The sequence below is a fragment of the Podarcis muralis genome, chromosome 6 (assembly GCF_964188315.1).
Source record: "Podarcis muralis chromosome 6, rPodMur119.hap1.1, whole genome shotgun sequence".
Taxonomy (NCBI): Eukaryota; Metazoa; Chordata; class Lepidosauria; order Squamata; family Lacertidae; genus Podarcis; species Podarcis muralis.
Window position 1 is genome coordinate 26,052,415 of NC_135660.1, and position 144,179 is coordinate 26,196,593.

General features: G+C 44.1%; 3 protein-coding genes across 6 annotated transcripts; all 3 read left to right on the plus strand.

Moving 5' to 3' along the window:
• The first annotated feature begins 22,466 nt into the window (after positions 1–22,466).
• Positions 22,467–35,217, plus strand: PLSCR5 (phospholipid scramblase family member 5). Its single transcript, XM_028728481.2, has 8 exons — positions 22,467–22,640; positions 25,474–25,625; positions 29,159–29,201; positions 29,919–30,139; positions 30,830–30,991; positions 32,069–32,230; positions 34,955–35,037; positions 35,126–35,217. Exons 1-7 carry the CDS (start codon positions 22,628–22,630, stop codon positions 34,991–34,993), a joined length of 792 nt encoding a protein of 263 aa, XP_028584314.2. The 5' UTR covers positions 22,467–22,627; the 3' UTR covers positions 34,994–35,037; positions 35,126–35,217.
• An 18,441-nt stretch (positions 35,218–53,658) lies between these two features.
• LOC114597852 (phospholipid scramblase 2-like) lies at positions 53,659–76,640 on the plus strand. The gene is made up of 9 exons (XM_028731230.2): positions 53,659–53,935; positions 59,684–59,716; positions 62,214–62,363; positions 69,188–69,345; positions 70,338–70,380; positions 71,957–72,177; positions 73,445–73,606; positions 74,013–74,174; positions 75,145–76,640. The coding sequence occupies exons 2-9, from the start codon at positions 59,704–59,706 to the stop codon at positions 75,202–75,204; spliced, it is 969 nt and encodes a 322-aa protein (XP_028587063.2). The 5' UTR covers positions 53,659–53,935; positions 59,684–59,703; the 3' UTR covers positions 75,205–76,640.
• Positions 76,641–80,417: 3,777 nt separating this feature from the next.
• On the plus strand, positions 80,418–110,045 carry LOC114597851 (phospholipid scramblase 1-like). 4 transcript variants are annotated; one of them, XM_077929891.1, is made up of 10 exons: positions 80,418–80,491; positions 93,812–93,844; positions 96,309–96,419; positions 97,849–97,967; positions 98,996–99,038; positions 100,327–100,553; positions 101,475–101,636; positions 104,522–104,683; positions 108,081–108,167; positions 109,693–109,834. In XM_077929891.1, the coding sequence occupies exons 1-9, from the start codon at positions 80,458–80,460 to the stop codon at positions 108,126–108,128; spliced, it is 939 nt and encodes a 312-aa protein (XP_077786017.1). In that variant the 5' UTR covers positions 80,418–80,457; the 3' UTR covers positions 108,129–108,167; positions 109,693–109,834. The 4 variants fall into 4 exon arrangements, with proteins under 4 accessions (XP_077786017.1, XP_077786016.1, XP_028587061.2 ...); XM_077929890.1 differs by lacking the exon at positions 108,081–108,167 and having other exon boundaries at positions 109,693–110,045; XM_028731228.2 differs by lacking the exons at positions 80,418–80,491; positions 108,081–108,167 and adding an exon at positions 87,856–87,982 and having other exon boundaries at positions 109,693–110,045.
• Positions 110,046–144,179: the final 34,134 nt, after the last annotated feature.

Below are 144,179 nucleotides of genomic sequence, written 5' to 3' on the forward strand. Positions count from 1 at the left end.
CTGCACATAACCTCATTCCAGAACCATCTGTGAACAGAGCCTGGGGTGCGGGGTGGGGGGGAGAGAGAAAGAATATGACTGAAAGTGAGGATCATTTCCTTTACTGAAATGTGAATGGTACAGCCCTTTTAGATCTGGAAATGCCATGTGCATACCAGAGATTTCATACCTGTGAGAAATAACTGTATCAGGAGGATGGGCTGTAAGGAAGAATATGTGTGCATCATGTTCAGTGGGAATATGGCTATCCCAGCCCCCTCAGGAGTAGTCAAAAACATAAGTTACTTTTGAAGTCAGTGGAGTTCCCAAAGCCCTTCGGATGCGACTTGACAGTGACTGGGAATTGCATTCTATGTAATTTTTTCTGCACGTATCTAAAGGGTGTTGCTAGCTTGAGATACTACTTAAGGACCTACGAAGAATGCTGCTAGATCAGACATCATCATCCTTATCAACAACATCATCATATATTGCTTATTCCTCCCCCCCCCCATCTGAATGGGTTGACCCAGATGCTCTGGGCGTAATAAAAACACAGAAAAACATCAGACATTAAAAACTTCCCAATACAGGGCTGCCTTCAATCAAGTTCACCATTCAGTTATCATAGTGTCCAGCCAGATGCAACTGGAAGCCACAAGCAGAACATAAGAACAAGAACCTTTGTCCTCTCAAGATACCCAACAACTGGTATTCCGAGGCATACTGCCTCTGAGAGCCAGTGTGGTGTAGTGGTTAAGAGTGGTAGACTCGTAATCTGGGGAACTGGGTTCGATTCCCTGCTCCTCCACATGCAGCTGCTGGGTGACCTTGGGCTAGTTACACTTCTCTGAAGTCTCTCAGCTCCACTCACCTCACAGAGTGTTTGTTGTGGGGGAGGAAGGGAAAGGAGAGTGTTAGCCGCTTTGAGACTTCTTCGGGTAGTGATAAAGCGGGATATCAAATCCAAACTCTTCTTCTGATATCAAAGGAACCATATAACCATTGTGACTAGTAGCCAGATTTCCTTATTGTCTTATCCCCCTGTAAAGCCATCTAGTGTTCATGGTTTATATCTGATGTATCTTCAGCAGCTGCTTGAAACTTGGTTTCCTCCGCAATGGATCCATGTCTATAGAATTCCCTCTCTTAAGGACCCTGGCAAGTGCCTGCCCACCCTTCCCTAGGGATGGCAGGTTAAACAGTGCAATTCTACACATGTCTTCTCAAAAGTAAATTGCATTGAGTTCAGAGGGACTGTAGGAGGATCTAAGGCATTTTATCTTCTCTAGTCATTGGCCAAGGACAATGAGCACCATTAAAGTTGGAAGGCGATGCACAAATACGGGAGGGGAGAAATATATATGCAACTCCATAGGGGAAGAGTGGAATAAATGCGTTCTCAGTAGAACACATGCGTTCATAAGCGTGCACACAAACACACACAGTGATCAGAAAAGTTAAAATGTGATTGCAAATGCACCTTTTCCATCAACTGATTTAGAAAACGGAAAGTGCATTTAAAATTGCATTTCTTTCTTTCACACATGCACACCAGCAGCAGGAGAGAGGCTCAAAAGTGTTTTAAGTGGCACGTGTGAAATCTGTCTAAAACAGGAGCGTCTACAATAGTACTTTCTTAAAATGTCTGCCATTATATGGGATGCCAGGAGACCACCCCCTGCTGCTCCCTATACAAATGAATGGGAAACCCAAAGATAAATTACCACCCACAGCGCATGATAGCGGACATTGTAAGCAGCTGTCACGGCAACTCTATAATTATGCATGTATTCTTCCAATATTATACAATTAGATGGCCCCATCTCTCTTTCTTCCAGTTGATAATGTTTTCGTAGGTGTCAAGAGCACTGAACTATCTACTTGTTCACTCACTTATGGATTAGTGGAATACACCCAGTGTCTTGCGGGATCCTACCACTGCTGACAAAAAGGCTATTTGATGAGGGGAGGGGAGGGTGTTCACTCTCCCTTTACCAATGTCAAACAACAATTTAGAGAATGGCATTCCCTTACTAATTCATCTCTTTGAACATGTTTTATGTTCATTCTAGGGTGCAAATAAGAGTCCAACAAAGACAGCCCCTTACTTTTTGTCCCCTCCCCACAAGCTGCTTGTATATAATATAATATAATATAATATAATATAATATAATATAATATAATAATAATATAATATATCATGTTTTGCATTGAAAGCTAGGCAACAAACTGACTGTTCCATGGTTAGTCTTTGAGTCTGGTATAGTCAAGATTCGAGAAATGGAATTATCATAAACTGCATTTTAGACAGCCAAATTTCAACTTTATCACAGAGGGGGCAGGCAGAAGTATGAATAACCACAGAAGAATAGCAGTGAACTATCATCTTGTGCTGACATTTTCTTGCCAAAAAGAGTCATGCAAACTCAGCCAAGCTCTGCTGGTGGGACTAAATAGGCTCAAAAGATATATAAGGCTCCTGAGCAGTAGAAAGGTAGCTCCTTGATGAATGTGAATTGAAGCTAACATGTTCGTACAGAGATCATCTGGGAGAAGACCAAGAGCTTGTCCATACCAAAGATTACTGCTGATTTAAAATAGCATGGGGTGTAGATTCAAGATGATCTATGAGCAGATACGTACTTTAGCACTAATCTGAAGGAGGAAATTTCTTTACAATTCAAGCACACAGAGAAAAATAGCCACTTGTGCATGCTCAAAGGGGATTAATAAAATGGAAGTCTGGTATTGGGCAGAAACATTAAAAAAAGCTGTGTGTGAGCAGGTAAGCAAAAAACCTACATGCACTCCCATTTTGTGCTGCAACAGAAGGAGTGGAATTAACTAATGAGAAGGTGTGGCCAAACACGCAAAGGGCAGACAGACAAGGAAACATTCATAGAGATGGGCAACAGTGGATTGGGTCACATTCAAATGTGCACGTATGGGGACTACTGTGGCCAAATATGAACCACAAAACTGGATTCTCAGAGAGCATACAGAAAGGATGAGCTCTATGGACCAGAAAATCAAATCTAAATATAATCAATGGTGCTTTTTGTGAGCATGCTCTGAACGTTTTCCTTGGCCATGTTAGACTTTGGAAGCCTTGAAAATAAGATTCAGTCACTACAATGGGTGTGTGAGAGAGAAACGGATTATTAAAAAAACACTATGGCCTCTTAATGCCCCATATGGTTTAAGATGGCACATATACAATTAGATCTGGCAGCCACAGTATACTTTTTATATGTGTTGTGCTTTGACTCTTTCAAGTCAATCAAATTTATATGTCCTGCAAACCTATATGTCCTAGCACCCTGTCTACCTTAGCATTGTTAAGTTAAAATGCTCCATTGTTCCAGTTGATCTCTGACGATATGATTTCTGGGCTTGAACCAAAGGACTAGCATAGTCTGCTCAACATGGTTACGTCAAAAAAATTCAGGCCCTTACTTCTACCCTGTTAATTCTCCTCCAACACAGCAGACATGATATCTTAAAGCAACCACTTGGTGGCATCATTTTGCTTAGGGAAGGGAAACACAGCTGTATTTGACTGTAGAAATTCTAAAATTTCAAGACAAATTTCAAGCTTAGACATATTTGTATCTCAGGGCATTCCAGAACAGGAGACTGTTTTGTGCCTTACTCACATCTAGGTTTCTGCTCTTCCCCTCGTTTTTCCTCCATGTGTTCTGCCAATAAACAGTCTTGCCTTTCTTTAAAACTAAAATAAATAAATAAATAAATAAATAAATAAATAAATAAATAAATAAATATGGCAATAGTTTGTATTCCTATATTGTCTGAGAAAGCAGGGCAGCAGGTTGACTGGAGATAAAAATGGGCAGGGCTTCTGTACCTTTAAAAAGTCAATAGACAAGGGAAGGATGAGATGGGGGCCACACAGTTGCACTGGTTGGACCTCTGCCGCCAACCTGGTACTCCAGCCAGTGCACCCTGCTCCATTCCAATACCATCCAGGTAAGATGCCGAGAGGGCAGCCCTGCTCTATCACATGCAACACTACAGGGCAGCCTACAGCATTAAAATCGAGAACTCCGATGCAGCACTTTTAAGTACTGGGCCAATAGGATGTCTCTGTTTTCATCGGAGAAATGTTGGAGGTTATGCGAATGCAAAGTGTTATAGCTTGGGACCAGTTCACTGAAGGTATCTCCTTACGTTACATGGGTGCATCCGATAGTTTCAGACTGTGGAACTGGCAAGTTTACAATGTTCGTTCTGCACTTGCAAGTAATCGATCCTTGCATGTGGCAGCACCTGCTGTCTGAGATGTCCTGCCCATTCATATTAGACAGGTGCCTGCAATTCATTGTTTTTGGTAACTGTGAAAAACTTATTTGTGTAGACAAAGTCTTCCCAGACATATAATTTATTAATCTAGTTATTACTGTATTTTTTTGTGTATAAGACGATGCTTTTTGCTAACAAAAACTGGGTGTTGTCATACACAGATAGTGAATGCAGATGAGGGACATGCAATTAATGGCAGCAGCAAGCAGGAGATTGGCGACCTGTGATTGGCGGCTGCGGCGAGGCCTGCTGGCGATTGGCTGTGGCAGTTCGGAAGGCAATTGGTGGCTGCAGCAAGTGGGCGGGTGGGCTGTTGGTGGAGGCGAGTGGGCAGACAATTGGCTATGGCAAGCAATCAGCAGTGGCGGGCAGGTAGGTGAGCGATTGGCGGAAGTGACCTGCCCCACCCCCCCAAAAAGCTAAACAACTTAATTTCTTAATTTGGCATTAAAAAATTAGGGTTCCTCTTATACATGGGGACATCTTATACACGGAAAAATACGGTACGTTTGTTTTAAAATGGCTGTTTTTCTCTGCATCTTGATCAATTTTATTTGTCAACTTGTTTTCACAGGTTACCTATGAATAGTACGTATTGTCAATATTTTTTAGTTATAAATATTACATAATGTTGATGCAAATTGCTTACAGGTTTTTAAGCACTATTTAAATTTTGTTAAATAAAAGTAAATAAATATTAGTGCAGTGTTTCGCAAACCCTCAGCTTAATTAACAGTTTCTTGCCTCAAGGAGATGCTCTCTGCCAACAATGCCATTCCCATCCATGTCAGTGCAATGAGAAGCTGAAAAGGAAGATGATGTGCAGAATCAGTGCTTTCCCCCCCATCTGGAACTCACTGAAACTCAGTTCCAGCCTCTCTCAGGTGGGTGCCATTACCATTCTAAGAGAACGAGGGAGGTGTTCATGGTGATTTTCGGTACCTCTTTTTCTAGAAAACAGCACTGTGCAGAATTATTCTCTTCCTCTCACAAAATATCACAATATTTTGAGTGGTTGATGCAGTGATTGTAAACTGCCTTGATATCTTTTTGATATCAGTGACGTATAAGGATGGGGGAGAAATGTGAAGCCAGATTTATCAAATTTGCACTTTCCAGAACAAAGCACAACCATCCTTCAAAATAACACAAAAATGCATACTCTTGGGGAAAATTACACGCAAAAATGTGTACATTAGTCAACACTGCATATAGAAATGTGTTAATTTGGAGAATTTTTTCCCTTAAAAATAAAGTAATAATTACTGCAAAATATGGAGAACTGAATTTAAGAATGGGAAAATGAGAAACTGAGGGAACCAAAACTAGCTGACATGTAAGTGTATGAACTAAATTAAATCAAATAAGTCATCACATCCTTGTATATAGGTGCAGGAGCCTCAAACTACAAACACAAAACTGTGCTGCCTTTCATTCTCCTTTTACATCAATGGAGGGAGCAATACCATCCTATTGGTCCGCCATAGACCCCTCAGAGTGCCTACAGACCTCCAGATCTGAGGAGGAGGAAAATGTCATATTAATATATTTGCATACCACCTAGGATTTCAAAGTTGCAAAAAAGCAGTTTCCATAGCTATAATGACAGAGATCCGAGATGAGTTGCGTGGTCAATGGGAGCCCTGAAGCTTATTTACTTTTCCATAATCTAGGAAGCTTCTTCAAAATCACGCCATTAGCTTTCTGAGGGTATTGCACAGCAGAACTAATAATGTAAAAAAAAAAAAGTTCATGTACTTAAACATGCTATTGATATTTTTGTTTCCCAGGAGGCCTCCTTGTCTAGTAGCCATAATCATCTTCATTGTAAAACTGTATGGATTCGGCATTTCACTTAGAAGGAAATAAAATGGCACATAAATACACAGGATGTTTCCCTAATGCTTTTGTAAATGCCTAGATTTAATGACCATTTTCCAAATGCTAGAGCCTATACAATCTATTGTTCTTTGGAATATATATTGATGTCTGAATTATCCAAGTAAATCCAAACGTTATGACTGCTTTTGAATTGGATTGACGGGTGCTAGAATTTGGGCCATTCTTTGGTAAAAATAGGAGCTGCTCTCTTTTCTGATCATCACCTCTAAAAGTTAGCAGTCCTCTGCCAACTGCTTTGGATGCAAAATGAGCTCATTGAGAAGCAAGAAAGAGATTTCTGCATATCCAAGGGAATCCTTAGGTATGCAGAAGTATATTTCTTTCTTTTAAGAAGAAGAGGAGGAGAAGGAGGAGTTTGGATTTGATATCCCGCCTTTAACTCCCTTAGTCTCAAAGCGGCTAACATTCTCCTTTCCCTTCCTCCCCACAACAAACACTCTGTGAGGTGAGTGGGGCTGAGTGACTAGCCTAAGGTCATGCAGCAGCTGCATGTGGAGGAGCGGAGACGCGAACCCGGTTCCCCAGATTACGAGACTACCACTCTTAACCACTACACCACACTGGCTCTCAATAAGCACACATGGAATTCTTCTTTTTTCTTTTTTTTTCTTTTTTCTTTTTGGAGTTTTATTTATTTATTAACGTTCTTATGTTACATTGGTAAACATTATCATATTACATCACAAGGCTTATAATAATATAATTTTCAGCACGTATACAAAGTTTATATACAAAGTTTATATACCTAAAGAAAAGGACAAAAACTATTCCAAAATCATATATGTACCAACACTTTGGACTTCCTGTCTATCACATTGTATATTCCTTTTTTACAAATGAATGTACTCTTATTATTGTATATTTCTTTACATTTTATCTAATACATTCCTATATCAATATGTACCCTTGGTCTTATTTCTCAACTCAGTCTCTCTCCAACGTCACACGAGCACACATGCAATTCAATTTTTCACAAAAAGGAAGGTGTTAGAGAGGACTTTGACGTCATGGCTACACTCAACCACCTGATCTTTTCTGCATTGCTTCAGATACTACTAAGGATGTCATCAATTTCACACCATGTTTTCCCTGCAGGGTGTGTGTGTGTGTGTGTGTGTGTGTGTGTGTGTGTTTCCTGAGGATAGGGCAGAAAGGAAACTGATCATGACTGGCTATTAAGGGAGGATGCAGTGAGAAGGACACCTGTATGATTGGAGTCTAGCTGCCAGTGAGTGAGATTCTCCCACTCTCCCCACTGGCTTGGAAGCCAGTGGAGAAATCTCATTCACTGGACACTCTCAGGCAACTTGAGCATGCAGCAGTAGAGGCTGGTTCATACGGATAATGGGGCACTGCTGCACCAACCTTTGTTGTCCTCAGCCAGCCCCCGTCTGCCTGCCTTCTTAAAAAGGTAAAGGTAAAGGACCCCTGACAGTTAAGTCCAATCACAGAGGAGCCGGGGTTGCGGTGCTCATCTTTATTTACAGGCCGAGGGAGCCGGGGTTTGTCCACAGACAGTTTTTCTGGGTCATGTGGCCAGCATGACTAAGCTGCTTCTGGTGCAGTGGAACACTGAAACCAGAGCAGCACACAGAAACGCTGTTTACTTTCCCGCTGGAGCGGTATCTATTTATCTACTTGCACTTTTGGCGTGCTTTCAAACTGCTAGGTTGGCAGGAACTGGGACCGATCAATGGGAGCTCACCCCGTTCCATTGCGGGGAATCGAACCACCGACCTTCTGATCTGCAAGCCCAAGAGGCTCAGTGGTTTAGACCACAGCGCCACCCGCATCCCTTACTTACAAGCAAGTCCAGGAAGTGGCCCTGGCTGTGAGTCTCTGGGTTGCAACTTGTAGAATTCAGATGGGGACAAAACAAGAATTACCGTAGTTGGCTCTGCTGTCATTGGCTCTGGCGCCACCTACTGTTGTTCTGCCTGCCTTCCAATAGGCACAAGCCATTGCTGATGTTCATCCTGAACTCTGGAAATGGCATCAACTATTTAATGAACAATAATATTTGTTTGCGGGGACATTAGTGCTACTCCATGCTTTCCAGTGCATGTCCCCATCACTTTCCTTATTGCAAATAGCCTGATCTTTGGGGAGAACTGAGTTTGTTGCACAGGAGATCCAAATCAACAACAACAGTTGATTTACCCACATTTGCAGTTATATGATTGAATCCCACCCAAAATAACAAAAGTCTAGAAGCGCCCACTGGCAGCACTCATTTCCCATATTATTTGTGAATGGATTTATTCTGGAAGCAAGGAGCATGGAAATGAACCCTAAATTTGTAATATATGTCCGTTTGCATTTCTTAGTACAGAAAGTATTGATCTGATGTGTAGAGATCTTTCCTATTCTAATTAATTCAAGAGAGTTCTGGAAGCTTCTCCGTGTGAAAGAAACAAGCAGAAGGTTCGTGATGTTTGGGTTATTCCTTCAGAGAAGTTGAGTACAGCTGGCTTAAGTTGGTTCTCTCTTCTCTTTCTGTCAAGGTCATGGTGATTATAAAAGTAAGGCCAGAAGGAGCCTGGGTTTCACTTTATCTTTCTATCTCTTTTCCTTCTGGTGTGGTGTTCTGTACATAATGTAGTTAGTGTTAAGGTTTAGAATTATTATAAGTTATTGTAAGTTTAAGTTAAGTCTGCTGCAACTAGATTTCTTATAGACAGTGCCAATCCTGAATGTATTGGATTTGCCATTATGCACATTTGCCTTCAGCAGCAGTAAAGCTATGCTGGATGAAATACAATTGCCTCTGGGAATCCTGCAACATGTTTCAGTTTTTATTCTGCTAACTATACATTGGAATCTGCTCTGGATCAATACTGAGTAGAATTCTACGACAATAGATTCCATTATAGTTCCAGAAAAGGCTTTTACACCAGCTCAGTTATTATGTTAACAGTCAGGGGGGAAGTCATGGCAATGGAATAAACTGCCATGCGAATGCAGCCTTGTGTCGCTGGTGTGACATGGCAGCATGTGAAGGCTTTCTCTCTTGGTGATGAATATAAAATTTGATCACGATTAAGTGTGGAGGATGGAAACGGGGCACAGAGGCCGGGTGAGGCCAGCCTTGGATGGTGCTTTTGGCTCACTTATAATTGATGGCATTGTTAGCAGATGGGCAGTGTAGAATTCCACTGAGCGCTGCTGTGAGAAATACAACACGCCAGATGAAGGCGAGGGAGAAAGTATTCTGCAGGTGCCATGGTGCACAAAGGCAATTCTTTTCCTCAGGGTTTGCTTTCCATCCTCGGCAACTTAATACACAGCACAGGTGCTGCAGCTACATATACCAGCACAGCAGGTATATAGGAACATAGGAAGCTGCCTTAAACTGAGTCAGGCCTTGGTCTGTTCAGCTCAGTACTTGTCCACACAGACTGGCAGTAGTTCTCTGGGATTTCAGGCAGGAGTCCCAGCTCAGCCCTCGCTGGAGATGACAGGGCTGGAATGTAGAACCTTCTGAATGAAGCTGGATTGAGGGACTAGATTGGGTTTTCTAAGCTCTGGCTCTCTGGATTGACTCCAGCTCACATCATCTCTGATCATTGGTCATGGTTTCGGAGGCAGATGGGAGTTGGAATCTAACAACATTGCAGGGTCACAGATTAGCCGCTCCTGGAATAGACAGACAGGTTTTGACCTATCTAGACTTCTGTTAGTGAGAGCTTCCCCTAAACCAGTGGTTCTCAACCTTGGGTCCCCAGATGTTTTTTGCCTACAACTCCCATGATCCCTAGCTCACAGGAACAGTGGTCAGGGATGATGGGAGTTGTAGGCGAAAAACATCTGGGGACCCAAGGTTGAGAAAGGCTGCCCTAAACAGACTTCTGCTCTCATGAGAGAACGGCATGAGAGAGAGCAGAGGTGCCTGCAGGGAGAAAGAATTTTTGTTGTTGTTTAGTCGTTTAGTCGTGTCCGACTCTTCATGACCCCATGGACCAGAGCACGCCAGGCACCTCTGTCCTCCACTACCTCCCGCAGTTTGGTCAAACTCATGCTGGTAACCTTGAAAACACTATCCAACCATCTCGTCCTCTGTCGACCCTTCTCTTTGTGCCCTCCATCTTTCCCAGCATCAGTGTCTTCTCCAGGGAGTCTTCTCTTCTCATGAGGTGGCCAAAGTACTGGAGCCTCAGCTTCACGATCTGTCCTTCCAGTGAGCACTCAGGGCTGATTTCCTTAAGAATGGATGCGTATGATCTTCTTGCAGTTCATGGGACTCTCAAGAGTCTTCTCCAGCACCATAATTCAAAAGCATCAATTCTTCGGCGATCAGCCTTCTTTATGGTCCAGCTTTCACTTCCATACATCACTACTGGGAAAACCATGGCTTTAACTATATGGACCTTTGTTGGCAAGGTGACGTCTCTACTTCTCAAGATGCTGTCTAGGCCTGTCATTGCCCTTCTCCCAAGAAGCAGGCGTCTTTTAATTTCGTGGCTGCTGTCACCATCTGCAGTGATCATGGAGCCCAAGAAAGTAAAATCTCTCACTGCCTCCATTTCTTCCCCTTCTATTTGCCAGGAGGTGATGGGACCAGTGGCCAGGTGGAGAAAGAATAATGAGCAATAAATTGCCTTTCCCACTTCCACTGGAAGGATCCTCTGCTGAACCTCAGCCCATGCATGGAAAGAACCCTTGTTTGCAGATGCCAAGTTAGGACCCAAGCTTTACAAATCAGGTTGATGACAGAAGAACTTAGGAGAATGACATTTCCCATAGTCTCCTGCACTTCATTACTCTCTGAGGAAGTCAGACAGGGCAATAGAGACTGGAGTAGGGGGATCTTCCATGCTTCTTTCTTTCTTTCTGGGTAGCAGGAACAGTTCTGGTGGGTGGGAGGGGGGAAAGATGCCAAAGGCAGGACGCATGGTCTAAGATGAGAAGCATGCCACATTCCAGAGACAGCAGAACCAGAGGCAGATCACACTGTCTACGGCTGGATCTAGACACATCAAAGAAGTGATTTAGTTAAACACGTAAACTTCATACAGGGAAGCTACAATTCTCACCCAGCATGTTTCACAAACTACAGCTCCCAGGATCCTTTGGGGGAAGCCATGTGTTTTAAATTGCATACCCATGTTAGAGCATCAAACTAACAGCATAGCTGTCAACGTTTCCCTTTTTTTAAGGGAAATTTCTTTATTCTGAATAGGATTCCTCGCGAGAAAAGGGAAAAGTTGACAGCTATGACTAACAGGCAATGTGGGGGGAATAAGTACAGCTGCTTGCATCAGTGGATTAATGGCATGGAAGAAAGAGGATGGGGGAAATGAATAGCCAACTAACACTACAATTTAAAATGGGGTGAAGAACTTTGACCCTCCAGATGTCACTGAACTACAACTCCCATCAGCCTCAGCAAATGTGATTATGGATGCTGATTTTAAACAATATCTGGAGGGTTAAAGCTTTCCCACATCTATTTAAATACATCCCCCCAAATGGGATTCCCTTTCACCCCATACCTAACACACGGACACAGACTCAAATTCAAAGAATTATTGAGAACAGTCTTCAGCGCCACACTAATTTAAATGCCCCCTCCCAGAGATGCAACTTTTCCCCCATTTGGCAACTTAACCAGTTTTTCTCTTTCCGGTGGAGATTTCTTTTTGTGGAGATTATGCTCTTGGTCTGCCTATCAATGGCACTTGGATGAATTTTGTGCTGAAAACACCTCCCGCCTTCGGCAGCCCCATTGACGGCCCACCAAACCGGGGAGGTGTTTTCGTTGCACTCTGCGGAGACTTTGTTGGTAAAGCCTGATAAATAATCAGGGGCAGAATCATAGGAGAAGCTGCTGTGTTTCAGCTTGGATGTTCGAAAATTACCGATCACATTTGAAAATATCGCTGAGTGCAGCAAGTATTCCCTGTGGGTTACACATGGGGGAAAGAAAAACTGGAAGCATTCAGAGATATATTAAGGAGATAGGCTTGCCTCTTGTGCATTGCACAGTATTTAATGGGCAAGCCTGCTCTGTGCATTTTTTTTAAAAAAAAATGTTCTGGGATTTGTCCGGTAATTTATCAATTGCTTACTGACCACTGAATTTACCAGGTATCATCAGACGTAGAGAACATGCTGTGCGGGGAATGCATCTGCTTCATCCAAACCTGCTATTCATTCTAATGGAATGTTAATGGGAAACAGCCACTTGAGTTGATCAGTGCAAAAGGTTTTTTAACAACCTTCTTTTTGGTTATCTATGTTAATAGCAAGGAAAACAATATGAAGAATGAACTGATTTGATGCCTAGCAGAAATAACGACTGCTGGGGGGGACGGAATAATGTCTGCATCCATGAGCAAGATATTCAAAAGGAATTAAGCACACACAAAAAACTTACATGAATTTTAAAAAAGATTACTCGGCAGCTATACTGAATAGCGTCTCTAAACATTGCTATTAAATGCAGAAAATAAATTGGATTGAGACCCTTACTTCCTTTTATTTTTATTTTTTTAGGAGATGAAATGCTTTATTACAATTAAACTCATCTGAAACTTATTATTCTTTCAGTATGCTAATTAATAGAGTAAAAGCATGGATTTCTTAATTAAAATACGATACCTCAGGGAAACTGAAATTAATTTTGATGTCCTAATAGAGCTACCATTATGTGATTAAATCTTCCCCAATACTTTATGTTTGTGGGTTGTTGTTTCTTTCTTTTTCTTTTTTTTAAAAAAGAGAGTAAATGTTTTTATTTAGTTTGCATTTGTAATAGATTTGTGGAATGACACCATTGTAATCTGTGCAAATGTGATGAGTCAGGAGAATTGCAAAAAAAAGAAATCTGGATAATTCAGGGACCATAATCCACTCTTGGCAGATTCTTGTTCTGTTGTTGCTTCATCTCCATGCTCCATATAGTGCCAATGTTTTAAGCAGCTTTTCCACTCAAGGATACTGGTTGGATAGATATAATCAATGCTATTTTTCTAGAAAAAGGGGTGCCAGAACTCAACATGAATGGCTCACTTGTTCTCTAAGAATGGCAATGGTGCCCACCTGAGAGGTGCTGGAAATGAGTTCCGGTGAGTTCCGGCTTAAGAAAACCCACCCTGGATATAACAGTTCTGGCAGGTCTTGAGGAGTAACAGCTCATGGAAAGCTGTCAGGCTTTTTGCCCACCATTTGCCAGACCATTTCCCCACTAGCCCAGTAAAGTCTACTTTGACCAGCAGCAGCTCTCCAGAATCTATCGGGTGGTACCGCATTATTAAAAACTGCTTAAAACAACTCCTGGAATGTCCTCATCCACCAAGGCCGGTCATTGGCTCCCCCTAGACAGCACAGAAAGCAAGTGGGTGTCCTCTTCCAATTAAGACTTGCTTGAGGCAATAAGGTCTTCCTGAGATCTGGCAGGCACCTGCATCCTTTGGTTCTGGCTGCTGTCGGAGGCTTAATGCTGTCCAGCTGGCATAGATAAGACTCCGGGCTCCCAGCCAGTTCCAAACTCTTTGATTTACAGTGGTGCCCCGCAAGACAAATGCCTCACAAGACGGAAAACCCGCTAGACGAAAGGGTTTTCCGTTTTGGAGGTGCTTCGCAAAACGAATTTCCTATGGGCTTGCTTCACAAGACGAAAATGTCTTGCGAGCTCCTGCAGGGTTTTTTTCCTCCCCCCCCCTTTTCCCCAAGCCGCTAAGCTGCTTATCAGCTGATCCGCTAAGCCGCTTATCAGCTGATCCGCTAAGCCGCTAAGCCGCTTATCAGCTGATCCGCTAAGCCCGCTAAGCCGCTAATAGCGCTAATCCGCTAAGCCGCTAATTGGCTTGCTTCGCAAGACGAAAAAAACGCAAGACGAAGAGACTCGTGGAACGGATTCTTTTCGTCTTGCGAGGCACCACTGTATTTGACAAAGTTCAAAAGTACATCTCCAGCGTTTCAATTAGCGTCTGTCCCCTTGTTGCACAGTTGCCGCGTCTACTCTTTTTTTCCCCTTTTCCGTACCCAGCATGCAAGTCTGCGGAAACCCCTCCCCTGACTTCCTCTGTGTACAGAATGACTTGTTCCTGGCTCATCCTCCTCCCTCTCTACGTCAGACTCACTGTCAGACGACAGGCTGCTAATGATCTCTTTAGGCTCTCTATAATTGCTGGTTTCTGTTCTTTCATCTTTTCCTGTTTGCCTTTCCCTGACAGCTGCCATCTTGCTCCTTATTTCTGCTTCCTGGTTTGTCATCTGGTCCTGACTCTTGCTCGTCATCCCTGACTTGTGGCTCACTTCTTCCTCCTAGTTTCTCCTCATTTGGCAACTTAGTGGATTCCGAATATAAAGGAGAAGTTGCTACAACACAACAGAGGGCTTTCTTGTGGTCAGTGCTTCTTTGCTGCACTGGTTAAATAGTGCTCATGTTTAACTGGATGAAGGGGGAAAGGCCCTTTTCACTTCTGGAAGAATTGGACGCAAGGTGGGCACCTGGTTTGGCAGGGACCCCATCAGAGTGTCCCCCTTCCTCCCCTTACCTTCCATCCTCAGACATGCACAGCAGCTGCAAAAAAGACTCGTCTAGACAACCAGTGCTACCCGTGTCACCCAGCATTTTAATACTCCCACAATGCCTATGGAGTCGCTCTGGAGTGACACTAGTTTAGGGCCCCAAAGGAAAGTAAGAGAGTATGTATCAACCACACGACCACATGGAGGAAAAGTCTATCAATGGTTACTAGCCACAATGACTATGTCCTTCCTTCAGCATCAGAGGTGGCATTCCTCTGAATACAAGTTGCTGAGAATCTCAAGTGAGGAGTGTGTTGTTGCACTCAGATCCTGTTTGCAGTGGTTTGCCACTGTAAGAACAGGATTCTGGAGAAAATGGGTCTTTGGCCTTCTTGTGTTCACAACTGCCCAGCCTCCAGGGAAAGTATTGCTGACAAGCTCAGGTGACCTAGGTTTGTGACCTCACTCAGGGCTTGAGTCATTGACCATAGCCTGATCATTCCAACCCCTGGCGCCAGGTCTGATTTGCTGGGTATTCTGTGTGGAATAAAAGTAAATGGACAATTGATAAATGTCCCTAGAAACTCTAGAAGCTCTGACAAAGCCATTTTCAGTTTGCAACCCTCCCGGGCCATTACAGAAGATGGAAAACAAAGCTTGCAAAAAGTTTCCCTTATCTAAAACTCATTACTATAGGATATAGGATTTAAACATTTGCTCTCTCTTTTTTCCTGCCTTGCCATTTGAAATCTATGGTTAAATTATCGTCATGACCTAGTTCTTCATTTCAGTTAATTGCTAACATAAATAGTGAATTAGCTACTGAGAAAATTTGCAATAAACTGTTAATTGTTATTTTAAAGATTTTCTGCTTTATGTTTTGCAAAAACTCCTGATTTCAGTGCCGAAGAAGAGCAAGGCAGACTTTTTCTCCCCTTGATGAACTACCCAGGACTTGCTGCACAAGCAGTGTGTGTGACTTGTGTAGTTGAAATGCAGCTGAAGGAGAGTCAGCATAGCGGTGCCGCATCTTTAGCTATTACTGGGCTAACCGCAGTATCTCTGCAAACAGGCTCACATCAGTGGAGTTACTGTGTGGGTACCAGCTGTAGCAAGACACATCAGACAAACCAAAATTCAAGGTGAGTCACAAAAGCAAATGTCACGTTTTTGCTACATTGATGTTTTTGACAGAAAGGCGAGGATTAGATGCAGAGGGAGGGGAGGTTGTTTAAGATCTCTAGGAATAAAAGAAAGAAGCTTCCAACTTGCATGTTGATTCTTAGATTCAGTTCGTACTCTGCATTTTCAGCAGCAGAGATGCCTTTAAAATGAGATGACTATAATGTGGCATACGGGTAGGTGATGCCTCTTGAGCTGATCTTAGATCTTTATTTGCTTGACTCAAATATTAGTGGATGTATTCCTTCTTCCCCATGTCCTGGAAAGCCAAAGAGTTGTATTTCCAGATAGTGGTTGGGCTCACTGATGTTCACATCTGCATGCCCAAAACATTCATGTTCAGGCCTTGTGAAGCAGGGTAAGTGGGGTGTTGGTTGCTAGGCATGCAGATCGATATGAGTGGAAGTTGGGGATTGGAGCAATTCCTGCTTATACGACTTAGGAACTGGTGGCACTCTAAAGCAGAATTGTTAGGGGGAAGGAACAACTGGGGAGGCCCTCTCCCAAGCACAACATTATACATTTTCTAAACAGATACAGTGGTACCTCGGGATAAGAACGGGATCTGTTCCAGAGTCCCGTTCACATCCTGAACGCAACGTAAGATGCTACGGCGCATCTGCACGTGTGCGGCCCACATTTTGCCACTTCCGTGCATGTGTGTGACGTCATTTTGAGCGTCTGCGCATGTGCGAGTGGCGAAACCCAGAAGTAACACGCTCTGTTACTTCCGGGTTGCTGCGGAGTGCAACTCAAACATGCTCAACCCGAAGCACATTCAACCCAAGGTATGACTGTACTCTTTTCAGTTTTTCCTTTGGCATTGGCAAAGCAAATTGTGAACTGACAGCAAAGCTTTGTTAACTGGTCTGAACAAACCACAGTTTGCCAAGTTTGGACATGACAGCAAACTATGAGTGGAATGAAATATCAGATGAATACAGTTGTCCCACCAATGCAAGCGTTTCTGCTTGCCAGATGGAACAAACTCCCTTCTCCTCCCTATGCATGCCATTCTGGAGTTCTCCCAGCCCTCCAGAGCAGAACTGTGGGGGTGCAAGGGGCACATGAGGAAACAAAGCACCACAGCACTAGCAAGAGTCCTTGCACTAACCCCATGTGTTAGCTGAATCTGGCCCTATGTTCTTACAAACCAGAAATGGTGGTTGAAATGGCAAACCTGAAATGGTGGTTTAAAAGAACTTCCATTAGGAGGATGGGTGGTGTGGCTTCCCTGAAATTGCCCCGTGGGCCACCATGGGAAGCCTAGCAGGCCAAGTTTAGCCTGTGGGCCAGAGGTTCCCCATCCATGGTCCAGGCCAACAGCATTTCCTTAGGTATTTCCCCCAGCATATCATCTTCATGATTTACAAAATAACTAAGTGCATGGTTCTGTTATATCCCACAGATTTCAGAGGGACTCTGTTCTTTGAATGGTCCAGACCATTTAAATTAATCAATGAACAATGGCAAATCATTGGCCACTAGTTCTAGCTTTCTAAATATGACGATAATTGGCATGACTATAAAAGTAGAAAGACATGTTTGGAACAAGAAAAGGCTATTGCCTTTTTTAATTTTTATAGTCAATAAAACTAATTATCTCCCACAAAGGAAAATTCAAGTAGGTTTTAAGGGGGGGGGGCTTTTTAAAAAGAAGAAATGTTGTAATTTTATACAAAGTCATATTTTCTTGCAGAATATTATGATTTAAAGTATTTTCCCCTGTTTATTATTGTTAATAACTATCAAAGGATTTAATAATAATAATAATAATAATAATAATAATAATAATAATAATAATAATAATAATAAACAACAAACTGCAACACACACACACCAGCAATGTTTGGCTTGTCATTCATCAAAATCAATGCAATTAACTATTAGGGTAACAAAGTGTATAGAAATTATTTTGTGTGTGCAAGTACAAATTGACCAAACTGCCCTTACTGTAAGAACAGAATTTGCTTTAGCGGATAAACATCCTGTGTGCATTGTTCCAGTATGGAGGACTATGTGCTATGTATTAATCTCATGCTGTTTCTACTGTTTATAAGGAGCATGGGGGAAAACCAGCAGGAGATGAAAAGCGATGTGGCATTCTTTGATGACCATGAGAAAGACCTGAGGAAAAGGAAAAGGTTCTTACACAGGGCAGCCAAGGATTTCCAGTCTAGTCAATCCAAAGGCCTATCTGATTCACCAAAGTCCTATTTAGCCAAATATTTTGTCTCCAATGCTACCAATCCTGATTGCTCTGGAAAGTCCACAAACAAGGCATGATGGCAATAGCCTTTTCTTGTTCCAAACATGTCTTTCTTTGAACACAGCCATTCCATTTACTATCATGCCAGATAGCACTTGTCTGCTCTGTCCTCTGTGATGGACAGCCGGCTACTTTTGTGTTTTAAAAGGATATTAATCTCATAGCCATAATAACCTTTTCCCCCTAGTGAATTCCATAAATGAATTGTGTATTCTGTGCAGAACTATGTGGGAACATACCCAGAAAACTGCCTTGTAGCTAGTCAGATAATTTGTTGACCCAGCCCTTGTCTGACTGACAGCAGCTCTCTGGGACTTCAGTCAGAGATCTTTTCCATCACCTGCTACCTGAATCACAGAATCATAGAACTGTTGAGTTGGAAGGGAATGAAGGAATCTTTTGCCCAATGTGGGTCTTAAACCCACAAAGCTGAACCTACAATCTCTGGCTCTATCTTAAAATGCCAGGGGTTAAATATGGGACCTCCTGCATGCTCTCCAACTGAGCAATGGTCACTTCATTCATTCATTTTATTTCTACAGTGGTACCTCGGGTTAAGAACTTAATTCATTCTGGAGGTCTGTTCTTAACCTGAAACTGTTCTTAACCTGAAGCACCACTTTAGCTAATGGGGCCTCCCGCTGCCGCTGTGCCACCGCTGCACTATTTCTGTTCTCATCCTGAAGCAAAGTTTTTAACCCAAGGTAATATTTCTGGGTTAGTGGAGTCTGTAACCTGAAGCGTATGTAACCCGAGGTACCACTGTATGTCACTTTCCCACCAATAATAATAATAATAAATAAATAAATCATGTGCAAAGTGGCTTATAACAGGAAACACAGATGCATTTCAAACAAACACTATACAATTTCATAATAACAGATACCATAAAGCCCACATTTCAATACTGTAAGTATAACATGCATCATCCAATGACAAAAATTACAAGGGAGCTTCACAGTTTCACCTTAATCCTAGAAACACCCCTCCAACAATGTTGCTCACAGTCTCTCGCCTGCAGTAGCTTCTTATAAGGTTTCCAAGGGCAAAGGGTGGGGTAGCTAAAACATCCCTCCCATGATGTTGCAGCTACATGCAAAGCAGACGTTCTTCCCATTGTACTTCCTGTGCTCTTGCTCACATGACAAACAGCATGCTTTATCATTAACAGAGTCCCATTATGGGACCTGGAATCCTTTCCTATTAATACAACCATGAGCACAGAGGTAGAACCTAGTGATCAGTCACAAATGCATAGAAATCTGTCACTTGGATATTGCTTGGCTTGTGGGCGTCATGGTTTTTACATCAGAGAATTCTTCCACATCCTCTGTTGCTTTTTCAGGATCAAGCCTAAAGGTAAAGAGACCCCTGACCCTTATGTCCAGTCGCGGACAACTCTGGGGTTGCGGTGCTCATCTTGCTTTATTGGCCAAGGGAGCCGGTGTACAGCTCATGTGGCCAGCATGACTAAGCCGCTTCTGGTGAACCAGTGCAGTGCATGGGAACTCCACTTACTTTCCCGCTGGAGTGGTACCAATTAACTACTTGCACTTTGACGTGCTTTCAAACTGCTAGGTTGGCAGGAGCAGGGACCCAGCAACGGGAGCTCACCCCGTTGCGGGGATTCGAACTGCTGACCTTCTGATCGGCAAGCCCTAGGCTTGGTGGTTGAACCCACAGCGCCACCCCTGTCCCTTTTAGGATCAAGCCTAGTATGGTGGTAATGTGAGCATTAAGGAAGAAAATAAGCACATTTTGTAGGAAAGAATGAGCATCCGGTGCTTCAAATTTTGCTTACTAAAATAATGCAAAAATATGCAAAAGCTAAATTCATATTACTCATTTCCATGCTGGCTTTCATTTTTACATTATTTTTTGCTGGAAAAAAAGAAACCCAAGTTTCCAAACAATCAAATGAACATTAGCCACGAATGATAACAAATCATATTGACACTTCAAGAGCAAATCACTCCATTAGTAAAACATGTTTGAACTGCAAATTTTGTAGATATAAGTATTCTGTGTCAGTGCTGAATGGTTTGATAGCTGAAAGGCCTTAGCAACAAAGCTTACCAAACTTACTGATGTTCCTTGAATTATAATAATGAAACTAAGGTCGGATTTTGAACTGGGTGTTTTTGTTAAGCCTATACAAGTTCATAGACAACTTCTTGTTTGATGAGGCCACTTTATCAAAGTCACTGTGAGTGTATTCCATGGATGGCATTGCGTTGTGCAGGAAGTGAAGTTCTGGGGCATTTTCCTCATTTGAGAATTTTCTTCATAAAGAACTTCCATTTTTAAAAAAGAACTCTTGCTTTATACAACTTCCTTAACTCAGCTGCATAATTACAATGACACCATCTGAGATATGCTGCTATCCTTCCTAATCTGCAGTATACATTCTAGTTCTCTTACTCCAATAAATCATAGAATTGTAGAGCTGAAAGGGACCCCAAGGCTAATCTAGTCCATCCCCTTGCAATGTAGGAATCACGACTAAATAATCACTAACAGATGGCCATCTGATAAAAGTCTCAAATGAAAGAGAGTTCACCACTTAGCAAGGGAGTCTGCTCCATGGTTGAACAGATCTGTCTCAGCCGGCGTGGCCAATGGTCAAGGGTGATGGAGGTTGCAATCCAATAGCGTCTGAAAGGCTGTTTCTAGCTAATCTTCTGTTACTAAGGCTTCAGTTAATTGAGATTGAAACATCTTGGAATGGGTTGATGTGGGTTAGCAACAGAGTCCTCGAATCCCCACGATGGGGTGAGTTCCAGTTGCTCTGTCCCGGCTCCTGCCAACCTAGCAGTTCAAAAGCACAGCAGCGGAAGTAGATAAATAGGTACTGCTGTGGTGGGAAGGTAAACAGCGTTTCCGTGTGCTCTGGTTTCTGTCACGGTGTTCCGCAGTGCCAGAAGCAGTTTAATCATGCTGACCACATGATCCAGAAAGCTGTCTGTGGACAAACGCTGGCTCCCTCAACCTGAAAGTGAGATGAACGCTGCAACCCCATAGTTGCCTTTGACAGGTCTTAACCATCCAGGGGCTCTTTCCCTCCCCGCCTCTGCCCATACCACATCAGCTGCTACTGTCTGGAGGGTCTACACATCATTTTATCACATGGAGGCCCTTCAGAAATGCTGAATAGTTTGGAAAGCCTTTTTCTGTTTGCTGTGCAAACCTCTAAAGATATTGTAACCATATTTAGCACAGTACTTCCTGAGATCAAGGAGCAAGTTTTAATCTATATTGGGATACAGCTGGGTGCCATTTTGAATCACGATGGTAGCATGAACATTCCAAAACTGCACTGATTTTGTTTATTTGTTTGTTTCTTAGAATGGTGAATAAATAAATAAAAAGTAACGTGCTATCCTGTTATCCTAAGCTAGTGGGCATCTTGTGCCAATGAATTCAGTAGGTTAAATAAATTACGCACTGGACTTTTGAGTGCAAATGGGAGAAAGATGAATTCCATACTATTTTATGAATAAATGGGAAGAGGGGAGAGCAATATGAGCTTGCCATATCATCTGCAATGGGACTTCAGTTTAGATATAATGACCTTGAGAGGGAGCTAAAGGTACAAAGAGATATGAGGATAGATAACTATGAATGATAATTACTGTGGCTTTCAGTCTGCCAGGTATTACATGACAGCCTTTTCCTGCGTTGCCCTTTTTGTGGTCACTTAACAGTTGTGAATCATGCCTGTGTGATTCACACACAGATACGATACAATCTCCATGGCAACTTGGTCACTTGAGTTAGAAATGCGAGCTGGCACAACTCAAGGTTACTCTCTCCCAATGCTTTTAGAGCTACCATTAGCTTTTTGATTTGGTCTCTATTGTGAAGCCAGATCTCCATACTTAAATGCCATTTCCATAGCAGTTTCTTGAATTCCAGTGTGCAGGGCATTTTACCTTGGGGAAAAATTTCATTCCGTAAAGGATGACAGGAGGATGAAACCTCCCATCTTGCACATATCTGCCACATGCTTCTGTACTTTTGGAAACAATGTGTTTAGCTTTGGGTAGACATCAAGTCACCAACCATGCTTCTTTAGCTGATGCCCCTTCTGGAGCTAGACTACTGAGATCTAAAAACAAACAACACATAGAATCAAAAGGTTGGTTTGAATTCCAGGCGGATAAAAGCACAGAATCGGCCAATTTAATTTCTTTATGTGCTCTGTTTATTTTTCTTGCTCCTGTGTGTGTGTGTGTGTGTGTGTGTGTGTGTGTGTGTGTTTGTGTGTATCTTGATTGCAAGCATCGTCTCCCCCTGTTGTCCATACCCATAAAATGCAGTGATCAGAAATACGAGAAAGGCGATGTGTTTCTTTGCCGTTCTTTTGTAACCTGACATGAAGTAGACAGACACCTTCTGAAGTTTGTGCATGCTGTGCTTTCCCCCCTCCCTTGCTGCAACAAGAAAAGCCTTTTCTTTTAACCTGGCTTCCTTTGAAGAAGTGAATCAGGCAGCTTCATGGCCTCTCAAGGTAAGTGATTATATATAACCCATAAAGGGATGTTTACTAAAAAAAAAGGGGGGGGGAGAAATAAAAAAGAAACCCACCCCTAATGGTATATAGCAATCAGCCACCTGATTAAATGGGAAAGTGACAACTCCAAGGAGTGGTAATTTCAGCTCTGACTATGCTGCAACTGAGGCGGAATAAAATCGAATGTCAGCTATAATATATAAACTTCAGCATGCATTTCTTCACAGATGTGCGATGTTGGTTGTATCCTTACACCGGCACCTGCCTGCTTTTGCATACATGCTATTTATTAAACAATAGGGAACATAGAAAGGTCATGCTTCCATTCAAAGTTTCACATCCTTCAAGCACACTTCACCGGAGAATTATTGCGTCAGCAAGTACTGATCATTTGGAACATGGTTGACAAAATCCCCACTAACAAGCGTCTGAAGGACAATTGAGTGCAATCAGACTGAAGGGGCTAGTTCGTGCCATGTCTTCCCTTTAGTTTGAGACAGCTAACTCCTCATTAAAGGTGAAAATTGCCAGCAACTGGAAATCCTTTCAAACCGTTTCCCTTTAAAAAGAATAAAAATGAAATGTTATACTTAAAAATGAAGTCAAATTCTTCTCTCACATCTACCAGCCCGTCTCTTCAAATAGCACAGGTGTTAAAAAATTTGGCACGAGGGTTCTCTAGAAGTACTAACAAGATCACACGCCAAAAAATTATACATGAAATGCTATTTTAATATGGATAGTTTTAATTTCTGGGTAATTTTTATGGCACTTCTTGCCACATGCAATTAAGTAGGTTGTAATCTTGGGGGGGGGGGTGAATGTAGGTACTTTCTGATGCAGTAGAAAAAGTCAGTTGTCCCATCTGTAAAATGGGAGGGGGGAATGCATTGTTATTGTGAAGGCAAGAGGAAAACGCTGTGCAAAATGTAACATTCTGTTTAAATGATAAGGAGTAAAATGGTGCTTAATGGAGTTAGCAAAATCATTTGGACCAAAGTATCCCAAAAGAAAAGGAACATAAAGCATAAATCTACATCTAATCAGCAGCCAGTGGTTTAAAACATTGCAATTTATATGCTTTATCTACAGCATAGATAAGTGTGTGGAAAACTACTGGAATAGGGATCCCTTCATGTACCACCTTTGCAGATGCACAAAATAATGTATACCACTCCTCAAATTGCCTTAGATTTCCATGAATATTTAGTACACCTGCTGCTTGATTTTCTCTAGCTTAAATCTGAGTGACAGGGCAGACTTCACTTTCCCCCACCAGCCCCTTCTTTAAAAATGACACCTGTACTTGGCCAATAAAACTTCACGGCATTTCAGGAAACACAAGTTTGGCCAACGACAGGATTCTGTGAGGTAAAATGATGCTGGAGAGCATATGAAATATTTATGCCCCGGTTATGCATTTTTCAAAAGCCAGATAGAAATTCAAAGGGATTCCTCCTTCTTCCTGGGGTCTCGAGCTTTTGAAGGAAAGCTGTGGCTGCAATGATAAATTAAGATCAAAATACAATTACACGATGAAACAGGCATGCTCACAATGGAAAATAACGCAAAGGGGCCTCTTCTAAACCCACAACAGCAAAAAACTGTAACTTGGTGGTTTATGTCCAAATTGTAAAAGACACATCATTGTCACACAAGGTTTCTTCAGATGGGCTACCTTCCGTCTCTAAAAAACGAGCTGAGCATGATCAGAGAAGGCAGAGATGAAGCTTCCTCTGACATGAAAGGAGATAGAAGAGAGTTGGTCAAGCCGTGAAAATAGAATGAAGCAGGGCTGGCAAAGATAAAGGCCCTTTGCAGGGTATGCAGGTTGTATTCAGCACTATCTGCACTATACAATTAAAACAGTATCATACCACTTTGATGACTCCCCCCCAAAGAATTCTGGGAACTGTAGCATGTTCCCAGAGTTGTTAGGAAACCCCTATTTACTCCAAGAGCTACAATCCTCATAGTGGTTTAACAGTAAACGCCAGACCCACCCAGTGTCCCTATTTTCCATGGGCAATCCCAGATTTAGAGAAGCTGTCCTGGTTTCTGATTTGACCCTGGAATGTCCCGCTTTTCCTCAGGACATCCCTATTTTCATGGGAGAAATGTTAGAAGGTATGGAGTTATCCAACCCTCGAGCCAAAGGCAGTGGCTTAGCCAGCTGCTTGGGTGTCTGGGGCAGCGCACGCGCCCAGCAGCTGGGGGCGGAACAAACCGCCCATGGGGAAAGGCCAAGCCAAGGCAGGGCGTGCTGCATGGAGCCTCTCCACAGCCTCCCCCTCAGCTGTAGGGCGGCTGAGGCGGTGGGCAGTATGCAATGCCTTTTCCCAGGGAACACTGGGATTCCCAGGATTCTTTGCCTGTATGGCAGAAGGCAGAAAGGCCAAAGGCAGATGGAGCAAGAGCCAATGACAGGCAGAGTCAAATAATTTTTGGTTTTGTCCCCATCCTCTTCCTTGCTAAGTTCAATGCGGTCAACAGTGAGACTAAGGAGAAGGAGGTTGACTGCTGTACATCCTGGAGTGGATGTAAGTAAGAAGGCAGGCAGTTGGGGGTTGGCTGAGGTTTGCGGAGCAGTGCCCCTTTCACCCTAATGGACCAGTCTGCACGATTGACCATGTTCCCTGCTTCAGACTTTTCAGCAACAAAGCTACAATGTGGTGTGAGGTGAATTGAACAGAAGGGCATTGAAGATGTCACAGAGGGTGTGTGATCTGTGAGTCTCACATGATGTACGTGGAGTGTCTCAATCAGGTTGTTGTTGTTGACCAAACTAGGACCTATTTTCATTAAAAACTGTTATAACGTTTTCATGCAGCTATTTCAGGCCAAATTCAGAAACCAATGCAAGATCCTCTTCCCGGTTCTCCAGAGCCTCCAGCTCAAACAAAGACTTCAGAAACTACCGTTGTCTGGAAACAAGCCCAGCCTCCTGCCGGTTTGCCTCCTGGTCTGGAATACCTCAGCCAGGTCCTGTTCCACTTCCAACTACTGTAACTTTAAAATTATATATTAGATGTGTTTGAAGGGCCCCCTTTTAGATTTACTTCCACCTTTCCAAAATGATCTGTTGTGCCTTTATCTTTTTGTGCTTCCGTAAAATGCAGCAACAGATTATAATAATTTTCACTTTGGGATTCCCTGAGATGATCTGTCTTCCCTTGAATTTACTCCACATTTCACTACAGATCTGCTCAAAACATTTTTTTCTCTCCTCAGAAGCATAGCAATTCCAGATGGTGCATTCCCCCCCCCCCTTTGGGGTAGTTATGAATTACCTTTGCAAGTGCCTCAGGGATGCCACACATCAACACAGCATGGACACTGTGTTGGCCGGTGTTGCTTCCTCCACTGGGGATGGAGTGGTGTTTTTGCTATTGGACAATTCCATCCTCTGCTTGACCTTTCCTCTACAGTAGGTAACTAAACACTCGCTCTCATTTCTTGGTATGATGAAGTGTCATAGGTAGGTCGCTCAGATGCATGCAGAATTTTTGTTTTATTTCTTTTCTGAAATACGACTTTTTCTAGAGTTGCCAAACCAGGGACAGAGGAACTGTGGCTCTCCAGATTCCCATCTGCTGAAGCCAGCACAGCCAGTGGTCAGGTATGATGGGAAATAAGAACTGATGGGAATTATCCATCAATGTCTGGAGGGGCACAGATTTCCTATCCCTCTCCCCACCTCACAAACACCCCAAGACCTGGATTGCTCTTGAAGCTTGTCTGCAAGCCTTCTGCAATCCACCTGCAGACTTTTGAGGTATAGATTGTGCCCTGTTTTTTCTCTCTCCCCAATTTTGCTGAACAGCTAGTCTGATGAAGAACTCTGAATAAATTGAAAGCTCTTGGTTGATCTAATAAAGATATTACTATCCTGTAGATTTTGGGATTCGCCCCTCCCCTAATGAACCAACATTACTACCTACATTTGTGTCTTTTTGCTTGATGTTTTGAGTTGAGCAAACGTTTAGGGAACCATCTTTCTTAGGTAGTTTGCTGTTGTCTAGCTAGTCTTGCAAAGGACCCACTTATTCCATCTGATATTCTGCTGCAGGCTCAGATTTGTAGAATGAAAGAAGTCAGCTTTGAGGTTTTCTGAAAAGCAAAACTTTTGATTTCTAGCTGGACCCTAACTCTGGTGAAATCAAATCTAAATTACAGAGCCTTAGAACTCCTGTCACACCATCACTGTACTTAGATCTGAGGCTTCTTGCCTGGAAATATCATATGTGATCAAACACTTCCAAATACTCCATGAAAATTGTTAATAGAAAGCCTGTTCGACAACAAGGGCAAGAGCTGCTTCAGAGAGCAAATTTTTAGAATTGCAATTGGAGGTTGCCCCAATTTTTCTCCTGCCTTTTCTTTAGCATGAAACAGGGGGTGAACCTAGAGACAACAAAAGGCACAAACTTGCATCTTGTCAAAAGTGCTTGTGCCAAGGGCATTACTGGAAAAGGAATTGCTATTCTTTGCAACCATGTGTTTGATTCTGATGCGGTTCTGATGTGGACATACAGTGGGACCTCGGGTTAAGAACTTAACCTGAAACTGCTCTTAACCTGAAGCACCACTTTAGCTAATGGGGCCTCCCGCTGCCACTGCACGATTTCTGTTCTCATCCTGAAGCAAAGTTCTTAACCCAAGGTACTATTTGTCTATAACCTGAAGTGACTGTAACCAGAAGCGTATGTAACCCGAGGTACCACTGTACATCAAATTCCTTATTTGTGTGGTGTTGTTTTTTTCAATGCTCATATGTCCCATATGTGGTTAGAATGGGATAGAATTCAGTTCCCTGCTTCTCAGACTGCATTGAGGAAGAACTTCAGGTCTTAAGGCAGGAGTGGGGAACATGCTTCAGCCTGAAGACCACATTCCCTTCTGGGCAACATTACTGGAGTCAAGTGCCAATGGTGGGCAGGGCGAGAGGCAAAAGTATATTTTAATTAGACAAGGAATGTAAATTTTCAAAGCACTTTTTAAAGGAACAGCTTGCTGGATCATCCCAGTGGCCCATCTAATCCAACACCCTACTCTCGCAATGACCAGCCAGATTCCTGTGGAAAGCCCGCAAGCAGGACAAAAGCATACGTTCTACCTTTTTCCAATCTGAAACCAGGACTTGCGTCTTCTGGGACGTGCTCAGGGGCAAGTCATGTAGACATGCGCCTCGCTCCTGCCCCTAAAACTGCTTTTGGGGGGCAAGAACTTGCACAGCATCCACAAATGCCCATTTGTGTTTTGGGCACTGCACAAGATCGTGGTTCCAACAAAGCACTTTTTAAAGGGTGAGAGTGTCACGCAAGAGAGCATGAGATCGTGGCACCCAAGACAGCTGCTAAGATCCTGGGACTTCTCATTTTTTCCCAGGGGACTTGGGAAATATGCATAAGTTGAAGAGCACTCTGCCCACCTGCTATTTCCAGAAGGTGGCATCCAGGGGTAAACTGCCTCTGGCAGAGGAGGCAGAACATAGGCATCATGGACAATAGCCTTGTCCTTCCTGAATTTATATAATCCTTTTAAAAAGCCATTCAAGTTTGTGGCCATCACTGCCTCTTTTGAGGAGCAAATTCCACAGCACATGAAGAAGTGCTTTGTTTTATCTGTCCGGAATCTTCCAACATTCAGCTTCATGGGATGCCCACAAGTTGTAGTGTTATGAGGGAAGGGGAAAAACTCTACCCACTATCTCCATGAGAGGCATAGGATGCCCTGCTTCCATGTGAACGTGCCTGGACTTTAGGATTGGCCTCAGGGGCGCTACTCCAGGTCAGTTCTCTCCAGTTGCAGCTTCTCTGTGCTCCTTAGCTGTGGTGCATTCTCCATGCCGTGTATAATTTTATAAACTTCTATCATGCCCTCTCTTACTCTCCTTTCATCTAAACTAAGAATATCCCGATTGACCATCCTTTCCTGGTAGGGGAGTTATTCCATTTCCTTGATCATTTTGGTTGTGTGTTTTTTTTTAAAAAAAAACTTTTATGCAGTAGGCCAGTTTACACACACACACACACACACACACACACACACACACACACCTCTATTCTCCACCCCTGCTTGAGCAAACTATAATATTACCCTACAAGCACTTTCTGCCCAAATTTATAAGCAGAAACCCAACATGAATGAGATTGAGTTAAGCAACACTGCAGCCATATGTAGAGTTTATTATGGTTTTACACTGCTGATGTATGTACTGGTTATACTCATTTGTTTCCGTTGTGACTGTTTAAGTTTTGCTTGTCTTTGAATTTTGTTGGTTTTTTTTAAAATTAAATACATAAAGGTATTAACAGCCCAAAGGACATACTGTGGTTTAATTGGGTGCTGTATAAATGCCAGATACAAATAAATACTATACTGTACTGCATCTAGTATTTTATGCAACACACTATTATTTGTTAGTGTTTGATGCTGTTGAGTATGAAAATCTCCAGATATTTTCAATGTTCCACAATTTTCACGTTTTCTTATTTATTTTCATTTCTGAACAGTTGGACCAGATCATTATTCACCAGCAAGTGGAGCTTCTACAAGGTACTGGACATTCCAGCTCAACCATTGTTAGAGATGCCAGGTCCATTTACTTCTAACCCATATCCCTTTTGCTTACAGTGGTGCCTCGCAAGACGAAATTAATTCGTTCCGCGAGTTTTGTCGTCTTGCGATTTTTTTCGTCTTGCGAAGCACGGTGTCGGGAAAGTTTTGGAAAAGCTTCAAAAATCACCAAAGTCTTTAAAAACCTCAAAAAGGCTACCACACCGCGTTCTATGAGTTGCTCCTTGAAGTCAAGTCGCAACTGTATTAACGGTGTTAAGAAAAAGGAAACAAACTTGCAAGACGTTTCCGTCTTGCAAAGCAAGCCCATAGGGAAAATTGTCTTGTGAAGCAGCTCAAAAAACAAAAAACCCTTTCGTCTTACGGGTTTTTTTGTCTTGCGAGGCATTCGTCTTGCGAGGTACCACTGTACGTTGACCCATCCACCTGGTCCCTCATTTTTGCACCAAGATGCAATGTCTATTTCTACCTCTATAAAAACCGCACATAACAATATTTTTGAAGACATTCTCTCTCAAAAGAACACACCTTATAAAACGTATTTTCTGTTGTTGTTTTAAGAAAATAAAAATAAAAATCTAATCCGGAAGGAATTAGCCTTGGATCAAATTCAAATGTAACACTGCTGAATCAAAACAGTCATCAAAAATCTCTTTTTTAGGCTAAATGCATTTCTACCTGTTTGGCTTTATTTAGTTATACTTGGGACTGAAACCTGCAGCAAGTATGAGATTAAAAACCACCTGGGACAAAGAGTTTACTTTGCAGTGGAAGAAAATGGTTGCTTTGATCGTAACTTCTGCTCGCCGCTGAGGTCTTTTACCATAAGGATTACAGACAACACAGGTCAAGAGGTGATCACAGTCAACAGACCTTTAAGGTGTAATAGCTGCTGCTTTCCATGTTACCTGCAAAAGGTCAGTTAATCCTAGTAGCAACCCTTTTTATCAGTTTGCACGTTTCCTTTACATCTGTATGCGCATTCTGATGGCGACGGTTTAGAACTGCACCTGAGTGTGCATTCATCTGAAAGACGGAATGTGCTTCAGAATAAGCACCCCATTTATTCCCTTTATATTGCATTTGCCCTTCTTTAAAGGAATCCTGCAGAAGGGGGATTGTGCACAGAGAATGGGTGCATGAGATTGTGCTTTTACTGGGTGCACATTTTTCTTCCTTCGTGGTCTTTCAGACTGAGAAGGGGCAGTTTGACTTGCAGTTTCCGGGTTCCTTTGGTGTTGGTGACAGAATTCAGGTCCAAACTAGGCATAGCTTCAATTGCATAGCTAGGAAGCACACCAATATTTCCTCCCTTTAATTATGGGCATGGGGAGGGGTGATTTGCATTGGGACCAGAACAGGGGGCTGGGAGAGCTAACCCAGGGGTAGCCATCCCTGGGATAGCCAGATATTGCTGGACTAAGCTCCCACAATCCCTGAGTATTGGCCATGCTGGCAGAGGCTTATGGGAGTTGTAGTCCAACAACATCTATAGGGCACCATATTGATTGCCCCTGACCCATCAGATGTCATTTTCTTAAAACCTTCAGCAATTATCTTCAAAAGCCACTGGTTAGATTGACTTTTTTATTTTCACTGTCCAATAGTTAGAAGTTCAGTCTCCTCCTGGGACTACAGTTGGCTACGTGGTGCAGAAATGGGACCCTCTCCTGCCCAAGTTCACTATCAGGAATGAAAGCAATGAAGATGTGTTGAAGATAATTGGCCCTTGTGCAACATGTGGTTGTTTTGGAGATGTTGACTTTGAGGTACTTTTGATAACAGTGTGATTTTTGTGTGTTTTCAGTTTGCAAAATACAGGGAGAGGTGGAATGAATTAAAATGACAGCCCTCACTAAACCAATTTATTCGTCTTGTGTGCTGCATTTTCAGAGGGAGGGGGAAAATGTCCACATCAAAATAATGTAATTTATTTATTTAATGATTTTCTAGTCCACCTTTTAGGACTATAAAAGCAGTTCACAAAAGTCAGTAAGACTTCAGTCCTGTGCCTGGGAGGAAGCCCCACTGAACTCCGAACGTGCTGTAAGAGACATATTTCAAAAAAGCATTAAAAATAAGACCAGTAAATTAAGAACTAAAGCAGCAGCAATTAAAATCATGAAAGCTATCGATCAAGTGCCAAGCAGAACAAAAACACGTTTAAAATCTGCTATAAAGCTATCTATGAGGTTTGCCTTTTTTAATGTTCACATTTTCAAAATATTTAAACTAAGCTGACTGCAGTTTTCAGCCTCTGAATGTCACTTAAATTATTGGCTAGTGCTTCACTCCCTTATATGCCTTGTTTTCTACTGCTTCCATAAGCAGCTCTTGCGGAGGGGATGTATGGAGGGCAGGTAGTGGTGACAACTGAATAAGGGTTCCATGGTATTCACACCACAAATGCATTAAAGGATCAGTGCCATCAGCTGTCAATAAAAAAGAATTTTGTGCATTGATTTGAAGAAAGCAGATAGAAGGAAGTTTTCCCCCCCCCCTCTCTCTCTCTCGAATCAATGTATTTATTGTATTAAATGGCTATGTCAGTTTCAGCCCAGATTAAAATGTGGTTTGTATTACTTGATAAGGTTTCATTGGACATAAAATACCTATATTGAATTTAAGCCAGCTGGCGATTATACACTAGACATTTAACTGAACTCTCCTTTTCTGATGTTCAGTTATACACAGCTTCTCATTTCTGAAATTCATTTGCTCTCTTAAATAGCTCCAATGTCATAGTTAACCACCACTTAATCCCACTCACCCACACTTCCAAATATTTGAGGAATGTTCTCCATGCATTCCTTTCAGTTCTCATATGTTCTTTTCCTTTCCTGCAGGTAAAATCTCTAAACGGAATGTCAACTATTGGCAAGATTTCCAAGTATTGGTCTGGATTTGTCAATAACATCTTTACCAATACAGCCAACTTTGGTATTCAGGTTCCTGTAGACCTTGACGTAAAAATCAAGGCTGTAATGATTGGTGCTTGTTTCCTCCTAGTAAGTATTCCAGCAAAGGCAAAGTCCTCTCTTTCCCCAGTCCAATCCTTCTTGCCTACATTTTAGAAGCAGTCCTGTGAGACTGGGCTGAACGGATACTTGAATCTTGCACCATGCCACATTTGTTTATGATTCATCATATTCTCTACCCACACAGGCAATTCTGTGTATGGCACACAACTGCATTGAAAAACAATTATTTTAATCCTATAGCCCACCGCTCCTCCCAAAGGAGCCCAGAGCAGCAAAATGCAACACATTTATTTAGATACTAAATGCATTAAAACCATCTAAAACCAGTCAAGTCTCTTCCTAGCTAATCATTTCAAGGTTGCTGGGAACAGTATATGTTATCTATCAAAGCCTGGTTGAGCAGGTATGTTCTTAAATCCCCCCCTGAATGCTAGTAATGGAGACAGAGAAACTTCACCAAGGAGGGCATTTCATAAATGGGGAGCCACCACCAAAAAGGCCTTGTCATGAGTCAATGCTCTCTGGGTAGTTTCCACAAGTGGCACCACCACACACCCAGAACCTACTGAAAGCCTAAGGCGACACTTACCTGCTCTTAGTATGTCGTATAATTTGCCAAGGATTTTCATTATCTTAAATTCAGACCTTACATCATTCTGGATAGTGTTGGGTAGTCATAATATCTTTTGATATAAAGAATCGTATGAGGCAGAAGCAGCTTGCATCATTTGCCCTGCACCAACGCAGGTGGCGCTGTGGGTTAAACCACAGAGCCAATCAGAAGGTTGGCGGTTCGAATCCCCGTGACGGGGTGAGCTCCCGTTGCTCGGTCCCTGCTCCTGCCAACCTAGCAGTTCGAAAGCACATCAAAGTAAGGTAAAGGTAAAGGTACCCCTGCCCATACGGGCCAGTCTTGCCAGACTCTAGGGTTGTGCGCCCATCTCACTTAAGAGGACGGGGGCCCGCTGCGGGGATTCGAACCGCCGACCTTTCGATCGGCAAGCCCTAGGCGCTGAGGCTTTTACCCACAGCGCCACCCACGTCCCTATGCACATCAAAGTACAAGTAGATAAATAGGCACCGCTCCTGCGAGAAGGTAAACGGTGTTTCTGTGTGCTGCTCTGGTTCATCAGAAGCGGCCACATGACCCGGAAGCTGTACGCTGGCTCCCTCGGCCAGTAAAGTGAGATAAGCGCCGCAACCCCAGAGTTGGCCACAACTGGACCTAATGGTCAGGGGTCCCTTTACCTTTAACCTCCCCATTGCCTTTGTTCTTCCTTCTGATAAGCAACCGCAGCCCACCTGCTTAGAAGCTAGCATAGTGGCTCCAGCCCATATATTAGGCCACTTCTGATGAGAACCTGCAGTCCATTGGAGTTAGTTCTCACATGCATGTTTGTACAGGTTTGCCCTAAATGTGAACCCTTCATACATGAACTCACAAGTACCCAATCGGTGCCTCAGCTGGCAATGGGACCATGCTAGTTAGCCATGCCTCCATGTTCCACACCATGCTGCCCCGACTTCCATTTCCATGTATTGACATAGACATCTGCCAAGGGGAGTCTTCCTGTATGTACAGGAAGGCCTCCCCTTTGTGGACATCCTGTGCTCCAATTTGGGAGGAAGGGTATAAACACATCCAATGAAAAGCAAAAGCACCAGCAATATAAACCATGCATTAAATCTCAAAACCAGCATAAAATGGATGCTGGATTCAACATAGTGAAAAACAGATAGTTGCATCAGTGTGAAAATTCCCCCTTGCGCAACAGAAACAATCTTCGCCTCTTCTCCCCCTGCACAGCCCTTAATTCTGTTTTGGGGTAATTCCCCCAACCCTCTAGAACAGATTTGGGGGCATGTGTGTGGGAAGGAGAGGGAAAATTCAACTGAAATGTTGTTGAGGTTCACCCAATTTATTTATCTGACAAAATTTATAGACTGCTTAATAAATAAATCTCTGAGCAAGTTACATAAAATGTAGATATAGGCTAGCTAACTACCTTCATGTATACTTCATGCAACATGAAAAGCCTTAGATAAAACACATGCTTTTAAAACGTTGCTTTAAAAAAAGGTAAAGGACCCCTGGACTTAACTGTCCAGGCAAAGGCGACTATGGGGTTGTGGAGCTCATCTTGGTTCAGGGCGAGGGAGCTGGCATTTGTCCACAGACAGCTTTCCGGGTCATGTTGCTAGCATGACTAAACCGCTTCTGGTGAGAACACCGTGACAGAAGCCAGAGCACACGGAAATGCCGTTTACCCACAGTGGTACCTATTTATCTACTTGCACTGGTGTGCTTTTGAACTGCTAGGTTGGCAGGAACTGGGACAGAGCAACGGGAGCTCACCCTGTCATGGCGATTCAAACTGCTGACCTTCTGATCGGCAAGCCCAAGAGGCTCAGTGGTTTGTTCAATTGCTTTCACTGACCACTCCTGAACTAGATCTTAAGGTACAGGGAGGACCATATGAGTGCAGATGGTACCAAGCCATTCAGTGCTTTAAAGGTATAAACTAACTAGCATGTTATAAAAATTGTAAAGGTGCCTAATGATTCAGTTGTTAGCAAGAAATAAAATTATCTCCATACTTTAAAGCCGTCTGATTTCTTCTGATGCAAAACTGTCTTTCCTCAGAAGAACTGCTTTAAAAAGGCTTTAATGAAACCCTACAAGTCAGCCTTTTGATATTAATTGTTGCCTTTTTGTATCTTCCTCATCATTCACAGTTTATTTATTTGTAGGACTTAATGTTCTTTGAGAACTCCTTGGATGGATTGTAACAAGGAAGATGATAGGAACAATAAAATATGCAAACTACAGTTCAGTAAGTAAGAACGAAACATAAATTGGTCGCCTTTGCTTTGAAGACTTATACATAAGACACTTTCTAATTCTTTTTCATTTTCTTCCAGCAGTCCCTTGAGCTCTGGATATTACTTTTGAACTGTACAATCCTATGTTTTGTTTTGGGGGATTTTTTGTAAGAAGAAAAAAAGCGGGGGAGGCAATGGCCAATGTTTATTAAACTATGCGTTACGTAAATAATTATTTTCTCATTTTTATTGTGTAGATGATTGCTAAATATACTGTTATTGCAGTTCTCTTTGGACTCGTTTGATGTCTTTGCGTCAGAAAGCATGAAAGATTAGAACTAAGACTTGCAGTGCCACTGATGAAAAGTCTTTACTTACAGAGCCCTTTGAAGTTTGGGAAACGCTGGCCCCAGCTATTAGCTGAAAAGGAAAAAGCAAAAGAACAAGGTTTATTATTATATCCCAAGAAGCTTTCAGATTTAGAGTTCAATTAACAGTAACTAACAGAGACATCATCCACTGGGAAAGCTAAAGATAGATGTCTGAAGGGACGCTTGTGGGTGATGGTGTTAATTGTTCAGATTTAAGAGGTACTTAAACAACATAGTTAAAATTTATGGGCTCACTGATGGCAATTGTCTGTTTCCTGCAACAGGTGATGTATCAGAACATACCAAGCCAAATCCTTTGAAATGCATACGGCCGTGATTGATTTTAAAGCTGGGAGTCTGAAATAAGCTTCCACTTGCATCCATGGGCTACCTGCACGTGATATTTATGACTGGATTAAGCCCTCTGAAGTTCTCTTCCCTCATTATGAAAGAGGTTAGCTATGGTTAATGGCTAGCTGGGCTTTACAGATTTTCTTCCAGTGACTATGGCAAAGGCATTAAAGTTTTGCTAAAGGAGAATAAGGAGACTGCAGAAAAGCTGAGTGATAATAATATAACAATAATCATCAGTGCTTTTTTCTTTTTAAAAAATGTTTAGCCGTACTCTCATTAAACGCTCTCTTCCATCTGAGACTCAGGAAACACCATCACAGGAAATGAGGTCGAAATTGGGGGTAGCAACAGAACTGACGATTCACTAAAAAAAATTATTTTTTTTTAGTTTCTTCTCCCATTAGATTCACAAAATGTTTAGGTGTATGCATACCCCTGCATTCCCCCCCCCCCCAGAAAAAGCACTGATGATAATAATAATTTATTATTTGTACCCCACCCATCTGGCTGGGTAAATTCCTTCCATTGTGGAAAATGCAGGCTAGATTCCTGGGCAGGAACCTCCTCAGAAAGGGAGTTTGAAGAACAGAGATATATAGTGATAACAAGTGACCAAATTCTAAACCGTATTATGTAGACAGCAGACCTCTGAATTACCAGTCAATGGACAGTGATGGTGGGAGAGGGATTTTGCCCTCACATCCTTCTTGTGCACTCCCCATAGGCATGTATTTCCTTTCTGAGAATACAAGCAGAGTTTAAAATGGGATGGGGGGATGCCTGGCTCCAGAAAGATTGAACTGCAGGTGATCTGCTTTAGGGGAGGTCTTCTATATATGAGGCTCGAGTACTTAAAAACAAACGAACCCCTCTCCCTTGTGATTGAATTAGGGATGGGCAAATTGGTCAATTATGGTTTTTCTCAGTCTCTCATTTCTGCATCAGTTCTCCACATTTCTGCATCAGTTTGATTTCTCTTTAAAAAACAAACAAGAAAGTGCTCCTGAAAATCATTTCAGTGAAAATTTCTCCTCGTATGACATACATCCACAGATAAATATATATTGACAGGGAATTTCCCTAATACACACATTTTTGCACATCCCTAATGTAATGTATTTTGTATGGTATTTTCAATGGTATATGCATTTTTATGTATACTTTTGTATATATATACATATCTGGATGCATTACTTGACTGGCGAACTACATTACAAAATTCACATCTGTATGAATTTCAAAGGCTGAATTTCACTTCCCATTTTGTTTCAGAAAGGTGAACTACACCAAATTTCTCCCTCAGCCCTAGACTAAATAGCACACTGCTGATAAAGAGACTACCCAGATAAAGGCCTCAGAAGATTTTAAATATGTATAAAAAATATCGGACATGGTTTGCATGCCAAATAATTATTGTCCCATTACCTCAAAAACTAAAATGCAGCTTGAAACAGTAGGACTGACATTTTCAACAAGCCTTAAAATAGTCAAGGCATTTATTTATTTAACAATGACTTCTGAAAACATGACAGAGAATTGTCCTTGCAAATAAACACACAGAAACAACCCAAAGGTTCAAAGCTATAACCGTATGTTTATCTAACAGTGTGGTGTGCATTTCTGAGCATGACCACCAGGCGGCAGCTTACCTTCATGACTGCAATATTGTCTATGTCTATACACTTGGATCTCTGCTAGCAGCGTTAAGAAACAGCAGCAAAAACCCAGTGTCAACCTAAATTTGGTTCTTATCAATATGGGGTCCCGAATTCATACAAAGCTGGCGGGAAAATGTGAAATTGTTTTGTCGCTGCTTTATACTGAAAATTTGGCACAGGTTTTGGAGTGCCTGAAAAGCTCTTCCTGGTTCATCAGTTATCATTGTGTAGACCTGACCTTTGCGCAATTCCACTGTTTGCTGAAGAAAAGGAGATCTAGCCAACAGTTAGCCAAGTGACCTTAGCCTTTTCCTAAGGCAGTGCTTAGGCACAGAACATTTGCTACGATAGCTGATGAGTCCTTCTCCAGAGCCAACTAGTTGCATGTACTTCTCCAACACAGCAACAGTCACAAAGAAGAGAAGACCAGGACAGAAAGGTAGACAAAGCGGAGAACCAACAAATGAACAAAGAGAGCTGTGATAGCTTATGACTGCTATAGATCAGGAGTGGGGGAACCGGTGACCCTCTAGATGTTGTTGGACTGCAATTCCCATCAGCCTCAGACAGTATGGCCAAGGGTCAGGGTGAGAGGAGCCAGAGTCCAGCCCTTTTTCAGGGCTTATGCCAGTTTAAGATGCAGAATGAGGGAGGTATGCCAGCGTAGCCTGGCTGAACCAGGAACCTCCCAGTTCAGCCACTAAGTGCACTGTGTGTGTATGTGGTATGTACTGTAGCTGGCTGCTTTTCCTCTGAAGATGGCTAAACAATTCATTGTTTTTTTTCATCCCTCCATGGACACGATGGAAATATGGACCGGGTAACTGGAGGCCCTGCGGTTTCTATAGTTATCCCTGCAGTACAGGGACGCAGGTGGCGCTGTGGGTTAAACCACAGAGCCTAGGACTTGTCGATCAGAAGGTCGGCGATTCGAATCCCCACGACGGGGTGAGCTCCTGTTGCTCGGTCCCAGCTCCTGCCAACCTAGCAGTTCGAAAGCACGTCAGAGTGCAAGTAGATAAATAGGCACCGCTCCGGCAGGAAGGTAAATGGTGTTTCTGTGCGCTGCTCTGGTTCTCCAGAAGAGGCTTAGTCATGCTGGCCACATGACCTGGAAGCTGTACACTGGCTTCCTCGGCCAATAAAGCGAGATGAGCGCAGCAAACCCAAAGTCGGCCATGACTGGACCTAATGGTCAGGGGTCCCTTTACCTTTACCTTACAGAAAAAAGTGTTTGAGCTGACCGGCTGGGGCTGGTTGGCAAAGGGAAATGTCCAGGGGACCTGCTCACTGAGCATTCATCCTAATTTGTTTTCAGGGAGATTAGATAGTTTGGGCTGTTTCATGCACATCCACTTTGATTTGTCTGGAGGGGAGTTAGATGACGTTGTCTCGAAGCAAGTGTCACCCCACAATTTCCAGTCATCCCCCCCCATTACTTCCATTACCATGCAAAGCTCATTCTTTTGGAAGGAAGCGAGTCTGCTGCACAAGGCCTCCCAATTCACTATAAATGTGGGACCTGAATTTGCTGGTATCTGACTGAACCCCACTCAAAAATGGCAAACAGTCTGGAACTGCCCAAGGCTGTGTTACAAAACATATCTAGGCTGCAATCCTAGGCATTCACTTACCTGGGAGTATGCATCATTTAACTCACTGGGTTATTTACCAACTGAGTAGACGTGTGTAGTGGCCTTGGAGTAGACTGTAAGTGGCCTTGAATGAAAGCTTTGAAGTGCCAAAGGAATGTAAAACATGAGAAATAGCTTAAAGGCACCACGAGGTGGCAGTGTGAGAGTATTAAATAGGAATACTTCCACACATTTCCAACAAACTGTGGATACCAGCTCCACCCAGCAGTTGAAAACAGGATGGGGTGGGCTGTCATTGGGCTGTAAGATTTACATAATTTGTTGTGTATATTCTTGAAGTTTGAATAGGCTGTGGAAAAGACACAGTGTTTTAGCTCATTCTCATGCTTCACACCGAGCTTAAAATATAATGTTACATTTAAGGAAACTCCCCCCCCCCATAACTTTTCATACCTTTGCCTGACAGTAAGAGCTGTTCGACAGTGGAATTTGCTGCCAAGGAGTGTGGTGGAGTCTCCTTCTTTGGAGATCTTTAAGCAGAGGCTTGACAACTATATGTCAGGAGTGCTCTGGTGGTGTTTCCTGCTTGGCAGGGGGTTGGACTCGATGGCCCTTGTGGTCTATTCCAACTCTATGATTCTATGATTCTATTCAAAAGGGCCTTTCACTGTGCTACTTTCGAGCCTCCTCGTTCATTTCCCCCCAAAAAATATAGTCCGCCCCCCCCCCCACAAGCTCTGAGGGACAGCCCACGGCTGAAAAAGTTTGCTGGCCCTACTGCAAACAATTCTTTCTGCATATTTGTTTACTGAGGATGTGTCTCATGAGGCCAATTCCCATTATTGCAGTGTCCTCCAGGATTGCCAGATTAAAACTTGGAAAGGAGACCTATTATGTACCCAGTAGTGGGTGGTATTATTTAAAGGAGGGAGCCCAACATAGATTTTATTGGACACCACTTCCTCTCACCCCAGGCAATGGTCATGGATTACAGGAGTTGTAATCCAGCAACCTATGGGGGACCACAGGTTCGTCTTCTGTGCTCTAAGGGGAAGTGGTTTGTGGTGGAAACAGATGACTAGTTAGTCATGGGAGCAAAGTCCCATGACGGGGGGGGGGGGGGAGAGAGAGAAAAGAAGGGGAAACCCCCATGACCAGGTTTAAAAGCCAGTAAATGGAAGAACCTCTCTCCACTGGGAATGGCAAGGGCATGGCTCCAAAAATTTCCACCAGAGAGGCAGTTGAAATGCTATATGAGTACATTTTGCAAGTTTTGTTTGCTTCCAACTGTAGCCACTCTCCATTCCTCCTTCCTATGTCTGCACTTTCCCCTCATTCCTTTCTTCATCTCTTCCCTTTCTAGTTCTCCTTTTCCTTCTCCGTCTCTCTTCCTCCCTCCTTCTCATTCCTCATACTCTCCCTGGAGTGAACCACCCAACCTGTCCTTGCAAGTGGGGCTCCTCTGCTGCTCAAATCCCACCCCAAAAAAGGTACTTGGGGCAGCCATGGAGCATATTGCAAAAGACTCTAGAGAAGACATAACTTTTGCCTTCTGTTTCATTGCTCTTTGTCAGAAGTGGCACGGGGGCGGGGGAGTGGGCAAAGTTTAGTCTAGAGCAGGCATAGGCAAACTCCGGCCCTACAGATGTTTCAGACTACAATTCCCATCTTCCCTAGCTAACAGGACCAGTGGTCGGGGATGATGGGAACTGTAGTCCCAAACATCTGGAGGGCTGGAGTTTGCCTATGCCTGGTCTAGAGGGCACTCTGTTTTTCTGTAATGGTTGTTTTTATTTTAATACTGATACTGATAATAATTGATGGTTGATCCTTTTGGAATCTGCTGGTAATTTTCTTGGAACTTCCACTAGTTGCTGTGTACATGCTGTTTTTCTAACCTGATTTGCAGCATAAAGAACAGAAATAGGGCAGGTGGGGAAATTTATAGTCTGTGTACCTTTGCTGGCTTTGGATCCTGGCACTTTAATAGATGGGTCTCTGGCAAAACCGAGTTGGCTATCTCTTCCCAGTCAGGCTTCCACGTATGGTGGTGTGCTCCTGTCTCACCCTTAATCCGCCCAGCAGGGCATAAACTTCCCAGGCTAAAAAAAGGTGTGGGATTAAACAACTGAACGGCAGGAAGATGTACAACCTCTGCACAGGCAAATCCAGATGGATGCTCTTGGTTGTATCACATCCCCACAAACAGATCAGAATGAAGGCTCACTTAAGAATGGGGACCATACAGCTTTCACATAAGCTGTGGGCAAGCAAATCTGGATAAATGCTCAGATAAACATGTTTAATGGCTGTTACGGCTTGGTCTCTCCTACAAACGCGAGATGGCTCTGGCTGTTAATTATTTCAGATTTATTGCTAAAACAACAAACTAAGACGGAGCTTCTCGGCTCATCGTCTCTGCCACTTTTGAAATCCTACAAGATTTGGCAGAGTGTATTTCCTGCATTCCAACGTCCTGCCCACTATCGCAGTTCTCAACATCTGTCTGTCCCCTCCGTCAGAGCTCAGATTACAGCTGCTCTCCCCCTTCTCTCTGTTTTCTGCTGTTAACTGTTCTCTCCCTGTGCCTGCTTCTCCTCCTCCTGTCAGCATCTGAGCTTCACTGACGATGGCATATGAGATAGAATAGACCCTTGTAGGACCCAACAACTTAAAAGCCACAGGGTCCAGGAGCCATCTACTACTTTGTGATGACAACCCTCCCATTAGGAGTGGAACCACTCCAGCTCCCATCCCTCTTGAGTTATTCCAGACATGATCAAGGGGGTCAAAAGCTTCTGAGAGACTGAGGATAATCTACTGGGTCACACATCCTGTCTCTCTCCCAACAACCAGGGCTGTATATGATTCCTCCCACCTCTTTCTTTTTTTCCTGTAAGTCCTGTTCTCTCTTTATAATTTAAAATTCAATAAAAACTATCTGGGCGAGAACCCCTCAAATGTCTGATTTTTGCAGGGGAAGTAGGTTTCTTGCACAAGAGCGGCAAGTCAATTTTAATTGTGCAGCCTGAATTTGCTGGTAAATATTCATTAAAGGTATCCCACCCCAAAAAGTGTTGGTCTGGAAGTGATGGCTGTCAGAGACCCAGCCATCTTTTGATTTCATTTTCTGAGTTTTGGATTTGATATCCCGCTTTATCACTACCCGAAGGAGTCTCAAAGTGGCTCACAATCTCCTTTCCCTTCCTCCCCCACAACAAACACTCTGTGAGGTGAGTGGGGCTGAGAGACTTCAAAGAAGTGTGACTAGCCCAAGGTCACCCAGCAGCTGCATGTGGAGGAGCGGGGAATTGAACCCAGTTCACCAGATTACGAGTCCACTGCTTTTAACCACCACACCACACTGGCTCTCCTGGCAGGTCTTCTGTGATATTTCCCTCTGAGTTGCTGCACAAGTAATGGACACTGTCCTTGGTCCCCATGGGACGGACAGTTTCCCTCCCACCAGTGGCGTAGAGTGGGTTGTCAGCACCCGGGGCAAGGCAAGTAATTTGTGCCCCCTAACCCGTGGATTTGCGCCCCCTAACCCGTGGATTTGCGCCCCCTAACCTGTGGATTTGCCTTAACCCCAGATGTTGCGCCCGGTGCGGCTGGCCCCCCTTGCACCCCCCACGCTACGCCACTGCCTCCCACACACAGTTAAGAACTTTAAGGAAGAAAAGAATTTCATCAGTTTGGGCCTCCAAGAACTTGACTTCCCCTTGTAAGTAAATGTTCTTTTATCAGTACACGCCTACATGGAAGAGATTGTAAAGTTATATCATGGGCTGTACTGGCTCAGACCAAAGGTCCATCTCAGGCCTGGTGCCAGCATGCAGTATACTAGGACAACAGCTGATCTGAGTGCCACTGCCATAGGGCCCAACACCATCACTGTCCCTGCAGCTGGCCACCTCTGGAAGCTAGGACATGAAGTTAAAAGAACAGAGATGCTGACTAAACACCAGGAAGAACTTTCTGACAGTAAGAGCTGTTCAACAGCGGAACAGACTCCCATGAGACTCCCCTCCCTTGGAGGTTTTTAAGAAGAGGTTGGATGGCCATCTGTCATGTATGATCTAATTGAGATCCCTGCCTGGCAGGGGCTTGGACTAGATTCCTCTGGGTCGCTTCCAACTTTACAGTTCTATGATTCTATGAAACATGAGTTGTTGTAGTAGAAGAATAAATATACTCGTTATGACTCAGAGTTGCATGAAGGTCACGTTACTCTTAATAGGTTGATAGCCCCTATAAAAGCTCAACATGATGCTGCTGACGTCACATTTCCCTCTCAGTTCTTTGTGGGTTTTTGTTGTACCTTGTAAGATAAGGGAGCTGTATGTTCCAGGGACAGCTGCGGGTGTGGTTCCGTGCTGGAGCCCTTGAGCACAGCTGATAAGCTGCTTTTCTGCAGCTAGGTTGAAATGGAAGAGGCCCATGCTGTCCCTGTCCACTCCAGATAGGGTGCATGGATATCTTCACCCGATGTGCATTACCTGCTTGGTTTCCACAAGCCTGCAACTCCCCAAACTCCTATTCATGAAGCTGTTGTCTGCACATTCACTATCTGCACATGTGCAATGGCTTTCTTAAATGTACACACCTCAGCTTAACTGCAAAGTGAATGTGGCTTACAATTTCAAATCAGATAGAATCTGATTTGAGGGAACATGCATCAAACAGCGGTATTTCTCAAGAACCTGCAGGATCCATATGGATTGTGGCTAACATCATGTGTACACAGCTGCAAACACGAGCAGTAGGAGCACACTAGAGCCAAAGTAAATGGCAATGTGTACGCAACCACAGACCCCCCCAGAGAGCTGAAGGCCCTTTGAAATAAATGTTGTTGCTTGCGGGTTGCATGTTCACCTCTCTTTGGCCTCTTGTAATAGGGACGCAGGTGGCGCTGTGGTCTAAACCACTGAGCCTAGGGCTTGCCAAACACAAGGTTGGTGGTTCTAATCCCCGCGATGGGGTGAGCTCCTGTTGCTCGGTCCCTGCTCCTGCCAACCTAGCAGTTTGAAAGCACATCAAAGTGCAAGTAGATAAATAGGTACCACTCCAGTGGGAAGGTAAACGCCGTTTCCATGCACTGCTCTGGTTTCACCAGAAGCGGCTTAGTCATGCTGGTCACATGACCCGGAAAAACTGTCTGCGGACAAACGTTGGCTCCCTCGGCCAGTAAAGTGAGATGAGCACTGCAACCCCAGAGTCGACCCCAGAGTGACTGGACTTAACTGTCAGGGGTCCTTTACCTTTAATATGGTCTTACAGTCTCATTTCTATTGTTTACAAAGCTTGAGAAACTTGCTTGAATGGGGCAATGGTGGGAGCTGAACAAATCAGGTTCTGTTTACACTGACTGCAGAAAGGAAGTGAGACCTATGAAAGCAAGGTCAGAGGCAGTAATGCTTCTGAATAGCCATGTCTGGAAACCACAGGAGGGGTAAGTGCCTTTGTGCTTGGGTTTCCCAAAGGCATCAGGTTGGCCTCTGTGAGAACAGGATACTGGAGGAGATGATCAGGGATGGTGGTGGGAGTTGGACTAATAAGGTGCTGTGTACACTGCATTGCAGAAGGAAAGTGAAACAGACTGAAAACAATCCTTCTGTAACAAGGCAGGTATAAATCTATAGCTTAGCCCTAAGTGCTGTTACTTCAATGCATGTCTCACCAAATTGAAGAGCACATTTCCTGGTAAGAATGCAAACATGGCATTGCCTCACAATGTCAAGGACACAGCTTTATCACTGCTGTCACATAATTTGTTGCTTCATTCTGGAGAGGCAAGCAGATTATAAAAGTGCATGCAAGGGGAAACTGTGACAAAAATGGAAAATACCAAAGCATATGAGTAATTATGCCTGTTCAACATTTGGGTTTACTCTGTATCTTCCCCTCACTAAAGGCCCAGTTTTGTTTCTGCGGTCTACTGTGCTTGTACTTAGAATGATCCTTTTCAGTTTGGAATTTACCTTCTGTGAGGCAATGGAATGTTGTCATTTTGGCTGGTCGAAAAGAAGAACCAATGTGAAATCAGAACAAAACCACATAGAGGGCTTAGAAAGGGAACACTGTGTACTATTCACAGGAATGATGCAGGAAGAGAAAGAGTGAAAACCAAGGTTGAAAGGGTTAGGTCTAAAGCAGCTGCCTCCCCCAACCTGGTGCCCTCCATATTTGGCTAACATGGCCAAATATATATTTCTCGTCCATGAATTTTCCTAAAATCCATTGTTAAGCCATCAGTACTTCTTGGGATAATGAATTCTACAGATGGGGGGGGGAGTGGCTTTAGAGGAGACAAGTCTGCTGGAAAACAGCAGCACAATGATTTAAATTTCATTTGATGAAGCACTTCAGTTCTGTCTAGGCATCTGAAACCATGGAGAATCACGAACTTCTCCCTTTGGCTTCTTCCAGTCTAGTTCATCATGACCCACTTCTGTGGCAAGACACTCTCTAGCTTCCTGCAATGTGTTCTCCTCCCTAGCTTTTTAATAAAGTTGCTACGTGTTCTTTTTCTTTCAAGAGTCTACCTGCCTTTAATAGTGATTAATATATCAGGCTCCAGTACTCCAAAGTACTGGAGCTGATGCTCCAGTACTTTGGCCACCTCATGAGAAGAGAAGACTCCCTGGAAAAGACCTTGATGTTGGGAAAGATAGAGGGCACAAGGAGAAGGGGATGACAGAGGACAAGATGGTTGGATAGTGTTCGGGATGCTACCAGCATGAGTTTGAGGAAACTGCTGGAGGCAGTGGAAGACAGGAGTGCCTGGCGTGCTCTGGTCCATGGGGTCACGAAGAGTCGGACACGACTAAACGACTAAACAACAACAATATATCAGGTGGTGTTTTCTCCTACCCAAAGCCTGCATGAAAAACACCTATATGCATAATAGCTACACTGATTCAATGTCAGCCTTTCTTTTTTTTAAAAAAAAAGACACAGAATACCTAGAGTGACTTTGGTAAGTTTTCAATTGCTCAATTTTAGCAATATCCTGTTTTTTATGAGGTCCTTGACTTCCAGTCACAATGATGCAAGTTAAGTTTCTTCTTTTATCTTCCTCCTTCTACAGGTGTGGGTATTTAACTAAGCACAAATGGGCCCCCTGCCATTACGTCCTGTGAGTCAGCTTTATGGCATAACTAAGCATTTGTCCTCAGAAGTAAGCCCCACAGCATTCAATGGGACTTACCCTCTAGTAGTTGTGATTAGGGATGCAGATTTAATGGACTAACTTGGATTTAAGAATGAATTCTTTACTAGATCTGGAGCTAAGGTGGCTGGGTGAAAGAGAGGACAGGTCCTGAGGACAGTGGTTGTGTAGTAGAAGAGGGAACTGTAGCAGGTTTCGTTCACATGAAATGAACTGTTAACCAGTGCAGATCTCTTTGAACTTGTGAGACAATATCAAAATGGCATAGACTTATCAAAACTCTGGCCGCTGCTGTATCCTGAGTCTTATTTGAATGAGAATGTTCCTCTTTAGATGCTGCTGGATAGACAAGTTGCTAGAAATTGCAGGGAGGGAGAATCCTGTTGCACTAAGGTTTGCAGGATTCCCATGGGCACCTGGTTGTCCCTTGTGAGAACAGGATGGACTGATCCGGCAGGGCTATGCTTATGGTCTTATGATGTTAATGTGCGTTACTTCACTTACTTCAAAATGTGGTAAGCCAAACTTGCTGCATTTTCAGGCCCTCTTACACATTCTGCTGAGTGGGGCTCTGGATCTCTGCCCTAAAATTCTGCCCTATTTCTGTATGGGGGGTGGTGTCTTCAGTGATCACTCGTAGCTGAGTAAGATTGCCTTCCATAAGCACGGTTTTAACAGTCAGTCTGTAAGTGACTGTAGAGGCCAATTCCACACATCCTTCCGCAGTGGGGACATTGGTTTCTGGGTGGGACTTGATCACAGTGAGGATTTGCCAAGTGTGCCTTCCTCTTAGCATGTTTCTCCCTTGCGTCCTGAATTTGAGTGTCTTCAAAGCCCATGACACCTTTGGTAAAGGCTGTTCTCCAGCTGGAGTGCTCGCAGGCCAGTGTTTCCCAGTTGTCAGTGTGTATACTACATTTTTTAAGATTTGCCTTGAGACAGTCTTTAAACCTCTTTTGTTGACTACCAGCATTATGCTTTCCATTTTTAAGTTTGGAATAGAGTAGTTGCTTTGGAAGACGATCATCGGGCATCCGCACAACATGACCAGTCCAACGAACTTGATGTTAAAGAATCATTGCTTCAATACTGGTGATCTTTGCTTCTTCCAGTACACTGATATTAGTTCGCCTGTCTTCCCAAGTGATGTGTAAAATTTTTCGGAGGCACCATTGGTGGAATCTTTCGAGAAGCTGGAGATGGCATTTATAAGTGGTCCATGTTTCACAAGCATATAGTAAGGTTGGCAGTACAATAGCTTTGTAAGCAAGCATTTTGGTTTCCCTGCGAATGTCCCGGTCCTCAAACACTTTGCACTTCAATTGGGAGAAAGCCACACTCGCAGAGCTCAGGCAGTGCTGGATTTTGGCATCAATGTTGGACCTTGTGGAAAGTTAACTGCCTAGGTAGGAGAAGTGATCAACATTTTCCAACGTTACACCATTGAGTACACCATTACCTTGTGTAGCAGTTACCACCCTGACCTGAGTATCTAATGCAAAACCCCAATCTAACCACTCTTTAAGGGAGAATACAACCCAGTCCAGAGCAGGGTGTTGTTTACTGTCGCTGTTCTATTGAAACAGCTTTCAATAGCATTCTTGTTTGAACGTTAGTTTCTTCGCCTTTACCCAGCCTGTTACAGCTTCCTGGCACCTGTTCAGCACTTCCACTGCCACACCTGGTTTAAACATCAAGGTGAAACAGAGCTGAGTGTCAGCAGGTGCAATGCAAACAGGTGAAAACTTGATGAAAAGAAAGGGGGAGGATTCACTTTCTGAGAATATTGTTGTTGTGGTCCTTTGTTACAAGGACACTGATGCAAACAGAAGTTGGCAATAGCCTTGTGTTTTTCAGCCCAAGAATTTGATCCAGCAACCAATATGGGAAAAAATGGGGAAGGCGAGAGAGGGAAATGGCAACTGAAAGCAGAAATACAGAAAGGTGGAACATGCTGCAAAATGTTACCATGTGAAGTTCAGGAATTCAGCCACATTGTTTCATTCTCTCTTCCCCAATTTGCAATTTTCCATGTCCAACCCCACATCCCCATCCAGCAGATATTATTCTTGCACCAAAGAGCACATACAGTCTTTATTAGGCTATTTTGGGGGTACTTGTGGACTTTTAATGGTGGACTTCCTTCCCTCCCCCAAGCCCTGTTGATACCTCCCTCTTGTCTATGAGTGGCTCTAGTGACAACAACCAGTCAGAAGAACTGAGATAGCCATTTGAATATGAAAGTACTATTTGTTCAGGATTCCAGTGCTCCATTCCATTCACCATCTCCACCAACCACATGCACCACACAACAGCATTCTGTCCTCATTCACCTATTTTTGTCTTGTTTTGTTTTTACTTTTGAGTTTTGGGGAATGGGAAGGGGGATAAACTTGGGCTCAGCTACAGCTACATTAAATGCTTCAATTTATCCAGTGATGTTTCTGGGCAGCTGTCTCTTCCATCTCTGAGTATACTGAAATATACAGACTCTGTAGCTCTTCAGACATGGATACAAGTACAAGCTATCTCTACACAACTACAAGTGTTGGTGCAAAAGAATGTGGCACATGTTCATCTGTACAACTATTGTGCACAGATGCACACTTGCATAGCTGTCAACTTACAGATTTGAAAATAAGGGACCAACAGCCTTGAAATAAGGGATCAGCAGCCAAAATAAGGGATTTTAGTCAACCAGCAGCCAAATGAAGCCTCAAGTGGTGGTTCCCATAGCACAGCAACCCGGCAAAGGGGATGCAGCAAGGAAAACCACGTCACCTCTCCGCTGGGAAGCGCTGAGCAAAGGTGAGTCCCCAGGCAACGTGGTCAATTTGATTGGCACAAGGCATGCAAGCTCCACCCCCCAGTCGTTCTTAGACTCCTTATTGGATGAGCAACACAGCCAAGCAACACAGTTGGAGCCTCCCTCCTCCCTGGCCGGCAGGGAGGGAGGGAGAGGAGCTGCTTCCTTTGAAACCCGGGAAATTTAAGGGACATCATCAATAAGGGATAGCAGTGGGACATGGCGCTGGGATAAGGGACTGTCCCGCCAAATAAGGGACACTTGCCAGCTATGCACTTGTTGACCTTTACATGTGAATAACTGTATGAATATACAGGTATATGGATGCACAGACTGTTAAATGCTACGTGTGAACACTCATGTTGTGAAACCAGGAAGTGACCTATGGAGGCAATGAGATGCCTATTTCTCCACCTTTATAAGCATTTAGCTGTTGCTCTGCTACAACAAATATGTTCAATTCCTCTTTCCTACTGAGCTGTCTGTATTCTTTCTCTTCTCCAGTACTCTTCAGGCATTCAATATTTGTGTGAACATAGCATGGGTGTGTGGAGGGGTGAGCCAGCTGTGCCCATCATCTCTATTCTGTCCGCCATCCAAATTCCTGAAGTGGGGCACTTCCTGCATTTATTTTCCCCCTTCAGATTTTGTGTACCTGGGTCAGCTGATCTCCCTCTCTCATGTATAGGTGGTGTGGTTTTCGCTATGTAAACATGGTAAAGGTAAAGGATCCCTGACCATTAAGTCCAGTCACGAACGACTTTGGAGTTGCGGCACTCATCTTGCTTTACTGGACGAGGGAGCCGACATTTGTCCACAGACAGTTTTTCCGGGTCATGTGGCCAGCATGACTAAGCCTCTTCTGGTGAACCAGAGCAGTGCACGGAAACACTGTTTACCTTCCCACTGGAGCAGTACCTATTTATCTACTTGCACTTGCTTTCAAACTGCTAGGTTGGCAGAAGCAGGGACCGAACCACAGGAGCTCACCCTGTCATGGGGATTTGAACTGCCGACCTTCTGATCGGCAAGCCGTGGTTTAGACCACAGTGCCACCCGCATCCCTTATGTAAACATGGGCATAGCCTCAAATCTGTATTGGTATGTAGATCTCTATTGCCGATCACTCTTTTTTGTTGTTTTTAATGCTCCTCTTCCTGTGCTTTTAAACAGCAAATCATAATACTTTCTATGTAGAAAATGATGCTTCCTATTTCCATGCATGCAAAGCCTCTCCTTACTGCTTTGGTTTATTTGTTTTGCATAGCAAATTATTAAAGCCAGAGGGGGAGGAGGGCCAGCTGGTTTTGTTGCATTTCTGGTCAGTTGACAACATCAGTGTGCAGTGCCTGCTAGCTAAAAACATTTTACTTCAAGGTTACCTCACATCAGCCAAATTTTCCAGACATTAGTTACTAGAAAGAACCTGGATAGCCTCTGACCTTTTTACATACTCACTGAGGAATTCAAATGATGTACACATCTTCCCTCCCTGAGCAGATAGCAGAACAAAGACAAAATCTCATTCCAATATTCCCCTCCATGAAGAGCAAATGTGTAGAGACAGAAACAGGACTGCCCTGTCCCTGATGTTCCTGTGCCCCACTGATGCAACTCCAAAATCCAAAAGTCTGAAAACAGGCACCTGCATTCATGTATCCATTCAGTGAATGCCTTGCTGAATGAAGGTTCAAAAGACTGCACATCTGTGCCTTTTCATTTTCATTTCATTCCGTTCAGCATCCTTCTTACTGCTAAGCTTGGCAGTAAGGCCCCTCTTTACATGGTGTTCAGTGTTTTGTTGTGTTCTGGAACAGTGAATGAGGTGTGTATTGTCCCTCTCAAGAGCAGCTGAGCCTTGAGATAGGATGACCGTATGTCCTATTTTACAGAGCAGAGTCCTCTGTTTGAAGGACTGCCTTGGTCCCAGTCCACATTAAGGATGTAGCACCCTAAGAAGGGAATTCGGGGGACCTGAAGATGCCCATCAGCAGTTTGCATTGGGGCAACAAACTGAGGGCAGCATTCAACTAAAGTTACGCTAGTGCAACACTTTAGCTGCTTGTCTCCTCTCCCCACCTGTCCCTGAAATATGCTCCGTCTGTTCCCCCAACCCTCCAGAGCAGATTGGGGAGAGGAGAAGGTGGGAAAGTCAAACTGCACAACTTAAATTTGCTGAGCTAGCACAACTCTTTTAGTTGACTATTGCTCTGAGCAGCCCCACAAAGTCACTTGGTTATGGTCCTTCCTTGCTGTGGGGAGAAAGAGAGAGAGAATGAGAGGGGAGAGAGGGGGTTATTGCAGTGCTTGCTGATATGGAGCACTGACACCTCTTCTTTTGCCACCCATGGCAGCCACTTTGTGCTGACACCCATGCCATTATTGTCAATATATGACTGCTGGCAATACTATCAATCCAATATGCAATATATTAGATATACATTTAAAGTAGCATGTGTAATTTTTATGCAAAATGGTGTCATCTTTGCCCTATTTTTGTGTGATGTATTTCTTCTCTTTGTCCAGGCATAGGCAAACTCAGCCCTCCAGATGTTTTGGGACTACAACTCCCATCATCCCTAGCTAACAGGACCAGTGGTCAGGGAGGGTGGGAGTTGTAGTCCCAAAACATCTGGAGGGCTGGGTTTACCTATGCCTGTCTTTGTCAGTACATAACTGGACACCTTGTCTTTAGATTCCCTGCCTTCCTTTCTTCCCACAAATGAGTAGAAACCCTGCTGCAGGTCTGTGTGAAGAGTCCTTCCAGGAATCTGTAACTAACTATTTAATAAATGTATCCTATAACCCACACCTGTATGGGCAAGAATGAATATTCAGGTTTCAAGAGATTACACAGGTATAAGGAAATAAGCTGTGTACTGATGGAACTTAACAGTTAGAGCTGAAGACCACCAGCCACATATTGAGCACTCTGGATAAAAATTGAGCCCACAATAGTAGAGACTTTTTACGTCATTTCTGTATCTTGGCTGCCCACTTAGATTGCTACATTCTTTCCCAATCTTCCTTTTCAGATTATTGCTTGTATTGGATGCATAACACAAAAATGGGGAGGGGGAGAGAAAGAAACAGAGTTAAACATGAGAAAAATGATTTAACAAAATAACAAAACAAAATGTTCTTCCAAGGAGTATATTTGATCCTACATTGTATACATATATGAAACACAAGATGACACACATTACAAAGAATTTGGGAGTGCCACTAAAAATGGCAACCTCAGGTTAGCTTCCCTGAGCTGTACAGAAACTCACTGATTACAGTCCTTGGGATACCATACTTTGGGAACAAATGAGGAAGAGAACCATGTGTACCTTGTTGAGCTCCTTGGAGGAAAAAGTGGAATGTAAATGTGACAAATAAAGCAAACAAACAACCCCTATTGTAGGCTTGTTTTCACCCTGCCAGATGCTGGTAGCCCCACACATACTGTAAATTACCCAATTGTAAATTATGCTGGCAGCTTCCTACAGAAAATGAACATTTTGTTCATATGAGAACAAAAAGGAACACATTGGCCAAAGTAATAAAAGCTGGCAGTAAGGTACAAAACTCAATAGAACAGATACATTATACAAATACTGTGGTTATGTCATCATCATATACACAGTATACCCTGCTTAAGCACTCAATATCTGAACTGCACTTATTTTGGCAATTGGCACACCCAATTGTACAAAGCTACAATACTATATCATACAAACTATCAGGAAAATATACATTTTTGAAAACAGTTTGTTGTAATGGATGATCCAACCCTGTTTAAATTAACATCTGTACTGAATATATAGGGACGCGGGTGGCGCTGTGGGTTAAACCACAGTGTCTAGGGCTTGTCGATCAGAAGGTCGGCGCTTTGAATCCCCACAGTGGGCTGAACACCTGTTGCTCGGTCCCTGCTCCTGCCAGCCTAGCAGTTCAAAAGCACATCAAAAGTGCAAGTAGATAAATAGGTACCACTCTGGTGGGAAGGTAAACGGTGTTTCTGTTTGCTGCTCTGGTTCGCCAGAGGCGGCTTAGTCATGCTGGCCACATGACCTTGGCCAATAAAGCGAGATGAGTGCCGCAACCCCAGAGTCGTCCGCGACTGGACCTAATAGTCAGGTGTCCCTTTACCTTTACTGAGTATATATTATGGTTGGATGCCACAGTATTTGTTTGTTGACGTCTGTGTTTCATTATGTTTTTGTATTGGTGTTGTAACTCTACAAGTATTATCCTGGAAATGATTTTACAGAAGCTTTTCTGTTGAAAAATAATTTATTTTAGAATAGGAACAACAGACATATCTCTAACTGTTTTGTTTTTTGTTTCTCTCTCCATATGGTCCTCTCTTGTTCTGTTCACTTCACTTTTCACTTACATACTGGTGCTTTTCATCTGAAGATCACATACAAAATACCCCACCCCTCAAAAAGGTAGGAGCAAACTAGGTATACAAATCACTCTTTATTTGCAAACCTAGCGGCTGGGGGAAATCTCCATTCCGAAGGCGCGTATTTGGCATAGAAAATAAAAAGCCAAGCCCCCAGACCTCATGGCACGTGGCTCCCTCTCCATAGCCATTGCAAGGTACAACCTAGTTTTCAGTTCCTTTACATTTGAACCCCGCTTAGCCCCCGGAGGCGGGCGGGCAAGTGAAGGTGTTCTGAGCAGAGGCGCTCCCAGGTACAATTTCCCCCACTTGTGGGCGTCGGCCGGGCTTGCGGTTCCACTTCCTCCTCGCCAGGGGCTGCTCGCTTTGCTCTCGCCGCTGTTGACGTCGCCGCTCCCGGCCGACCCCCGCCCCTTCCCGGAGCCCCGCTCTCGCTTTTATCCCCACCCCCAGGTCCGCCCTGCCAGTCCAGAGCGGCTGGGAGACGATTTGTTAGACAACAGCGCGAGGCGATCAGCTGCGAAGGGACGCGTCCGGCACGCGAGGCTGCTAATCCAGGTAAGTCAGGCGCTTCCTGCGTTAGAGACGCGGGGCTGAATAAAGACAGGAGCGCGGGGCAGGCAGAGAGAATTACGGCCGCTTAAGAAAAGACCCATCCTCGGGTGCTGTTGACTCGTGGGCGGCCAGCCCCACAGGTGTGCGGCTGCGGCTAAACCTGGGGAATTGTTCTAGGGGGAAACTGCGGGGAGACGAGAGCTGGGTAGCTCCCACTGTGGTTTCGCTTTCGTTTCCGACGGGCTTGCTCTCCGTGTTCTTGGCGGAGGTCGTTTTGGAGCTCTGGTCTTAATGGTCCTCTTTCTGTCGTCCTTGTTTCTTCTTGCTTCAAATGCTCCTCTCGTTCGACAGGGATGTGTATTTCTTCCCTTCCCTCGGTAAAGATGTTTGTTCCTGTGCGGCTAGGTAGTGCTGTTTTTGACCGTGCGCGGCGCGTTCTGCCCTGATAGCACCGCTGTGAGGATCTTAATTTCAGGGTCGAGGGTTCGAGCCTCATATTGGACAAGGAGTTGGACTAGATGACTCGCGGGATCCCTTCCAACACTACAATGCTGTGATTGTACGTAACACTCCCCTTCCCGCTGCCATCTTTCATTTTGGCTGCCTTTGCAAGTCTCCACCTGTGACCTGTGACCCTCTGAACTGCAGCTGTATTGATTCCTTCACCTTTCTTCCAAAGATCTCATGGCCCTGTCAGTAGTTCAAAATGTAAATGGTTCACCCTCCATTTTATCATCACAACAACCAGTGCTATTTTTCTAGAAAAAGAGGTGTCGGTACTCAGTATGAATGCCTCCTTTGCTCTCTTAAAATGGCAATGGCGCCCACCTGAGAGGTGCCGGAACTGAGTTCTGGCTAAAAGAAAGAAAGAAAACAACCTTCCAAGGTAGGTTAGGCTGAGAAGCAGTGATTGGCCCAAGGTAACCCAGGGAGCTTCGTGGCTGTGTGGATTTGAACCTAAGTCTGGAGTCTAAGCACCACCTTTGTGTTATCCCTCACCATTGGTCATGCTGGTTGGGGCTAATGGGAGTTGCAGTCCATCAACAGCTGGAGTGCTACAGGTTCCTCATCCCTGCTCTACGCCTTCAAATGCATTGAAACCGCTTTCAGAACTTCTGTTGAAATTGCCAAGATCAGGAGGGGGTGGGCAGTGAGTACGATCCTGCTCTGCCCTTGACCTGTTCACCCCAATGGTGGGGGGTGGCGACACATGTGGTGCACACCAATCCCACTCCTAACCTGCATGGGGGCTTTTTGGAGAAGCTTTGACACCTGTATGCAGATAGGAACAAATATCTTTCAGACATTGCGCTGAACATGAAGAAGTCGGGGTGGAAAATCTTGACAAGCCACAAGAGGTTGTGAGATGCCTTCCAAATTGGACAGTATTCATAATTTTTCTATACCACTACATCAGTGCACATTCTCTGCTTATTAGCCCTGTCTTGTGCAGGAGGGTTCTCCTATACTTTGAGCGGTTCACGAGGGCACAGGGAAGTTGGGAAAGTAGGAAACTTGTCTGCTATGGACTTGCAAAGTTAACTAACCTTAGGATCTAAGTCACCTACTTGCTGATTTCTGCCCAGACACTGAGGTCCAGCGCCGAGGGCCTTCTGGTGGTTCCCTCACTGCGAGAAGCTAAGCTACAGGGAACCAGGCACAGGGCCTTCTCGGTAGTGGCGCCCACCCTGTGGTACGCCCTCCCAGCAGATGTCAAAGAGATAAACAACTACCTGACATTTAGAAGACCTCTGAAGGCAGCCCTGTTCAGGGAAGTTTTTAATGTGTGACATTTTAATGTATTTTTAATCTTTGTTGGAAGCCTCCAAGAGTGGCTGGGGAAATCCAGCCAGATGGGCGGGGTACAAATAATAAATTACTACTACTATTACCACAGTTGTGGGGTTTTTCTAGTTGGTGAATATTGCAGATTTTGTAGTTGCAACAGCCCTACAGCAAAATCAGCAACATGATAGCTTGTGTTCATAGAATCAGGCTGATGTGGTCAGCCTTGTTGCTGTGTTTGAAATCTCCTCCCTCCCTAAATGCAGTCTAGATGAGAGTTGCCTTAGTAGCACTGACGTAATTGATGCCAGGAAAACGTGGGGAAGGCTGAAGAGTTCAAAAAAGAACTAGAAAAGTACTCCCTTTCACCCTTTGACCTTTATCTTGCATCAGTGTTCCTTGGTTCATTGTACAATGTAGGAAATGCTTTCTGTCATTTAAGTAAAAGGAAGGAAAACTAGCAGAAAGTATTTCCTACATTGTACAAAGAAAAAGGTGACACAATTTCTAAACTTCAAGTAATCTAGATCATGTTAGTCACACTTTTGTTCTGCTTTGGTTTTCTAGAGCAAAGCAGAACAAATTAGGCAGATCCCGCCCCTCCTTCACTGATATATAATCTTAGATTGCATGATCAATAAATGCCCAGTGTCTTGTAGCCTGGAGAAAAGTTGGAAGTCAGTTTTAGGCATCCATGTGCAAGTGGGAACTTCTTTTTTCAAGAAAGCTCAAAACAAAGTCTGTAGTCCAAACCCCCTTTGGTGCCTCTGCCCAGCCCTGCCAGGAAAAAAACAAACTCTTTTGGATATCAGATTGCAAAGTCCCATTAACTTCCGTGGTACTTACTCAGTAAGAGCAGGCTCAGGATAGCAGACTTACTTGTGTGTTTTCCAACGTTTTAAAAGATCATTATAATAAATTTACTTGGGATTGTGCTAAAAATCAGAGCGCACAAGGCAGCCAACGAATAAAAAAAAATGAGTTCATCATAGTAACAAAGAAATGAAGAATATGGTAACAAACAAGAACTGATCGAGTCCTGGGTTTACAAGACGATTCAGTACTAATTAATATTGCATCATTTAGATCTCCCGATGGACATTGGGTAACTGCAATCCTGCCAGCAGTTTCCCACAGTGTCTGGGCAGGACCCAAGTAAATGCAAGCACATTTCAAGTCCTAGGGAAACCAGTAGGAATGCCAAGCACATTCTTAACCCTTTCCCACTGGAATCCATGGAGCTTATTTTTACTGTTAGGATTTGTTTCAGGATTTTGTTGAATGAGGAAGCTGTTGCGGTTTGGGGGGGTTTACAAATTTGTGGCTTTTTCTTTTCAGCCTGTTTCTGTGAGTAGGTGACACCTCATTGCAGGATACTTTGCTGAAACTTGTTAGTCCTCAGCATTCTCAAATACCTCCTCCCCTGGCCAGGCTCTCTGCCTTGGGGACCACATTGTCTTGGGTGCTGCTAGCACCTTCCATCAGTGACCGTCAACACAGCCCTGCAAAAGCATCAGGTTGAGTGACGGGATGGAGCACTGGTGCTTGGATGTGTGTCTTCCAGCCACAGCATACAAGCATGCCTGCCTGCCATTCTGGCTATGGAGCAGGAAAAGCTGGCAGGTGTGTTGGGCAGTGGAAGCTGGTCCATTAGGGCAAATGGGGGCACTGCCCCTCACCCATCTCAGTCTGCCTTCAAGCAAGCCTTCACCTGCCTACGATCTTTCTTGCAACCAGTAAGGTTTGCCTGTCACTGACCCTGCCTCCATCTATTGACCCAGTTGTGGATTTGGGAGTTCCATGCAGGCTATAAAACAGGAAATTTCTTCGTGGGCTAAGAGGAAAAACTTCCATACCATGAAATTCACTTGAAAGTCGGTTTTCATGAAACCACAGTAGATCTTGATGGAAAGTTTGCCAATATAGAACTTGGCCTTGAACAAACACAAAAGCAGGAAGATTGATGGTAATCTCTGGATGGCAAAAGGGCCTTCCAAAGTAAATAAAAGTTTGTGTGTGCTCATAGGCAGCTGTTGCACTGCAGCTTTTGATTAAGAGAAAAATGACCTGGTAGATTTGTGTTTGGTTGTAAACCTATATCAACCGATACAATGAGTAAAACCCATTCAACAAGATGGGACTCGCTTCTGTGTAGGCACACATTGGGTTGCAGGGTAAAAAAATCAGTGCAAATATTCAATAGAACTAATATTGTATATTACTTCCTGGGGTCCAAGTTCTCTCTGTTTCTCTCCTCCAGAGGGAGGAGCTTTTTTGCTGTCATTGATTTTCATCTTTCCCCTTTGACATCTGAATCTGCTCTTACTTGTACAGAAGTATTTGGTTTTCATTTGAATTCATGCATTTGAACCTTCAACCCTTTTGCAACATTTTTGATGCCATGTACTGGAAAGACCTGGGGGAGTTGGGATATTGAAACTGGTGGGGTCCAGAATGATGAAGTGGCTGAGTTTATTTTAAAGCGCCTGTGCTTTAAAATAAAGAAAATATAAAGATTCCTGTGGTGATTTCTTGGAGGGTTAAAATGGATTTGTGTTTTTTTTTAAAAAAAGGTTGAAGTCAAATAGTGGACAGCATATGAAGTTCTAGGGCTGATCAACATATTTAAGTTTAATAAGCTACTGAGGTCCCTACATCTGTAGGTCTCAGAATAGGATTTCAGGGTCTGCGTCGGTTCCTATGAGGAGAAGAGTGGTATCGCGGTCCGAAGGCTTAGTAAATATTTGATTGGATCCAGTCTAGCCCTTCCATTTGCAGAAGAACTGCCATCCAAGAAAAGGACTGGAATCCCTTCCCTGTTCTCCAGTAGCAGTTCCCAATGAGTAGAGCTCTATCCACAGAAACTTTGGAGCCAACCCATTCTTTCACTGCTTCCAGAAAGGTTTTTGACAGCAGCCCCTTCATATATTCAAAGAGTGTGTAGAGGAAGAAGTACCACTTTTCTTTCTGCCTCCAGTTCCAAGGGGGGCAGTCCCTGGTGCCTCCATCCTCCCCAGCTCCAAGACAAAAGTCCTAAGGGGAAGCCTATGTTTGCTAGGTTGTGAGTAGCCAGAAAAGCGACCATGATAAATAGCTGAATGGACATGTCGACTTGATGTGCAGTAATGATGTAAAAGGCATATTCCATGCCAGGAATTGTTAGAAAAAAACCATTTCATTTTCAAAAAGTGTAATGCCTTGATATAAATATGGTACAGTGGTACCTCAGGTTACATACGCTTCAGGTTACAAACTCCACTAACCCAGAAATAGTGCTTCAGGTTAAGAACTTTGCTTCAGGATGAGAACAGAAATCGTGCTCCGGCGGCATGGCGGCAGCAGGAGGCCCCATTAGCTAAAGTGGTGCTTCAGGTTAAGAACAGTTTCAGGTTAAGAACAGCCCTCTGGAATGAATTAAGTACTTAACCTGAGGTACCACTGTATTGCCTTCATATAAATCTATGGCATAGCTACATTTTGAACATGATATGTAGTTTTGTCTTCGCTGCTCGAAAGCATTTTGTAATACAGAAAAGAGCAACCAGATTGCCCTCAGGCCCTGCGTTTGAGCTTCCTCAACCATCTTATGGGCCACTGTGAGAACAGGATACTGGACTAGATGGGCCACTGGTCTGATCCAGCAGGCCTATTCTGATATTCTTAATCAGTGAGGTCAAACCATCTTCCTACCAGGACTGGTGAAATCATTTTGAGCCTTTTAGTTCAGGCAAAAAACGAAGTGGTTACTGTGACTGTTCTTACAAGTGGACACATTGGGGCAAACACAGTACATTTATAATAATATATTTGCTAAGGAGCCAGGCTCCAATCATGAATGGGGAGGTGCTGGGTTTTGTAAGTTTGGTAATGCCAAAGTGAATAAGACAAAATTAGGAGAGAGGGAGAAGGATATGGCAATGTTGCTTTTTATTTGAAAACAACAACCATCCTATTTTGTTTTTTCAGAAACGAGTATACAAAGATTCATGGAACCCCAGGGTGAGTAATATCTTTTTCTGCTTTAATTCTGCGAATGTTCATTTTTGACACGGACCATCTATAAAGCGTTGTTTGTCTATTTGCCTACTGTGTGCCTGTTTTGGCTGCTCTTGTTGGACACCAGAGGTGGTGAAGTAGGGTACCTGCAGAAACAGGAATCTTGTGGCTGGTATGTTCTTGTGAGGTAGAAGTACAACTAGACTTCACTTTCATCTCCATGAGCCCTCAACATTTGCTGCAAAGGGTTGCAGATTGTGGGTGTGTGCTGGTGGCTGCAGGAAGCAGAAAACAAAGTCCACTCAGACATTGTATACTCAACTCTTCAAACATGGGTTAACTATTCCATTGGGAGTTTAAATAATTTGGAATGAACATTACCAAGGTTTTCATCAAATGTTCTAGAAAAATGCCGCAAAAATCAATTGAATGTTTTTTTTTATTTTCTTTTTGCTTTATTGTTCAAATATTTGCTTTAGTCAGATATTGTTGTTTTGCTTTAGTATTTTTCCTAAACTGGGTTGCCTTCCCCAAATGATGTAGAAAGTGAATCTTGCAACATAAAATATATGTGGAAAGTGGGGAAGGAGAGTAGCAGCCCATTAAACAAACATTCAGGATAGCCCTATAGACCCACAAAAGAAAAGGTAAATTCCAAATACATTTTAGGATTGTGTTGAAATTATGTTAGTTCTTGTTGAACAACAATAAGGTGTATGCAGGATTCCAAGCTTTTAAAGATATTTCCTGCCAGAGTTCCATGGCTGTAGAAACTGAAAGACAGCCAGAAATTCAGAAGGTGGACTGTTCCCCTCACTGTATCGCTGTGGTGGTAGAAGTTTTGCCTATTTAGTTTTCTTCTCCATGCATTTCAGCAGTTAAAGGGTGTGGAACCTATGACTCTCCAGCTGCTTTTGGACTCTGGAGGCCAATGCTCAGGGATTATGGGAGTTACAGGTTCCCCGCCCCTGTGCCAAAAGCACATAACCTCTGGCAGGAGAAAAAAACACCATCCCTAGTAAGTGAAAATAGCACTTCAAAGGGTGTTACTTTTGGAAATTATATAAGGCACCTAGGAAGCTGCCTTATACCAATTTAGACCATTGGTCTACCTAAAGCATTGACTGCTGACAGATCTCCATGATTTCAGACAGGGGCCTTCCCTAGCCCAATCTGTTTGCACATATTTTATACAAGTAGATATTCTGGTCGCATTCTGCAAGTGCTATACTTTTCAAGAGATAAATCTCAGAATAGGGAATCTGGTAAACTCTCCACTCGAGAATTCTTATCAAGAGAGTAAGGTTGTATTCATTGGGTTCATGGAAATGTTGGTGTAGGAATATTGCCACTTAACTGGCGGGTACATTGGCTTGATGCATTGATGCCGTTTTTACCACCCAGCACAATGCAGCAACATCAGGAGGGTGACTGCACCCCAATACGTTGGCTGCTATTGCAATCCATGTACCACCCTTTTGTAAAATGATCTGTGACTGCCCGTTTTGTTTTGTCTTTTAAATAGAAAATAACCTAAAAGTAAAGCTGAATTAGTGGGACGCGGGTGGCGCTGTGGGTTAAATCACAGAGCCTAGGACTTGCCGATCAGAAGGTCGGCGGTTCGAATCCCCGCAACGGGGTGAGCTCCCGTTGCTCGGTCCCTGCTCCTGCCAACCTAGCAGTTCGAAAGCACGTCAAAGTGCAAGCAGATAAATAGGTACCGCTCCGGTGGGAAGGTAAACGGTGTTTCCGTGCGCTGCTCTGGTTCACCAGAAGCGGCTTAGTCATGCTGGCCACATGACCCGGAAGCTGTACGCCAGCTCCCTCGGCCAATAAAGCGAGATGAGCGCTGCAACCCCAGAGTCGGCCACGACTGGACCCTTTACCTAAAGCTGAATTAAGGGACCAATCCCATACACTAGAACCTGGCATAGAGCAAGCCTGGCATAAATTAAGCTGGCCTAAAGTTCACCAGATCCAAACTTCATTCAGGAGCAGGGCAACTGCTGGTTGAGTTGGTCTAAGCCTGGCAAGGGGGAAACAAGCCTTTGAAAAAGCTTTTGCCAGGTTTCCAGGTCATGTGGTCAAGCTGAATGGACTTGGGATCTGGCCTAAATCTCTCCCCCACCCCCGCTTTGGTCTTGCTCTCCACCACACTCCCAGAACACCCTTTTATCAGGGCTTACATGGGTTTAAGATCCAGGATGGGGGAGAAAGATTGGCATATCTGGCTGAACTGCAGATAAAGCAGTTAAGCCATCTTAGCCTGATGGTGCCAGGAACCTCCCATCTCAGCCAGAGTTCCTCTGAATCCTAACCCCACTAAATCCTGGAAGATCTTGCAGACAGGATTGATCCATAAATAAGGAGTGAAACTCAAGTAGTATAATGCCATATTTTGCCTTTATGTTTTCTGCTCTCTGCATAAATGTGAATGATATATATATTTGCGAGTGTTCAGGAAGTGAGGCTTTGAAATGTCTTTCCATTCTTCCAACAGATAAATCTGCACCTGTCCCACCAGCTCCCGGGTACCCTGGTTCTGCTCCTGGGTATCCTGGAACACAGCCACCTTATGGATACCCTCAGTACCCCCCTGGGCCTGGTCAGTATGCCCCAGGGCCTGGCCAATATCCTGCTGGCTTTCCAGGTAAGCAGTTATTATGCACATAAACTTGTATTTTACATTGTTGTGACACTTCCCAACATCACTTGCACTGATGCGCTGTATGTAAATTCTGTACATTAAAAAAGCATCTATATATTTATTCTAATGAATAAATTTCTATACTACCCTTCATATGAGGACCACAGGGCAGTTCAGAATCAAAAGTACATGACATAACAGGCAAAAACAATACCCTCCAGTTTAAAAGGCCATAGATTTGTTTAATAAGCCAAAGGCCTAGGAGAAGAGGAATGTTTTTGCTGTGCTCCTAAAGATATATCACAAAGGTGTGAGGCAAGCCTCCCAGGCAAGCACTCCACAAATGGAAAGACACCACACAAAAGGCCCTTACCTGTGTTTCTACCCTCCAGACCTCTTGTGGAGGGGGGCACCTCAGATGTTGATCATAGGGTCCAGGTCAGCATGCAAGGGAGAAACATGCTAAGAGGAAGGCACGCTTGGCAAATCCACACCATGATCAACTCCCACCCAGAAACCAATGTCCCCACTGTGGAAGGACGTGTGGATCCAGAATTGGTCTCCACAGACACTTACGGACTCATTGTTAAAACCGTGTTTATGGAAGACAATCTTACTCGGCTACGAGTGATCACCAAAGAAGAAGAAGATATGGGAAGTGGCGATCTTTGAAATACTGCAGTCCTGACCTGACTTTGTAGGTCAAACCTAGCACCTTGAATTGGGCCCAGAAACTCTTTGCCAGTCAGGCCAGGGTTGGTGTTATGTGCTCAAACCGTATTGCCCCATAGAGCAACTGGCTATTGAATGCTGCACCAGCTGAAGTTTCTGAACCATCTTCAGAGGCAGCCCCTTGTATAATGTATTGCAGAAATCTAACCTGGAGGTGACTACAATATAGACAGCAGGTGTTAGGCTATCCCTGTCCAGATAAGGGCCAAAGCTGATGGGAAGCACTCTGCAACATCAAGGCCACCTGAGTGTCAGGCGACAGCAATGGACCCAGAAGTACCTGCAAGCTATGGACCTGTTCTTTCAGAGAGAGTATAACCCTATCAAGAGCAGGCCACCTTCCATCCATTTGGTTAAGGGAACCACCCACTAACAGTGCCTCATGAGCCTCGCCGATCAGAAGGTTGGCGGTTCAAATCCCCATGATGGGGTGAGCTCCCGTTGCTCTGTCCCAGCTCCTGCCAACCTAGCAGTTCAAAAGCACATCAAAGTGCAAGTGGATAAATAGGTACCACTGCGGCGGGAAGGTAAACAGCGTTTCCATGCATTTTGGCTTCCGTCCTGTTGTCCCGTTGTGCCAGAAGCAGTTTAGTCATGCTAGCCACATGATGTGGAAAGCTGTCTGTGGACAAACGCCGGCTCCCTCGACCTGAAAGCGAGATTAGCGTCTCAACTCCATAGTCGCCTTTGACTGGACTTAACCATCCAGGGTCCTTTACCTTTTTACTTTTACCTCTCGGCAAGTCATTACTGAGGCAGAACAACGATCCAGCACAACCACTGCCTCATCTGCAGATGTAAGGGAGAAGCAAAGCTTGACCATAGAAATGTAGACCATTTGAAGAAAGGTCCATATTCTGTTCAGCTTCATATTTTGGTCTCAGTTCAGGATTTCTTTTGGTGGACCTATTCTGGGTCTCCATACAGTGTTACTACGTATGCATAAAATGAAACAGAAAGCATTTCTCCACCAGCAGAAAATATATTCTGCCCAAAGTCCTGTATTTGTAAGAAGCCTCCTCTCAGAAGCAAAATGTTCCTGTATTGAAATGAATCTAAATTATGGGCTCATTATGCTTTTGAATGGAAACTGGTGAGGGGTATGTTGGTTTGTGTTTGCCATGCATACAAAGCAACAGCAGGTGCTTTTTTAAAAAAAAGGAAAGAGATTGTTCATCTATTTTCCCAGTCTGCATGTGCCCTGCAAATGCTCTGTGCAGGCTCTAGTAGTAGATCATTAGCTTCCTTGTGTTCAAGCTAATCCTAAAATCTGTGGACACACTTGATAACTATTCCCATTGAATTTACCTCTCTGGGGTAACCGCAAGACATTTTGGTGACTGAAGCTGAAAATACAAATTACACTTATTAATATAGGACACCATCTGTATGGTTCTGTAGTTCTTTAACATCAGTCTCATCAAAGCAAGTGGGGTGGGGTGTTGCTGATTGTTCTAGATGTTCTATATTGTCAGAAAAGAGACTTTTCTTTTTAATTTTGAAATTATGGTTGAATTAAAGGACAGCTCTTTCAGTGCTGTAGCCTGTGTCCATTTCTTGCTTACAAAAATGCCCACAAAGGAGAACGCAAATGAATGGTAGAACCTCATGGCTTCTCAGATATTCTGCCAATACTGTACAGAGGGAGTGGAAAATCAGAAGCATATAAGAAAATCAGTTCTTGGGCATATAGAGTTGTAATCTTATCACCTGAAGTCTTTCAGTCTGTCCATACACCATGGCTGGCTATTTTTTAATTTATCTTCAGACTAATTTCTTCTTCTTCTTCTTCTTCTTCTTCTTCTTCTTCTTCTTCTTCTTCTTCTCCTTCTCCTTCTCCTTCTCCTTCTCCTTCTCCTTCTCCTTCTCCTTCTCCTTCTCCTTCTCCTCCTCCTCCTCCTCCTCCTCCTTCCCCTCAACTACATGGACTTTATGTTGGCTAACCTAATTTAATAAATCTAAAGCTGCTTTCAATGCTTTCAATAATCCATTCAATGCTGTCTGAACATATTTCTTATTTGTTTGTTTGTGTGATTTGATTTACATACTGCCCTCCATCAGAATATTTCAGGTGGGTTCACATGGCTAAGTTGCAGAGTTCAGGCCCTGTGCAGCAGTGCCATTTAAGTAAGAACAGCAATAGCAGCAGTGGGAGAGGTACTCTTTTGCCTCTAACATAGCTCTTCCGAATCCCATTAATTCCGCTGGCACAGTGCGTAATGCAAGATGACGTTAATGTGAATGATGGTCCCTTCTGATGCAGGCCTTTAAATTAAAACAATGAAAGGGATGTGTTTATCCCTTGGAACATGCGTGCATCCAGCTTACGCATCCGTTAGATCATTTGAACTTGAGAAGCCATGCAGGGAAGGCAGGGCACAATTGCTTCCCTGATTGCAGTTGCAGAAAGGTCACCTTCTGCAAACCGAAGGATGATGCTGGTGGGGCGGGGTATGTTGGGCGTGGGATGGGGCAAAGACTGCTGATCAGGCAGGGTTGTAAGGGCCGTAGTTCAGCCATCAATTGCATGTTTTGCTTGCACAAAGTCCATAGTCGAGGCACTTTTGGCTTTTAGATTGATTTTCATTATAAACTTTAAGAAAGGTTTTGTGCCAGGGTGGATTTGATTTGATTTAAATCAAATCGATTTAAATCTCTAGTCAGTAAGACTTGATTTAAATCATTATTATTTTTACAGAAAGACCCATTCTTGCTGGTATAATCTTAATATTTACAACCAGATGAAGGTTTCATTTTTGGAATAATAAATTTTCAAAGCAGTTTTTACAATTATATCAAAAATTATTGATTTGGTTATACTATTAGCAATACATAGACAGATAATTATTAAATTGTTGTGAGGTTTAATAAGTTAACTGTTTATATTTGGACAACTTTTCTGCTGTACTTTATTGGAAGAAGAAAAATAGTCATTTCCTTAATAACAATGTAAACAATTTATTTAACTAAAGCAATAACATTATAGCATATGTATCCATGTTTGTTAACTGATGTGGTTAAATCTTTAAAAAAACAACAGACTTGAGTTTTAGCACACATGAAAAACTTAAAACAAATCCTTATTTCCTGATGAATAGCCTTTGGACTGTAATGTAACCTAAATAGAAAACTATCTTTAGAAAGATTTTTCCTCCAAAATGATGTTATTTTTTAAAAAAATCCAATTTAAATCAAAACAATCCAATTTAAATAAAAAAAAACCAATTTAAATAAAAGAAAACTGTTTTTTTAAAAAATAATAATTTATTTTTATCCCCCTGTTTTGCACTTTTATTATATGGTTCTTATCTTTTAAATGTTGTAAACCATGTTGATGTACTTTTAGTATTTAGTGGTACATTAATATTGTAATAATAAATATGCCTTGGTGTTTCCCATCCACACTAGTAGGAGGCCCTTTGTGGGATGTATTTGCTGCCTGTATTGCTGTCCCTTCCCTTCTATTAACACCTTCCTGCCCAGCATATGTTCCTGAAACCTGAGATACATTGGGAGCATGCAGGAAGGTATCTGTTTACCCTCCCTCCCTCCCTCTGTGTGTGTATGAAATACAAGTTTCTTTTTATAGACCGGATTTGCAGAAAAGTGCAGGGCTTGGTTGCTTCTTAAAAAGCTGTATCACTCCAAGCTCAGCAAGGATTTGGAGCCTGGGCAGGCAAACTAAGGCCTGGGGGCCAGATCCAGCCCAATCGCCTTCTCAATCTGGCCCATGGACAGTCTGGGAATCAGCGTGTTTTTACATGTGTAGAATGTGTCCTTTTATTTAAAATGCATCTCTGGGTTATTTGTGGGGCATAGGAATTCGTTCTCCCCCCCCCCCCAAAAAAAAATATGTAGTCCGGCCCCCCACAAGGTCTGAGGGACCGTGGACTGGCCCCTCCTGAAAAAGTTTGCTGACCCCTGATTTGGAGTAACTTGCATGAAAGGCTGCTGCTTCCTTTCCTCTCTTTTATTTTCCGTCCCACCTCCAGTACCAGCAAGGGCCAATTGTATTTAAATTTTCAATTATTATTATTATTATTATTATTATTATTATTATTTTGTATTATTTATACTCCCGCCCATCTGGCTGGGTTTCCCCAGCCACTCTGGGAGGCTTCCAACAGAATATTAAAATACAATAACCTATTAAACATTAAAAGCTTCCCTAAACAGGGCTGCATTCAGATGTCTTCTAAAAGTCTGGTAGTTGTTTTTCTCTTTGACATCTGGTGGGAGGGCGTTCCACAGGGTGGGCGCCACTACCGAGAAGGCCCTCTGCCTGGTTCCCTGTAACTTAGCTTCTCACAGTGAGGGAACTGCCAGAAGGCCCTTGGCACTGGACCTCAGTGTCCGTGCAGAATGATGGGGGTGGAGACGCTCTTTCAGGTATACTGTACCGAGGCCGTTTAGGGCTTAAAGGTCAGCACCAACACTTTGAATTGTGCTTGGAAATGTACTGGGAGCCAGTGTAGGTCTTTCAAGACCGGTTATATGGTCTTAGTAGCTGCTCCCAGTCACCAGTCTAGCTGCCGCATTCCCCACATTAAATGGGGAGCGCCCTTTGTGTGGTCACACGCAGCCCCCTGGACCCTATGCGGCACCATTAGCACAGGCTTGGCTTCACCTTCCCCAGGTGGGATACCTGGAGGTCTCCGCCTACCTCAGCCAATTGCCCAATCCCGCCAGGGGAGGCGTTGCCAAGGTGATCAGGCCAGGTAGGGGGTGGGACCACCCTGCCCACACAATAGGGGGAGGATCTTACCTGGGAATCGTCAGTTGGCTCCAGAGCTTCTCCCACCCTACCCACCCTCAGTTAAGACTTCTTTTGCAGGTTAACCTTTTCTCCACAGGTACGCGGGGCGCTGCTACGTTAAGGTCGCTGTTGAAGGGCCGGAAAGGAATTATCCTGCATTGGCAGGTTTGCCTTTCCCGTAGCAAATCATCACAACTTTGGCGGTATCAGGCCTTTGGCAGAATCCTTTAGTCTATCTTCCCTAAATGGGGGTGGGCGTGTAGCGGTGACCCACGCCCCCTTCTCTTTGTGGTGGCGATCCCAGGGTTCCCCGTTAAAGGGGTTGCTTTGAGGGAAGGCTTTGGCCATATGCCTAGAGGTTGTCATTGCTCTCCCCTGTGACGGGGGCATAACGGGGGAGGGCTCTTTCTGCTTGAACATATGTTCTCCAGAACCAGCCCATCCCCCCCCCCCCCCGCACACTCTAGATAACCCTGATGTTCCCCAGATCCCCGGCGGGGGACTAGGAGGGATAAACACCCAATGTCTGAGCCAAGGTCTACCTACATCTGAAACATAATAAAGTTGTGACCAATTTTTAATCCCATAGTGCGTTGTCTTCAGTCGTTATTCCACACGGAGGCCGCCCAGGGTTTGGGGGACTCCATCTGTCCATGCAATAAAGTACATCTGGCTTGTGTGAATGCCGTTCTGTGCAAAAGAGCTGTTCTAAAAATATAAGATACCACAAATGTGCCTTCAACAACAAATGGCGGGACCAGAGCATTGCAGGACTATCTGCTTTCAGACTGCTTCTGAGTCTTGCTTCTGAGTAGACACCTACTCACAGAAATGTGAGAGTCCAGTATGCCCCAACATGTGGCTCTTGCCAGGGGAAAAAAATGCCTTGCCTTGCCAATGGTGCAATCCCATGCACACATTTTCTAATTTCTGTGTAGTGCTGCAGAGGGAGAGTATTTTCTTTACTTGTTTCTTATATTCACACCGTACGTTTTCGTTGAAAAAATGCCATAGTTGAAATTAAATGTAAATTATGTAAATTATTGCACCAAATCTTAAAGACCAACTAAGTTAGTTCTTGGTATGAGCTTTCGTGTGCATGCACACTTCTTCAGATACACTGAAGAAGTGTGCATGCACACGAAAGCTCATACCAAGAACTAACTTAGTTGGTCTTTAAGGTGCTACTGGAAGGAATTTTTTTGTTTTGACTATGGCAGACCAACACGGCTACCTATCTGTAACTGCACCAAATCTGTTAGTGTAGGGGTTTGGTTTTTTAAAAAGTTTTTTATAATACAAAAGGTAAAATTTGTCATTTTGCTTTCCCCTTCCAAAGGTGCTCCTGGACAGCCACCCTACGGATTCCAGCCTGTTCAGCAAGCTTATGGAGCTCCTCCAGTTCCAGGCCAGCCCAATGGACCTCCTGGTGCTATGTGGATGCCAGCACCACCTTCAATTCCCAATTGCCCTCCTGGATTGGAATATTTAAGCCAGGTACTTCTCTTTATGTTCAACTTCTTCAGGAAAGCAAACGAGTAATACTTCAGTGACGCTACACGGTTTCCCATAGATCCAATCATATATAGGGCAATGCGAAAGCATTCAGGATCCATTTAATAACCATTGAAATTGCTCCTAAATGTTGAAATATATATTCGAAGCGGTACAAAGGGGAAGCTTTTTTCTAACAGGTGGTGGTGGTATTTGCCACTGCCGTTGCCCGTCACCCGAATCATCAGGGTGCGAAAATGAAACTTGAGACTCAAAAGGCACACGTACTTCACATGTGTGCAGCCACGTGTACATCTCTCCCCCTCACGTACACACCACATTTCTCTCTTACACAGACCACACACACATGTGCAAAACTCCCCACACTCTCGCTTGCACATGTACCCCGTTCTTCTCTTCCCAGGTGTATCTCTCCCTCTGTCCCTCACTCCTTGCCCATATGCATTTTCCTCCATTGCACACGCATGGAGCATGCTCGAGCAACTCCCACAGATTCAGAAAAGCCCCTCCACAGGTGAAGGAAGCCCTTTCCAAACAAACAACAACAAAACCCCACAAAAATCAGTTGTTCAGATATTAAGTCCCCAAAAATACAAGGGCCACCAGCCCTGATTTAGAGACTTTTCACCATATGGAGGGTTACCTGACCACATGAAGGGGCTTATGAATTCCATTTGCTGATTTGTGAAATTTCTTAGCAGCATTATATTTGCTCTATAACTATAAGCAACTATAGTTACTTTCCAGATACAAATTTTGGCACATTTACCAGGAAGCAAATTATATTGATTGGTTTTTGCTTTTCTTCATTAAAGAGGCTTCTAAATTTATGTGTTTTGAAATGCAAGGAATACCTAAAAGAGCAGTCCCTCGGGTTTTGTGAATAATGTAAACAGGTTGCAAGATAAATACTTGTGTAATTTTATTATTATTTGCCAGTTTTAACATGTTGGTTTTTTTAATCCCTGTCATAGATTGATCAGATATTAGTTCATCAGCAGATTGAGCTCCTGGAAGGTACGTATCTTATGCTACTTAATATTGTTTGTGCATTGAAAGATATTTCAGATAATTATGCCTCAACTGAAGTTGATGTTCAGTGTTTACTACAGGGTGAGGATTGGATGGTTGGACTTTATTTTATGGTGTTGCTGGAGAAACACCTGTTTTTAAAAGCATGTGACTTCTGAAATTCAATTTGTAATTAACCAAACATACATGTATATAAAAGAGAATGTGATTTATAGCCAATTAGGATTGTAAAGTTAAAAGGGATCCCAAGGGTCATCTAATCTAATGCAGGAATCACAGCTAAAGAATCCCTGATTGCTTTGGTGGTTATATGTATTAAGGTATCGTTCTGACAGGGAACAGTTTACTGCAGGGGTGGCTAACCTGTGCCCTTCCTGCAAGATGTTGTTGGATTCCAATTCCCACCAGACCCAGCATGACCAGTAGTAGTAGTAACAACAACAACAACAACAACAACAATAATAATTTATTATTTATACGCCGCCCATCTGGCTGGGTTTCCCCAGCCACTCTAGGCGGCTTCCAACCGAATATTAAAAGCAATACAGCATCAGGCATTAAAAACTTCCCTAAACAGGGCTGCCTTCAGTTGTCTTTTAAAAGTAAAATAGTTGTTTATTGCCTCGACATCTGCTGAGAGGGCGTTCCACAGGACAGGTGCCACTACCGAGAAGGCCCTCTGCCTTGTTCCCTGTAACCTCACTTCTCACAGTGAGGGAACCACCAGAAGGCCCTCAGCGCCGGACCTCAGTGTCCGGGCTGGATGATGGGGGTGGAGACGCTCCTTCAGGCATACAGGACCGAGACCATTTAGGGCTTTAAAGGTCAGCACCAACACTTTGAATTGTGCTCGGAAACGTCAGTAAGTTGTGGGACTTGCAGTCCAGCAACATCTGCAGAGCCCTAAGTTCCCCATCCCTGGCTTATACTACACAGAAATAGCCAACAGTGTGGTTTTTGAGGGTTGGGGGTGAGAATAACTATTGCTTTCATGTCAGTCCCTTTCTGTTAAGACTTAAGTCCACACCAATACACGTTTCACACTTGATTTGTTCAAATGGACAAAAATTTCATTGTTTTAAGATCTCCTCAGGCATTACAAGAATGAGGAAGTTACCACATAGGAGATTGAGCAGTGGGGAGTGCCCAGGTGGCATCCTGCTGCACTTAGAGAAGCTGTTTACACAGGTCTGGCTGACCATACTGTTTAGCCAGGGCCAGTGGGTGCACCTCTGCTCCCTCTTCCCAGTACCGCATTCACTGAATCTGAATTAGTCTTGTAAACTGAGCTTTTGTGTCTTCAGGGGTGGGAAAATCACAGGATCTTCTTGAGGGCCAAAGTGGTGACATGCAGCTGTCATCACACGGGGCTGCTTTGCATCCAGTAGAACTGGTATCTCCCCTTTGTAATTCTTGGTAGAACTTGCCTAATGTTGTGACGTCATGAAGTTCTTCAGGTTTTTCTTGCCCCACAACATCGCTGGAATTGGGAAGGGGGCCGTAGCTCAGTGGGGAATGCATTCGGATCAAAAGAACTGGACTTCTCTTCCTTCTCTTTCAGTACTCACAGGCTTTGAAACGGCCAACAAATATGAAATAAAAAATGCAATGGGGCAAAGGGTGTACTTTGCTGCCGAGGAAAATGACTGCTGTACGCTGAACTGCTGTGGAACATCCCGGCCATTTACAATGAAAATCCTTGACAACGTGGGTCAGGAAGTCATTGAGCTCAGGCGACCTCTCAGGTGCTCCAGTTGTTGCTGTCCTTGCTGTTTGCAAGAGGTAAATGGCTTCTTGCTCCTTGAGTCCTTTGGCTTGTCTCAGTTTAAAACCACCAAGATGTGGATATTTACTTGGGGTGCTTTCTCATTTCTCTGACCGTGTGAGATGCCCCTCCTTAAATTCTTACACTGGCTTCCTGTCCAGCTCTAATTTCCTCAGGTGAGAAGAAGATCCCTGCTGGTTCAGGCCAGTACCCCCTCCTGCTCTCACAGTGGCCAGCCAGAAGACCATGGGAAGCCCCAAATCCAAGACCTGAGTGCAACATTTGAAATCCCCAGCAACTGGAATTCAGAGGCAAAGGGCGTCTGACAGCCATTTCCACTAGTAGCCGCTGATAGCCCTTCTCCTCCATGAATTTGTCCAATCCTCTTTTAATGTCTTCAGAGTTGGTAGCTAGTGATGCACTGTGGGAAGGAAGTGCTTTCTTAAGTTCTCACCCTTATTATTAGTTGCATTTGTTGGTTGCTTTGTACAAAAAACAACAACGTGTGGAAGTAACTCAACAAATATAAAATGAACAGATGAAATAACTTAAAACCCAGAAAATTTAAAAAGTCATGTACCTTTGAGGCTAACTTAACCACTAAAAACTTGGGTTAATAAAAAATGTCTTTGCCTGCCACCAGGAAACTATGGGGCCAGACATATTGTCCTGGGGAGAGGATTCCACATATGGCAGGGTTTGGGGGTGGGAGGGAGGAGACACTACTGAAAAAGGCCATGCTCTTATAGTCACCCTTGGATGAAGAAGAAGAAGAAGAAGAAGAAGAGTTTGGATTTGATATCCCGCCTTTCACTCCCCTTCAGGAGTCTCAAAGTGGCTAACATTCTCCTTTCCCTTCCTCCCCCACAACAAACACTCTGTGAGGTGAGTGGGGCTGAGAGACTTCAGAGAAGTGTGACTAGCCCAAGGTCACCCAGCAGCTGCATGTGGAGGAGCGGAGATGCGAACCCGGTTCCCCAGATTACGAGACTACCGCTCTTAACCACTGCATCACACTGGCTCTCACCAGAGAGAAGGGCCTCTAATGAAGGCTGCAGGGTTTGGGGTGGTTTTTATGGGGAGAGGGGTTCCTTGAGGTACTGGGGTTCCTGAGCAACATAAGCCTTTGTAAGTTAAAACCGGCTCTTTGAACGGAGCCCAGACATTAATTGGTAGCCAGTGCAGTTGTTTTGCTTTAACATGTCTTTTTCACAGATTTTGCGACTTGGCTTAAAAAAACTGAAGTTGTCCTTCTGACTCAGCTCTGTTCCTTGTTTTTTTTAGCTGGAAGTTCATGCCCCACCAGGCACACCGGTTGGTTATATTAAACAGCTCTGGGATCCCTGTCTACCTAAATTTGCTATCCAAAATGAAGCCCAAGAAGAAATACTGAGAGTCGTCGGGCCCTGCATAGTATGCAGCTGCTGTGAAGATATTAACTTTGAGGCAAGTTAACAATAGGACCATGTCCTGTGAAATTTTATCACGTTGGCCAGGGGCCTGCATCATGGCACAAGCCATCGTGTCTACTTGTTGTTTAGCATTGGGAGAAATCTTCTGGTAATCTGTAATCTGGTGTTGCCAGTTCATGGAGAAGCAGCCACCTGTAGTGTTAACTTGTTTTTTGTATTTTTTACCCTGAGGCTGTAGAGAAGTGGGGTCTGGCCTCCACCATTGGCCGGGAGACCAAAAAAACAAAAACACTGGGAGGCTGCACACTCTGTCTCCATTCAACAAGTTATATAAAATGTTGACATTAGCCTCATGCCTTTTAAATACTTTGCAAATGTGAAGATTTAAAATGTCTTAAATTTCCAATTATAATGATCTCTTTTTTAAAAACAACAACTAGGTCAAGTCAAAAGATGAGAAAAACAACGTTGGAAGAATTTCCAAGCAGTGGACTGGCTTTGTGAGGGAGGCCTTTACAGATGCAGACAACTTTGGAATCCAGTTCCCACAAGACCTCGATGTTAAAATGAAAGCCGTCATGATTGGGGCTTGCTTCCTCATAGTGAGTCTGATAGTCTCAAATGTTGTGCCATTGGGAATTTTGGAGTCTAATTTAATGGACTTTATATACATATGTATGCTCCTTACAGGGCACTTTAAGTCCTGTAGGACTTTCTGGTTCCTTTTGGCTGATAAGGACAGTCATGTAAACTTCCCAAGTGCCTTATGTTAATTAAAGAGCTGCAGAGATTTGCTGGCACTTCTTGGAATGATTATTGGCAATTTTAGCTTTGGCGCAAGTTGTTGCTTTCATTGCTGCAGCACTGAGTGGCATGCATCCAGGAGGTAGATGGAGGAAGGAAAGCCATGCTAAATCAAATTAAATATTTAAGGTGATGGAAACCACCAGATTGTTCAATCTACTCAGGTCACTTCCAGGTCGTTGCGTTTTTCAGGTGGGATTCAGTCACATACTTGCAGATTTGGGTTGTGCAATTAAAGTAGATTTGGAGTTATTGCACAACAAACCTGCCCCCCTCAAAAAAAAAAAATTTCTCCCTGTGAACAGATCAGGATGAATGCCAAACAGACAGGTTGTCTGGAAGCAACCTAAATTTCAGCTTAATGACACAGTGCCAATTTTTACAAACATGGAAGCAGGAACATAAGATGAACATAAAAAGATGAACATAAAAAGAGCCCAATTGGATCAGACCAAAGGTCTAACTTGTCCAGGTTTATGTTCTCACCTATGTGAAGCCCATAAGCAGCACATGAGTGCAATAGCATTGTCTCTCACTTATATTCCCCAGTGGCTAGTATTTGGGATCTCTTTGATCCTGGAGGTAATAAAGGTCTATCTTGATTAGTAACCATTCCTTCTAATGACTTTCCTCATGAAAATGGCATTGGTTTTCAAAAACTTCTGTAAAATGGAATAAGTAGAAAAGTGTCTAAATATTGGTTTGCAGTTGCCTAACTGCTGTCTGTTTTGTTTGGTCTCTGTCCCCTCCCCTCCCCCTCCTTTGTAGGATTTCATGTTTTTCGAACACTCTGGACAAAATCGGCAGCAGCGAGCTGGGGTCTGGTAGCAGAGCAGATTTCTGGATTATAAATACTTCTGAGAAAGCCCTCATCCTCATGTCACTTCTAGTCTTGCCTCGCTATCATTGTCAAGCCTGCTTTGAAGGATTCCCCCACCACCACACACACACACACATTAAAACTACTTATTTTTGTATTGTGATTGCAGCTTTCACACCTATGTTGGAATAGTTCCATTTATTAGAGGCTGCTCAATTCTTGAAATATATACTGATTTTATTTTTTTAGGTTTTGATATATAAAAAGTGTATACTTTTGGTGCAAGATCCTTCTTTGTGTATGTGCCAGTGCTCAGAGAGTAAACTGCATTTTGTGTGGAGAAAGGGGCAGTATCTGTAACTTGTGGCTATTAATTAAGGCAGGGATTCGTACCTGTTCTTTGTATGTAGGGCTATTATACTGCTAAACTTTTGTTTTGTTTTGAGCCAAGAATACTGGACTGCAACTCCCATCATCCCTGACCATTGGTCATGCTGACTGGTGCTCTTGGGAGTTGTGAATCCACAAGATCTGGACGGTTTCCATCCCTTCCCTAGTAACTAAGGAGCTGATGCCATACCTCCCAAGTGCCTGGGGTTTTCCCTGTTGTTCAGTGCTCCCAGTGCAAATGCAAAAATTTTATGTATTGCTTCTACAATCTCCAGTCCAACATTGGGACTCATGAACCTGCATCTGGAAATTTAGATGCAGCACCCACGAACCAGTGCCTGGAACTTAAACGCATGCCTTGCTCCCACAACTTGCATATTTGCTGTAGAAAACACCAAAGCATTCACTCAGCAATCATAACATATAGTGCTGCCAACATGAGTTGCTGAGGGAAATGGGGGTGTGAAGGAAAGATGGATTTACCAATCAGAGGATGCTATTTAACCAAGTCACATTTGGAACAGACCCAACAAAATCATTGACCTTATGTTATGACTGTTGTTGAATATCAATCAGAATATATGTAAGAAATTATTAAGTGGTCCAATGTTTTAGGGGTAGCAAATAGCTCCTCCCAAAAGCAAACTCTTGCTATTTTATGGTGCCTATATAGCTAAAGAGGGGCTACGAAAGGAGAAGAAAGGCTTTACAGATATAGAAAAAATCACGAGAGGGGGAAAAGATACCCGAAGAGAACCGCCGCCCCCAATTTGATTTCTTTTTTAAAAAAGCACTATTCTCCGTAGTCAGAAAATGCCAAGTGCCTGTATTGGGGCGGGGGGGGGGGGGTGAAAGAATTATCCTGACAGAAGGCAAAGCTATATGGCTGGAGCACTCAATACTGCAACAATTGGTTGCAGATTGTACCTCACACAGAAGTAGATGGTGCTGTTGTCTTTTTGACTGAATTTCAAAAAGAAAAGGAAAGGAAAAAATGTGTTAGCCTTTATATGTATGTGTGAAAAATTAAATTATAAAGACACATAAAAAGGAATCTGGCTCTTTGTACTTCTTCTTTTTTAAGTCAGTTTCTGAGGAGTTGTTGTGTCCTGTTTGTGGGCTTCCCCTAGGCGTTTGGCTGGCCACTGCCAGATCAAGAGGCTGGACTATTTGAGCCTTTGGCCAGATGCAGCAGGTCTTTCTTAAATTCTCAGGGGTTAACCACTGAGATCCTTCCAGGAAACCACCGAAAAAATGTGCAATAACTTCCCATAACTGTCATGGTCTGTGGTTGAAGTACACGCAAATACTTGGGGGTGGGGGTGCAGAAGGGATTAATTTCTGCAGGCGCTCAGGCAATAGCCTCTTGGCCATCAGCCCTGACAACATCGACGTGCCCTTGAGCAAGCAAGAGAGGTCGCTTCCCTCATCACTGAGCAACTGCCCACAGCCCACCCTGGGAAGAAGGGGCCTTCAAGCGGGCCCCAAATCCCCGGTGTCCTAATTTTAGACGCCTGGCGACCGCTTTGAAAGATGCGTCGGGAAATGGATTAAACTGGACGAGAGGCAAGGGGAGAAATCGAGCCAGCAGAGGGCGCAGGGGCGGCCCTTCCTTGCTTCGTCCGTGCTGCCCCGAGCTTGGCTGTGTTTTATCTCTGGCTGTTGTTTTCCATCCGGCTATTGTCCTTCTGGCTGTCGTCCTTCACGATCCGCTCCTTTCCTCCCCTTCCCATGCCGTGCAGAGCAAGGGCGGCTCTCTACACAACTTCCCCCGATTGTCTTTCCAGCCTGCGAAACTCCAGCGGATTCCGCCCCCAAGAAGGGGAAACACAGAGAAGCGGGCAAGACGGTGCGAAGGGGCTCTTCGTGTCTCTTAACTCGCTGGCGGGCATCTTTTCTGGCTGCCAGCTGCAAGTTCGCTCCTCCCAGAAAGTTGGGAGGAGACACTGGGTGCAAATCGGCAGCCTCTTAGTATTTCACAGAGAGCGGATCCCACCCCCTTTGCAAGACTGGCAAGCAAAACGAGGAGAGCCGACTGACGAAGCTCTCCCGATTCCTTGCATGGTGGGATGCTATTTTAGATAGATGATAGATAGATTAGATGATAGATAGATAGATAGATAGATAGATAGATAGATAGATAGATAGATAGATGATAGATAGATAGATGATAGATAGATAGATAGATGATAGATAGATAGATGATAGATAGATGATAGATAGATAGATGATAGATAGATGATGATGATAGATAGATAGATAGATAGATAGATGATAGATAGATAGATAGATAGATAGATAGATAGATAGATAGATAGATGATAGATGATAGATAGATAGATAGATAGATAGATAGATAGATGATAGATAGATAGATAGATGATAGATAGATAGATAGATAGATAGATAGATAGATGATAGATAGATAGATAGATAGATGATAGATAGATAGATAGATAGATAGATGATAGATAGATAGATGATAGATAGATAGATGATAGATATAGATATAAAATTAAATTTTCATTTTTATCCTTTGTCACATTCATATCGAATCATATCCTCACATTATAATTATATAATTATAAATATAAATATATAATTATAATTAATTAATTATATTTTTTATTTATACCCTACCCTTCCCAGCCAAGACCAGGCTCAGGGCAGCTGACACCAGGTAAAAACAATTGATTAAAATACAACTTAAAAGCAAGATTAGGTACAACATTAAAATGCAGCCTCATTTCAGTAGAAACTCAAATAAAAAACTTTTTGGGGATGAAAACGTCAAATCTTCACCAAGGCCAACTATCCAGACTGGTCCTACGTGGGCCAGAAAAAAGCCAGGGAAGTCCCCAACTTTGCTCATACCAAGCATTGACTCCCCACCCTCCCTGGCTTTCTTAAGTAATCACAACCATCTTAGCATTTCTATATTGCCCTATTTACCTTCTTTCTATATTTCGTAAAATTTACCTACAAACGTTTTCAAATGTTTACAATGTTCTTTCATGTATTGTATAAATTTACTCCAGTCCTTCTCAAAACAGTTCTTCACACTGGTTTCAGATTCTCCCTGTCAGCTTTGCCAGTTCTGCATATTCAATCATTTGTCTGCCATTCTTCCAAAGTTGGAAGTTCCTGCTGCTTCCATTTCTGGGCTAAAAGTGTCCTTGCAGCTGTAGTGGCATACATAAATATGTTTATATCTGCTTTTGGAATTTCCTCTCCTATAATACCCAATAAGAAAGCCTCCAGTTTTTTTAATAAATGTATTTTTGAAAATCCTTTTCAATTCATTGTATATCATATCCCAGTAGCTTTGTTTTTACTGCATGTCCACCACAGAAGAAATTCCCTTCCTTCTCCTTGCATTTCCAACATGCCTTATCTTGAGTTCTGTACATTTTAGCAAGTTTAGTCGCCGTCAAATACCATCTATACATCATCTTCATTAAATTTTCCTTAAGTGCCATATATGCAGTAAATTTAATTATTTTTGTCCATAATCTTTCCACATATCAGATTCAACATTATGACCAAGATCTTGAGCCCATTTAATCATAACCAACTTAACTTCTTCATCCTTTGTATACCATTCAAATAATAACTTATATATTTTTGACAAAACTTTACTGGATGCTTTCGAGATGTTCGTTGTAAAGCACGGCTCTTCCGTTTTAAGGACAGGGTGGAAACGGCAGCTCAGAAGGACCACCATAGTTCTGGTTTCTTTCATAGTAAAGGTAAAGGGACCCCTGACCATTAGGTCCAGTCGTGGCCGACTCTGGGGTTGCAGCGCTTATCTTACTGTATTGGCCGAGGGAGCCAGCTTCTGGGTCATGTGGCCAGCATGACTAAGCCGCTTCTGGCGAACCAGAGCAGCACAGGGAAACGCCGTTTACCTTCCCACCGGAGCGGTACCTATTTATCTACTTGCACTTTGGCGTGCTTTCGAACTGCTAGGTTGGCAGGAGCAGGGACCGAGCAACGGGAGCTTACCCCGTGGTGGGGATTCGAACCACCGACCTTCTGATCGGCAAGTCCTAGGCTCTGTGGTTTAACCCACCGCCCCACCTGCATCCTGGTTTCTTTCACAGGCTTTCACGACAACAACATTGGCTTGGCTCCTGAAGTAAATTCACCTCAGGAAGCTCGTGGAAGGAAAGTTCTCCTTTCCTCCTGCTGCCCTTCCTGCTTTTCATATTTAGTTTCCATGCTTTTTGGAAGGTCTCCCCCCCCCCCCCCTTCTCACTACACTTTGAGACACTTTGATATAAAGCGCGACAAATAAATAGATATTAATAGTAATAAAATAACAATGACCCCTGCCCTGGTGTCCTATACCAGTTGCTTAGGAGGGTCCCCAACCTGCCCCACAGACTTCTGGGAGGCCAGAGAGAGACACTTCAGGGAGTGGAGGGGAAGCTTCCTGTCCATGAACTTCCTTGAGGTGAGTTATATCAGGATCCAAGCCAGTTTCTTTTCTTCGAGAGAGAGATATTGTATAGCAGGGACTATCCAACAGTTCGTGATCTACTGGTAGATTGTGGGGGGTACGTGGTAGATCATGGTAGATTGTGGAACACACACCCCACCCCAAAATTCTGGGGGGAAAAGAAAAGAAAAGCTCAACAACTTTGGCTACCTAAAAAAAACCCAACTTTGGTAGATCACTGCCAGTTATTTTAGAGTGGGAGTAGATCTCAGTCTCTTGAAAGTTGGACACGCCTGCTGTATAGCAAAACAAAACAAGGCAGCCTGCTTTGTTTCCTCCGAGGGCATTGGCTTAGAACAGAAAAGGAAAGGATTAAACACACACAAATCCCTATGGCAGCTGTTGAGTCACAATAAAGCCTTTCCATGGGATGTGTGCAGACAGATCCTTCTTTCAGAGGAAGGGTAGGTAGAATGGAAATTATATATGTATGTGTGTGGAGAGAGAGGGAGGGAGGGAGGGAGGGAGGGAGGGAGAGGGAGTGCTGGAAGCAGCTCAGATGGACGGGGTGTAAGTAATAAAAATATTAAAATTATATATATTTTTAATGTTAGCTCAGATGTAGGGCTCATTTGGGTGGCTCAGACCTAAGTACTCTGTGTGTGTGTGTGTGTGTGTGTGTGTGTGTGTGTGTGTAAGATCCACCTTCTCTATATGCTGCTGGACTACAATTCCTAGGATTTTTCCTGATACAAAATGGAAAAATGTATAGCTGGTTGTAGAGAAATACAGGAACAATATAGTACAGTTGTACCTTGGTTGACAAACAGAATGCATTCTGGAAACGACTCCCGGAACCGTTCGAAAAACCAAGGCGTGGCTTCCGATTGGCTGCAGGAGGTTCCTGCAGCCAATCAGAAGCTGCGTAAGCCTCACCGGACGTTTGGCTTCTGAAAATCGTTCGAAAACTGGAACACTCACTTCCGGTTTTTGATCGTTTGGGAGCCAAAACATTTGGCAACTAAGCCGTTTGTCAACCAAGGTATGACTGTACTTAATATTGTTTTCTCAGAGGGCTGATAGCATCGTTGCGGGTAGGGGACCATTTTGGAATGGGAACATTTCTCTCCATGAGAGTTGGGATTGAACTGAACATAAAAGCTGCCTTGGTCCTTCCAGCTCAATAAGATCTGCATCGGGGATCCACATCCACCAAATGTTTCTGCACTACAGGACCCAGCATCCCTGCCCATTGGTCATGCTGGCTGGGGCTGACCAGAGCTGGAAGCAACAACACATGGAGAACTACAGGGATGATAATTTGTCAGAAAAGCAAGGGTTGGTGAGAATCCCAAAGTAAAAAGAAAATGGACACTTGAGGCCTGAATGTAATCTATTGGTTTCTCCAAGAAGATCATTTGCACTCACTTGCAGGTATGGAAATGGACTGCATGGGGCTACTGAGAGTAGTTTCATATGAAAGCAATTTGACTTGATTTTTGCTATTCTGTCTAAAAACCTTTTTCACTGAGAATATGACTTCATGCAGCAGCAGTGGCTGGCTTAGTATTGTAATGGATTTGTGGGTGCCCACGTTTCAGGGTTCCCTGCCTCCTCTTCGATTCCTAGGTGTTGAGGTTCAAGCGGTGTTTAGATGATTAAGGTGAGCTTACTGACATTAAAATTAGCAGTGTAAAAATGCAACCTATGCTGGTTTATTATTATTATTCCTGTTCAGGAAATTGGCTGATAGAGGTGCCATTGATTAAGAAACAAAGGGAGCAGTAGAGGACCAGGCCATTAAGAGCAATTGGCAATGCAAATACTGTGTTCCCCCCCCCCCGCCTTGCCCCGCTCTGAGCAATGGACAGTGACAGAATAATTGAGAAGGGGAGGTTGCCAGGGTTACAGCATGCATGCATGCATGTATGCATGATGATAATAAAATAATAATAAATAATAAATAACAATAATAGTTTGCCCCAGTCACTACAGGAAAAAGTGTCCTTTTCCAGGAGGTCCTCTGCTTATTGAAGAACCAGCTAACACCTTTGTTTTCAGGATGCTTGCCCTTAAAGGCCTCTGCATAAACTATACACAGGTATATGGGAAATGGTTCCATTTAGCAAACATTTGTTCATGGCAAACACTTTCTTCCATTTACTAAACAAACAGAACTTTGTCTCTTCAAAAAGGAAATGTACTCTGTATTTTCCTATACTGAGTGAAACACCATAATTTTACTCCAAATAATGAACCTAATAACCACATTCCTCTGGAAACACATATTTTGGAAACAGAACCGTTTCTATTGGGTATCATGCAGTTCAGGGAAAGAGCCACTTTGGATGTAGGACATTTTGATCAAAGAAATCAGCGTGAATCCTCAAAATGCAAATCTCTTTAATGGCAGCCTATATAATTGCAAAAAGAAGTCACACAGAATCCATTTTATTTTGATACAAGTTTTCTGCAAATCCAGGTAAGGAGGAGTGAGGGAAGATCTACACCAGGAGCAGGGGAGGGCAGCAAGGTCAACATTGGGATCTGTTGTCCCATTGGATTCTGCCACTTGAGGTGGTGGTCTCACTTTGCCTCATGTGTGGGCCGACCCTGTCTCTGAACATGCTTAGTTTCTCATTCATATGTGTCTCAGTGGGTCATTTCATGATTCGATGAGGTTCCTTTTGAAAACAAATATTTGCTGACTACATTCTTTTTATAAAAACACTGTTCCAAGGTAACACACGGGTTTTTGCCAGTGATTCCAGAGGACCTCAATGCTCTTTCTTTGGCTGTTATTGCCATTGTAAAATAGGAGGGCACTAAACTTTATCCTTTTCAAGAAAGAAGGAAGCAACATGCAGTGGGCTCAGCTAGCCTGAAGGACCAAGCCCAAGATGGGAGAACTGGGTTTCTCTGAAATGTGGATGGCAACCTGATGTAGATGGGAAATCTGGGCTTTGGTGCTTGGATATGCATCTGAGCACATCCAATATGAAATTAATCACAAATGCTCGACAATGCAACCTTGTTTATTGTAGAAATATCTATTCCACCCTTCAAGCAAGCTCACAGCCTCAGGAACAAAAGAATGTATAAATACAGCTGAAATGTAAAAACAACATACAGTCAAACCTCGGTTCCCAAACACTTCTGTTTTGGAACGTTTTGGCTCCCGAACATCGAAAACCCAGAAGTAAATGCTCCGGTTTTCAATCGTTTTTCAGAAACTGAATGTCTGACATGGCTTCCACCTGAGTGCAGGAAGCTCCTGCAACCAATCAGAAACTGCGCCTCGGTTGTCAAACATTTTGGAAGCCAACATTTTGGGCTTCCAGAACGGATTACGTTCGACAGCCAAGGTTTGGCTGCAAAATTCTAAAGGAGTAGCATAAAACAATAAGCAGAGATTAGAAGATTGAACCAAGTGATTTAAGATCCTGGTAAGACAGAAGTGTTAGAATAGGTGCCAGTTGAGCGTTATTGGGGAAAATATTCCTTGTAAGAACATAAAAAGAGCCCATCTTGCCTAGCATCCTTCTCACTGTGGCCAACCAGATGCCTGTGTGAAACCCACAAGCAGGATTTGACCACAATAGCATTCTCCCCTTCCTGTGGTTTCCAGGACATTCAGAAGCATTGCTGCTTGTAGCTGTGAAGGAAGAGCATCACCATCTTAACTAGTTGCCCTCAATAGCCCTCTCCTCCATGAATTTGCCTAATATTCTTTTAAAGCCATCCTGGTTGGTAGCCATCACTGCCTCCTCGGGGAGCAAGTTCCTTGAATGAAGAAGTTTTCTTTCTTTTCCTTTAATCTGTCTTGAATCTCCCAACATTCAGCTTCATTGGGTGTAGTGCTATGAGAGAGAAAGAAAACCTTTTTCTCTATCCACTTTCTCCATGCTATGCATCGTTTTTTTTAAAACCTCTATTAAGTTGCCGCTTACTTGCCTTTTCTCTAAACGAAATATTCTTAAACACTGCAACCTTTCTTCATAGGGGAGTTGTTCCACCCCCTAGCTTGTCTGCTGGGCCTCCAATGGCAGGACACCTGGACAAGGAAGAGCCTCTGTTGAAATCTTAACATGTGGGCCAGCACATTTAATTGAGCCCAGAAACAGACCAGGATCCCATGCAATTGACAAAACACTGGCGCAATGTGATCAGTTGGTATTCTAGCAGCTGTATTCTTAGTTTATGAACCATCTTCAGAAGAAGTCCAACATATAACATATTAGCATAGCTAATAAGGACAACTCAGGCTACATCTCTGTCCAAGCAGGGTCACAGCTACCACACTAACGTAAACTGGTAAACAAAGATGGATTAAGGAGCACCCTGAGGTGGTATGCATGTTCGATCAAGGGGACTGCAACCCAGTCCAATACAGAATAAACACCACTAATCCAGACAGATGAGCCACCCACCAACATTTCTGTCTTGTCTGGATGTAGCTTCAGTTGATGGGCCCTCATCCAGTTCAGTAATTGCTATCAGTTAATTGAGCTTTAATTGAGATTTAAGTACATACACACTCATTGTAGTTTGATAGTGGTAGAACAGGCATAGGCAAACTCAGCCCTCCAGATGTTTTGAGACTACAATTCCCATCATCCCTGAACACTGGTCCTGTTAGCTAGGGATGATGGGAGTTGTAGTCCCAAAACATCTGGAGGGCCGAGTTTGCCTATGCCTGTGGTAGAAGGTTAGCATGGCTGTACTTAGATGCATCATAGCAAGCAAGCAAATTAGCTGCCTAATAACTCTTATGTCCTGGAGCTGTAAGTAGCTCTTTCCTAGCAGAAGGAAATATGTAGTGTCTAGAGTTTGTGGGTCACTGTGCTTTGACCTCAGTTGCTAACTGTATACTCAAGTTTGCCTAAAGGAGTTCTGGTCTACCTTGCAGTAGCTATTTCTAAACTGCCCTTATTCTGCTCTCTGTTGCTTCTTGCTTCCTTCCATAAAGCAGATTATTGACATTCTTTATTTCTTTAACCATCTTTTCATCTGTTGTTAAATGGAACGATAAACCTTTTATTAGAGGCTTTTTAGATTGGCTTATTATTTCTCTTATGGAGGTTTTGAAAATCTGTGCACCATCTATTATTTAGGATATTGTGAAATTGAACCAATTTGCTTTCTTCCTAGCAAGCTGTAAGTATTTATCTGATAAACTAGGCTGTCTATCCATGATCCTGGGCAGTATTACAATTAAAATGGTAAACAATGAAACAAACAAACAAACAAACAAACAAACGTATTTTATACAAGTTCTTAAATTTAAAAATCCTGTAATTTAAAAAATGCTGCCTCTTAAAATTCCATGATAAAGGAATTTATCTACATCAAAAAATTCTTACTGCTTTGATTGTTTCAAAATCAAAGTGGTAGTTTGTTCCGTTGAACACTTTGTAAACATATAAAGACAAACCTAATTTAACTGTAATACAAAAAAGTTAACAATTGATTTCAGAATTCAAATGTAAAAATTCTCAGTACTGGATAACAATAAAGTTTTAATCCTAGTAAAATAATCTGTAAATTTTGCTGTTATGTTTGCAGCTTAATGTGGAAATCCTTCAATCACTGTCACTGACAGTACCAGGCATTAATTTGTACATGCCTCTCATGGGAGCTTAGGAAAAGGATATGGGTAATACAAGAGTATTATATCTAAATATCTCTCCATCCTTCCGGTGAACCAGTCTGTGCCCATACCACATCTTTCAGTGTATCATGGGCCAGGGTATCCAGTTTGTAAGATTTATTAATGTCTGTAAGTTCTTTACCTGCCCCAAACATACCTCCTTCCTTTTAAGCAGAGGTTTGATGACTGTCATGGATGCTTCAACTGAGATTCCTGCATTGCAGGAGGTAGAACTAGATGACCCTTAGGGTTTCTTCCAATTCTACAATTCTGTGGCTCTATTAAAACTGAAGGAATTTGGGTAATGTAGCCTATGGTTACGTTGAGATGGCTATAGCTGGGAACCTATACTCTCCATACAGCATGCCAAAAACACTGTAGCCTTAGGCAGTGCTTTTTTTCTGGGGGGACGCAGAGGTACGCATACCCCTAAACATTTTGTGAATCTAAATTTGGCTTCATTGAGGGGCAGTATTTCAATATGAGTAGGAAAATGAGAGTACCCCTAAGCATTTCTTTAGGAAAAAAGCATTGGCCTTAGGAGAGGAAAGAACTGCACTCTTTGAGTGAATGATGCTCTTTATTAAAGTACATACAGTAAAAGGAAAAGGGTGGTAGTTGTGCATGAGAACAGCTGCTTTCCTGTCAATCTTTATTGCTGTTGTAGGCTTCAGTGGGGAGCATCTAGGCCTCTCAGAAAGCCAGCAGAGAGAACAGAAGAACATTTGAGAATGATGGACAGCAGTCACAACTGCAACAGATAATAGAATCATAGACTTTTAGAATTGGAAGTGACCCACCTCTTGCAATAGTGGGGCTCTTTCGCCCACCGTGGGACTTGAACTCATAGCTATGAGATTAAGAGACTCCTGCTCTACTGACTGAGCAGTCCCAGATGCCATATTGTAAAGACTCCTGTGAGTGGCAGAACAAGCAGTTCAGGAGAAAAAAAAGTAGAGAGCAAGCAAGCAGACTAGTGATCGCTTTGGACATTATTGCGCACTGTTTATACCATTACGTTGCAACATTAAGAAGAGTTTTTCTGGACCAGGCCATCTAATCCAACATCCTGTTTCTCTCCCCCCCTTTTTTTTATTGACTTAAGAAAATTATACAGACAGCAAAACGAAGAAGCCTAAATTAACATTGCCTTCTATCAATAAGAAATAATAACTACTATTACAATAATGAAAATACTAAAAATACATTTACTTCCCCTTTTGAACTTCTATTCTGGTTACCATATATTACTATTCTAGAAGAATCTATTATATCCTTTGCTGTCCCATATATTATTTTATTTCCCAAATTCAACCTAACCCTCCCCTCCTCCCCACTGCTTCCCTTCACCTGTGTGAGATCTTCCCATCATCATATTTTTTTTAGTTGCTTTAATAAAATAGAATAACATGAAAACTGTTAAATTATAATTACTTCTTTTGTCCTGTTTCTTTAGGCAAGCCTAAGGGCATGAACCCAATATAACTCTTCCGCTTGGCTTTCTAGCAAATAATATTCATGCGCCTCTAGAGCTGGAGGTTCTGTCTAGCTGCCAGGATTTCAAACTCCACATTCCAGCACCAATACACAGGGAAACCCAGTAAACTCAAGCGCCAAAATGCACTGGGGGTGACAACTGTTGACGCCCGCACAAAAAGTAGCAGTAGTTCTGAATTGCAAAGTTCTACATTCTGGGTTGTAGAAAAAGGCATTTGCTTCGCTTATTAGTATAAACACATTCGCTATTCTGGAAGAAGCACATCCGTTTTCCTCTGCCGCTTGGCAGCGTGACTCTCTTCGCTTAGGGGCAAAGTTTGCAGGCGTACAGCTCCGAAACACTCTCTTTCGATCCTAAGGATCAGCCCTTGAACATGGTGAGGAGTAATAAAAATGGGCAGACTCCTGTGCACGCGCAGAGTTCCTTTCCCCCGAGCCGCGACAGCCAGCTTTTGGACGTCCTGGCAACGCCTATTTCCTGATCCTCTAATATGGAGACGGACTGGACACCTCCTACAACTGCATGTAAATGCGCTTTGTCGAGGGAGCGTTATCAAGAGGGCAGCCTCGGCCAGCGAACGTCAGCCTTGGCATCCGCTTGCTGCGTCCAGCTCCGCCTTCCGTCTACTCTTGTTTTGACTCTCACTCTTCCCTCCCTCTGCCGGCTCCATTTTCTCTCCTTCCCAGCCCCTCCTTCGTCCCCCTGCGCTGCATTGCAAGGGCGGGTCTCTAAAGAGACGTTCCTCGTCTGTGGCTATTCTGAGCCTGCGGCGCGTGGAGAAGCAACGAATAGAGACCCACCGGCAAGGTATTGGCTTTCACCTCGGGGTAGAAAGCAAATATGGGCACCGGAGGAGAGAGCATGTGAAGACTGTTGCAAAGCAACCCCTAAGGGTGTTTATTTCGAATTAGTAGCTGCCTAGTGAGTTTGTTTCGCGTTTGCAACCTTCCAGACTAGGCGCGTTAAAAAGAGGTCTCCGCCCGGGGCCCCGGTTAGGCGGCGAGGGGAGCGGGGGCATCAACCTCTCTTTCCTTCGACGCCCCGTTAAGTAACTTACAGGTAGGTAGCCGTGCTGGTCTGCCGTAGTAAAAAAAATATTTAAAAAAATCCTTCCATTAGCATCTTAGAAGCCAACTAAGTTTGCTGTTGATAGGAGCTTTCGTGTGCAGCTGAAGAAGTGTGCATGCAGACGAAAGCTCATACCAATAACAAACTTAGTTGGTCTCTAAGGTGCTACTGGAAGGAATTTTTTTATTTTGCCGTTAAGTAAGGGCAGGCTGAGGGGAATTAAACAGGAAACGCGAAATCAGGTTTCCATAGATGGCATTGCCCAACACCATCGGTGAAACTTCCCCTTTAGTACAGTGGTACCTCGCGTTAAGAACTTAATTCATTCTGGAGGTCAGTTCTTAACCTGAAACTGTTCTTAACCTGAGGTACCACTTTAGCTAACGGGGCGTCCCACTGCCGCTGTGCGATTTCTGTTCTCATCTTGAAGCAAAGTTCTTCACCCGAGGTACTGTTTCTGGGTTAGCGGAGTCTGTAACCTGAAGCGTCTGTAACCCGAAGCATCTGTAACCCGAGGTACCACTGTATTGTATATCCATGCCAAGAAAAGAGAAACCGTTAAATTTTAGATGTTGATCCCTGCATTGCAGGGGGTTGGAGTAGAAGACTCGTTGGTTCCCAAATCCACGATTCTGTGCTTATCCAGCCTTGCTAGATATCAATCCTGGCTGTCTAAAACAAGGTGCCAAGTGGCGAATTTTGAATTATAATGCTGTGGTAGTGGTAGTGATGTTTTTGTTTTTTAAAAATCATACATTTAATTAGAACGTTAAACCTTTACTAATGTGAATTGGTGGATTACATAATCAAAAACCACAGTCATTTAGCTCTTGCCTCTCCTGATGTTGTTGGACTACAACTCCCATCAGCCTCACCCAGCTTGGCTAATCATGATAGAAGTTGGATGTCAACAACCCCTTGCAGAGTCAAAGTTTCCAGACCCTGGAGTCCAGTTCCTGTTTTTCCATGGCATGCTGACAAGAGCAGCTCCTGAGTGGGAATCCAAGAATGCATCCAGATAATTGTTATTTCTGAATGGGATTCGATCCAGTTAGGGATTCCATTTGGGAGGGACTGTTGCTCAGTTGCAGAACATCTGCACTGCATGCAGAAGGTCTCAGGTTCAATCTCCAGCATCTCCAGGCATGGCTGGGAGAGAACCCTGCCTGAAACCTTGGAGAGCCATCAGCAGTCGGTGTAGACTAGTGGTGGCCAAAGTCGGTCCTCCAGCTGTTTTGGGACTACAACTCCCATCACCCCTAGCTAACAGGACCAGTAGTCAGGGATGATGGGAAATGTAGTCCCAAAAACAGCTGGAGGGCCAAGTTTGGCCACCACTGGTGTATACAGTACTGTGCTATATAGACTGACTCATTGCAAAGCAGCTTCCATGTTCTTGTAGCCATGCTAGCAAATTAAGCTATGCAACCATTGCTGATTTGGAGCTCTTTTGCAAAAAAAGCACAAACTCTCTTAAAAGAATGTTTCATTTTGTTTGTGGTAAGTGATGGGGAAACGCTCTCAAAGTGGTGGTTTAACATTTGCTCAGTCAGACGTCATCTCCCATCCAATCCCCCCCCATATTAAAATACAGTACAATTAACTGGTGTCTCTATGAAAACAAGTCAAGAAGAACAAGTTGCCTGGAAGCAACGCATCAACTTCACGGAAGGCAGAGATTTCCTGAAACCATACCTGTTGAAACTATACCCTGAAACTATACCCTGAAACTATACCCCTTTGATTCTCCCTGTGCTGCGATCAGATAAAGGCACTGCAAGTTGTCGGGAGGAGAGGCTGTTTAACCTTTACATCCCCAGCTCTTTGCTCCAAAAGCTCCAGCTATTGCTTTCCCCCCAGGCGGTGTACACAAGGCAATTTAAAGTGGATTTGATACATCCCATGTCTACATGGGGTTTTTGCGTGTGTGCCGGCAATTTGACATTGTCCTCATCCAAATGTCAGCCTGCACTTTCCCCCACATTGAATCAAAATGCGTGGTTAATGCGTTATAGGGGGGGGGGAATGTATGTTACCCAGCTGTGGACATACTGGAGCGCATTGTGTGCCACTACCCCAACCCCCCTGTGTGGGCGATGACATTTATCAGGGTGCCATCTGTTACCACACCCTCTGCTTGCTTCCATTGGTGAGGTGCTCCTTAGTGGATGGCTGGTGGGCCTAGGTGCAGCATGGTTTTTGTTTTGTTTTGTATGCACTTTTGTGGAAGTTGGTATATTGGAAAACTTGTATATCAACCTTTAAAAAAAAACTTGCGAAAAATCAAATGTTCCCAGCCATTCTGATCATTTTTTAAGGCGTGTGTGCCCGTGCTCAGAATGAAACAAGCGGGGTGGATGGGACAGGAGGAAATATATACTGCCTGAAAAGCACTGCCGACTGGGGGTGAATGGCAGGTGGTCTATATTGCCCAACCTTGTAAGATTCCATCTTATAAAGTTGCAAAACCAGGTTGCCTGGTGTACCTCTGCGCCACACCCATGCCATAGACTTTACCATCCTTGGCTGTGTGGGATTTCCAGCTACATCTTGTTTAAGCAACATTTTTGTGTTTTTTTTTGTCTGGCTGCAAATTGCCCAAGCTGGGTGGGATTTTTTTTGCCCACTCCATACTGTATTCAGGGGATGTTGTGATTTAGGGGTGGAAATCACAGGTTGATTTGGTTGCTTGCTTTATTGGGGTCACATTATTGGCAGGAAGGTGTGGGAAAGGTTACGGTTAGATAAGGGAACAGACAGTCTTAGAAACTCAAATATTTAAGCTAGGCATCAAATGGCTCCATAAACCAAGGTTGCGGGTTGAAGAGTGGAAACACCCTTAGGCTCCTTTGAAGGTGAAGGTTGAAGGTGTTTCTGGAGGCCAGCTAATATAGGTTGTGGGGCCCTTAGCTTGGATCTGGAACATTCTTGAGCCTCACCTGCACACCTGCCTGGAATTGTGGGGCCCTGGGAGGGTGTGGGGCACAAAGGCCTCCCTACTTACCATAAGGCCCAAGCTTTGTCATGCCACTTGAAATGGGCAAGGTTGAGCTTGATCAAGGTTTTGGTTAATAATGGCGCTGTGGGTAAAACCTCAGTGCCTAGGACTTGCTGATCGTAAGGTCGGCGGTTCAAATCCCCGCGGCGGGGTGAGTTCCCGCCATTCGGTCCCAGCGCCTGCCCACCTAGCAGTTCGAAAGCACCCCTAAGTGCAAGTAGATAAATAGGGACCGCTTACCTAGCGGGAAGGTAAACAGCGTTTCCGTGTGCGGCGCTGGTGCTGGCTCGCCAGCGCAGCTCTGTCACGCTGGCCACGTGACCCGGAAGTGTCTTCGGACAGCGCCGGCTCCCAGCCTCTAGAGCGAGATGAGCGTGCAACCCCAGAGTCGGTCACGACTGGCCAGTATGGGCATGGGTACCTTTACTTTACCTTTAAAATGTGGCCCTATTTCAACCCATCACTTGTGCCTTGCCTCTTTATTTCTGGGTCTGGTCACAATAGCAGATGAATATGGTTGGAAAACAAGGTGTGTAGATATTTGCATGCTCATTGCTCACAGCCAGGCATAGGTAAACCCAGCCCTCCAGATGTTTGGGGACTACAATTCCCATCATCTCTGACCACTGGTCCTGTTAGCTAGGGATGATGGGAGTTGTAGTCCCAAAACATCTGGAGGGCCTAGTTTGCCTATGCCTGGCTCACACAGAAATATTGGATCTCAATGTCTTGTTTGTGAGATAATGTTCCTGCTTGGAAGCACCCTCAGGGCCAGGTGAATTCTAGAATCATGGCACCACCACTGAAGAGGGCCTTGCTTCAGTCCTCACCCATCTAACTTTTGAAGGCAAAGGGATGTGAAGAAGGTTTTCCAGTACATAGCTCCATAACTGGACAGGCCCATGTGGAAGATGGTGGCCCTTACGTTAATCTGGCTCATTGTTCTGCCAGCAAACTGCATCTTATTAAACAGAAGCTGCAGTGTCTATTGATGAGGAGAACATTTGCCCAGAGACTAGGTCCCAATCTGTAATTATAATTGTTTATATTCAGTAGTAATCCAGAGCGAGGCTACCTCTTGATACCAGCATTTCTGCTTCTTCCCTTAGTGAAACTGGAGAGAAGCAACAACAAGGTCAGGGCCACATGGTTGCACCAAGCTCCTGCCACTGCAACCATACAGCCCTGACCTTACCACCACCCACCACCGTGTCCAGGTCAACAACAGTGGTGATGGCATTGTTAGCTGGCTCTGCGCCACCACACATGCCACTTCTGATATAGGACAAATGCTGTCAGTTGTGCGATGGGATTCACCTGATAAACCCCATCAGAGGAAGACCTTCATAAGGGCTTCCACTTGTGCCATGCAGCTTCTCCCATCTCCTTCCCCCATGCACCTCCCCCCAAATTGGCTCAGGGGAACCCACAGAATAGCACACAGGGAGAGGGGAAGGAGATCATTCCACCTGGCAAGCTAATGGAACATTTGCTAATAACATGCCATAGAATTCCAACCATGGGAATCTACCCCCAATATACCCTGCCTACCCACCCAATCTTTCCACACCACCAAGTCTAGCAAATGATCCTTCAACACAAACAAGGAAGGAAATTCATGTCTCAAGGATTGTTTTTTCTCATTTTAACTCTGTCACCTCCTGAGGAATTGAATTGTTTTTCAATTGGCTGTTGGATTGAATAACTCATTTCAGACTATACAAAGTGGTGGTAAGTGAACTAGTTTATTATCTGAACCCTACATGCTGCACTGGCTGGGTCCCGTAGCACAGGCTTCCTGCAGGATTTCCCTAGGTCAGGCATAGAGAACTTGTAGTTCCAAACCCCATCAGCTGCAGCCAACATTGCCGATAGACAATTAGAGTTGGAGTCCAACAATATCCAGAGGCCACAGATTCTTCATTCCTGCTCCAGACATCTTGAGTATGTGTTAGAATAACCCTTCCGAGTGGCCTATTGCGTAAAAGAACTTTCGGTTGCACAGAAGAAATTTCTGTTGTGCTGTAGGATTTCCAAAATGTTTTCTAACTCCCCCTCATTTTGAGAAATACTGTGTGTGCATTGGTAAGATTAGAAAGCCCCTGATGTGTTGTGACTTCAACTGAAAGATTATATTCATGCTCTTGAAGGAATTGCATAGTTGATAACATTGCAGAGGGGGTTGGGGAATGGCAGTGCAAATACAACTGAACAAACCTTGGAACAGGCAGGGGGGTTTTCTGTGGAAATCTATGATTTGGAACCAAGAAACCTGGAACCAAAATGGAATTCTGTCTGCAGTTTTGTACAGTTCAGTCCAGTACATATATATTCAGAGAAGCAAGTTCAATGGGACTTACTTCATAGTGAGTGTGTTTAGGATTGTAGCATCCATAGCTGTATATTTCATGTCTCCACAAGGGTGCCTTGAAAACAAACATGGACTATGTTATCTTTTCATAACAGCTGGCCAGATGTAACATTTGTTTTTGTCAATCATCCCAAAGAGCAAGCAAACAGAAGTGGGGAGAAATGATCATACTGTAAAATAAATATATTATTTTTTTCAGACAGGATTGTATGCAAAATCATGGAAATGCCATGTGAGTAAAACAACAAAAAGCAGTTCGTGTGTGTGACTTATTTGCTTTGGAGCTTGGAATATGCACATTCCTTGGTTTTGCTTGCATGAATGCCTCTTTGCTTCTGCTTCTGCCCTTATGTCCAGTCTGATGTAGGAGGGGGCTCAAGTTTCCCATTTAAGAGCAAGACTTAAAATAATGCTACAGAAGCAGGAATCTCTTCTGTTTGGTAGAGTTGGGAGAGAAATTTGATTCAGGTTACATTTGAAGGCAAAGTTACATAATTCTCACTTCCTGAAATAACATACAAAACCAAAATACAGCAGACGTTTGAAATTCACACTTATCTGAATTTTGCAATGCAATTCTCCAGCTGAGTAATGTGTAAAATATGTATATTAACTAGAGTAAAGTGTAGGTTTAAATATGTATATTTAAGGGCAAAAACCATACAAAAATGCATTATATTAGGAAAATAGGAGGCTGCAGCGGATTGAAAATGCTGCAGATAGGCTGTCAGTGGGACAGTTTATGTATTGGCAACATGTAAATCCGGTGCTGAAAAGTCTGCACTGACTGATGAACCTGGTGGTAATAATAATAATAATAATAATAATAATAATAATAATAATAATAATAATCCGCCCATCTGCCTGGGCTTCCCCAGCCACTGGGCGGCTTCCAACAAAAGATTAAAAATACATTAAAACATCAGTCATTAAAAACTTCCCTGCCTTCAGATGTCTTTTAAAAGTCAGATAGTTGTTTATTTCTTTAACATCTGATGGGAGGGTGTTCCACAGGGTGGGCGCCACTACCAAGAAGGACCTCGATCCGGTTCCCTGTAACTTCACTCTCACAGTGAGGGAACCGCCAGAAGGCTCTCAGAGCTGGACCTCAGTGTCCAGGCTGAATGATGGGTGTGGAGATGCTCTTTTCGGTATACTGGGCCAAGGCTGTTTAGGGCTTTAAAGGTCAGCACCAACACTTTGAATTGTGCTTGGAAACGTACTGGAAGCCAGTGTAGATCTTTCTTTGTGGTCTCGGCGGCTGCTCCCATTCACCAGTCTAGCTGCCGCATTCTGGATTAGTTGTAGTTTCTGGGTAACCTTCAAAGGTAGCCCCACGTAGAGTGCATTGCAGTAGTCCAAGCGGGAGATAACTAGAGCATGCACCACTCTGGCAAGACAGTCTGCAGGCAGGTAGGGTCTCAGTCTTTGTACCAGATGGAGCTGATAAACAGCTGCCCTGGACACAGAATTGACCTGCGCCTCCATGGACAGCTGTGAGTCCAGAATGACTCCCAGGCTGTGCACTTGGTCCTTCAGAGGCACAGTTACCCCATTCAGGATCAGGGAGTCCTCCACACCTGCCTGCCCCCTGTCGCCCAAGAACAGTACTTCTGTCTTGTCAGGATTCATCCTTAATCCGTTAGCCACCATCCATCCTCCAACTGCCTCCAGGCACCCAATGGCATTGAGGTCAAAGGAAATGAAACTCAGAAGTTGCAGATTGACAACTTTTGGTGTTTTGCATCCCTCTTGACCTCACAGCCTACGTTTTTCTCTCTCTACAACCAGCTGACTTCCAAATTAAAATGGCAATGTGTTTATTAATATTTTAAAGAAATGATTTTTATAAAATGTTTATAAACATTTATAAATGTTTTTAGAAATGGTAAACGTAACACAATATTGCAACAAACTAGCATTTCTAAAAAGGCTAAAATAGGGGTGTAAGGATCCCTAGCGATTGGCAATTGAATTTTGATCCATAATCTTTTGTCCTCACCTCTCTCATGTCTTTATTTATTTTATTTTTATTTATGAAATTTGTATTCCTCCACAGATCTCAGGGCACTTTACATAAAAAATACACAATACAAACACAAAATTCATAATTAAAACAAAAACAAACCAATAACCCACCCCCAAAAGCATTAACGGGCTTCAAGATGTTTCACATGCACAGTGTGTAGGTATGCATAATGGAGATGCAGGGCACAAGCGTAACAACAACAACAACAACAACAACAACAACAATTTATTATTTATACCCCGCCCATCTGGCTGAGTTTCCCCAGCCACTCTGGGCAGCTCCCAATCAAGTGTTAAAAACAGTACACTGTTACATATTAAAAACTTCCCTGAACAGGGCTGCCTTAAGATGTCTTCTGAATGTCAGGTCGTTGTTTATCTCTTTGACATCTGATGGGAGGGCGTTCCACAGGGCGGGTGCCACTACCGAGAAGGCCCTCTGTCTGGTTCCCTGTAGCCTCACTTCTCGCAATGAGGGAACCGCCAATGAGGCTGGATCTCAGTGTCTGGGCTGAACGATGGGGGTGGAGACACTCCTTCAGGTATACAGGACCGAAGCCGTTTAGGGCTTTAAAGGTCAGCACCAACACTTTGAATTGTGCTCAGAAATGTACTGGGAGCCAATGCAGTAACGCACCATACACCTGACTGTCTTTCTCTTCTTCCAGCAAAGGAATCTGAGCCTACCCCACCACCTCCACAATATCCAGGCCCAGGATATCCACCTGGCCAAGCCCAATATGGATATCCTCCAAATGCACCTGGACCTGCAGTCCCAGGTAAGCAGTTGGGTCTACGCAGGATTTCTTAGTTTGCTTACAAAATGATGTTTAGATAGGTGAAATATTCAGAATGTGGCTGTATGACTATTCATTTAAATCTTCATTTATTACATTTATATCCTGCCTTTCCTCCAAGATCCACCTCCTGCCCTCCCCCCAATAAAACCAACAAGTTAGGCTAAGTTTACTGGCTTCCTGGGGATTTGAAAGTCTGTTTGCTATCCTTAATCACGACTCAGTTGCTGTTATCTGTTCAGAATTTTGTAGTACAATGTTAAGGCACACAGCATAAAACTTGAGTTGTTGCATCACCACATCACACAGTAAGCCAAAAACCATGGTTTACTGTGTGAGGGTGAACTCACACCCACTGTGGATGATGGAAGTGTCACCGCTGGGAGAAACAGACCATGAACCTTGGTTTAGTGCCGTGTCCATGGCAGGGATTGTGGTTTGTTTTGCCACTAACAAAGCACAACTCGTAGCCAAAGTTTGTTCTTGGCTTGCACATGATAGCTTGCTTCCTCCCAACGTGAGCAGGAAGAAATGGGCGGCAAAGAAACAGGTGAGATTTTGCTTGAAGTTAAATTATGTTTTGAACTGGAATTCAGGTGAATTGAAACTGGAGAGCGCATTGTCCCCATATCCCTTACAGGCCTCCGACACATCTATCAACAATGAGGTGGTGGAAATCGTTTGTATAAAGTAGTGTACAGTGTTTTGATTTTTCATTTTACACCCCTGTGTGTATGGTGAATACTCTGTGCGCCCTCTAGTGGATTTTTCAGCCATTTATGACAAGTTCGTGAAACCTTGCGTTTGTGAAACCTTGCATTTGAAATGCATTTTCTTTCCTGTAACACAGCCAACTTAAAAAAGAAAAGAAAAGAAAAGAAAAAAGAAAGGCTTGCGATCTTGACTGAGATTATTGCAGAATTTAATTGGAACATGATGAAGAATTAACACTGAAGTTTCAGTACTTCAGTAACACTGAAGTTTTCAGTAGTTATAAATCACATTTGTGAAATTATCCAAAATGATTTGCCACAATGAAAGGAATCCATGATCAAATATAATACAGCAAGGCTGTAGTTTGGAGGTATAGTGACCCTTCCACCTTAATGAATGCCCTTATGGGCTCCTACTGATGGGTGAAAGCGAAGGGTTGTTGTTGAAACATACAGTACAACCACGACCCCTTCTGAAGCTGCTCAGTTTGCTTTCAGTTGTTTCTGATTTGCAGTGCAACCCTAGCCATGTCAACTTGGAACCAAGTCCTATTGAATTCAGTGGATCTTCCTCCCAGGTAAATGGGAGTTAGGATTGCAGCTTTAGGGTCTTCAAGAATTCTAGAGGTTAAAATAATGTTTTAATTAGGTTTTGATCTTTCAAAACACTCCTGGATAACTTTCTTCAAATTTCCTAGGTCTGCCAGCAACTTACAGTGCTGTCCCGGTTCAGTATCAGCCTAATGCGCCTGTGGTTTGGATGCCGCCACCTCCTGCAATTCCAAAATGCCCTCCAGGATTGGAATATTTAAGCCAGGTATCTCCCTCCATTTATCCCTATGTCTCATCATTTACCAAGCACAGCAGTCTCCACAAATATGGTCACCACAGTTGCCATGGTGAACCCTGCCTTGATCCTGGCAATCATAATTGGGAAGCCACGCACAAGAACCAGCTGTGGTTTTTCCTTCTTTTCTTTTCTTTTCTTTTCTTTTCTTTTCTTTTCTTTTTTTCTTACCACCCAAACTTTCAAAATCACATTCTCTTGATTTGAGTAGATGGATAGCTGTCTACCATCTCCCTCCCCCACTCTCTGCAGACACCCACCATGGCAATAAAAATAAAATAAATGATAAAAAGAATAATTAGCCGTTTTCTGCCCTTTCATACCATTCAAAAGGAGCTGCATTGCTTTGCCTTCCTCATTGAGGAGGAGCTGGCTAATGCAGAAGTTTGGCTTCACCCCTGGAGGCATACTCTATTGTCTCTCGAGACAGATGAATATCAATAGTGGATATAAGCACCTTTAAGCAAGTGTGCAGAAAACGAAAATGGTGGCAGTGTAAATGACCAAAGGTAAAGGTAAAGGTACCCCTGCCCGTACGGGCCAGTCGTGACCGACTCTGGGGTTGCGTGCTCATCTCGCTTAAGAGGCCGGGAGCCAGCGCTGTCCGAAGACACTTCCGGGTCACGTGGCCAGCATGACGAAGCTGCTCTGGCGAGCCAGCGCAGCGCATGGAAACGCCGTTACCGTCCCGCTATAAAGTGGTACCTATTTATCTACTTGCACTTAGGGGTGCTTTCGAACTGCTAGGTGGGCAGGAGCTGGGACCGAACGATGGGCACTCACCCCGCCGCGGGGATTCGAACCGCCGACCATACGATCGGCAAGTCCTAGGCACTGAGGTTTTACCCACAGTGCCACCCGCGTCCCGTAAATGACCATAAATATTACCAAAAATGTACAACGTTACATTAAAATAATTGCACCTATATAATTGTTTTGTAATACATTTCTGTTTTAACATGTATGCTCTTGTCTTTTGCCTTTTATCTTTGCAACAGCTTGATCACCTATCAATTCAACAGCAGATTGAGCTCATGGAAAGTATGATCTTGCTATCTTACTTAAACTCTAATTGAGCATTGAGAGTGATTTTCAAATTGATGGCTGTGCTTTTTTTAAATCCAGGATGTTCTCATGGGTGGCAAATTAATATATATCTATTACTAAAGCTATGCATTAGCCACCTTCCCTATATTAGAGGTGGTGTGTGATAAACAACAACTCAGAATAAAACAAATAGGGAAAAACAGCAAAAATGGGATGGGGTGAAACAGCACGCTTGTAAAAGCAAATTAGCCAGCTGACCCAAAGATCAAAAATAATAATAAATAATATTTAATAGTAGTAAAAAAAATGCATTGTGCAAAAAAGACTAAGAATCTAAGTGAGAGCATTCTTTTCCTTTTCTTCCCTTATTGGTACAAACTGATTTTCACATCCTGAAACATGACTGCATGTAATGTTAATGACATGATGAGCAATCACATTGTACCTTAAAAAATATTAAGGACCAGGTTGTTACCTAGACATGAGTGGAGTGGAGGCTTCATCTTTTCTCTAGGCCCATTTCATTTGAAATCATGCCCCACCCTGCAGCAGTTAACATTAGGGGGGAAAGTTCTCATTGGCACCAAGAGGAACTTTCCTCCAGTGCTAATTACTGTCCATGAAGGTGTTAGATTTTGTGGAAACAGCAGCTGGAGAGGCAGGTTTAAACATCTCCTCCTGCTGAAATCTTTAACCATCTCCTCTGAACTTAGTATATTAACATTTACAAATACATGTTGCTAATCATGTCCTTAACGTCACCTGTTGTGAGGCCCAGCAGCCTCACTTTACTGCTTGCTCAACTGGTTCAGTGTTTGGACAGACAATAAGGCAGCGCAATATCTACATGTTGTCTTATTTTACTAGACAGGCAAGAAGGTGAATATTCTTCTAAGGCATGGGTGGGCAAACTAAGGCTCGGGGGCCAGATCTGGCCCAATCACCTTCTAAATCTGGCCCACAGACAGTCCGGGAATCAGCATGTTTTTACATGAGTAGAATGTGTCCTTTTATTTAAAATGCGTCTCTGAGTTATTTGTGGGGCATAGGAACTCGTTCATTCCCCCCCCCCCCAATAAGTGTATAGTCCGCCGTCCGCCCCCAAGGTCTGAGGGACAGTGGACTGGCCCCCTGCTGAAAAGGTTTGCTGACCCCTGTTCTAAGGCTTTAGTACTGTAGATCTGAGGCTAAAGTTGATGGCTCCAATTTTTCTTCATAATGTTCATGACAAGCATTTGGATCAACTACGTAAGCACTCAAACTGATGTTGCTTCCTTTTCAGTGATAAGTGGCCTTGAAACTTGCAACAGATATGAAGTCAGAAACCCTGTGGGGCAGATGGTGTATTTTGCAGCTGAGGAAAATGACGACTACACCCTGAATTGTTATGGGTCAATACGTCCCTTCACCATTAAGTTCTATGACAGTGCAAGCCAGCCAATCATGCAGCTGACAAGAGATTTCCAGTGTTCCATTTGTTGCTGTCCTTGTATTTGCTGCTTGCAAGAGGTAAACTTGCACCTTTCCTAGGAGATATCTTCTGATTTTCTTCCTCAAATTAGTCTTTCCAACTTTCAAGATGATACTCTTTAGGGATAAAGGTAAAGGGACCCCTGACCATTAGGTCCAGTCGTGACCGACTCTGGGGTTGCGGCGCTCATCTCACTTTATTGGCCGAGGGAGCCGGTGTACAGCTTCCGGGTCATGTGGCCAGCATGACTAAGCCGCTTCTGGTGAACCAGAGCAGCACACGGAAACTCCGTTTACCTTCCCGCCAGAGTGGTACCTATTTATCTACTTGCACTTTGACGTGCTTTTGAACTGCTAGGTTGGCAGGAGCAGGGACCGAGCAACGGGAGCTTACCCTGTCACGGGGATTCAAACCGCTGACCTTCTGATCAGCAAGTCCTAGGTTCTGTGGTTTAACCCACAGCGCCACCCGTGTCTTTAGGGATACCTACTTATTAATTCTCAAGATTTCTTTGTGGCTCTTTTCAGGTGGCTCCCATCATTTCAGTTCCTATTTTTAATTGCAGAGATTCAATTCATTAGAATTATGAAACTTTCCATTATAGTAGGGACAGGGACCTTTCTTTTTCTGAAGCCACAGTGACAATTTTAAATGAATCTCTCTCTACCATTAGCAAGTGTGTGTGTGTGTGTGTGTGTGTTTATTTTAGACCTCTTCAGGATTATGTCTCTGCAAATACCCATTTATGCCAGCATGTACCTTCACATCTCTTTCCTCAAGAAAATACATACCATGTATGTGAGGACACACTATACCTTTGGTTAACCTATTTCCCCCATGTATTTTCATCCTGGGCATACTCCAGCTTGTATTATAAACCTGGAAATTCTTATTTGTGTATTTCTGCACTAGACAAAAGTGCAAGGTCCTGTTCTTACTTTGCTGTTTTTCCTTTGAAGCTTGAAGTTCAGGCCCCACTAGGCACAGTCATTGGTTATGTTAAACAGAAGTGGCATCCCTTTCTCCCGAAATTTGTTCTCCAAAACGAGGCCAGAGAAAGCGTACTTAAAATGACTGGGCCATGTGTGCCATGCCGCTGTTGGCAGGATATTCATTTCGAGGTAAGTCAATCCTTAAAAAGCTAAATTCCTAGGTTCCCCTGCCAGATCATTGTTATTGAGGTATATTGTATCAGAACACTAATTGCATTCATGATTGGGGCATTGAATTTACTCATAGGAGCAGGTGTTAGTGTCTCAGGGCTAGGGGTGTTGGATAATTCTGTCCAAAGCGTTTTGTTTCAAGGTCAGGAATGGAAATCATAAAAGCAAATACAGTGGTACCTCGCAAGACGAATGCCTCGCAAGATGGAAAACTCGCAAGAAGAAAGAGTTTTCCGTTTTTCGAGGTGCTTCGCCAGACGAATTTCCCTATGGGCTTGCTTCCCTATGGGCTAGTGAAATCTCCGGGGACCTCTTTTAAAATGCTGGCGGTCGGGAGCAAAGACCTCCTGTCCCCGGAGCTTGCGGGGCGGGAGGTGGGGAGAAGGGCTTTTCTTCCCACCGCCAGCCTTCAGAACAGCCTTCTGAAGGCTGGCGGTGGGAAGAAAAGCCCTTGTCCCCCCCCCCAGCCTTCAGAAGAGGTCGGGGGACAGACTGTCCCCGGACCTGGTCTGAAGGCGGTTTCCATAGGAACACATTGATTGATTTTCAATGCATTCCTATGGGAAACCGTGCTTCACAAGACAAAAAACTCGCAAGAAGAAAAAACTTGCGGGACGAATTAATTTCATCTTGCGAGGTACCACTGTATGATGGGCATTTGCTGTCTGCAAACGTTGTGCACACAGCAGATATTTCCTATTTGTTTTTGATATTTCCCTTCCATTGAAATGCATTGACGCTGATCACATAATTAATTAATTATGTTAATTTTGCTCACCGTGGGATAGCAAGACAAACTGTGTAGGTTTTAGTGGAAGCCAAACTGTATTGGAATGGGGAAGGCGCTGATAGTGACATACACAGTACGGTGCAGAATTGGCTCCTTCCTTGCATCCCCATACTCTGCTTTGTTCCAGTCTGGCAAGTGTGTTGTGTTGCGTTGGGGGGACCTTGCATCAGGTCTTGCACCAGGCCTGGGTTGTGGCAGAGCTGTGGATGGAAGGAACATGTTATTTTGGGGGCAATCATAAAGCAAGAACAATAAATGCTATAGCCACTTAACCCCTGCAAGCACAACATAAGGTTGAGCAAAAACCTGTACACAGGAACATAGGAAGCTGTCTTATATTGAGTGGGAACATGGGTCCATTTAGCTTAAGTAATGTCTGGACTGACTCTCCAGGGTTTCAGGCAGACTCTTCCAGCAACAGCAACAATTTTTTTGTACCCCGCCCATCTGACTGGGTTGCCCCAGCCACACTGGGTGGCTTCCAACAGAATATAAAAATACAATGAAACATCAGATATTACAAGCTTCCTGAGTGCCACTACTGAGAAGGTTCTCTGCCTGGTTCCCTGTAGCTTCAGTTCTCGCAATAAGGGAACTCCCAAAAGGCTTTCGGAGCTGAATCTCTGTCCGGGCTGAATGATGGGGGTAGAGATGCTCCTTCAGGTATAGAAGGCCAAGGCCATTTAGGGCTTTAAATCTCAGCACCAACACTTTGAATAGTGCTCAGAAACGTACTGGAAGCCAGTGAAGATCCTTTAGGACCAGTGTTATATGGTCCTGGCGGCTGCTCCCAGTCACCAGTCTAACTGCAAAAAAGAGATAACCAGAGCATGTACCACTTCAGTGAGACAGTGCTCAGGCAGGCAGGGTCTCATCTTACGTACCAGTGGAGCCAGTGGCGTAGCGTGGGGGGTGCAGGGGGGGCCGGCCGCACCGGGCGCAACATCTTGGGTTAGGGCAAATCCATGGGTTAGGGGGCACAAATCCATGGGTTAGGGGCGCAAATCCATGGGTTAGGGGGCGCAAATTACTTGCCTTGCCCCAGGTGCTGACAACCCATGCTACGCCACTGAGTGGAGCTGGTAGACAGATGGCTTGGACACAGAATTGACGTGTGATCCCAAGGCTGCACACCTGGTTCTTTAGTGGGACAGTTACCCCATTCAGGACCAGGGAGTCTCCACACCTGCTCACCCCCTGTCACCCAGAAACAATACTTCTGCCTTGTTGAGATGCAGCCTCAATTTGCTGACCTACCTGGAAATGCTGGGGAGTGAATCTGCAAAGCAAAAGCTCTTCCGCTAAGCTACAGGCTTACGCCTGTGATATGCTGGCAGAGAAACTGCAAGGGGACAGATGAGGGTGGGATTAATCCTAAGTATGGGAAGCTAATGTGAAGTATGCCAACTTAAATTAAACCAGCATAAGGTACACCGGTTCCAAACTCCATTTGGGAGCAGGGTTACTGCTGGCTTAACCAGCCTAATCCTGGCAGAGGGAAAACAATCCTTTAACAAAGGTTTGGAGTTATACCATTTTTTGCTGGCTTAACTTATGCCGAATTTACCAGGTCATGTGACTTGAGCTGAATAGGCTTAGGATCCACCCTGAGGTTCCCCCCGCCCCGCTCTCACCCCTGGAATTCCCTGCTTTCAAGGCTTACGCTACCTTAAGATCTGCCATGCTCAGCTCAGGCTGGCTAGGGGTGTTCCAGCTGAGGGAGTTTCACCAGTGTAGATCAGCTTGAACCAGGAACCTCATGGCTCAGCCAGACCCTTTTAAATGACTATAGCATTTATTGTTATGAAGATGTGTAATTTTTAATTGATGTTGAAGTTGATGTATATTTATTGATAGGTTATGTCTGATGATGAACTATCTATACTTAGGACCATTTCATAATTTTAATTGTTAGTACTGTGCCTTATTTTGTGCTTTATGTTGTACTGTGTGCTTATTTTATTGAATGCACTGTATAAATGTAGTTAAATGAAAACAAAACAAAAAACACCTTGCAAATAAAATATTTTTTTCTGTTCATATTAAAAACCAGGTGAAGACACTGGATGGGAGGTCTACAGTCGGAACAATCAATAGGAAGTGGGCAGGCATGGCAAGAGAGGCTGCCACAGATGCAAGCAACTTTGATGTCCAATTCCCCATGGACCTTGATATCAAAATGAAAGCAATCACCATGGGGGCCTGCATGCTCCTGGTAAGCCTTACACTGTACCTCAGACTCTACAGTATGATATTAAGGTCCATTGCACTGGAGCAGTGGTTCAAGGGAACTGGCACAAGGACCTTTATTTTAATGTTACACCGCTCTTCCTCACAATTGGATGCCCAGGGCCACGTGCAACAGAATTAAACTGTCATCATAAAGGAAATTATTTACCAAATTCCTAATACCAAACAAGAATCCAGTTTGTTTGGTGTTAGGAGTATAGTAAATTATTTCCTTTACACTGATGGTTTAATTCATTTAAAATGAAGAAGCTACCATCTAAGAGTGCAGCCGCACTCAACCTTATAAGCATACTTATAATGGAGAAGAGGGCTATTGATGGTTTTAGCCATGGTGGCTATTCTGCCGTTGGAGGCAGCAATGATTCTGAATACCAGTTGCTGAAAACCATGGGAGGGAACAGTGCTTTTGTGCTTGAATCTTGATTGTGGGTTTCTCACAGGCATCTGGCTGGCCGCTGTGAGAACAGGATGCTGGACTAGATGGGTCATTGGCCTGATCCAGCAGTCTCTTCTTATAAACAGTGCTATACTTCACAGCAGAGAAGATAAGGAGATGATATTGGATGGATGGAGAATGCAGCATAAATGGGCAAAGTAGACAGTGTGCTGAAGAAGTAGTATGTGCTGGTCCCATGGGCTAACCGTGAGGCGAGATCCGAGTCCAGTCTGAGGTCGAGGGTACAGTATGGAAGCAGTCTGTCAAAGCTGAAGCTGGGTCCAAGGCAGGGAGTCGGGTGAGGTCAGGAGATCCAGCAGGACAGGGGCAGGCAGGAACTGGCTACCAACAATGTTGCTCCCGCAACTTGGGACTGGGGTTGGCTGGCTTTTATCTGCCCCGAGGCATAGGGCAGCCCCAGTCCACAGGTGACTCGCCTCTCCTGGCCTGGAGGCAAGCACTCCTCCTGCGGGAACTTAGTTCCCTCCGCCTCTCTGCCCTGAGCCTCTGCAGCTCAGGAGAGGCTGGAGGGTTATGAGACCCAGAGGCATCCTCAGCTTCCTCTGATGGGGCTGAGAGTGGAGCACCTGCAAGCAATGGGTCCTCCATCACCTCAGGAGCCAGAGCAGACTCAGCTGATGCCTGCACCTGAGGATCCAGCACAGGTGAGGACCCTTCAGGCTCAAGCCTCAGCTGGTTCTGGAGGCGGGGTCTGCTGTGCAGGCTGGTATCCCTCAGGTTCAGCCTCCGAGTCTGAATCCCAGGCCATCACAAAGTAGTTGAGAAAATGGATAATATAGACATTCCATTTCCGCTTGGATGTTGCTGAGACAGTGGGCCTATTCAGCTACAACCTCTTCATTTTCATCAGATGATTGCAACAATATCAAGTTTTTCATTCTTCTTACCTTTGAGGCCAGGCCATATTTTCTTTAGCCAGCAACAATTCTTCAAGTGTACAGTGGTACCTCGGGTTACATATGCTTCAAGTTACATAAGCTTCAGGTTACAGACTCCACTAACCCAGAAATAGTACCTTGGGTTAAGAACTTTGCTTCAGGATGAGAACAGAAATTGCGCAGCGGCGGCAGCGGGAGGCCCTATTAGCTAAAGTGGTTCCTCAGGTTAAGAACAGTTTCAGGTTAAGAACCAACCTCCGGAACGAATTAAGTTCTTAACCCGAGGTACCACTGAATACTAAAAATTGAAATCTTAAGGAGAAAGTGACAAGGGCATTTGTGAAGGGCAGGCAGGCAGACTATTAATGCAAAGTTTCGTGATTCTCAAGGGTAGAGAACCACCCACCATTATTTCTCCCAGCTACAGTGGTTTCAACTCCTAAAATTTCTGTCCAGAACATTTTCTTCTCCAACAATACAAATGGCAGAAAGGATTCTTTCAGTCATCAAAATTCAGTTGCTTTGGATGATTTGCTGTGACAAGTAAAAGAAAGCTTCTTTGCTCTAGAATTCTTTGCAGTCCATACTTATTCATAACTGCGCTTCTTGGATCTCCATACCTGCCAATTCCTTGGGTATTATACCAAGGGCATGAACTAAATGGTAATCTATTTCTGACAGAAGACAGAGAGGCTGGTACTAATAGGATAATGATGTGAGGAAGAAGGTGGCTTCTTGCAAGCAAGCTTCATGTGGAAGGAATTGCAGCTCAGTCGTAGCAGCAAAATTCATTGCTTATTCTGAGGTAGCTTAAGCTGTACACGAGGTCACATTGCCAGCTGCTATTACTGGAAGATAACTGGTCAAAACATGCATTGAATCCAGAGCTGTAGATATATGTGGAAAGAAAGCAGAGTAGCATTACTATGATTGTTTTATTTATTTGTCCCTTAATACAGTTCCAGGCAATGCAAAAACATAGAGTTTAAAGCATACCAATTACCAAGACACTTAACAAAGCAGCAACAGCAGCTTTAAAAACTCCAGCTGTATATTTTAGTTTAGTTTTTTACTTACTCCTAAAGAATTTATAAACTGCTTATTATTATAAAAACCTCTCTGGGTTATGGTAACCCATCAGAATTCACCAAATGCCTAGGGCAAGTATTAACCTGGAATTGAAAATATGTTGAGGCCACCCTCGCTGTGCAGAGCCTTCCATAGCTGGAAAAGAGGCCTTGGGGGGGGATGAATGTAGGGTCCAGGTAGCTTCGTGCTGGGAGAGATGCTGTGTCATGTTTTTGGGCCTCAAGCCATATAGGGCTTTATAGGTCAATACTTTGAACTGGGCTCAGCCACTGCAGCTGTGGCAGAACCATAGTTATGTTGCTAGATTACTTTATTCTTTTTGCATGATTAATGGATTTTATAACTTGTGTTGAGAGCTTAAGAACAACCCACCCATCAGGTCCCATGCTGTCCCGACTGAGCTACTCCTGACTTAGCAGCGAAGAAGCATCCACCCACAAAGTACGAACTTCCAAGCATGGAAACATGACCTCAACCCTCAAACAATAAATTGCTTACGGCCTCATGGAGTTGCATTCAAGATACGAAGGAACCAGACCTAGGGACATGTGCTGCTACTGGATGCAAGTCCTTGGATTTAAAGCAAAATAAAAACAAGCTGGACATATTGTTGCCTGTGCCCAAGTCTTGCACACACGTTCGACCGCAGTGGGTTCAGTGAGCCATACTTTAGCGCAGAGATCAAAAAGGTGTGACTTTCCAGGTGTTGTTGAACTAGAACACCCACCATCCTTGAGCATTAGATCTCCTGGCTGGGAGTCCTGGGAGTTGTAGCTCAGACACATCTAGAGGCTTACATGTTCCTTATTCTTCCTTGACATATTTTCTCCAGTAGTTCCATTTAAATAATTTTGGGATAGCTGTTGTAAAATATAAAGTAAATTATGGATTTGATTCCAGAGTTCATGTTATTGATAGTTATTTTTTCTACTACTTAGGATTTCATGTTTTTCGAACGTACGGGAAAGAGAAACCGTCATGACTGATACATCATCGTGCTGGGGTGCATCATGGGATACATCGACGTTAGTTCAGGCCAACTTTGCAATGAGAATATGAGTGTGAATGTCCAAAATTGTGTTCTCCCATAACTTTAATAAAACAAGTTACCAATCCAACTTGTAAAAGGGATTTTAGTTTTTAATTTTGTTTTCCATTTAAAGTAGAAGTAGTAATAATATTTTTAAAAATCATTTATACCCCGCCCATCTGGCTGGGTTTCCCCAGCCACTCTGGGCAGCTCCCAACAGAATATTAAAAACACGATAAAAAATCAAACATTAAAAACTTCCCTAAACAGGGCTGCCTTCAGATGTCTTCTAAAACTCAGATAGTTGCTTATTTCCTTGACATCTGATGGAAGGGCGTTCTACAGGGCGGGTGCCACTACTGAGAAGGCCCTTTGCCTGGTTCTGTGGCAACCTCATTTCTCACAGTGAGGGAACCACCAGAAGGCCCTTTGGAGCTGAATGATGCGGGTGGAGATTTTATGACTGTGTTGAGAGCGTAAGAACAGTCCGCCAATGACCCATCAAGTCCACAGTCCTGTTCTCACAGTGGCCAACCCGGATGCCTGTGGGAAACCAGCAAGCAGGATTCAATCCCTCTGCCACCCTGTGGTTTCCAGTAGCCATCGCAGCCACATGATGTCACTCTGAGGCATTATGTCTGATGAGTACTGAACGGTCAGTACTGTAGCTGGAGTGCCAGAAAAGATGGGCAGTCATGCCTAGTGATGTGTGTTAAAAAAATAATCCAGAATTTTAAAAAGAAAAGGACCTAATGCAAATTTGCACAGAATAATGCGCATTGTACAATTTTCAGTTTGCATTTTAATTTTTTAATTTTTTTATGCTCGGCCTAGTATCATAGAATCATAGAACTGCAGAGTTGGAAGGGACCAAGAGGATTATCTAACATGCTGCAAGGCAGGAATCTTTTGCCCAAAGTGGTGCTTGAACCCACGACCTTGAGATGAAGAGTCTGATGCTGTACTGACTGACCTACCCCTGACTTAGCATTTTTGATATAAAAGGAACAGCGAAGAAGCATCCACCCCCAAAGTACAAACTTCTAAGCATGGAAACATTTCCTCAACCCTCAAATGATAAATTGCTTTCGGCCTCATGGAGTTGCATTCAAGATACGAAGGAACCAGACCTAGGGGCATGTGATGCAAGTCCTTGAATTTAAAGCAAAATGAAAACAAGCTGGACATATTGTTGCCCGTGCCCAATTCTTGCACACAGATTCCACTGCAGTGGGTTCAGTGAGCCATACTTTAGTGCAGGGATCGAAAAGGTGTGACTTTCCAGATGTTGCTGAACTAGAACGCCCATCATCCTCAAGCATGAGATCTTCTGGCTGGGACTCCTGGGAGTTGGAGCTCAGACACATCTAGAGGGTTACATGTTCCTTATTCTTGCTTGACATCTTTTCTCCAGTAGCTCAGTTTAAATAATTGTGTGATAGCTGTTGTAAAATATAAAGTAAATTATGGATTTGATTCCAGAGTTCATATAATTAATAGTTCTTTTTTCTACTACTTAGGATTTCATGTTTTTTGAACGTGCGGGAAACAGAAACCGTCAACGTCGTTCTGGGGTGCATCATGGAGCACACCATGGTGCTGGGGTGCATCATGGGATACATCATCATGCAGGAATGCATCATGGGATGCATCATCATGCAGGAATGCATCATGGGAGACATCGACATTAGTTCAGGCCAATTTTGCAATGTGAAAATGGAAATATGAGTGTGAATCGCCAAAATTGTGTTCTCCCATATCTGTTTACTAAAATAAGTTACCTATCCAACTTGTAAAAGGGATTTTACTTTTTATTTTTGCTTTGCATTTAAAGTAGTAGTAGTAATAATACTTTTTAAAATCATTTATACCCTGCCAAATGTCTGCTTTTTTATATTTTATACTGCAAGTGTAACAAAAAGAAAGATGTTTGCTATGATTTTGTACTGCATTATTTCGCACTGTATTGTTGTGCAACTGTTTTGTTCAGTTGTATATTTTTGGGAAGCTACATTGAGCATATCAATGGTAACACAGCTATCTAACCTACGAAATCACTAAATAACGTAATTGACAATGAAGCTGAGTAGTGCCATGACTGTGCACTCAGTGTAGGACTGTGTGTGCAAAACTGGCTTAAAACACAACCAGCTTGTTCTTTTTCTCAATTTGGATTGAACCGGCTCGAGGGGAAATGAATCAAGACACAGTATTTCCTCAGAAACGACAGGGCAAATACAGGATACATATGGATTGTATACACTACCGAAACACAGTGTGGGACTGTTTGAGAGTCCCCTTGAAACAGCTCTTCAGAATTATCTTTTTATGTTGGCTGTTTATGTTGGCTGTATGAGAGCCAGTGTGGTGTAGTGGTTAAGAGCGTTAGTCACGTAATCTGGGCAACCGGGTTCGCGTCTCCGCTCCTCCACATGCAGCTGCTGGGTGACCTTGGGCCAGTCACACTTCTTTGAAGTCTCTCAGCCCCACTCACCTCACAGAGTGTTTGTTGTGGGGGAGGAAGGGAAAGGAGATTGTTAGCCGCTTTGAGACTCCTTCGGGTAGTGATAAAGCGGGATATCAAATCCAAACTCTTCTTCTGTTTGAAAATTGTACTTTTTTTAAATCTGAAAAACTAAATAAATTTTTGTTTTAAAAAAGAAACAGCTCCATGGTGCCCTTTGTCGAGGCTGCCTGCCTTTCTGCCTTCTCACCTAACACCCCACTCCCTGACAGCTCTGGATCACTCCAGGCAGCCCAACCTGGGGTGACCTGGGGCTGTTGTGACCCCACCCGGTAGAAGCCTGAATCTGCTTCAGTTTGTGATTCAGGCTTTGGCCAAATCTAGTTTCCTGTCAAATTTGGTCCAATCATTTCAGTTTTGAAAGGTTTAGCGGCCCATCATCTTGATTCAGAATAGTTTCTGATGGTATCCAAAACCATCATCTCAGGGATCATCCTGCCAAATTGAGTGACCATAATATTGAAAGTTGTCCAATTCAGGGCAGTGACAGTTCACCAACTTGATTCAAAATGGCATTTGATGGTTTCCAAACAGAGAGCAAAACCTGCTTCTCTTGAGCAGTCATACCAACCATGGTGATGGTATCTACACAAGTGTCCTAACTGGTGCAGTTTGGAATGTTTTGGTCCACTGTCTCGATTCAAAATGATGTCCAATGGTATCCAAAGCAGCTCCTCCACCTCAGGAACTGTCATGCCAAGTTTTATGCCAATAGGCATCCGAATGCATAGAAAACAGATGGACAAATGCCACTTTCCAACATATATAGCAGAAGATTATGAAGAAAGCATACCTCATGAGTAACTTTGTGTTTCCCTTATTTTGAAGGACATATTGCTTTTTGTGTGTGGGGGTGGGACTTCTTAAGCACACTGAGGTTTAAAACAATGTCAGAAACACAGGAGATCTTTCTCTTATCTGCCAGTCAACAACAACACAGCTCAGTCTATTTCCCTGTTCATAAATCCGGGCTTTTGAAAATATTACAAGATTTTCAGCTTAGAATGTGTTATTTAATTCCTTCTGATTTAGATAAAACTATTACATAAAACATTCATAGTACGAGATTCCCAGATGGTGCGCTCTCTCTCTCTCTCTCTCTCTCTCTCTCTCTCTCTCTCAAAGTCAGCTGTGCTATTGCTATAAATTCTTGCTGCATATAGGCCAACATTATATACTTATTTAAACCTTAATATCTCTCTGTAGGACCTGAAAATAAACTTGACTGATCCGATATATTCCTGAAGTGTTTGCCAAAACCAAACAACCTAATACAACTACGGTAAATAAAGGTCCATTTGTTCAGACAGCTTAGTATGGGCTGACAGTAGCTGCTGTTTGCAAATTCATAAATCATCTCCAATACAACAGAAGATCGTTTTAAAGCCAATTGAAACATTCATACAGGTAGGATGTACACCAGACCTGCATGCCTTGTGACCTATTAAAATATCATAGTCCTTTGCTCATACATTGTGGCCTTGGTTACAGGTACCATAAATGGTTTATGGTCTAAGAGGCAAATGCTTTGTATGTTTCAAGCAAACCTATTATTATTATTATTATTATTATTATTATTATTATTATTATCATCATCATCATTCAATGTGCAGAGAAACTATCCATAGTATGCCTCTGCAGTGAGCCTTGCTCCCCGGCCTAACACAGTCTATGCCCATCTGTTAGATCAGGCATAGGCAAACTCAGCTTTCCAGATGTTTTTGAGACAATTCCCATCATCCCTGACCACTGGTCCTGTTAGCTAGGGATGATGGGAGTTGTAGTCCCAAAACATCTGGAGGGCTGAGTTTGCCTATGCCTATCTAGGGCCCATTAGTCATCCTCTATATTAGGAGTGGTTATCTGCCTCTCCCCACATTTACTGATAGCACAAAGGCTACATTCACATGACAGTTCATTCTACTTTCCCAATGTTTCCCTAACTGTGAATTTCCACATATTGAGCTTTCACATGATGTAAAAGCCACTTCCAGAAATATAGAGGAATATAACATAAGTTTAGCATTCATTTCTGCATGATGTTCAAACCGAATTATTTTCTGGAAGCAAGTAACACAGATATCAGTGCTAAAGTTGTGCTATATTCCACTATATTTCATGTCATGTAAAAAAATCAAGTGGAATGTAGAAATTAACAGGGGAACATCAGGGAATGGAATAAACTGCTGTGTAGCCTTAATCTTTCCATATCAATCCTTATGCAGCCCAAATGCTGCCATCCACATGACAGAAGTGATGGCCAGCTTGGAAGAGCCCCCGAATTTGTAGAAGTATAAAAAGGTGACATATTTTTTTACTATGCGTTTTGTGTTTTTATATTGTAATTTTAGATTGTGTAGTGTCCTGAGGTCTGTGGGCAAAGAGCAGTATACAAACTTAATATAACAACGATTATTATTTTCTTATTTATTAAATTTGTATACTGCCCTATACCTACAAGTCCCAGGGCAGTTCACAGCACAAAATCACAATATAAAAATACAGAATACACAATCAAAACAGAAACAAGAGCAACCCAAAACTCTTCCCCCCTCCTGTAACATTTTAAAAGGGCATCAGAAATCAAATCAGCTAAAGGATTGTGGTTAAACAGGAACGTTTCAGCCTGGTGAATTAGCAAAGTTAACTTTACAAATTAAATATACAGTACTGGTAAGGAAGCATAATGAAGTGACAACAACAACACCCCCCCCCAAAAAAAAAACCTTCAATGCTATTGTAGAAAACTTAATTCAGACATGGATTCAAATATACTTAAAACTCAAATGCTGTACTGCTTTACTGCTTTACTATTCACAAAAGTGAACAACAGAGGGCAGTAACACCATAGTTTATTTCCATATGCATATACCTTTCCAGCTTCTTTGAACCACTGGCCTGTCCTTCCCCTCTCCTCACTGAGAGAGTTACAGAATCTGTGCTCTTTAACAAACAGGCTGTATTTCTCTAGTGGCATGATACGAAGAAGCGTTCTTCCCACTGGAGCAACAAAGTTAACATCTCTAGGTGCTGGAGCTCTTCGGAAACATTTAGAAACCTGTGCCCCAAACACTCAACTAAACAAATCAAATAGAATTCCACTGCAGTAGAGGGATTTTACAAATCAGACTGGCATAGTGGCAACAGTTGCCTCTGTTTACCTTTAAGGTACATAAGAAAACAGTGTGATAATTTTTTTTTTGCTTTAACAAATAGCAAACACTATGACAAAATCAATGACAAACCTAGACAGCATCTTAAAAAGCAGAGACATCACCTTGCCGACAAAGGTCCGTATAGTTAAAGCTATGGTTTTCCCAGTAGTGATGTATGGAAGTGAGAGCTGGACCATAAAGAAGGCTGATCGCCAAAGAATTGACGCTTTTGAATTATGGTGCTGGAGGAGACTCTTGAGAGTCCCATGGACTGCAAGAAGATCAAATGCATCCATTCTTACGGAAATCAGCCCTGAGTGCTCACTGGAAGGCCAGATCCTGAAGCTGAGGCTCCAATACTTTGGCCACCTCATGAGAAGAGAAGACTCCCTGGAAAAGATCCTGATGTTGGGAAAGATGGAGGGCACAAGGAGAAAGGGGCAGCAGAGGACGAGATGGTTGGAGAGTGTTCTCAAAGCTACCAGCATGAGCTTGACCAAACTGCGGGAGGCAGTGGAAGACAGGAGTGCCTGGCGTGCTCTGGTCCATGGGGTCACGAAGAGTCGGACACGACTAAACGACTAAACAACAACAATGACAAAATAGTGCCAGCTTGCATCACAGCCACTGCGTATCACAATGATGTGATAAAGCTGAAGCTTAGGAAACAGTGTTGTTCACCAGTCAAAAGAGAAAAAAATAAAAGGAATTTCAACACTTCTTTTACATAATGCTCACAGCAGCTTACAGAAGTAGGCAGAACTTGAAAAAACCACAAACCCTTAGGCCAGGTTGTGGGTGAAGTTTCTATTAACCAGAGCCATTTCTCCACTCAACAACCCTGGCTGAGCTAAACTGCTGCTGGTTGCCACCAAAAGACTTATTCCAGCATCACTTGAATGGTGCTGACCAGAGCCAGATCTACACATTTTGTCACAGGGGCAAAAATCTGCACTGCTGCCCGTCCCATTTGTTTGTGTATTTCTGTGCCTGGCAGAATCCCCAAGGATTTGCCTTACAGGAGCTGGCTTCAGGCACCAGGCCTGTTGGCAAACCAACTCGCGTCATAAAGATGTCTGCAAATGTGATGTGAAGGCCGGCAGCATTAAACCCACCGTGTGGGATTCCCTATCAGCCCAAATGGGGTGTTCCAAGGGGGGGGGGGGCAGGGCTGAGGCAGCCTGGGGGCCACTGAATCCTGAGTCTGCCCCACAGTCATGGTCAGCCAGCGTTGTGTCTAATCTTACATTTTTATTCACAAGAGAGAAGAACCTTGAATTTCACATAGGTTTCTTTCTGGCTACAGTGAGAACTAGACTAGATGGTTCGTAGGTCTGATCCAGCAGGATACTTCATATGTTCTTATTTTTTGCTAAACCTCCAAAACATGGATAAAGGGGGGGGGGGGCAGGACAGCATCAAAGTCTCAGAAGAATGAATATAGCCAGAAGTCATGGGGGAAATGAATCCTTCCATTTCCAGCTCAGTTTTCCTAAAAATTCTCATCTATTTACTCTGTTAGTTTTAGTCCCAGCTGCTTTAATCGATTGACATATTCACTTTCTTCATATTTGCTGTCTTAAGGATTAATTGATGTAGTTTGTGGCACTCAGAGTGAGTTTTCACTCATTGTGGTGCTTGGTAATGTGTGGTCCAAAACCTCATTTTGAAATAAATAAATAAACCAACCAAACACAGAACTTACCGGCTATAGGCTCATGTGTGGTCTAAATTTTCATAAGAGGGTATTAGGGCAGGGGAGGTTGTTCACTGTTATTCTAGAAGCTGTCAGAGCTCTGTTAAGCTTTGTGTGTTTTAGATATGTGGTTGCTGAAGCTGCAATCCTATATTCAGCTGATCTAAATCCCATTTGAGTAGGTCTCCACAAATGACAAGGACCTATCAATCTGACGCCCATAATCCATGTTTCATGGCCCACAAGGTACTTGATCCTTGGTGGTTGTTGTTTCTTTTAAAAAAACAAAACAAGAAAACACAGGAGGAGTTCAATTTCTAATGGGCTCCCATACAAAAATGGCTAGTAGGCTTTATGGTGTGGGGGTAAGGTGGGTGTAATAACAATTATTATTATTTATAGATACCCCACCTATCCAGCTAGGTTTCCCCAGCCACTCTGGGTGGCTTCCAACAAAAGATTAAAAATACATTAAAACATCAGTTATTAAAAACTTCCCTGAACAGGGCTGCCTTCAGATAAATAAATTTGACATCTGAAGGGAGGGCGTTTCACAGGGTGGGTGCCACTACCGAGAAGGCCCTCTGCCTGGTTCCCTGTTGCTTCGCTTCTCGCAGTGAGGGATCCACCAGAAGGCCCTCAGAGCTGAACTTCAGTGGGGCTGAACAATGGGGGGTGGAGATGCTCCTTCAGGTATACAGGACCGAGGCCGTTTAGGCTTTAAAGGTCAGTACCAACACTTTGAATTGTGCTTGGAAATGTACTGGGAGCCAACGTAGGTCCTTTTAAGATGTACAGGCTTGAGTCGGAGACTGTACTAACTCCTGATTAGTTGTGTGGGTGGTTGTCTTCTCAGTGGTGACTCCTACCCAATGGAATTCTCTTTCAAAAGTTCTGTCTGCTCCAGTTTTAAAGAAGGCTTTAACTTATCTGTTTTATTTGTCCTTTAATTGGAATGTTTATTGTAAAGGCTGCTGCTGCACATTTTTTAAAATGGTATTTAAAAATAGATTATGCTCAACCTTGTTAAATCTTATTGATGGTTTCATATTTAACTTACTGTTCTGCATTACTGTTTCATACATGTCGTACACCACTGTGATATCTTTTTGATGAAGGGCTTTAAAATATTTTAAACAAATAAACCAAATGAGATTGGATTGGCTCCATCCTGCAACCTTCCCCCCACCATGCCCAAAATGATATGCCAACCAAAACAAAGCCATCCTTAAAAATAAAAATAAAAGTCACACTTCTCTGAATTTTGCAATACAGTTCTTCAGCCAAGGATTGTGTACAAAAATACATATACTGTAGCAAAGCGTATATAAGAATGCATACACTAGTGAAAATAGCACACACAAATGCATTATATTGGAGAAATTTGCTTTGCAAAAATGTGTATGTTAGGCAAAAAATATACAAAAATGAGTTTATTTGGAAAAGTCTGCACTAAACTACTGATGAGATATTATGAGGCCTTTTAAAAAAAAGCAAGGTGATGTGGAAATGTGGAGAGATCTGAATGTGGAGAGAACTGGAAAAATCAGAAACGGAGAGAAACTGAAATTGAAATTTGCCCATTTCTAGTCAACAGCACCTTGAATTGGGCTTACTATATGGTTCCTCAGCATCAGATTCAACAAGACTAATGCATCCAGAATTATAGTTATGGGCCAACTTGGAAATGGAAAGAAAGAATAAGTGAATACTCTGTGCAGTTCAAAACTCTGTATCAGATGTGTTAAAGTAAATCAGGATGAGCTAAACTGAATCAGTTGAAATCAGCCTGCTTTCTCACATAAGGAAAAGCAAACGTTGGAATATGCATTTCTTCACGTTTTATCAAATCTCCAAAATAAGACTGTTCCATCATTTTTCTCCATGGGCAACACTTCTCTATATACCATACTGTTTGAACATAATGCACAGTGGAGCTTTGGGAAGGAGAGTAAGGGGAGATTGAAATTCAGAGCCTTCAAAGCTCAGGCTACCAAAATCTACCTAAGTTTGCAGTATGCACTGGATACCACATTTCTTGAGGGCCTCAGTAAATACATTTCCAAGCCTAAAGCATACAAAATGCATGGCTTCATGAAACTGTTACACTAGGGCAACAACTTCAAGCCCTGCGTTAATATTATGCCTAGTCTACCTGTTGCCAACTTGGAAAAATAAATACAAGCTGGGCTGCTGAATGCAGACAAGAGCTCAGTGTGCCTTGTGTCTGCCTTTTCCACTGAACAAACTGTAGGGAGACAAGGACAGCAGTGAGCAAATGTTCAAAAAACACGCAAAACAAAACACAAAACTCTAAAACAAACAAACCAATAGTACACTGGAGGACTCCAACTGGAATAAACACATGTTCACCTTAAGATTCCTAAGTCAGAGTTCTATTAAGTTTAATGGGACTTACTCCAGGAATAGGATTGCAGCTTTAAACCAGGGATGGAGAATCTGTGCTTCTACTGATTTGTTAGACTCCAACTCCCATCAGCCTTTTCCAGCATGGCCAGTGGTCAGGGATGATGGGAGTGTATATAAGGGCCACAGTCTGGCCACCCCTGATTTAAAGAGAGCCAGAAAATTACTGAGGAATCTGAAGCTTAATCCCTGAAATCTAAATGTCAGAGAAATTCAGGGAACTCAGATAGTGTGAACATAGAAACTGTACACTGAAAGTGCTTTAAAAAACGCAGGCACTTCTATTTGAAAGGTGGAACAGAGAACAACATACCCGTATCTTACGAGACCTGTGTTCTCTGCTTTTTAACAAAATCAGGCCACAGCTCTATCAAGTCCAGCATTCTGTTCTTCTAGTGGCCAATCAGATGCCAATGGGTAACCCCAAAGCAGAACCCAAGTGCAATTTCAGTGAATTACTTGAGTCATTTTCAATATATTACTCTTCACCTAATTCCATCTCAGAACTTGGAGAGTATGAAAATCCGAACCCTCATTAAACCCAACAATAAGTCCATCGGGGCCTCCTACCTCACTTAGCAAGTTATGCAGTTGTCAGCCTAACCTTTTCTCCTTTAGTCTATTGTCATCCTTAAATAGTATAGTCAGGTGAGATAGGGGAAAAAGATAACAACAACACAATAGCTTGGTTCCCCCTCCCCAATGCTGAACTACAGTTTAGTGCTCTGTGCCCAATCTGCAATGAATCTTAAGTGCAGGCTTGCAGGCTTTGCCCTCCCCTCCTGTCTCCCCATAACTACAGAGGAAGACTTCACTGGAGGTCAGTTTTACCTTCAAAGAATGTCAGCTTGTGAGGTATGAACCAGGAATCTTGGCTTACCGCTAACTTTGCTTCGCCAAACAAACCAGCTTCCATTAACCTATTGCTGGAAGTCAGTTTGTTTTGAAACCTACCAACCCGTGTTATGCTAGGGAGCACCAAGTTCTTCTCATCATTGAGAATGGGAGGGGAGAGAGAGAAACAGAAGGCTATTTGTACAATATCTACCATTGTATGGATGCATTTTGTACTTCAGACTATCAAAATATTGGCCTTTTGTGTTGTGCCCCTCAGGTTGTGGCACTCTCTTCCCAGGGAGCCTCAGTTGTTCCCCTCTCTTTTAAGCTTCAGGTGAACTGCTAAGATCTTTTTATTTCACCAAGTTTTTCAATGGAGTTGATATTTCTATCCTGCACTGTTATACCTTCCTCTTGGTTTCCATGTATAAAATGTTTGAAATGCTTACTAAAGCTTGACCTATTTTTACTGTTGCTTCGATTGTTTCATTATGCTTTGTGATGATCCAGGTGCTGGCTGTAAGATGCTTTAAGTTTATTTGATAAAGAAAAAAATAAAGACCAAGAAAAGTGGGGTTTAAATATGTAAACAAACAAATTTATGACAGCGGAGACAGGCAAAAAGACAAGACAAACTGAATGACAGATAATTTATCTTTCCCACTTACCCACCCACCCCCAAAAGCAAACCCCCACACCTTTTCGGCTGCAATACCATGCACACTAGGGACGCGGTGGCGCTTTGGGTTAAACCACAGAGCCTAGGTCTTGCCAATCAGAAGGTCGGCGGTTTGAATCCCCACTATGGGGTGAGCTCCCGTTGCTCGGTCCCTGCTCCTGCCAACCTAGCAGTTCGAAAGCACATCAAAGTGAAAGTAGATAAATAGGTACCGCTCCAGCGGGAAGGTAAATGGCATTTCCGTGTGCTGCTCTGGTTTGCCAGAAGCGGCTTAGTCATGCTGGCCACATGACACGGAAGCTGTACACCGGCTCCCTCGGCCAATAAAGCGAGATGAGCGCCGTAATCCCAGAGTCGGTCACTACTGGACCTAATGGTCAGAGGTCCCTTTACCTTTACTATGCACACTTACCCGGAAGTAAGACTCATTGAACTCAGTGGAATGCACTTCTGAGCAGACAGCTCAGTTGGTTAGAACTTGGTGCTGATAAGACCAAGGTAACAGGTTCAATCCCCCTAAGGGACAACTGCATATTCCTGCATTGCAGGGAGTTGAACCAGATAGTCCTCAGGGTCCCTTCCAACTCTGATCTATGATTCTATGATATATAAGATAACACTGCTGTCCGGAGAAGATTTCTGATGAACAGTATAATCTTATACATGCCTACTCAGAAATAAATGTCAATGAATTCATTGAGATTTCTTACCAGGTAAATGGATTACAGCCTTAACCATCTGAAAGCATAGCTAGTAACTGAACAGATGAATTTTGTTCCTGTGTGATTTGTCCCCAAATTCAGGTAGCAATTCTATGCCTACTTACTTACGAGTAGGTTCCACTGAACAGATGTGTAATCTCTTTGGGAAAGGGTGGGGGAGTAACTGGTTCCAAGATCCCCCGATCCCTGGGTCACACAGTTGCAGGAGCTTTAAATTCAGCAGTACGTTTATTCAGTAGTGTGAAGGAGACTAACTTAATACATATGTCTCAGTGGGCATAAGTGATAGGTTAAAAAGAAAGAAAGAAAAAGATTGAACTCAGCCTGAGGCCTCTGGAAGTCTGACTGGAAATCACAGGCTTGCAGACCAGCAGGTTTCCCTCATGAAAGTATGAAGTAAGCTCAAACTGAGTCAACTCCAAATACACAACCCAAACTGGCTGAAGGGAAAGCAGCCAGCATGGAAAATATGTGTGGATGGTGTACGTGCAAGAGGTCAACTGCACAACATTTCTCTCAGGAAGACTGCATTCAGCTCTCAAGACCAACATCCTGATTGGAGTTTTGCAGCACAATTTTCAGCACTGCCTGATTAAGAAATAACCATCTTTAACTCCATGCTGCATACAAAATAAGCTTCCTTGTGTAAGCAATAATGATTCATTTATGTCTGTTAAGGTTCACCTCAGCTTCCAATGATGGGATATTTTTCCCACCTCCAGATGCATTCCAGATGGCCAGATGTTCTATCTAGGGACCTGTGTGGTTTGCAGATTTATTCAGTTCTCCTGAGAGACCCTCTTTCTAGGCATCTACTCCTACACTACACACGAGAAAAGCAGTAGCTCTCTCAAACTGTTCTGGCACTAGAGAAACAAAACCATGGAGTGGGCAAGACAATTTCATTATCTTACAAAGCAGTGCCTACTGAAATCCAGAAGGGAAAGATGTCGATTATCATCATATTTGTGAGTTGCTTTAAAAAAAATAGTCTCAGAGTGACTTGATTTGATAAAACACAACAGATAAAAATAATTAAAATAAAACAGTGAAGACAGTTGATAATAAAATGCGCTGTGGGTGGGGTTGCATGGCTGACCTGGAGAGGGGCAAAGCAGCAGGGAGCTTGGTGTGGTGAGGGCACAGCAAGAGCATCAGTTTGGCTCTGCTGCTGTGACTATACTGTTTTCCTGCCACCTTGCCCCCCCTCTCTAACCAGGAGCAATGCCTGAAATAGGGATACCAGGTCCACACTGCAGCCCTACCCATACCCCCTACCACTAATGCACATCGTAAACTCTTTTCAGAAGATAATGAAGCTGCAACATGTGCAAAGGAGGGTGATGCCCTCATGGTAAAGAATCTGGAAACAAAGCCTTATGAGGAATGGTTGAGGGAGTTGGGCATGTTTAGCTTGGAGAGGAGAAGACTGAGAGGTGATATGATGGCCATCTTCAAATATCCCCTGGAAGATGGAGCAAGCTTGTTTCTTCCAGCTCTGGACAGTAGGACCCAAACCAACAGATTCAAATTACAAGAAAGGAGATTCTGACTAAACATTGAAAACATAGAATTGTAGAGTTGGAAGGGACCATGAGGGTCATCTAATCCAACCCCCTGGGGTGCAGGAATCTTTTGCCCAGTGTGGGGCTCGAACCCCTGATCCTGAGATTAAGAGTCTCATGCTCTACCGACTGAGCTATCCCAGAGTGAGCTATCCCATTAGGAAGAACTTTCTGGTGGTAAGAGCTGGTCCACAGTGGAATGAGGTACCTTTGAAAGTGGTGGACTGTCCTTCATTGGCAGTTTTTAAACAGAGATTGGACGGCCATCTGTCAGGGGTTCTTTAGCTGTGATTCCTTTATTGCAAGGGGCTGGACAAAATGAATTCTATGATTCTATGTTGATTGAAATGTGTAGGCAGTCCCATATAAGATCTGGTGAGATTTTCTATAAGGTTTTTAGGGAGAAGAGGCTAAACTCTATAATGATGTATTTCAAACAAAGGATTAGCAAGGGGGTGAAAGTATGCTGCCTTTTCTCAGCCTCAGCATCGTGTTACACTGGCTCCAGAATAGAGTGAAGGAAAGTATATTCCCATCAGATTCCTGAATCCATTTTTATGCTGTTATCAAATTTCAGCTGACACTACCCTTAGCTGCTTGAGAACACATGCCATTAATCTAGCATTCCTTAAGCACCAATTATACCCGAGAGTCTATGAATTAAGTGGAGATAACAAATAGCCAGAGTGGCATTTAAGCTGTTTGGGTTTAACATTGTTGTTAATCAGGCTAAAAGTGGGCTGGACAAGCTATGTGCTTTCAAAATGCACCTTCAGAAATTAAACAGAAAGGAAAATATCACACCAGCTTCAATTTACAGCTACTTATGACTGGTCTGTTGTAAATGGGCAAGTATAATGGATTGTAGCCAGAGCCTCCTGTTACGTAAGATCCTGAACACATACTTCAATATCTGTAGAAAAACAAGGAAGTGCCACCTTAAGGTTTTAGTTTTTTAAAATTAATGTGGTATAAGCTTTTATGGGACACAGTCCATTTCATCAGATGCAATCCTAAATTGGCATGTATAGATAAGGCTAGAGGGAAATAAAATGCAGACAGTTTGGACAATTATATTAAAGCTTAAGTGTGTGTAACTTTATTACAGTGACCATTCACACAGCAGTGACCATAACACAAACATCCTGGAACTGGTAAGCTAATTCACACCTGTAGAGGGATAAAAGTCCATTATCTTGATTCTGGCTACAGATGATAGAATCAAACTTAGCAGTTTTCACACTGGTGTCTCTTTTCAAAGTTCCTTTGTTCAAGAATAGCCACTTAAGGCTGGGATTCATTTCCTCCGGTTTCTGCATACTGAGCTTTTTGATGTCAGATCTGTTCCCATTTATTCTTTTGTGTTGGGATTGGCTTGATTGTCCTATGTAGAATGTTGAGGGGTATTGTTGGCATAAGGAGTCGGTGCTAGCAGTCATCAGCAAAAGGTTTTGAATACCATACACAAACAAAGATTTTTTTAAAAAAATAAAAATAAATAAATCCCGTAATAGCATTTCTAGCCATCAGTTAAGAGGAAATGGTTGACTGAAGTTTAAGATTAAAGGAATGTAACAAGAAGAAATCTATTTTTAGATGGCAAGCTCACAATTACAGCAGCAGTTATAATCAGACTTAAAATGAGCAGTCTAGCACTTCATTTCTCAGGAGGCTGTAATCTCAGCTACTTAAGACAAGTTTATTAGAGGTTGCACATTTGTGTAGTCACACAGTTTCCTAAATCATGGTGTGCCTCCTATGGCTTTTGTTCTTTCTGATATGTCTTTGACTTTTGAGTCTGAACACAAAAAACAGAAATCTCTTTAGCGCTAGACACATTAATAATGTGTTTCCAAGGCATTTTGAGGAGAAGGTTAAAAGTGCCATAATGAAATATTTTTGAATAATATTTGAAGGGTTTTTTTTCCATGCGACCGGGAGAAACAGAGAATGTTCTGAACTTTAATAATAATAATAATAATAAATTTTATTTATATCCCGCCCTCCCCAGCCGAAGCTGGGCTCAGGGCGGCTAACAACAATCAAATAACCAAATAGTTGAATAATCACACATTCTAAAATATATCATTATAAAAATTAATTAAAATCAAATTGATGGCAACCAAAATACTGTGCAGGTTGCCAGAGGAGGGGGGTCAGGCTGCGCCCCAACCAAAGGCCTGGTGGAACAACTCTGTCTTGCAGGCCCTGCGGAAAGATGTCAGGTCCCGCAGGGCCCTAGTCTCTTGTGACAGAGCATTCCACCAGATTGGAGCCACAGCCGAGAAGGCCCTGGCTCTAGTTGAGGCCAGCCTAACCTCTCTGAGGCCTGGGACCTTAAGGATGTTTTTATTTACCGACCGTAGGTTTCTCTGTGGGGCATACCAGGAGAGGCGGTCCCGTAGGTACGAGGGTCCCAGGCCGTATAGGGCTTTAAAGGTTAAAACCAGCACCTTAAACCTGATCCTATACTCCACCGGGAGCCAGTGCAGGTGGTATAGCACCGGGTGAATGTGATCTCGCAGCGAGGACCCCGTAAGGAGTCTCGCTGCGGCATTCTGTACCCGCTGGAGTTTCTGGGTCAGTCTCAAGGGCAGCCCCACGTAGAGCGAGTTACAATAATCCAGTCTGGAGGTGACCGTCGCATGGATCACAGTGGCTAGGTCAGGGCGAGAGAGATAAGGGGCCAACTGCTTAGCTTGGCGGAGATGAAAAAATGCCGCCTTCGTTATAGCTGTAATCTGCGCCTCCATAGAGAGGGAGGTATCGAAGATTACACCCAGACTCTTAACGGACGGTGCTGGCACCAATTGCACCCCCGCAAGAGATGGGAGTTGCCCCCCCGATCCCATATTGTCCCGCCCCAGCCAAAGGACCTCTGTCTTCGCAGGATTTAACTTCAACCGGCTCCCACGTAACCATCCAGCCACAGCCTCCAGACATCTGGTCAGTGTGTCTGGGGCCGAGTCAGGATGGCCATCCATCAACAGATAGAGTTGGGTGTCATCAGCATACTGATGGCAACCCAGCCCGAAGCTCCGGACAAGCTGGGCGAGGGGGCGCATAAAGATGTTAAAAAGCATCGGGGAGAGAATCGCACCCTGAGGCACTCCACACACCAAGGAGTGGCGCGATGACAATTCCCCCCCAAGCGCCACCCTCTGTCCCCGACCAGAGAGAAACGAGCGCAGCCATTGAAGGACTGTGCCCTGAATCCCCACGTCGGCAAGGCGGTGGTCCAGGAGTTCATGATCGACCATGTCAAAGGCTGCAGACAGATCTAGAAGAATCAGCAGCCCCGACCCACCTCGATCCAGCTGCCTGCGGAGATCATCTGTTAGGGCGACCAGAGCCGTCTCGGTCCCATGACCAGCGCGGAAGCCGGACTGGAATGGATCCAGAGCAGATGTTTCATCCAGAAACCTACCAAGCTGTTCAGCAACCGCTCTCTCAATCACCTTACCCAGGAATGGAAGATTCGAGACCGGGCGGTAATTGGATAGATCTAAGGGATCTAATGATGTTTTCTTTAAGAGCGGACGCACCACCGCCTCCTTCAGTTCCCCTGGGAATGTCCCGGTGCCAAGGGACAGATTGATGATATCCCCTAGGGGGGCCCGCACCTCGTCAGGACACGCTCTAATCAGCCAGGACGGGCACGGGTCGAGAGGACAAGTGGTGGGCTTTCCAGCTCGGAGGAGTCTGTCCACATCGGCTGGGGATATCCGGTCAAAGTGGTCCAATACTGGACCCGAGGACAGTCGAGGGGCCTCCAGTTCCTTTATTGTATCGAAATTGGCGGGGAGGTCATGGCGGAGCAACAGGACCTTCTCCGCAAAAAAGCTCGCAAATGCCTCACAGCTGTGTGTCCAATTGTTATTTAAATTTGGCTGTCCTTCGAGGGACGTTAAAGATCGAATTATACTAAATAATTGCGCCGGGCGAGAGCTAGCGGATGCAATGGAGGCCGAGAAGTAGGACTTCTTAGCGGCCTTCACTGCCATCTCATAGGTTTTCATTAAAACTCTATAGGATGTTCTTGAAGCTCCGTCGCGGGCACCCCGCCATACTCGCTCTAGCCGTCTGAGGTCCCGCTTCATTTTCCGGAGCTCCTCGGTAAACCAGGGAGCCCGGTTTCTGCGGGGTCGCAGAGGGCGCTTAGGTGCGATCTCATTGATGGCTGCCAGGAGCTGGGTATTCCAGCCCTCAACAAGCTCAGTCAATGAGTCGCCAGGGGGAGCAAGGTCCCGCAAGGCTTGACGGAATCTATCAGGGTCCATCAGCCTCCGCGGGCGAGCCCAAATCGGCTCGCCACCCAAGCAGGGTAGGGGTGGAACGTCAATCCTGGCTTTCAGAGCGTAGTGATCAGACCATGGCACCTTCATCGAAGGAAACATGATCACATCTATACCGACGCCAAAGATCAAATCCAGCGTGTGGCCTGCTTGATGTGTGGGGCCCGAAACAAACTGGGAGAGCCCTAGTGTCGCCATGGAAGACACCAGGTCCAGAGCCTGTGAGGAGGGAGTGGCATCAGCATGGATGTTGAAGTCCCCCAATACCAGTAGGTTAGGGAACTCCAAGGCCCAGCCGGCCACCGCCTCCAGCAGGCCTGACAGGGTGGCTGCTGGTGCGCTAGGTGGCCGGTACACCAGCCAGACAGCCAAGCTCACCTCGGAGCCCCACACTAGGCCAACACATTCAATGCCAGAGATCGATGGCATTATTTCAGTCTGTTCACTTTTATTTGCCTGATTCTGAATGAGAGAGTTGTTGTTATAATTGATGCAATCCACATCCTTCTCAAACCCATGGCCAAACTCCAGCTTGATGTTTCTACTGACCAATGTCAACCTTTGCATGTGCGAAATCCATTTCTCGTTCTAAAATTGGCAAATCTTATTTTCAGCTGCCCTGCTGAGGAAGTGTTTTAATAACTCAGATATCAGGCATGGCAAGTTAACTGAAAGCAATAGCCAAATACATATCCTGTAATAAAGGCCTCTTGGGTCATATTAAAACGAAAAGAAAAGAATAAAGAGTCAAACTAGGTTACTGAAATAACTACATTTTCACCCAGTCTTGACAAAATTCCACACTTTCAATGCAGCCAACCAATGAAATCATGGGTTCATTGTACTAACTTTTCAAACATTAATAGAAAGGTGGGGGGTAACTTTTCACTGAATGGGGGGAACAGAAAATGTGGGCTGAATTGCAGGAGAAAAAGAATGAGCTGCGTCATTCCATAAAAGCCACTAAAGATCAGACTAGTGGAGATGAATGAAGAATGATTCACCGCCCAGACAACACAAGGCCTGTTGACTTCTACCAGACATGTCAGATTCCCCATCTGTTCAAAGAATCTTCATAGCACAGAGGTGATGTTGAAGAGAGAGAGGAAAGGGTTGCTTTTTATATTTTGTACCTTTGCTTTCTATATTTTGTACCTTGTACCTAAGAAGGATCTTCATATGTACCTAAGAAGGATCTTCATATTCTTGTATACCTTGAATCTAAGTCAATTTCTGAGCTAGAAATAACTTCACCTGCAAAAAGGCCCCTCGAAGGAATGCAAGATAAGACAGAGACTGTAAGCTAGAAATAGCCTCGCTTTTTCACTTTAGGAATGCAAGATAAACAAAAGAGACACAGACAGGAGGAGACGGGAGGAGACGGGAGGAGACGGGGGGATGCAGGACGCTTAGAAAGACACTATAGGGAACAATAGGGAGGGCTGTTTAGAGGGCTATAGACATGCTAAAAATAAGTTGAAAACTTTCCAGTTGATTGGGAAAGTTTCTGGAGGGCGTTTGGAGGAGGAGGGAGGGAGTTTTCTCAAGGTATAAGAAACTCTGCAGAGGCGTATTTCGGGACAGCCAGATTTTTCAGAATCTATTCTGCTGGCTGTCTCTCTGTGCGCAAAGAATAAACTGCTTTCCTCCAAAGAAGGATCTTTCCTGGAGTTTTCTTTTACTCTCTCTCTGGATCTGGGGACGCGGGTGAACGATTCCCTGGCATGGACTAGGCTCAGCCTACATCTTGGTTCCCTGACCGGGAATCTGCCCCACCTCAGAGGGCTGGGGAGAGCCAGGCTCGACCTCGGTGGACAGCTCGGATCGGCAATTGCAGGCTCCACGCGCACCCTGCCAATTTGTGGGGGGAGCCGGCCATACCGCTCCGGAGCAAGGACCCAGGTCGAGGGAGGAAAGAGGACGGCGCCAAGGGGAAGGGAATCCGCAGCGGAAAAGGTAAGCCCGACGGAAAGGGCAGCCCGACGGAAAGGGCGAGGCCTGATCAGCCTCACCTGGTTATGCAGTAGTGTGCAGCCAGGAAGGGAATGGTTATGCAGTAGTGTGCAGCCAGGAAGGGAATGGTTATGCAGTAGTGTGCAGCCAAGAAAAAGGGGAACAGAGGCGTGGCAGTGTTGTGCCACCAGTAAGGTTTGGTAAAAAAGGGGATTGGCTGCGCAGGAGAGTGCCAGCCACCAGGAATAAAGGGGACTGGTTGTGCAGGAGAGTGCCACCAGCAAAAATTTGGAACAGAAGAAGGAGGGGAAATTATTTTGGTGTGTTCTGTGTACTGCATGCTGAGGTTATTTTGGTGTGTTTTGTGTATTGCATGCTGAGGTTATTTTGGTGTGTTTAGTGTGTTACATGTTGAAATTATATTGATGTGCTTTGTATGTTGTATGTTGCATGTCAGATACTCTAGTGACTGAATGTGCGTGTGGGGACACTCCAGTGAATGTTTTGAGTGTGTGAGACGTTGAAAGCAACGTCTGGCCTGTGACTGAGTGAAAAAAAATAACGTTAGGAGGAGGGAGTGTCCCAGTATCCCAAGTGTCCAAGTGTTCCAGGGTCATGGAGAAAAAGCAGTAAAACAACTCCCATGACCCCCCTGCAATGCTTCCCTGAACAAATTGAAAAGATGCCACGAAGGGAGAAGATTGGGGATTTTAAAAACCTGATGAAAAAATAGACTCCAACACTTATGTGGAGTTCCTAACCGTCTCCCATGGCTTAAGAAAAGTAGAACTGTGATTACCTGTGCCATGCCAAACTGTGCCCAGTATGGCAGCAAGTACAAGTTAAAAAGCCAGCAGTTTTGCCAGTCCCAGAAGAGAAGTCCCAGAAGAAAAGGAGGAAGGAATAATTAGCCCCCCTCCACCCTATGCAGCAACTGCACCAGGGCTAAATGAGGTTTCCCCTACCCAACCCCCAAGAAAAGAGACTGAGGGAGAAAAGAAAGAGAAGAGGAAAGTGAGGAAGAAGGTGGTATAGAGAATGAAGAATTCAGAAGGTGAAGTGGACAAGCAGTCCAAAAGAGTGTTTCAGTATGTAGAACCATGTGGCTTCTTGAGTTCTAGAAGCAGCACAATGCAAGGATGTGAATTGGCAGACAGAAAGAAACAGAGCAGAAGGCTTTGAGAGCCGCATGGGACAGAAATGTTAAAAAAAAAAAAAAAAGAGAGACAATTAAACCCGAGGGATCAAAGAACCCTGGGATTACAATACTGACCATTGAGGAAATCTGCAAGATAAATGCCCTCAGGGCAGCGGACAATACTGATGTTGCAATTGAGGCAGCTAATAGTTGCAATTGAGGCAGCTAAAACTCCACTTTGATGGCCCCACTCCACTGAGTGTACGACCCCCTGGAATCATCCGATGCCCAGGACCACAGACCTCCAAGCACCTTAAATCAGAATCCTTCTTTCGAAGAGGACCTGGCCAAAATATTAGGGGTTTGTCTTCAAACAGCCAGAAAGCCAAAAATGCAATCTCAGAGCGAGCGAGGGTGTCCACGGGAGGGGCAGAGAACGCCTAGGGAAAAAGCCAGTGCGCCATCTGCAGGCAAGAGGGTCACTGGAAAATGGAATGCCCAAAGGCCCCACGCCCGACACACCCCACTCCCCACAGGGTGGGAACAGTAACCAAAGTTCCGATGCCTATGTACCCAGCCATGAGCCTCAGCATTACAGCCACAAGCCCAGCTCTGAACTCCAGAAAAATCAAGGCAGAGGGCAAGAACAGGGATCTGTGCAGGGATACCCCATGGCCTGAACCCCACCTCTCCAGTCCTGAGAGACGGAAAAAACTTACTAGGATAAACCAGGCCCAACAAACGCAGGTTCCCAGAAGCTGCCTGGCCCTGGTCCAACAATGGTTGCTCGGCACACAGAATGAGGTTTCTGAAAATGATTTGCTCAAAGACTGTTGCAGAAGCAAGTGAACTAACTGTTTCTCATTCATGCAAGTAACAGGACATCAGCCCCCCCCCCCCTTTTGTGCCAGGCGCTTGGAGGTAGCTTCAGAGCGTTATCTCTTGGCAGCTATTCCAAGAAGGACACTGCTGCATTCAGCCAGCTACCCTGAACCTCACACTTTCTGGATTTACAGTTCAGCCAGAAGGCCAAGAGTTACCCACCCCCCTGCCCAAAAGTATTAACCTGAAGAAGTGACTTTCTTAAAAGCAAGTGAATGCTTTCTGTGAACTTTGTCAAGTTTTTCCTTTTAAGGTGCAATTTTACTCTGAAAAAGGAGCCGCAGCATAACATAGAAATTGATATTTTGAGGAATTTGAAACTTTGCCAGAAGCAAGGAGCGCATTGTTCTTTCTACAGACACTGGCAAATGAACTGAAATTTGCAACATGGCTTAAAGCTCTGAAACCTAGAGCACACAAATGAGACTTTTAAAAATCTCAGCTGGCAAAACTTAACCCAAGGAACAGAACTGTTAACCCCTTGCGAAGTTTCCTGCCAAGCATACCCTTTTGAATTAATGCTTGCTAGGCCTATACCTTATGTGCAAATGTTACCTATCAGTTTGTTCTGTGCAATCGCTGCCGTCTTTGTTATCTCTTCTCTTAACAGGTGAGCTTTTGCTGGAACGCCTTGTGCCTTGGTCGAGCCTCTGCATCCCTATGATGAGGATCCAGATTTGACCCAGACGCCCAGACATTGCCCCAGCCTTGTTGGAAGGGACCCAAGATGCCCAACGCCCACCAGACGACCCGACACCCACCAGACTACAGCCCTGCCTACGTCACTCCGGACGCTGACGCTTGGCACGGCTCCAGGATCCAGCATGGATTGAAAGAGAACATTTTCACATTTTCTTTTCTTTCCTTTCGCATAACTGAACTTTATTGAAGGTACCTGGGCCTGGTTTGCTTTACGCCACCCCTGCAGAGGAGGGTGTCTAGTGGGTCTTTTCTTTCAGCGTAATTACACCCCAGCCCACTCTCTAGCACTTACCTAAGCCCCTCCCCGTGCATACAATGGCTCAAATACGACTGTGGGTCCCCATGCTGGTATTTCTGCTGCCTTTGACCTTTGAAATGCCAATACCACTCACAGTGACCAGACAACTGCTGCAATCGTGGGGGGGCCCACCACACATATAATAAGTGGATTCAGGTTGCTGAGATGGTTGCGTTCTCTGCAAATCGGACCAATTGTGCCGTCTGCACTCTGGCCCCTGTAGATGCTCTGGGAGGAATGCCACTCCTCCCTGTGCCTTGGAATGAATCCTTGGTTACAACTCCACTTGTTGCCTTCCAGCCTCTGGGCAACCATTCTTCTTTATGGAATCATTCCGTCCCTTTCCAGGTTCACAGGATCACTGGCTGCCTTTGTGTCAACAAATCAAATGACACAAGTGACGCTCAGACCTATGTGGGCACTTCCCACTGTGATCGTACCTTCCCAGCCCCGACTAACATGTTTGAGTCCGAGACAGGAACCTTTTCTGGTTCCAATTTGATTGCATGCCTGGCCCGCTTGCTGAGAGGCACCATATCTGCCCATGGTCAGGACGTTTACTGGGTGTGTGGCAGGAAGGCCTATCATGCCCTCCCAAGAGGATGGTATGGGGTCTGTTTTCCAGCCTACTTAATACCCCCCATGTGGATTCTTGACCAGATTGCCTCTGCACCCCGTAGAAGGAGGCGTTCGGCTGACCTGGCAACACTTGCAGGTGGCAGCTCCCAGAATTGGGGGGAAAAAAAAAAATCAGTGGCCTCCGGAAAGGATACTGGCCCATTATGCTCCAGCCTCATGGAATCGGGGAGAGAAAATCTCTGGGGTAAGGGGGCCGATCTATAACTTGAACCGCGTAATCAGACTCCAGGCAGTGGTAGAGATTGTTGCTAACACGACAGCCACGGCCCTTAGGCTAATTGCCACGCAATTGGATGAGACACGCAATGCGTTTCTCTCAGTCCAATTAGCATTGGACTTTCTCCTGGCGCAACATGGAGGCTTTTGTGCAGCGTTAAATCTCACAGGTGGAGCATGTTGCTTCAACATTTCAGACCATGGCGAGGCTATCCGTGATCTGGCAGCAAGCATTGAAAAGATGGCACATGTCCCTGTACAAACCTGGGAGGGCTGGGATATGTCTTGGTTGGACGGCATCTTCCCAGGTGGATGGATGGGGAGAATATTTACTATGGTGATAGGTCCAATAATGCTTCTATTGCTTTTCTGCTTCTGTATGCCCTGCTTGATGCAGTGTATGCAAAATATGATGGAGAAGATGATGTCTCGCATGATGGGACCTCGCGTGATTGCTTTCATGAGAGATTATAGACCCCTTCCCCAGAACGAATCTAAGTAATAGATTGTTCATAAGAAGAGGAGGGAGTGAAGAGAGAGAGGAAAGGGTTGCTTTTTATATTTTGTACCTTTGCTTTCTATATTTTGTACCTTGTACCTAAGAAGGATCTTCATATGTACCTAAGAAGGATCTTCATATTCTTGTATACCTTGAATCTAAGTCAATTTCTGAGCTAGAAATAACTTCACCTGCAAAAAGGCCCCTCGAAGGAATGCAAGATAAGACAGAGACTGTAAGCTAGAAATAGCCTCGCTTTTTCACTTTAGGAATGCAAGATAAACAAAAGAGACACAGACAGGAGGAGACGGGAGGAGACGGGAGGAGACGGGGGGATGCAGGACGCTTAGAAAGACACTATAGGGAACAATAGGGAGGGCTGTTTAGAGGGCTATAGACATGCTAAAAATAAGTTGAAAACTTTCCAGTTGATTGGGAAAGTTTCTGGAGGGCGTTTGGAGGAGGAGGGAGGGAGTTTTCTCAAGGTATAAGAAACTCTGCAGAGGCGTATTTCGGGACAGCCAGATTTTTCAGAATCTATTCTGCTGGCTGTCTCTCTGTGCGCAAAGAATAAACTGCTTTCCTCCAAAGAAGGATCTTTCCTGGAGTTTTCTTTTACTCTCTCTCTGGATCTGGGGACGCGGGTGAACGATTCCCTGGCATGGACTAGGCTCAGCCTACAATGTAGTTTGCCATCATGAGAGATGTTTTCCTATGGTTCTGACCTCCGCTCCACTTCATGTTCCTGCTAAGAAAGCGTGTTCTCACTAAGGGAGAGCACGTGTTGCGGCTGGGGCCAGGCAAAGCACCCTTTAGTTGCCAGGCAGAATCGTGGGAAAGGAACTGGCCAGGATTGGTGTTGGTGTTGCTGGGGCAAATTATATGTTGCCAATTTGGGGGTGGAGATCAGAGGATATTTAAGCAAGGCCCACAGAAAGTTGCTTTCTCTTTTGCTGTGGGCATCGGATCACCTGGAGCACTTGGACTGTCTGGAGGACAGTGGAGCGATCTTCTCATTGTCTGGTTACAGTTCTTTATTTTCCCCTTCTTTTCAGTCTTCTCTAGTCCCTTAATTAATTTAATTCCCCCCCTTTTTTCTGTTTGATTTCCCACCCCACTCCTTACCCTGCCCTTTGGGAAGATGCTCCCTGTACCTGTGAGTGCTGCCTGTGCATAATCCTCCTGGGCTTGCCTTTCCCAATAGGGAGAGAGCCCCCATTAAGGGGCTTTCTTTTGCAAAAAGGTTTTCCCCATTTTCGTCCATGCAGTGCCACTATATTGAGTTCCTTTAATATTGCAATGAGACTATAAAAGGCAGAGAGCAGAGCAGGGAGGCCTTCACGGCCTGCTCGGCCTGCACATATCATTCAAGCCTAAGCCTGCTACAGTTAGCAGTACAGTAAATTCCCAGCTTACCTGTAATCACTTTCGTTTATAGTATCCTCATAGGTTGGCTTTATTTTGGGTACATGCAGTGCTGTTGGCTGAATTTTAATTTAGCCTTGGGCGGGAGCACTATATTGAGTTCCTTTAATATTGCAATGAGACAAAAAAGGCAGAAAGCAGAAACAGGAAGGCCTTCACGGCCTGCTCGGCCTGCACATATATTTCAAGCCTTAGCCTGCTACAGTTAGCAGTACAGTAATTGTTAAGTCACTGTGACATGTGACTCAGTCTCTCTATAAGAATTTATCTGCTTGTTTGCAGGCTCACTTGTTGCTAATGTATATCTTAGGCAGACAGAGTGGAGCCAGAGGCTCTCTGTGCCTCCAATGAGCACTCTGTGTATGCTCTTTAACTATGCTGTTTCAGAACAAGTTTATTTTCTTCAAGTTTGTTTTTCCCTGATAGTGGCAATTGCCATTTTAGAGATGAGCCATTGTGGCTTAGTGGCTAGAGCGCAGGACTAGGACCTGGGAGACAGGGTTCATATCCCCCACTTAGCCATTGTTATAACAAAGCAAAACAAGCTGCTCCTTTTGGACTATTTTGTTGCTGGGTAGTTTGGCCCATTTGTGATATTGCTCCCAAAAAGAACTTTGGGTTTCTTGAGGAAGTGCTTCCCTCTAAAGGGCAAGCAGGGGTACCTGGACAGGCGGCGGGCTGCCTCAAGTTTGTTATCTCATTGGAAACATTTTTGTCTGGCCTAGCAGGTGATCCTAGGTCTTGGCCCACTTGGCCCTATAATTTGATGGCCTCTGGCAGCGTTTCTGGCCTGAATAGCGTCCCCATGTGGTGCACAAAGCATTGGTTTCACCTGTTCCTCACATTGTTTAGGTTTTTTCTTTTGCAGACTATGACAGGGCCTTTGCAGATACCTCCAGAGCTTGCCTCTCCTGCAGAGGATGACTTGCTGATGCCCCAAGTGCCTTCTTCCAGAAGGAAGCGTCTTCAGAGGCAGAAAAAAGCGGAGCAGGGATGATGCTTACACCTCCTTGCAGGTAAATCATCCCTGGGCTCTGATGATGATGCAGACATCACCTTGGACCTCTTCAGGGGTCAGGGGAGGCTGTTCCGGGTCTTTAGGGATCATCCTGGATAGCTCAGCTGGTCAGCATATGGTGCTGGTAATGCCTAGGTTGCAGGATTGGTCCCTGTATGGGACAGCTGCATGCTCCCTCATCACTCTACCCGGACACTGAGGTCCAGCGTCGAGGGCCTTTCTGGTGGTTCCCTCAATGTGAGAAGCCAAGTTACAGGGAACCAGGTGGAGGGCCCTCTCAGAAGTGGCACCCGCCCTGTGGTACACACTCCCACCAGATGTCTACTACCAGACTTTTAGAAGACATCTAAGGCAGCCCTGTTTAGGGAAGCTTTTAATGTTTGATGCACTACTGTATTTTAATATTTATTTATTTATTGGACGCTGCCCAGAGTGGCTGGGGAAGCCCAGCCAAATGGGCGGGGTACAAATAGATGATGATGATGATGATGATGATGATGATTATATAGTGGGAGAGTGGACTAGATGATCCTTGGAGTCCCTTCCAACCCCACTATTCTATAAGTGGTAATTCACTATGATGATGATGATTATTATTATGATATAGTGGGAGAGTGGACTAGATGATCCTTGGAGTCCCTTCCAACCCCACTATTCTATAAGTGGTAATTCACTATGAGGGGAATGTTAGACGCAGGGCTGCCATCATCCCCTCAGCTTGCTAGGATCCCAGGGACGGGGACATGTGGACCACTTGCGCAGCTCCACATTTCAAATGGAAATTCCCTGAGCAATAGAACCTGAAGCTGGTATGCAGGAAGCTGGCCCGGTGGCAGCTTTGTTGGGACTTCTTTAGGGTTTCTGGCCAGCGTTGGCCCTGTAAATTTACACATCATGGTGGCAACACAAGGCAGGGCATCTTGCCCAAGCGGGAGCCGGCAAGCAATAACTCAATACCTCTTGCCCATATTTCCATAAAAATATCTCCTTGAAAGCCTGGCTAAAAGGTTATCTAGATGGGTCAGTGGCTTTGTGCTTGTGGGAAGGGTTTTTCCCAATGTTTGGGATTCCTCTGGCTTTTCAGCCAGTGGCTCGGAATACAGCAACTCAAAAGCCAGTTAGAGAGCTACCGGTGGTAGCCTGAAAGAAGGTTAGGAAGCAGCTTGCATTGGGACGTATGGTGGGATCCCCTTTATTCTCCTTCTAGTCCCGATTTTCATTTATCCCCATTGGGGATTGTCCCTAGGAAGCCCCATATAATTCCATCGGATCCATATTTATAGCACCCCAAAGGCACCTCAGTGAATGATGCTATCCCTCCGGAATTGTTCCGTGAAATATGCATCTTTGGATCAGGCAGTTGAGCTTACCAACAAATTGGAGGAGGTGCCTTGTTGGCATTATGCAATATTGAATCGGCTGTTAGGCTGCTGCCGGTTCACCCTCAAGATTTTAAGTAGGCTTTAATTGGATGGTCCTTATATTGATAAGGCGATGCCAGTGGGTTGCTCAATAGGCTGTGCAGCACTGAGTCCTTTAGCGCCTTTCTGGATTGAACATTGCAAGTCAAGACTCGTTTAACTGGGGGTATTGTTATGTGGATTATTTTACTGGCTGGTTCATGTGACACCAGCCACTGCTTAGGCTAACTGGACGCCCCTTTATTCCCTGAGGAGCTGGGTGTTCTGTTGGCAGTGGAGGACAGTGGGTCCTACTGCCCCTTTTAACGTATTTGGGGGCTAGCTGGATACCATTGCTCAAACATCTGCTTGCCTGTGGAAAAGCTGTTTGCCTTGAAGGACGTTATTCTTGTAATACTTCCTCTGAAGCAAGTGTTGCTTGGTCAGATCCTATCATTCCTAGGTCAGTTAAATTTTGCATGCAGGGTGGTTGCTCCAGGCTGCCCCTTCCATTCCTGCTTGGCCAGGTGGTTTCATGGCCCGGGGTCCCTTCATCATCATGTACAGTGGCCTTGAGCTTGGCAGGGCAAGGCAATCACATGTGACCTAACTTTTCTTGAGTTTTCTCCATTGTAGTGTCAGCGCACATCTGGACTGAGGAGTTTAGGGACCGTCAGGTCTGTCTTGGTCTGATAACCAAGCAGTGTGAGAGTCCTGGCAAAATGGTCCTCGTGCTCTGGCAGAGTCTTCGCACTGCTTAAGGTTTAATATTGCGTTTCTGCTCTCTTTATTTCGGGATCATCTAATGTTTTCGCTATCGCTCTATCCTGTTTTTTCAGTTGGAGAGCTGCAGATCCTGGGCTCTGGACGCCCAGCTATAGCCGGATTTTTCCGGAGCTCCCGGATCATCTCTGGAACCTTGGCAGCACTTAGTTTTACAGGGAGTAGCTGCATCTATTGCCCCCTCCACATTGCGGTCCTATAAGAAGGCTTGGACCGATTTTTTGCATTTTACAGGGCGGTCAGTGGTAGGGGAAACGCGCACACCTCATTCTACCGCACAGGTGCTAAAATATTTGGCGCATCTATTTCAGATGCGGCGGGCAGCCAGGACTCTGAGGTTGCATTCAGCAGCAATTTCCTTCTTTAGCAAGGTTTATTTTAATAATGATCCTTGTGGGAAATTCGTTGTGCGCAAGGCTTTGGAGGGTTGGGGGCGTCTCAGCCCGTCCAGACCAGTTACAAGGAGGCCTATAACGTTTGGTTTGTTGACCGAGATGCGATGTAAATTGAAGGGCATCTGTTGGTCCAGGTTTGAGGCTCGGCTATTTTCCGCAGCCTATTCGCTAGCCTTTTTTGGGGCCCTGAGAGTTGGGGAGGTGGTGTTTGAACCTAAACAGGATGGTGGTTCTAGAGGCTTGTTGTTACAGGACGTGAGCCTGTCTCAGTCAGAACTGCAGGTCCATGTCAGGAGTTCCAAAACTGATCAACTGGGTAGGGGAGCAGTTATTCGGCTCCCAGCAACTGGGATGGGGGGCCCTTGCCCAGTTAAGGATCTCCAGAGATATATGGCTTTGCGACCTCCAGGAAGTGGGCCACTGTTCATTCATGAGGATGGGCGGCCATTGGCGCGCCATCAGTTCGCCGGGGTCTTGCGCAAAGTCGTGGCTGCCTGTGGCCATGCAGCCTCTGAATTTGCTCCGCATTCCTTCAGGATTGGGGCAGCAACGACAGCTGCCCGTTGGGGCTTGTCGGTTAAAAGGATAAAAGACCTGGGTCGTTGGAAGTCGGGCGCATACAGGGGTTATGTGCGGAAATAATGTTGATTTCATGTACTCACATCTGTTGTTTTACCCTAGGTCTTCCCACTATCCGGGTCTGGATAGTGGGGCACAGTATTGTGCATTGGGCTGCTTGCAGAGCTCGGCAATCCGAATTGGGAGCTGGCCTTGGCTTTCCTCAGCACGTGCAAGTGTCCTGGATCTCCAGAAGGGGGATGCTGTGGAAGGAATTCTTACCGCTCATGCAGAGGCGGGTTCTGCTGGAGGGCCCCCCAACAGTGATTGTGGTGCAGCTCGGGGAAAATGATATGGTTTCCTCTTCTTGTTATGTTTTACGTGCAATTATTTTGCAGGATTTGAGGGATTTGGCGGCCTTGGTGCCCGCTACTAAGATAATTTGGTCCCAGTTGCTTCAGCGTTGCATCTGGAGGGGTAGTCCCTGCCCTGTGGCCACCGAAAGGGTGCGAAAGCGTATAAATTCAGCTGCGAGCAAGCTGGTGTCTGATATGGGTGGGTTTGTGATTCCCCACCCAGATATTAATGTTAAAGCCACTGATTGCTACAGGTTGGATGGGGTTCATCTTACCTCAGTTGGGAATGATGTATGGTTGAGGTCAGTGGTGGCTAAGTTGCGGGAGTGTTTAAGTTTGTGAGTGGTTTGGCGGCGAGCGTAAGGGCTCGGGTGGCGGTTAGGCATTGGTTTATATTGGTTGGTGGAGGGGCATGGATTGGCTGTGCCTGCCCCTCAGGTGATGCTGCTGCACGGGAATTCCGTTAAAGGAATTCAGGGGCTTACCATCCTTTTGTCCAAACCCCTGGAATCGGGTTTGGGCCGAGTAAGGCCCCTAGGAGCATGTGGGGAGAAGCTGAGGGTCTGTGTCGCAGCTCCAGTTATCCTGGAACTTGTTCCTCCACACTGGCTTCCGCTGGAATCCGGAAGTCAGTTCTGTCCCCAAGGCGGGGGGACAGATAGTCTTAACCAATGCCTAAGCAACCACTCACAATTATGTATGATAATAAAGTTGTGGCCAAAATTATGCCAAAAACCTTAAACAAAAATTATGTGTGAAGTGTGAGTTATTGGGGAAGGGGTGTTTTGGGGGACCTCAGCACGCAAAGCGTGTTCTCACTAAGGGAGAGCACGTGTTGCGGCTGGGGCCAGGCAAAGCACCCTTTAGTTGCCAGGCAGAATCGTGGGAAAGGAACTGGCCAGGATTGGTGTTGGTGTTGCTGGGGCAAATTATATGTTGCCAATTTGGGGGTGGAGATCAGAGGATATTTAAGCAAGGCCCACAGAAAGTTGCTTTCTCTTTTGCTGTGGGCATCGGATCACCCGCCCGCCCTCCCTTGTTTGGGCTTCGCTTTGACCTTGCTATTGCCTGTCATGGGGTCGTTCGCATTGATACGGGGGCCCGGTAGGAATTTTGCCATATGGCTGATTAGTGTGTGCCATTTGGTTTTTGCCTACCGCGTAGCAAATCGTCACAACTTGTAAGGTTGGCGGTTAGGCATTGGTTTATATTGGTTGGTGGAGGGGCATGGATTGGCTGTGCCTGCCCCTCAGGTGATGCTGCTGCACGGGAATTCCGTTAAAGGAATTCAGGGGCTTACCATCCTTTTGTCCAAACCCCTGGAATCGGGTTTGGGCCGAGTAAGGCCCCTAGGAGCATGTGGGGAGAAGCTGAGGGTCTGTGTCGCAGCTCCAGTTATCCCGGAACTTGTTCCTCCACACTGGCTTCCGCTGGAATCCGGAAGTCAGTTCTGTCCCCAAGGCGGGGGGACAGATAGTCTTAACCAATGCCTAAGCAACCACTCACAATTATGTATGATAATAAAGTTGTGGCCAAAATTATGCCAAAAACCTTAAACAAAAATTATGTGTGAAGTGTGAGTTATTGGGGAAGGGGTGTTTTGGGGGACCTCAGCACGCAAAGCATTTGTACCTTTTATACAAACGCTGTTTGATTGCCTTCAGAGTTTTATGTGACTTGGAGCCCCTTTCTATGTCCCCATAGTGGTGTGGGCTTACTCTCTGGTCAATAAGGGTAGAGTGGCTAGAGTCTCAGACTAGGACTGGGGAAATCCAGGTTCAAATCTCCACTCAGCCATGAAGATTACTGGGTGATCTTGGGCCATTCTCAAACCAGATCAGCCTACCTTTCAGGGTTGTTGTGATGATAAAATGTGAGGGAGAACCATGCTTGCTGTCCCTTTGGAGGAAAGATGGGGTTACTGTGATAATGTTTCAAGTCCCAGCACTACACAGACAGGGCCAATTGTATGACTCCTCTCTAGACATTTGTTGACTTCCCCCTCTTGGCTGTGGCCGAGTGGAAATTACCTGTGCTTTCCTGTCACTGTGGAGCTGGGCTTTCAAATATTATTACCACAGAGTGAGAAAAGTGATTCCTGTGCCACTGTAGTAATACATGAAAAGGTCCCCCGCTGACATCCAAAATGTAGGGCCAAAACGTTTCGTCAATTACTTAACACCTTTGCATTTATTAAAAAGTTGTCCTTGATGAATCTGACAGTTGACTGAAAAGTGGTAGCATTATAGAAATGCTTCTAAAACCTGCAGGTTCCACATGTCACCTAAGAAGAAGTACTGTCCGCTTTCTTACAGACAGGACAGGCATGCGTCTTCTTAGATGCTGCCTGCGATGACATGGATATTGATCCTTTAAAAGCAAAGAAAACAAAACTTTCACCCCAGAAGTATTGCTCTTAGTCACACATAGTTGGGCAGGGAAATCCTATCCACACATAACTCTGGGCCAAGAGACATTGCCAACTCTACATGGGTTGAATCGCGGCCATATTCAATGGGAGGGTGGCAATGATGTCACATGACTTTTTGCTGACTGTACAGTACTTGAAAGTACACTTCTTTTGATTATAATCCTGCAGTACTAAATAGAGAATGCATGCTTTATATTGCATACATTATCACACACCTCATCCCTGCTGCTCCGGCACTTCCTGGTTTCATTCTGGGCTGTGTGCCAGAGCTCCCAGCACTGACCTCAGTCATTGACTTCATCCATCTTCTGTTGACCCTTGTCCATGCATTCCATATTGGACCTCCCAGCTTGACCAAGGGAAAAGAGTAGCATTGCTGACTAAGGGAAAAGAGTAGCTAGTTAAATTCAAATATGTACAGTTATAGAGAGGCTAAACTCAGATTAAGCCACCCTAGTCACTCCACTTTCGCTGATGTTTGGCTTTCAGATGTCTTGGTCCATGACATCAGTCAGTGGCAGAGCACATGCTGTTAGAATGGAAGATTCCAGTTCCATCTCCACCTCTAAGGAAAACAAACTGGGGGAGACTGGGAACCAAGCTAGGTGCTATGCTAATATAGGGCATGAGGGTATTCAATCTATATATTTACAGCGCTTAAAAAAAATAAAATTAGGGGTACTGTCATTTTGACTCAAGAAAATCACCATTTTATTGTTCAAATCGGGGAAAATAAATACAGTAAATGGACAAAATTACAAAGAATATGCATTATCTCATGTTACACAGCTGACACCTCACCGTAATTTCCACACTGGCATGGGGTTGTGTCCACTAACATCTTCCCGACTTTCATCAGTAAAACACCACACATCCACATTTCACACTGCTTCACAAATTAAATGCTCGCTTCCGTCTGAGCCTCAGGAAACACCGGGAAAGGAAATGAGGCCGCCATCGGGGGTAGCAATGGAACTGACAATTCACCATGCTAGAGAAGAAACTATTTTTTTTTTTTAGTTTCTTATGCCATTAGATTCACAAAATGTTTAGGGGTATGCGTACCCCTGCACCCCCCCCCCCGAAAAAGCACTGCATATTTATTTATATCCCACCTTTAAAAGATAAAACCCTCACAAGGTGGCTGGCAATAATGAGTAGATACAGTATCTAGAACTGGTGTGGTGTGGTAGTCAGAGTGTTGGACTGGGAATTGGGAGGCAGGGTTCAAATCTCTACTTAGCTCTAAACCTCACTTGATGTCATGGACGGGTTGGATGCACAGGAATGGTGGGAGGAACCAGCTGAGGAACCCCCAAGGGAAGAAGGCCCAGAGACCGGGAAGAGGTGGTGGTATGATGATGGGTGGTCTGAGGGAGAAGAGAGAGAAGACTGGGAAGGGGAGGTACCAGAAGCTGAGGAGGTAACAAGTCTTAGTGAGCTAGGAGAGTCTGTGGCAGAGAGAAGTTCAGAATGAGAGGCATGAAGCCAAAGCAGGCAAGTGGGAGGAAGGAGGCCAAGAGGCAGAGATGAGTCAGGCTGGTGAAGAAGCACAGTGGGTCACCCTCTCCTGCTTTGACAAGCTTCTCTCCCCTCTGATCTTCCAGGGCCAGGAGATGCAGGAAGCAGGAGGACCAAAGGAAAGCTTGCTGGCACAGTCTCAGATTGCTGGGGGAAACCCTGGAGGGGACTTAGATGACTGTGGGGAGGTGGGGACTTTCAGTCTCGGCAACTGATTCATGGGGTAAGACCTACTGGAGATGAGCTGCTGTTTTCATTAGGCCTGACAAGCCTGTGAAGATCTTATTTCTCCTAGTAAATTGTTAACTCCAACGTTGAACAGTATGATTTACTTTGACGTGCTTTCGAACTGCTAGGTTGGCAGGAGCAGGGACCGAGCAACGGGAGCTCACCCTGTCGTGGGAATTCGAACCGCCGACCTTCTGATCAGCAAGTCCTAGGCTCTGTGGTTTAACCCACAGCACCACCCGCATCCCGTGCTAGGATGAGTGGGGTTCAAATTAATCAAACATCTAGCTGAGCTGAGAGCTTCCCAGTGTATCTTCTCCATCCCAGCTCAACTGGGCTTCTGCCAGCTAAGCCAAGTCTGGTGGAGCTCAAGTTGGGGGTGGGACCAGAGAGGGAGAACTTAGCCTGGATCCTAAGTCCATTCAACTCAGTCACATGACCTGGCCACCTGGACTAAGTTAAGTCAGCGAAAAGGGTGGTGCAGCTCAGACACTATTTTAAAGGCTTGTTTAGGCCGACACAGCTGGTGGTAGCCCTGCTCCTGAATGGAGTTTGGATTTGGTGTACTTTATACCAGTTTAATTTACATCAAACTTGCTTTACCCCAGCCTCATGGGTATAGGATTGCTCCTGAACTAGGAAATTAAACAATTATAAGCAATTAAACATGAAGCGAAATAAAGCCAGCAGTGAAAAACTGAATGAAATTCAAAGGTGATTTAAAATAAATAAATAAATCCATCCATCCATCCACTTAAAAACCATCAGTGAGGGTACCACATCCACCTCCTGGGGGAAAGGATTGCAAAGATGAAGGTCTACCATTAAAGGTTTCTCCCTGCCCTCCATCAATCTCATGGTATTTAGCGGCAGGCCTGCAAGCAGTGCCTTTCTGTGGATTTAAATCTCTGCCAAATTAAGATTTTTGTATATTGAATATTTTATAAGGGCACTGCTGGGGAAAGGGAGTGAAATGATAAAAAAGCTCTTCACTGTCAGAAGTGTGCCAAAACAGAAACTCAATTTTTTTGCCTCAAAGGGAGGCCTGCTTTGCTCATAAAATATTTAGTCAGGTTTTTTTTTAATGTAATGTGTTAATTTTAAAACATTTAAACAGATATTTAGCAGCTCTTTAAAAGTCCATGCACAGGAGAGGGTAAACAAAGGACACAGTATATCAATCTGGGCTGGACACAGGAAGCTGGTTTTCAAAGATCCCAACAGATAAGGCCAAACCACAACTAGATTTATGTTCCCCCGGAGAAATCTGTGCTGAGAAATCTTCATCCCACTCCACTGACCATTTGTTGGTGTCAGAGTTCCAGCAGATATGTAGACAAAGAATTCCTCCTACAGTGAAGGGTATGGGAGAAACCACTTCATGTGACCTCGAGGTTGCATTTTCAAGCATCGGCTCTGGATTGTAAGGATGGAGACAAAATCAGATTCTGTTCACATTAACAGAACCTATGTTCAGTGGTACCTCAGGTTATAGACACTACAGGTTACAGATGCTTCAGGTTACAGACTCCGCTAACCCAGAAATAGTACCTCGGATTAAGAACTTTGCTTCAGGATGAGAACAGAAATTACATGGTGGCAGCACAGCAGCAGCAGGAGGCCCCATTAGCTAAAGTGGTACCTCAGGTTAAGAACAGTTTCAGG

Excerpts from the sequence above, each read along its gene's own strand:
- PLSCR5 (XM_028728481.2), top strand. Across the intron at positions 29,202-29,918 it reads GCAAGTGGAGCTTCTACAAG|TTATACTTGGGACTGAAACC; the intron begins GTACTGGACATT and ends GGCTTTATTTAG. Across the intron at positions 30,140-30,829 it reads TTCCATGTTACCTGCAAAAG|TTAGAAGTTCAGTCTCCTCC; the intron begins GTCAGTTAATCC and ends ACTGTCCAATAG.
- LOC114597852 (XM_028731230.2), top strand. Across the intron at positions 62,364-69,187 it reads ATATCCTGCTGGCTTTCCAG|GTGCTCCTGGACAGCCACCC; the intron begins GTAAGCAGTTAT and ends CCCCTTCCAAAG. Across the intron at positions 70,381-71,956 it reads GCAGATTGAGCTCCTGGAAG|TACTCACAGGCTTTGAAACG; the intron begins GTACGTATCTTA and ends CTTCTCTTTCAG.
- LOC114597851 (XM_077929890.1), top strand. The coding sequence starts at position 80,458 with ATGTGTGCAGACAGATCCTTCTTTCAGAGGAAGG. Across the intron at positions 100,554-101,474 it reads GTATTTGCTGCTTGCAAGAG|CTTGAAGTTCAGGCCCCACT; the intron begins GTAAACTTGCAC and ends TTTCCTTTGAAG. Across the intron at positions 101,637-104,521 it reads GGCAGGATATTCATTTCGAG|GTGAAGACACTGGATGGGAG; the intron begins GTAAGTCAATCC and ends ATTAAAAACCAG.